Source organism: Emydura macquarii, unplaced genomic scaffold (genome assembly GCF_026122565.2).
Source record: "Emydura macquarii macquarii isolate MOO-44397 ecotype Brisbane River unplaced genomic scaffold, CSIRO-AGI_Emac_v2 contig_499, whole genome shotgun sequence".
Lineage (NCBI taxonomy): Eukaryota > Metazoa > Chordata > Testudines > Chelidae > Emydura > Emydura macquarii.
In genome coordinates this window covers 10,934,369-11,078,547 of record NW_027130636.1, presented here as the reverse complement: position 1 = coordinate 11,078,547, position 144,179 = coordinate 10,934,369, and the positions used below count along the sequence as shown (strand labels likewise).

Sequence of the window (144,179 nt, the reverse complement as noted above, 5' to 3'; positions counted from 1 at the left end):
ACTTGAACTCTTTTCTGTAGACAAGCTACACCTTCCTCCTAGGAGATGATGTGAGAGAATCTCCACGAGGAAAGGTTTCCTCCCTGAAAGCCCCTTCCATGGCTGTTAACATAGGAGCGGATGATCTCACCGACTAGGTAAGTGCAACTAAATACTCAGGTTTGTCTCTGCAATTCAGTTGCAGGTGCAAAAATAGGAGCAGAAATTTCTCCCACAAAAGAGAGTCTGCCTTCACTTTAAGGTGTTTATACATTCCACACATCTCACCATACAGCTATCATATCATTAATCATAATGTCCTGCGGCCAACAAAAATATCCTCCCTTGGGAAGAGCAAAACGATGCTTAAAGGTCAATAGAGGTAACAGCATGAATCAGAATGGCAGGCAATTAGACTGGCTAGAGTAACAAGAAGGTACCCCAGCCCCTCAAAAAAATAAAACTAAAAAGGCTCTCCGGGCGCTAGATCAAAGAATGTAGCCAAAGGACAAATTTATTATATGTTGAGGATTTGGATTGCTAATTTTAACATCATTTGTTTCCATAGTCTTCTATGGCATGTGTGAAATCCTCATGCCTGACAATCTGTCCCACCTTGTGTTCAGCTCAGACACTCTGGTTACTTTCTCCTGACCTGCAGAAAAAGAGCTCCGCATCTGGAAAGCTTGTTCTTTCTACCAACAGAAGTTGGGCCAATACAGAATATTACCTCATCTACCTTGCCTCTTTCACTTTCTAGGAAAATGTTTCAATTTTTTTGTAACAAGTTGGTTCCACATGAGTGAAATCCCAAGAGTTACCTTATGATTATGACACATCACAGGATATCATGGCATTTCACAGAGTAGCTCCAGTATACACAGGGGACTGACTTTGTCACATCTCATATCATGTGTGATATCATGAGATAAATCAGTAGCTAGCTTGTACCACTCCTGTGTGTTTCTTTTTTGCTCTAGTTCTGTAAAAGGATAGGTCACCTGCATTATTGAACCTTCACAGCTTGCAACCGCTTTTTAAAGATTTGTGCAGGAGTGAAGAAATGTTACATCATATTTGTAAACTTTTCTTCTGATGCATGTGCTCCAATATCCAGTAACCAAACTAAAACCATTTTTGTACATGAGCTTTTATCCATTTTAGTCTGATATGTGCAATGTAAAAACCCAACCTTGCAATTTACAATGCACAGATGGACTACTGAGGCTCTCTACAGATGCAATAGTCTGCCCATGCATTGTAGATTGCAGGATTCGGGTCCAATTTTATGCTAAACATTCTAGCATACAACCTTTTGGTTGCACCAAGTAGTACAAATTTACAACTTTCACTTCTGAACGTCCATCTCTATCCCTTCATTTTCAGATAGACAAATCCATTTACAGCTACAGTCTTGCCTGGCAGGAAGCATATGACATCCCCTAAACAGTTAAGCAAATCCTAGTTGTGTAATGGAGGTTTGGAATATCAACTGGTACATCCATCAAGAATACACATCTCCTATTAACAGACAAAATTGTTTCATATTGTATACAGTTTTCAGTACTAGAAATAAAACAGTGATGTTTTAAATCATGCAAATAGGAAATGTTGCAGATATTCCACTTGAATATGCAAATAAACTAATTATTTATGCAGCAGGAAAATGCTAGCATAAAATATTTTGGAAGCCAGATATGTCAGTAAAACTGTAAAAATCCTTACAAATCAAATTACAAATTGTATCTATATAGTATTTAACTATATCTTCATATAGTGCATCTGAGAATAGAATTCTATTAAAAATACCTTAAAAGGATTTAGGCAGAATAAAAAAATCCCTTTGATGTAAATGAAGCATTTTATCTTAACAAGGTAACCGACTGTGATAGGTTTGCAAGCTTATAATGTTAATCAGAAATATGCACTAGGGTAATGTTTCAACACACACATTAATGAAGACATCACTAGAGTAAAATAAGCAATAGAACTGGTTGAATACTATTCACAAATAGTTTGACAAGGTTCTTCCTATCAGTTGTCAAATACATTAGTGAATAAAATTTCTCTTAATATTCCATCATGGATTTATGCAGCTGAACAATATTCAAAACTCAACATCACTAGTAATAATCAAATACATTATTTGTGATTTTCCCCAGGAATTGACAAATAATTTGTACATGTTTTTTTCCTGCTGTTAAATCAGGTCTTTGAGCAGGTGCCAGATTATTTTTGTTGTAGCATTTACCAACTTTGTGACTCACAAATAAACTATTTTCCCATAGAACAGAAGGTTGAAAATTAGACAGATTTTCTTTACAGCAAGAAAAATAATGCTGCTACCATAATTTTGCGGGGTTTGTGCATGTAATAGACACGTAGGTTAGGTTTATGCTAACTCTCCCAAAGGAATGAAATGGAGACATTCACCATAAACACAAAGTGATTTCTAAAGTCCATGTTAATATCACTTTATTTGAATTTTTTTTATTACTATCCTTTTCTGGTATGATTTGTAGAGACTGTGTACCTCTTCAGCCTGTCTTACTAACCACAGATTCCATTATGTGTTTAATAATTGACTATTCAATAGAGCTTTGATGCATTTTTTAACTAATTCACCTTTGTCTGTGCATCAGCATGAATGTACAGTGAATTACAGATGTGATCTCACAAGTGCTGCCAGGGTCACATACTTTATGTAATCCAGATTTGTTTAAAGTTATATATATGCCAGGCACTGCTTGGAAAATATCCTGGCACATGTAAACTACTATACAGAAACAATGATTTATGAAATAGATGATTCATCAGAATATATCTTGAACCTTTATTGGGAAATTGTACATCACATTATGCTCCTCAAATCAGTTACTGAATTATCCAGGGCTATACATCACAGATTAACATGACAAGTATATTAGCAAATAAACTATTTGCAACTGTAAACTGAAGTAAACTGTACAGTAAAGTTGATGTTATTCATATATATTAATCTGCAGCAGAAAAGTACAGGAAAGTCCCCATTGTCTCATGTAGACCTGTTGTCCCACTTTTACTGATCAAAATTTATGAATTGTGGAGGTACTGCAAACTCAGCAAAAATGGTGCACAATAAAGAGGTCTCTTACAAGTATATGATGATCTGTCTCATCACAGAGAAGCATATTTGCCATCTTTTTATATGCTAGTCCAATGCTCACTGAAGTCAATGGAAGGACTTCAGTAGGCTTTGGATCAGGACCTAATTGAGTACAATTTACTAGTTTAGATCACAGTCCTATTCAATTCAATGGGAGTGTTGTCAGATTAAAGAATGTAGGATGACAGGCACATCTAACTAGTCTTATATTACCAGAGAAGGGGCCAGTGAAGGACTGATCCAATGTCATAAAACCGCTGAGGATTTTGAATAAATCAAGCCTCCTGTAATGCATTTCCAAACTCAATAATTTCATCCTTTGTAAATTCTGTCATACCTCCAAGAAGGCAAGAGGCATAGATGAAGAAAAGAACAATGTGGGAGTCAGGGGAGCCAACTTCTATTCCTAGCTTTGCCACTGATTCGCTATGGGTACATCTACACTGCAGTTAAAAACCCAGAGCTGGCCCATGTAGATGCAGTGTAGATGTGTGGCTTGTGCTGGAGCCTAGGCTATAGGACCCTGCATGGTGGGAGGATCCCAGACCTCAAGATGCAGCCCACGCCCAAATGTCTACACTGCAACTAAACAGCCCTTTAATCTGAGCCCTGTGAGTCTGAGTCAGCTGGCATGAGCCAGCTGCAGGTTTCAAATTGCAGTGTAGACATACCCCAAGTGACTTGGGCAAGTTGCTTCATGTACCTTGAATTCTCCATCAGTAAGTTAGGAATAATACTTACCCAACTTGGTAAAGCACTTTGAGATTTATACATTTTATATTCTTTGGACCTATTCATTCTCAGCTATATCTATCTTAAGGTGAGAAGACCTAAATATCCTGTTTATTTTTTAGCTACTGTATAATGATCAGCTGTCTTCTCTAAGCCATCCATCAAGATTTCTTGTCATTTTCATCATGTTGTTCCTATGTATTCAGAGCCCATCAGTGTATGCAAGGAGTTTAAACTGTCTTTGCCAAGGTGCTTCACCTCTCATCCAAGATAATTTTCCTCCTGTGTCCATTCTGCCTATTCCCCAATCCATTATTACTAGGAGTCCTACTACTTGTGTAAATATTAATCTAGAGTTTGCTCAAAAGTTTTTCTTAATCCAAACCATCTGATATTGTCCTAAATTGTCATCATCATCATCATCATCACCCATCAACACTAACCTGCTATCTACTTCCTCCTTGCTCTAAATCATGAATAGATATATTAAATAGCAGTAGGTCCTAACACAGAGATCCCTGAGCACTGTATCAGAGCTGCCAGGTTCATACCAAAGGCTTGAGGAAGGTTATGCAATGCTGAGAGGAGATTTCAAGTTTCTCTCCCATTTTTCTTCTTCCTATCCATTCCCATTTTTTATTTCCTGTTTTCAAGCCTTTTCTCTCCCTTCATTCCTATTTCCAGTGTTGTTGTTGCCATGTTGGTCCCAGGATATTAGAGAGACAATGTGGGTGAGGTAATATCTGTTATTGGACCAACTTCTGTTGGTGAAAGAGACAAGATTTTGAGTTTACAGTGCTCTTCTCCAGGTCTGGAAAAGGTCAGTGTCACAGCTAAACATAAGATGGAACAGATAAGGAGTTAACACAGGTTGCAAGAGACCATTCAAAGTGAAGTAGGCCATTAACCCTTCTACAGTCATAGGACAAAGGAGAGTTAGTGTGTTACAGATTGTTGTAGTGAGCCATAAATCCACTGTCTCTATTAAGTGACTTTTGGTGTCTAGCAGAGTTATGAATTTAAGTTCCCAAGCTTGTCTTTTGAAGGAGTTGTGCAGGTTTCCTTTGAGGACGAGGACAGATACGGAGTGATCATTTAGTGACTAGTGTTCGCCCACAGGTGATGGGGTGATTTTGTCTTTTATCATTTGTCCATGTGAGTTCATTTGAGAGCATAGTGATTATCTGGTTTCACCCGCATAGTTGTTACTGGGCAGTTAGAGCACTGTTGTGATAGGTAGGACCAATGGATCTCAAAAGGGATGTTGGGGAGGATTGATCATTGTAGCAGTGGAGGAGATATGTCTGCAGGTTCTGCATCTATTCTGACAGGGGCTGGTGCTGCCTTGAGTTGGTGCATCCTGGTCTCTGGGGAGCCTGCTTCTGATAATGAGCTTCATGAGATTGGGGACATTGAAAGTCAGAAGAGCAGGTTCAGAAAAGATTTCTTTCAGGATGTGCTTCTCATGGATTATTGGTTGTAGTACTTTAATGATGCCCCATGTGTGGTAGATGACAACTAGGGATGTGCAGTTGGATGGGCTTTCCCCCCCTGTATTAAAGCAGGTTCTCTCAGGGTATTTGGGTGGTCCATTCCATGATGTGATTTACTTCTCTGATGGAGGATCGAAGTCTGAGCCTGAGTCCCACCACCAGGCGGCGGGTGTGTGTGTGTGTGTGTGTGTGTGTGTGTGTGTGTGTGTGTGTGTGTGTGTGTGTGTGTGTGTGTGTGTGTGTGTGTGAAGCAAAAGCCTGAGGGCTTCAGCCCCAGGTGGGGGGGGTTGTAATCTGAGCCCCGCCACCAGCCCATCCCCAGGCTGAAGCCTGAGTCCTGCTGCCAGGACAGGCCTGGGCCGAAGCCTGAGCCCCACCACCAGGCCAGGGCCAAAGCTTTAGCCAGGCCCAGGGCATTGGGATTCATGGTTTGGTTTCACGACTGGGCCCAAACAAGTCTATTGCCAGCCCTGGTGATCCCATTAAAACGAGGTCAGGACCCCAAAGTGGGTCACTGTTTGAGAACTGCTATGTTAGAGAGTTGTCGGTTGGCCTTGTTGATGTATTCATTATGGTTGAGGACTAAAATGGTGCCCCTTTTGTTTGCTGATTTGATCACTACCTGGTGGCTGGATTTCAGGGTCTGTATAGATGTTCTCTTGGCAGTGGAGAGATTTTGGTGGATATGACATTTGTTAAGGATTTCAGTCTTTTTATTTCCCCTGAAGAAATCAATGTAATGATCAAGCCGTGGTTTTGTCCACCGTGGGGTGTCCAGTCAGATGATTCATTTTTCTTATGATTGTCAGTGGGGACGTGGTAGTTGTGGGTAGTGTCACCTTTGTTGTGAAAGACTTCTTTGAGGCCCAGTCGGCTCATTATTACAGTCTGTAACCCATTAAGCCTCCTTTGCCTTACTACTGAGAGGGTGTTGACTGCCCATTTCACCTTGTATGGTCTCTTGCAACATATCTTAATTCCTTGTCTGTTCTATCTTGGTATCAAGCTGTGACACTGAGTACCTTTCCCAGACTTGAAGAAGAGCTCTGTCTGCATAAGCTTGAAATCTTGTCTTTCACTGAGGGCTTGTCTACACTTATCTCGGAGATTCAGCGGCAGTCAACCGAAATTACGCAAACTACGCAAAAAACTTGCGTAACTCCCGTCGACTTCTGTGCTTCTGTTCTGTGCTCTGTCTTCAATACACTGCGCCACTTGAGGAGGTGGTCTTAATATGTTGATTTCTGGATCGACTGAGCGGGTATTCACTGACCACTCAGTAAATCCAAATAAGTCGATCTGAGGGCGGCGAATTTGCCACCATCAGTGTAGACACAGCCTAACAGAAGTTGGTCCAATAAAAGATATTACCTCATCCACCTTGTCCTTCATTCCTATTGGCAGTGTGGGGATTACTGCATGCCTAAAAACCTCCTGCCTTGCTTCTTTCGTTTGGACTACTCCCTGAAACATGTAGCTAAAACACTAACTGAGCACTAGTCAATGGAGCATTTATATGAAATGTTTCCCTGGTCAGTGACTGTCTCTCCCTCTAGCTAAGTGAGAGAAGTAGAGCATTGTCTGAGCATAGGGAAATCAGAAGAGGCTGACTGGAGAGGACACTCCTGCTTCAAATGCTCCTTGGCAGACTTGCCCTAATATTAGCCTTTCTCCAGCCATTCACTGCAACAGTTTGCTTCCTGTCCTTTAACCAGTTTTAAATCCATGGCAAGATTTTCCTCCTTACCATTAGGTTATTTATTCTACTTTAGTATTTTATGCAGAAATCTTACAGAATAATTCATATTTCACATGTATATAGCACCACTTATCCTGAAAGGGCAGAACACTTTACAAATACTTGTATTTACAGCATCACAAGCATTGGTAGATGGAAGCACCACCCGTCATTGGATTGCATAAATGTCTATCAAAGGAAAACAGGGCAAACTCCATCTCTGAGCATGTGTTTTTTAATGTCCATATAGAATTGATCAGATTTCTGTTTTCAAAGTTATATCCAAAGGATCTTCATGAAATTAGGGGAATTCCATGAATGGAACTCCCTTGAAAAACCAAGGTAATGACAACCCTGGTGTCTTTGCCAAATTCTAACATAGGGCCTATCTAAAGACACCCTGTGCTTTCAGTTGGATGAGGGATTCTTCAGTTCTCCTACAAAACCAACGATGCAGAGCAGCAATGTTCTGTTAAACAGTTGCTGTATATCATCCAAATCTGGCTGCTGCAGTTCGCCAATCAGCATTGTAATTCCTATACATATGTTTCAGCTCTGGAAAAGATTTAAGGTCCTGTCAAAGGCAAAATACTGGCTCTGCTTTAACAATGAAGCTGCTATCAGTGTCTCCATTATTTTGTAAATCTGATGGGGGAAATTCTGGAGGACAGTCAAGATTTGAAATATATATTCATTAAATTGTTCAAATAATTGCATCAGCTTAGAAAAGCCTGACTTTCATTTCCAAAGTCCTGCTGGTTTGACCCTGTGCATATCCTACTGTGATACCATTTTATCCTTTATTAGATGATTCTCGGTGTGGGGTTTTTTTGTTTTTTTTTGGTCTGTTATTTGTGGGATCTCCCTGGACTCCTTTAGTAAAAAAAGATAGGGCATTAACAATTTTCCAATCTTCAGAGACGTCTGATTCAATTTAGAGAAGTGGAACCTAATAAAAAACCCAATTAATGGGAAACTTTCCATTGTCTTCCGTGGGTTTCAGTCAGGCTTTTATTACACTTCCTCATTAGTATCTCTGTCCTAGTTCAACCTAGCTATGTTGCTCATGGCTGTGATCTGAGCACTGTAGTCAGGTCGACCTACCCTCCCCTGTCCAAAGGCAGCTAGCTCGACAGAAAGTTTTTTCAGTTAACCTCACTACTGTCTCTTGGAGGGGAGGATATACTTTATGTCCACATTACAGCAACACAGCTGCAGCACTGCAGCTACCCAACTGTAGCACTTGTAGTGTAGACATTTGCTATAGCAATGGAAGAGGTTTCACTCCCACCAGCTCCTCAAGAGGTGGTAGCTAGGTCAATGGAAGAATTCTTCCATTGATTAGTAGTGTTTAGCTTACCAGGGCTTAGGTCAGCCTAATTATGTCTCTCAGAGGTCTGAGATCATCTTAATTATGTCTCTCAGCTGTGTGAATTTTTCACATCACTGTGCAATGTAGATAGGTTGACCTAAAATTTAGGTATACACCAGGCTTTAGTCAAATCTGGGCCTGCTGATTTACTGAACGTAATGTTCACTGAACGGGAAACTTCACTGGCCATCACCTACAGCCCCCAGCTAAAATCTCTCCAACACATCATTAAGGATCTACAACCTATCCTAGAAGATGATCCCTTACTTGCTCAAGCCGTGGGAGGCAGGCCTATTCTTGCTTACAGACAGCCCCCCAACCTGAAGCAAATACTCACTAGCAACCCTACACCATACAACAAGAACACTAACCCAGGAACCTATCCCTACAGCAAACCCCGTTGCCAGCTCTGCCCACACATCGACTCTAGTGACACCATCACAGGTCCTAACCACATCAGCCACACCATCAGGAGCTCATTCACCTGCACATCTACTAATGTAATATATGCCATCATGTGCCAGCAATACCCCTGTGCCATGTACATTGGCCAAACCGGACTGTCACTACACAAAAGAATAAAAGGACACAAATCAGACATAAAAAATGGTAACATCCATAAACCAGTTGGAGAGCACTTCAATCTCCCAGGACACACTGTAGCTGAGTTGAAAGTTGCCATACTTCAACAAAAAAACTTCAAAAACAGACTTCAGTGAGAAACTGCAGAGCTGGAACTCATATGCAAACTTGACACAATCAAACTGGGTCTAAATAGGGACTTGGAATGGTTATCTCATTACAAGAAGTAATTGTCACTGTTCACACATTCTCACCCTCTAATCAACGGTTGTGAATAGGCCTCATCTGCTCTAACTGCATGGACTTTGTTAGCACTTGCCCTCCCCATTGTTGTTTCTTACCCTTGAATGTATATATGTATATATATATATATATATATATATACTTACTTCCTATCTGTGATTTCCACTTCATGCATCTGACGAAGTGGGTTGCAGCCCACGAAAGCTTATGCCCGCAGAAATTTGTTAGTCTTTAAGGTGCTACAGGACTCTTGTTGTTATCATTTATTTATGTATACATCATTGCAACCCCTGACCTGCTGTACTTTCACACTTACTCTGGTAGGTAGTGTTTTCATTTTGACTGTGATCTCATTATATATAGATGGCTCGAATATTGTATGTTTAGACTTTAATTATGTAGATTGCTTTCTCTTCAGTGTAAACTATATTTATTTATAACACAGCAATGTGTTTTTCTTTTGTTTGCAAATAATTCTGTGTTAGTGCTCACTGTACTTAAAGTTTATCTGGGGAGAGAACAAAAAAAAAAGAGAAATCCCTTTGAATTTAAGATTTTGGGGAGATAATTACATGAATACTGCAGGTTCTGCATTAGCTAAACAATTTTAGACATTTCATTGTATGAGTGAAGCTTTTTTCTTTTTTCAAGTGGATGCTTCATCTTTCAAAGGGCTAATTACAGTGTTGACTACACAATGTACTGTCTGCTCAAATTTAATCTTTTCATTAACAATGGCAAACAACAAAATTGTGCCAGACCCACAGAGCTATTGCAGCTGCTGACGGCTCTTAAGTAGTAAAAGTAAAGCAACAATTACTCACTCATGAGTTATTTTATGCTCTCTGTAATTGACTTTTGTTTTTCAGCAAGCACTGTCATTTACCATCCATTGCCAAAATGAAAGTGCACTTTGAAAATGTTGGGAAGGAGAAGATCACTTTTGGATATAAAGACTGTGAATCCCAAGAGGAAACCTGTATATCTGCTAAAAAGAAAAACGAGTCCCGCTTATCACAGGCTTCCATCTTTTTGTTCTAATAACTGGAGGATGCTATATAACACATCATCATCACAACACACCACATCATCTTCAGCTAGTCTGGCTTGCAATGGTAACTAACAGTGACAGTTGCACAAAACGTTATGGCTCTTCTCAAACAAAAATTCTTGACTTAGCAATGAGGATATGAAAAAGCCCTAATTCTGCTTTTTTCAGTTCATATAATTCTTCTTCTTTTCAGGGTTTTATTTCACTGTTGATCTCTGTGGAAACGGAGAGAAAAACTCTCCGATAGGTTCGGTTTGGGATACGGGGGATTGGTGAGACAGTGATGATTCTGGGGGTTTGCTTAATCAATAAACCCTTTATTTTACAATAAACAGTCCTATCCTTATAATAAAACAGTTCTATTTCTATAATAAACAGTTTCACAGCAAACAATTGCACAGCAAACAGTGATAGCAAAGGGCAGGAGAACTCCATGCGCGAAAGGACAAAATGCGCCACCCAAGACTTTAGTGTTTTGTGATCTCTCTGGATCAATGCATGGCTGCCAGCGTGTGACACTAGGGTGCCCGGTTTTGGAGTTGCCCAAAGAAGTTACAAGATAAACACAACAGAAAACAGTTAATCCATACTCACAAACATTATATACAGGTATACCATGCTGGCCAAATTCAGTTGCCGTTTGCTTTAGATACTGCAGACAGGAGACAGCCACTGTGAGTGATCAGTTCACAGTGAAGCGAGCTGAGGAAGATGCGTCAGCCCACCGAGCCGACACGACCAGGAGATACGCAGAATGCTGGGTGGAATTCTTCTCTGCTCTCTGCTACCTGGGTTTAAACTTTTATAGTTTCCCGCGGTCAGCAGAGGCTAAGCCCCATTGGTTGCTATTTGCTGCATGACCTTCTAAGGTCATGGCTTGGAGTTTAGCCAGTCAGGTACTCCTGATTTCCCGGGCAGGTATGAACCAGCCAACCAGGTGATTACAATTTTCCCGGGCAGTTGCTGACCATGCACCAGCAGGTGAGGTCACTTCATTTCCTTATAAGGAGACAGGTACGTGCGGCTCGTGCTGCTAAGTCAGCCCTCCCCAGGATGCCTCTTTATCCGCGTGGGGGGGCAGTGCACATGGCGCTGCAGATGCCACCATGCGATTTTGTCTCTACAATCTCTGCAAGAGGAATAGGCTGCAGATAAGTTAGTCACAAATGTCAGATTTTGAATTACCTGTATATGGACAAGCCAGTTAGTGAGTGGCAATAAGTCATCAGGTGCATTTGCAGGGAATATACAGTCTGACTTTCCCTTTCTCAAGAGGCTCTTACCCCCTTAGCTACTGCAGCTATAACTTGAAACTCTGCTGCAGTTCCCATCTGGTAAATAAGCATGGATCTGGGCCCAAATGCAAAACAATAAAGATGGATGAGAGACTTTATGCTTTGTGCAAATTCTTATGTATTAAATGATGTTAAAACCGGTGATTCAAAGGTTCTATATTTGCTCCATCACACCATTTTAAAGTTTGTCTAAAACAATTTAAGACATTCTCTAGCCGGAGGGGAGGGAAACCCAGCTGAATAGCATAAGTAACTTACTTGACTTTATAAGTTTCTCTTATTAAGTAAAGACGTGAGAGAAAGAAAGGTCATATTTTCATTCACTTTAGCATTTATGATCTTGAAATGTTTTCTATCATCAACAATTTTGCACACAATCAAATGTAGTGGGCAAATCTGAATGAAATTTCAGACTCAATCAGGTGTTTAATTACATTTGATTTACATTAAAACACTGCAGTTGATAAAGTGATAGAATAAGATGCTACTGCCCTGTAATTTGCGGGAGACTCTGGTTAATGGCTTTTTGAGTGCAAGAGTGTCAGATTTCCTGCAGAAATGCAACTCGCTGGTGGGAAGTGTATTAGTGAATATGTCATGCTGCAGTGGCCACTACTGGCAGACCACAGTGCTTCCCTTTTTCCTCCTCCTAAAAATATTGGCCTGTAAATCAGGAGCTCAAGCCTGACCAGATAAGTCTCCCTCTGCTTTCTATAGATGTTGGTGGGGGAGGGGAGGGTAAGAAAAGTCATGCCACATAAAAGAATGCTGCAGCTTTAGTTTTCTATCCAAAAGTACCAGCAAGCTGGGCACTATGTGTAGAACACATGATTGGGTGGTACATTAAGGCTGCAGCAGCATAAATTCACTTAAACTAGTGAAATGATGAGTGACATATGCAAATCCTCTCAAACCAATGCTGATGAAACCATATACCACACCCCACCATTCTCTATATACCACCTGTATTATGGAGAAACTAGTCTATAAGGTGTTGAACTATACAGAGGATAACAATCATGTTGACCAATGCTAAGTATGATATTACCATACTTAGCAAATTATAACCTTGCCAATGGTACCTGACATGGCATATCTTGTAAGATTCATTGTAATTTTGCAATATTGATATCAATAATATTATAAATGATCACTTATATTCCAGACAGCATGACAGTGTGGTCATGCAATTGACTAAACGATTTATCAACAATCATTTCATGGCAATTTTTGAGGTTTCAAAATTTCTTCTTGTTCTACACTTAAAGAAAAAAACCCCAAACACTTCTGAATATTTCTGTGAAAGGGAAGTGTGTCAAAACACCCATTTTTGGATGAAAACCTGAGGTCTTTGATTCAGGTCTTGTCTTCCCTCTCTCTGGTCAGAAGTGACCAGAGCGTGCCCTGGACTAAAAAACTTTCCTGACAAAAATGTAATTGAAACCAGCATATCTACATGAAATGTTCTTTAATGAAATGGCAAGTTTTCACAATTTCATTTTGTCAAGTGTTCCAACCAGCTCCAATAAACTGTAATCAGGTGCAGTTCCCAACTGCTCTGAACAGAATCTTAACACCCTGAGCTTTGGACTGTAATTCTCTCACTTTCCCCAATGCAAAGACAAAGAAACTATTGAAGCCAACAAGGTTTGGGTTAAATGGTACACAGGTGTAAGTTCCCCTCTGTGTATAGTGCAAATGTGCACATTTCCTGTGACTTAGCTTTATTGGCAACATCACTTTAAAAACCAAAACTCAGTCTAAGATTTCTCCATGATTAGCTACCCCTAGGATTCCTTACATAGACTTCCCTCTCCTAGACATCTCTACCCTTATTCCCTCTGCCCATAGAGCTGCTCCTACCTCTCTGATATCACTGGTAGAATTAATGAGACAGACCTATTATAATGAGTCAACAGGATTAAGCTAATAGCTCCTTAAAGGATTCCAAACCTTGCTAACAGCATGTGTCAACAGAAAAGTCTTGCCACCTCCTGTTATAACGTTTCTGAAAATTTTATTTTCAAAAATAAAATCTATTTTCAATATCCCTGTAGGAAGCCGCTGTGGCCTCCCTCAGAGACAGAGCCCGAGAAAGGGCACGAGAGCCCTGATTGGCCCAGCTCACACCCTGCCCCGGAGTCTGCCCGGCAACAAGGGACCCGGGCCATGATAGGACCACCCGGCCAGGCCAATTGGCAGCCGCGGGGCGGAGCCCCAACAGGAAGGGGAAGGATAAAAGCCTGGCCCCTGAGCTCAGTAGGGTCCAGATTGCTGCCAGAGGCAGATGTGCTGCCCTGCCAGCAGAGGCCGAGGCCAGAGCCTAACCGCCGCCGACAAACCCCGGCCCCACCTGGGCCCGGGGATTGGATAGGGCCCTCGAGGAGCTGGACCAGACAACCCGGCCAGGACGACTGGGCCGAGTTACCCCGACCCCGAGCCCGGGGCCGTGCTCTGGGACCGCCAGACTGGGCTGAGACCCCACAGCAGCCCGAGTGGCAGGCACCCCCGGAGGCCGGGCCGGATTTGGAGGAACTGCCGGCCGCCGAGCCCCTCCCTGCAGCGGGACAGGACTTGGAGGAGCTGCCCGAGGCCGAGCCATTCCCCACCTCCAACGACCTGGAGGAGCTGCCCCCTGAAGAGGAGCTTCCTGCCTTACCCCCATTGATGAGGAAGGACTGACGGCACTAGACCAGGTGGACTATCCCCGTGTCACGGAGGAAGCAGGTACTAGGGTCAGTGGGGAGGAAGTAGCCCAGGGACAGCCACGGCCTGTGGCTGAAGCCGCCTTATAGCCGGTGTGTTGCGGCGGGAGCCCCGCCGGCACAGTGGCAGCCGCTTCTGCCACTGCTAGGGCCCTGGGCTGGGACGCAGTGGAGATGGGTGGGCCTGCGTCCCCCTCCCCTTCCCCCTTTGCCCTAGCCACCCCAGGAGGATTGCTCTCCTGACCCCGCCGGAAGCTGTTGCCTCCTCTGCTCACCCTGCCTAGGGGTTGGAGCAACTGACTCCTTGTTCGCTCACCCTGCCTAAGGGCCTGAGCGATCCCCTGCCTGGAGCAACTCTCCTTGTTCGCTCACCCTGCCTAGGGGCTGGAGCAACTGACTCCTTGTTCGCTCACCCTGCCTAAGGGCCTGAGCGATCCTCTGCTCACCCTGCCTAGGGGTTGGAGAAACTGACTCCTTGTTCGCTCACCCTGCCTAAGGGCCTGAGCGATCCTCTGCTCACCCTGCCTAGGGGTTGGAGCAACTGACTCCTGTTCGCTCGCCCGCCCTGACCGAGGGCCGGAGCGGAGCGAGTAACTGCTGCTCACCCTGCCTAAGGGCGGACTAGTAGGACTACTCACTCGCCAAACGCGAGCTATTCCCTGTTTGTAGGAAGCCGCTGTGGCCTCCCGCGGAACCCGAAACGCTTACAATCCCTCTAACTTCAAACCCAGATATAATGAGTCTAATTTTTCAGGAAAAGTTGGGAAAGAAAAATTAAGCTAATAAATCTTTTTAAAATGAACTAAAATAACTTTGCCCTTCATAAAAATGTTAAACATTATAAGTACACTATATCCAATGGATATAGACTTTCAGATTTTCAGAAAGTCTTTGACATGGTCCCTCAGCAAAGGCTCTTAAGCAAAGTAAACTCTCATGGAATAAGAGGGAAGATCCATTCATGGATCAGTAATTGGTTAAAAGATAGGAAACAAAAGATAGGAATAAATGGTCAGTTTTCAGAATAGAGAGAGGTAAGTAGTGGTGTGATCCAGGGGTCTATATTGGGACCAATACTGTTCAACATATTAATAAATTATCTGTAAAAAGGGGTAAACAACAAGGTGGCAAAATTTGCAGATGATATAAAACTACTCAAGCCAGTTGAGTCCAAAGCAGACTGTGAAGGGTTACAAAAGGATCTTAGAAAACTGGGTGACTGGGCAACAAAATGGCAAATGAAATTGAATGTTGATAAATGCAAAGTAATGCACACTGAAAAACCTAATCCCAAGTATACATATATAATGATGGGATCTAAATTAGTTGTTGCCACTCAAGAAAGAGATCTTGGAGTCACTGTGGATAGTTCTCTGAAAACATCCACACAATGTACAGCGGCAGTCAAAAAAGCTAACAGAATGTTAGGAATCATTAGGAAAGGGATAGATAATAAGACAGAAAATACAACATTGCCTCTTTATAAATCTATAGTACACCCTCATCTTGAATACTGCATGCAGATCTGGTGGCCCCATCTCAGAAAAGATATATTGGAATTGAAAAGGTACAGAAAAGGGCAACAAAAATGATTAGGGGTATGGAAAAGTTTCCATATGAGGAGACATAAATAAGACTAAGACTTTTCAGCTTGGAAAAGAGATTACTAAGGGGGGATAAGAGAGAGGTCTATACAGTCATGACTGGTGTGGATAAAGTAAATAAAGAAGTGTTATTTACTACTCATAAAATAAGAAATGAAATGAAATTAATGAATAAAATTAATAGGCATCAGGTTTAAAATAAACAAAAGGATTTCTTCACACACAGTCAACCAGTGGAACTCCTTGCCAGAGGATGTTGTAAAGGCCAAGACTATAACAAGGCTCAAAAAAGAATTAGATAAGTTCATGGAGGATAGGTTATCATGACTATTAGCCAGATGGACAGGAATTGCTGTTTGCCAGAAGCTGGGAATAGATGATGGGATGGATCACTTGATGATTATCTGTTCTGTTAATTCCCTCTGAAGCACCTGGCATTGGCCATTGTTGTAAGACATGATACTGGGTTAGATAGATCATTGGTCTGACCTAGTATGGCCATTCTTATGTTCCTATAATGTGCTTTATCTCAGGCCCTTCCTAGCCCTTCCCATTGGGAAGCTGGCAATCTCTTTCTCCAATATGAGAATGCTCCCTTTTCTAGCCCTGTAGGGTTATTAGAATTTAAATTTCAGTTTGCAACAGTGGTCCAGAAGTGAATTTGGCCTGCAATGGGCTGGTATAATTTTGAGGGGACAATTCCATATTTATGGGGAAAAGGGTAATATGCTACTTTGGCAGGTTGATTTTTTTTAAATGGCAGCTGTCTTAAATTGTTTCATGGTTTGGAATGCTGGAAAAAGTTCAAGTGAAATAAATTAGTGATTCCATCAAAGATGAGAAAGAACTTTATTAGGTTTCCACAGAGTTGTAGGACCCCATCGCAGAGCCAGGCCCATGTATACAGAAGCAACTCACTGGCCGGAACTTCCCTTATAATTGTGTGCAGGGTTGCTGGGCCCCTTTGGTTGCCACCTGAATCTTCTGTGGCCTTGTCCTCTGCCAGGTCACTTAAAAGTTCAGTCCCCGTCCAGGGTACTCGAAGTTCCAATGACTACATAAGTGTATTTCATCTCAATAGCAATGCCACAGTAACAGCTGGAGTCTGTGTACTATATCCATGCAACATGGGTGTAAACTTTTGAAGCTCAGGCCCATGTTAAGTGACTGGACCTGGAATTCTTTCTGATATTTCTGAGAGTCACACCTTTATTTAAAAAACAACTCATCTCTTGAAACTGATGGTAGGATTTATAGTGCATTTGACTACAGTCCACATACATTCTATATAGTGTCATCTACCAGCTGAATAACCAAATTGCACCTTGTGTTTAGATGAGGAAATCATTCAAATGCATGCTGGGAGCAGCCCCAACATAAAAATAGGTGTGTGACTAAGACATAGTAAAGCCAATATCTGCCTTTGCTGTCCCTTTCTGTCTGCCACTAAGCATCCTATATGATCAGTCACACTGATAACATGCTGGATCTTGTGTATTCTGTGACTTCACATTCCTTGAATTTTCAGTAGAATTTGGCATTTTGTCAAGCTTCTATGAAATCCCATGTTTTGGCCACACAATCTGCCAGTTCGCTGCAACGAGGTGCATGACGTATTACTCTCCCTGTCCTGATGACTTGGCTTCAGCTTTTTCTATACTGCAGCTTTCACCACAAGGAAGAGTGCAGTATGTAAGCAACACATTTTCCCACACGGGTCCCTCACTCCTCAGGACTGCCTCACCTGTCTTTCATGGAATGTGCTTTGGGGGGATAATGTAGCAGCTGGGGCCAAACGAATGAGCTTCCAGCACTGAGCAGAACTCCATCTACCTGGGCTGTGAAGTGTACAGGGCAGGATTAAGGCAATTTGGGTCCCCTAGGCACATAACAGCACAGGACTCCCTGAAGACCTGCTTCCATGACCCTGCCCCAGCATCAATGCCCCATCAGTCCAGGGAAGCAGAGACAGTGCAATGATGCAAGAACAACAGGGAAGGCAACAGAGGTTTTCTCTCCCCACAGATAAGGCAGGAAAGGCAGCAGGGGTCCCTTCAATACTTTACCCCAGAAGCTGGGGTATATTTGTGTGGGTGTGTGGGCCGGGCATGCTCCGCTGCACTCTTATCCTCATGTTACATGCAGGGGGTGGGTTGATGAAGATGAATGAGTCAGTTCACCTCGCTCAAAATTATTGCTTCAAGCTGTTGTGTTATCACTACTTTGGAGATGCTCACATCACATTTCCAAACTCCGTCACAATGAGGGCTAGATTTTTATTCTTTTTTTACTGAAAGCTTAGAATCTGATGTAACCAGATGATTCCAGGAGCTGGGCCTTCTGCTGGAACTCAGCAATGCATTATACAAATCCAGCTTAACCTAATCAACACTGCTGGAGAATCGAAGGGTTCTGAAGAATGCCTGCTGCACAATGTGGGCCCATTATGCTGCAGGGTAGACAGGGCCACGATAACAGGGTATTTCACTCTATTAACAAGTTTTCCCCACTGGCTAAGAATTTATAGAAAGCCCTCTCCAGAACCATCATAAAAAATCCAATTTAAAGAAACATTGTCAAGTGTGTTAGATCCAAAATTTGAACTATATTAAATGATCTGATAGAAGTCCTTTGGATTCTAAGTACTTCATTTTCTTTCACATCTAAACTTCTTTTACAAGACAGTTTTAAAAACACACCAGTTTTGTGAAGAAAATGAAACTATGATACATGGTACTGTGTAAACAAAATCGGTTATGTTAATTTCAGCTACATTCGAAACAAAGGGAAATAAAAATAATGAGTACACATACAGTATGAAATAGAATGGAAGACAATTCTTACTAACCGCTCAAGATGGTATTATGAACAATAGAGCATAGTTTCTCAACCTGTGGTACACGTACCCCTGGGGGTGTTCAAGACACAGGCAGGGGGTACACAGCAAAAAATCCAGTGAAGGGAGGCAGGCGGCAGCTGCTTGCTTCCCTCCCGGTCCCAGCTCCCAGAGTGGAAAATTGAGTGTTGGGGTACTTATTAAGATTTTCAGAAGTTAGGGGGTACTTGTTACTTAAAAGGTTGAGAAACACTGCAATAGAGGATTAGAAAAGAAAAAGTATTTTAAAATTGCTTGACAGGGTCTTTAGTATAATAGAGAACAGAAAGAAATGAAGCAAACAAGAACTCTTCATTCTGCTGTTCTTTGACAAAAAATTGCTTTAATCCTTCATGAAGCCTAAAAAAAGTGAGAAATTTTTATTTATGTGCCTTTCAGTTTTTGTATTTTATCTTCCAGATAAATCTTCCGCACAGCCAAGTTAAAAAGTTTTGTGGTTGTTATTTGAGCCCTTTTAAGTTGTATTTTTCACCTATAGCTTTCAGATAAAGCTTTGTGTCCTGCCCTCTCTCTGCCTATGCTCATTAATCTTTTTCAACTTCAGAGAAATACAGTATGCTGTAGCTTGTTTTGTTTTGTTGTAGCATTTTAGTCCTCTGATTTCCCACTTGGCTGCATTAGTAGCAATGGTTTAGTTAATGTTTCTCTTTAATCCTAATAGCAATCAGGCAACTGGATGATATTCATTAATATGAAGTTAACATTTTCTTGTCCACCAACCTCTGTAGCATTATTTCTATGTAATGTTTCAAACACTAACCATAACACTTAAATTGTCTAAAAATAAAATCACGTGTATTTGTATTTATAGATTTGGGAGAGAGAATGATAGCCACATTGTTCATGCTAACAATCCTAGCTAACTATCACCAATACTACTAAAGAGGGTAGAGGTTAATGAACATTTCTCTCATTCCCCACCGCCACCACCTCCATCTTCCCTGTAGATTTTTTTTCAGATCAGAAATACAGATTGGTAAGAGCCAGATGCCAGGAATTGAAAGATTGTGCTGACTAGTGCTGCTGCTGTTTTGGCAGGTCCTATGAATACAAGACCCAATTCTGCAGCCTTTATGTATGCATCACTCCCATTGAAATTCATGAGAGTGTTGCATGTGAAGGATTGCAGGTAATGTCAAGTTTCGGACAAAGCTGTCAGTCATACCATCCATAGGGAATGTTTAACCAACGACTTTTGCTTTAAACTTCCACTTTCACTTCCTTGGCACAGTGATCTGAATGCTCCACATTACATATTACTTGGGACATGAATAACATCCTTTGGTCTGCTCCTGCCCCCACTGAAGTCAATGTTGAAACTCCCATTGGGTCAAATCCTGCCCTCAGTTACACTGATGTAAATCCAGAATAACTCCACTGAAGCCAATGAAATTACACTGATGTAATTAAGTACACTTTGACTTCAGTGATACACCTCTGGTCAATTTGTCAGGACATCTCATCATTTTGTAGCAGCAACTGTTTATCTTATTTATTTTCAGAAAGACAGACTAGCATCTATTAGTTCATCTCCCTTAATCTGCTCAAACCTTTTAATGCACTACGATTCTTCCTTCACATCCCTACCTGCATGCTTAATGTTGTTGTATTCCTCGCACGCTGGACTTGATTCTAATCATCTTAACACCATTGTAAATCAGCTGTAGCTCCATTTATTTCAAAGGAGTTACAATGGTAAAAGGGAGATCAGAATCAGGCCTACTGTACACACAATCTTCTTAAGATATTATCAAATTACACTGTGTGACTCATTTGTGAAAGCAATTTTTGTGCAATGGTACCTAAAACTCTAACTGGAAATTGAATGTTTCTGTTTAAAGGCAATGACTAAGAAATGTTTACTGTGTTGCAATGTTTACTGTGTTGCAATAGCATTTTGTTTAGAGTGAGACCAAAACCATCAAGGTCACATCCTTAGCTGCTGTATATCAATCTAGGTCCCCTGACATCAGTGAAGCTACACTATTTTATGTCAGTTGAGGATCTGACCCTCACTCTTAAAATTTAGCCCAAAAGATTTAATGTTTGTATCATTTTTTGCAAGCACAATGCTTTCTTGGATAGGAAATCTTTACTCCGTTTATTCCAACTACACATAATAGTCATTCAAAATATGTAAAGCGGATGATGTACTTTCTTGCCTATTTATATTTGTTAGTTTTGGCTGCTGTTGTCAAAATATGCTTTACTTACATTTAGTAATTAAGACTTGGAAACCTGGAAATCCAAAACAAATGACCTATTATATAACGATGTCAGCTTTAAAAAACCTTTACACAAATGGACTTTTCTCCCTCAAAGGAATATTGTGAGGCTTAATGAATTAATGTTTACAAAGTACTTGGAGATCCTCTGAGGGGCAGAGCTACAGAAGTGCAATGTATTATTACACATTATTTAGCCCTTAAAGTATTTAAGCTGGTTGTACATTGATGTTAAATTGTACTGGATCTTAAATAGTGAGCATCTGAGCTTTCCTGGCATGGGGTGCTTCTAAATAAAACTTATTGTTTTATTATTCTGTTGGTCCAGAGTATTTTCTTTTCTGTACTTAATGGTGCTGAAAATCACGTTAGAATCATCATATTTGTTTACTACTTTAAGTTTTCTTTTTAATGTGGAAAAAAATCTCTCATGAAGAAATAGCCACATGTAAACCCAAATAATTTCACTGTTGCTGACACTTGCATTTTTGTGGTGTTTTTCTTAAATCCTTGGTTTCTGGATTCATGTGATTCTGGAAAATCTCAGCTTTCAATTTCTAGCCCTCCTGGAGAAAATCTTGAAAATATGAACCTTAAATAAAAATGTGCATGACTCTTAAACCATTCTCCTGATTTTAGGACTCCAGATCATAATTTCTAAATGCGTGGGGTTGGCAGTCCTGAGTTTACACTCAAACAGTATAAACTGCACCTTTCAACCAGCTGAGGTGTGAAACTAAGATCCAAAAGATGAAATTCATCCCATGCAGACAGCTTGCATAAAATCCAACGTAAATTAATGTCCTTAGTGTGGGACTTAATTTATGTATAGGGTCTTGTAAGGACAAAGGGATACTTTCACCTGAAATTAAGGACTCAAAAATAACAGTATAAGAAGCTTTAAATATCACTTGCAAAAGGAAAAAGAGATGTTTGTAATCCTTTTTACTTGTTTATGATGTATAAAGGAGACTTGGAAGTTTGGGAATGTGGATATTTCTTTTCCTGCTTGCTTTTTACATTAGAAAAATCAGCCTATTTTTGCTGGAGAATTCATTGGAAGGTTAGAGAACTGGTGGAATTATGGCATCAAAAGAAACTGAATTGTGAGTAACTGAGAGGGGAAGAGAGTTTAATCAGACTATTCTAAATGCTTTGTGATTTTGTTTGTTTTTGCTAGCCCTCAGTTAGCATCTTATAAACACTTTGGAGAAAAGCTCCCTTTGTGAAAGATTCAGTAGCTGAGGACAGAGAAGATGCCTATTCCTGTTTTTCAGTGATCCAAGGAGTTATCCATCAAAATAGGAAGTCAAGAGCTAATATTTCTAATGGATAAAAACCAGTGGGGGAAAAATCCTAAAATATAAATATCCAAAAAAAAAAAGTTCAGATTTTATATATTCCAAAGAAGCCAGAAAAAAGGCACAACCCAAATTTTCCACGTAGGTCACATTTAAACAATATGGGATTAATCCCTTTAGCATAAATTACAAGATAATATATATAACTTCAGCTTCATGACTAATTTTTAAATTTATATTAATGAAATCGAGACATCACCAGATTGTATTGGAGAGAGGCAAATGTGAATATAAAATAAGAGGCAGGTGAAAGGTAGAGTGGGGCTGATAGAAAGGCAGAATGGGTAAATGTTTTCAATTTTAAATTTAAACCAAAAAATTTTCTCCTGTTAGTAAACATTCAAAAGGAAATAAAGAAGAAAATAGTTTTAAATGCTAAACACCAAATTTCAGTACATGTAAAAAACTAATTTTATAGCTATCATGCTATTATCTTCATAAATGTAATTTTTTATAAATATTGAGATCTGATCATTAGAAGTATGTGTTATTAACCCATTTTTTATATAAAAGGAATTAAACAGAAAACAGGACAACACAATTCTGAAATGTTCACATAGTTCATTACAGGTTGCACAGCGCTCTTTGTATTGGAAATCTTAGTGCTTATGCAAAGGACAGCAAAGTACCGTACAAAAGTTAATCTTTCGCTTGGTGTGATTGTCTGAGTTACTGCCCATGATGAATCACATTTTATATAGATAAATGACAAGGAAGGTGAGTGAATGTGTGTACAATAAGCTATTCTGAAAAATTACCAGTTCAATAGGGAAACCAAGAGACATCCTGGGATGAAAGATCATCTAAATGGTAACTGTATTCAATGGCAATGACCTTATATAAAAAGTGAGGTTGAATTTAGACCCCAAAAAAGGAAAATGCTGTTGTTTTGGGAAAACACTAGCCCACCCTTATGAGTTGTTTAACTGTGTACCAATGAAGTGTAAATCTTGCTGTAACCCTGATCCTGCTGACTAGGAAGGGAGGGAGGTGAACCCCATTCCCCTGAGAGATGTAAGAGGAACCAGGACTCCATTCCCCCTTCCCCACATTCACATATGCAGAGACCTGTCTGGCTGTGGCTGAGTTAGGGGACCTCCAGGCACAAACAATCCACACCCAGTAAATGCTACAGCTAATGATGATGGGGGATCTGTGGAGCAGCTAGCGCAACTGCCAAACTCTTTGCTTGGACTCTGATCTTCCCCTATGACTTTGGCTTCTCTGGCCTTTTGGAGCACCACAGGAGAGGTGAAAGGGGGTGGCTTTTTTTAGCCATCCCCACCCAATTCAAACTACTCCATGTATAGGCAGAAGGTGTGGAAGGATGAAGGAGGTTAAACTGGACTAATAGCAAGCGGCTCTCTTCCTATGGTACTTCAAATTGACAGCCCTATTACAAGAGGCAGAAAAGTACAGGGGAGAGCCCTCCCCCTTTCCTAGGTGACCTTTTGAGGGATCTTAAAGGGCTGGTAGCTCATTCAGAGGGGTAAAATCACTCAGGTCATATATTGGATAAGTACAGTAGCCAAGTAAAAGTGTAGTCAGCTCTCAGTCACCATCCTTTTAATGACTCAAAAGAGCTATAACTGTTTTGGTCCACCAACACAAATTCTACAGCACAAGATGGTCCTTCAGTGGTGAAGTTCAGCACTAGCAGCAGTGATTCATTGTCACCGTGGTCATCAGCAAACTCTTTCAGGGACAAGAGGGCACCTTTATTGCTGGAGAACTGCTGTTATTACCTTTCCTCCATAACCCTTCTAAAGTTTCAAAAAGAATACCCAGAACCACACCAATGGTACAGAGTTTTCCAGAGCCTAGGCAGCAGTTGAGAGACAGGAATTGGACATGTTGATTTCAAGCACTTGATTTTGGAAACCAAATATATCCTCTTCCACTGCTTTAGTGCACCATGGAGTTGGCATGGTTTTTTTCTACTGTTTTATAGCTTTGTAACTGGTAAGACTGAAAAAGGAGCGCAAAATATATTTAATGTGGAAATGTTAAGGCTATTACTGCAATGTTACAGTTGAGAAATTAAGCACACAAGTAGCATAATTTATCTAGGAACATAAGAACCACCATACTGGATTAGACCAATGGTCCATCTAGCCCAGTACCCTGTCTTCCAACAATGGCCAGACGCTTCAGCGAGAATTAACAGAACAGGGCAATTATCAAATGATCCATCACATAATCCACTCCCAGCTTCTGGCAGTCCAGAGTCTAGGGATGCCCATAGCATAGGTTGCATCTCTGACCATCTTGGTTAATAGCCATTGATGGACCTATCCTCCATGAGCTTATCTAATTCTTTTTTGAACCCAGTTATAGTTTTGACCTTCACAACATCCCTTGGCAACAAGCTTCACAGGTTGACTGTGTGCTGTGTGAAGAAATACTTCCTTCTGTTTGTTTCAAACCAGCTTCTAATTAATTTTATTAGGTGACCCCTCATTATTGTGTTATGTGAAGGTGATACAAGAGCTTTTTCAGCTGCTCAACTGTATGTAAGGAATTCAGCACCAAGAACAGCTCCCTCTCACACATCTGAAGCAGGGAAAAATATTGTTAATTTAACTTGTTTAAATTAGCATAATCAGAGAGGTGACAGTGAACTGTGATTAGGTGCACATAAATGTGTAATTATTTTAAATTTAAAACAGTTTTTATAATTAATAATAAAGATAGTTTTAAGTGATCACAGACAGAAATCCAAGCTGGCAGCTGCAGGGAATTAGAGGTGATTAAAACCAAAATGGTGGCTTTAGAACAATTTGACCATTAGCAAGCAGGAAGCCTGGGGTGAAATAAAGGTCACTCCAAAACCTGAAGGGAGGGTCAGTCAGACAAAAAGCACAGGTTCTCAATCAGGTCTGGCTTGAATGACAGATGAGTTTAACAGCTGTGATTGGTCTGTAAAAGCAACCAGTCAGAGAAGCTCAAAATTGATTTGTAGAATGGGTATGCTAATGAATGGCATTGAAAGAGCAACCAATCAGAAAAGGTCAAAATCTGTATTTAAGACAGAGTGGTGACAGGTTTTAGTCTGTGTGATTGGAAGATGGTGTATGTAGAGCAAGTGGAATGAGTCAGAAGAAGATCAGAAAAAAATAAGAAAAAGCAAAAATTAACCAAAGCAGCAATTGAAATTGCAGAAGTATCCATAACACCATTCGTGGCTATTTGATAGAGCAGGACTGTGAGCAGAGGGATAGAAGATTACCAACAAGCATGATGACCTTAGTGTAAGGAATGAATGGGTGTGTATGAGATAATTGTTGTAATGGGTTAAATTCATTGTATTGTGTGTGTGCCCCGAGTCCATGCTGAGAAAGGAACAAGTAACTGATTTATATGTGATGAATAGAAAAGTTCATTGAAGATTGTTCATTATATTTCAAGGTTTTGTAACCATCTGTTCTTGTAATTGTTCCTAGTTATTTTTGTAGTAGAGAAGGGGAGGTTGTTGGCCTTGAGAATGGATAAAGAGGTACAAATTGTAAGCCCCATGGGGAGAGGAGCTCAGAGGCAGCAAAAACCCTGACCGAAAAGTAACCGGATGAACTTGAAATAGAGGTAACTTGCGAGCACAGCAGTTCCTAGGCCCAAATTTGGAAGTTTGCAGTTGCTGCAACTTTTATTTGGTAAGTTACACCTGGTCAAGGATAAACTTCTGGCCTGGGGACTTCCCAAGGAGGGACCGATAAAGTGACGTAGGAATACCCATGATTGGTCTGGCGGATGTATAGGTTGGAGTGGAGATAAAAGCGTTGCCAGACAAAGCAAAAATTAGAGAGCCTTGTTGTGAGGACCACCGAGCCTCCCCAAGGGGTACACCAGAATCGTGCCTGCAAGAAGGTCTGATCAGCCTTCGTGCCTCTCTCCAGCCCATTGCCTTTACATTACCTTAGAACAGTCAGGTAACTGAGCTGAAAACCCGTTGGGGCTTGTCCTGTGGATGAAAATACCCTGGGTGTGAATACAATAGAGGTCCCACCTGGATGAAAAATTAGAATTCTAAATAGAAAGACCAGGTCATGAAACATCTGTTATCTTTGCTGCTACTGAGTTCATCTCTACATGTGGTGAGTAGTTAATGTCAATATTTGTTTAGGTATACCAATTTTACTTGTGTTCCAGGAACTATTGTAAGCATAACAGTAATAATAACTGTTGTTAGTGTTGCATGTATAAATCTTTTTTGTTTTCTTAGTTTTGTTTGTGTTTTAAGAATTTGTAATAGAATAAGGGAACAAGATTTGTGGTAAACCAAATTGCTTAAGTTTTTAGTTGTTGTTTTAGTAAGTTCTGTGTCTAGAATCTAATTACTGTAATCATTTTTTGTTGTTTGTGAATTAGTAAAGTAAGATTTAATTCAAGTAGTTGTATTAGTAAGTTGATAAATAAAGACTATTAAATAGTTAAGAATTTAAGTAGTTTGCCAAATTTTTCCGGGAAGTTTGCCAACTTTTTCTAAGTTAGCGTTTTCCAAGCCTCACACTCTGTCTTAAAAGGGAACGAACCGCCTTAGTGTCCTAAAGATTAAAACACGGTACTTAGGCACCTCAATAATAAACTGGATGAGTGCATATATATGTCACTTTATGTATAGGTTTTTATGTTTAAGAACTTGCTGTCAGCATCTTTTATGTGACTGGCCATTGCATATAGAATGTAATCACTTAAAGCTATTTTCCTATTGTATGATATTGCAATATTGGTTACTTTGATGTGTATACTTATGTTAAGGAAATTTGCTATTGTTTATGGTATTGCGACATTGGGTATTTTATATGTATATGTGCTGAGAATATTAGTGTTATACTGTTATATATTTTGATTTTAGAATCCTTGTATTCGGCAATATTGTTACAAAATAGAGGTTATTTTATTTTTGGAGAATTATTGACTGAGTATCAATCCTTGGAGCAGAAGGTTGTATCTGTGTCCAAGGTTAAAGAGTTATCATGGTGATCAACCCTGGCAATTCTACTAGGTCAGGCCACCTCCTGTTACCCACCAAAACTGAAAAATTGATAAGCCAATTACAGGCATAGACAGGCCATCATGAGGGTGCCTTGGGTCAAATTTGGAGGTAAGAAAGAAGTGAATAAAACTTCTTTACTCACTTTCTTCACAACTTCCATGATTTTATAAAACTCTATCATATCTCTGGACCCATCTTACTCAACTCTTTTCCAAGCTGAAAATTAGTCTTAATTTCTCCTCATATGGAAGCAGTTCCATAATCTTAAACATTTTGTTACATTAGAATTGGAAAAGGTACAGAGAAAGGTATCTTTTCTGAGATGGGGCAACTAGAATTGCATGCAGTTGTATATAATACTTGACCCACCAACAGGAAAGTAAGGGTTGTTTATTCTGGACAGATTTTGCCAGACTTGCTCAGGTTGATTTCAATGGGACTGCTTATGAAATGAAGTACTAGTCAATCTGAGTAAGGGTTGAATAGATCAGTCCCTATATGATTAATTTCTCAACTTTAGTTTTGCATTACTGTAAGATTTTGCATTTTATTTCCCTTTGTGTCTTTTTATAGGAAACAGAAAATTGAGTAACAAAGGAAAATAAAAATGAGGCACCATTGTCCCATATGAAGGTGGTCTTGGCATGTGGGTACAAAAGTGCTACAATTTCAATATGCAAAAAAGGACCTATATGTATGTGAAGTTTCATTTTGATGTTAGCAAGCTGTCCCTCTTTGGAAATATGCAGCAGACCTCAGGTGGGGTAAAAATCTCTTGGTTTGAGATTTTTACAGGGGGCTCCATATGGATCCTTGTCTAGATATGTGCAGAGGCCCCAATGGTCATTAGGTGAAATTCTTCTTCCGAAACTCTTTTTGGCTGAAGAATGCAGATTCGGGTCAACCAGTCCATTTCACAAATCTGGATCAAATTTGCAGAACTGTATCAGCCAAAAAAAAAAAAAAGAACCCCAGAAAACAAAATTCAAAAATATCCCAACAATATAAAATTTTGTTTCAGATTTTACTGCAATTGTATTAATCCAAGGTTAAAAAACCCCAAACAATATATTCAAACAAAACATTTAATTGAACTCAAAATTATTTATGTGAGCTTTTTAAGTTCACTGGAATACTTTTGTTTTCTACCAACCTGAAATGATTTTTTTTTTTAAATTTCAGTTCCCTCACCAAACCCCCAAAATCAGTTATTCACACAGCTATAGTAATTAGGCTATAGCCTTCAGATTTTTCATTTAAATTTATTTAAGATCCCATCAGGCATTCCCTGGGGTTGGGGGGGGGGGAGGGGGGGGGGAAGGTTCCCTTTTGCTTGTACAGGGGGAATCTCCCCAGGGCTAAGGTGTGGTGGGGGAATCCTCTGGGGAGGAAGGCTTCCTTGGTGTGAGGGGGGCAGGTAACCCCCCTGGATGTATATCTTGCAGTAAAGGTGGGAGCGGGGAGAGTGTTGCCTGTAAGGCTGGCTCCCTCAATGGGTGGGAGTGTATGAGGGGCTCACTGGGGGAGTGCAGGATGTGTATGGGGGGAAAGCTCCGTGGGAGCAAGGGGGGTCACTAGCGGGTATACAGGGGCAGGGCTCCGCAGGGATGGGGGGATCACCGGGCTGGGGTGTGTACGGGATGAGGGATCAGTGACGGGGGCAGGGCTCCCCAGGGAAGGGGGAGTCACCCCGCTCTCGCTCGCGGCGCCGACTGCTGCTCCGTCACACACAGGCCGCGGCCGGGCGCCGCTCGTGAGGGCCGCGAGGCGCGGGAGGGTTGGTACCAATCCGCGCGCAGGCACCGAGCCCCGCCCCCCGGCGGCCGGGCACGGGCACGAGGAAGGAGCAGGACGCGGTGGCCCGGGGGACGGGCAAGCCCCTCGCAGCGGGTAAGGGAGGAAGCGAAGGGGGAGCGATGCAGCCCCAGCTTCCGGTTGGGGCCTGGCGTGACTCGCCTGGCCGCGCCCACACCACGTAGAGACGGCGGGGGACGGGCCGGTCTCTGCGCTGCCCCACAGTGAGGGCCGGGTGCTGCGCTGTCAGGGCGGCGAACGGAGGGCCGGAGCGCCTGATTCCCCGCTCCCCGGCGCGCTGGCAGCGGGCCCTGCGGCTTAAGCAGGGGGCTGCTGGGCGGTGGGGAGGGAACCACTGTGCCTGCACTGCTGGTCAGTGTCAGTCCAGAGTAACTTCCCGCGTCCCGCCCAGGCTGGCTCTCAGTCCAGGCCAATGGGACTCATCCCCCCCCCCCCCCCCCCCACGCAATGTGAATTTTGCCTCCCTCCCCCCCCACCCCCGCTGCTGCTTCCTGGACATTTACACACTGGGGAGAGAAACTGGAAACATCCCGGGGGCTGCTCAAGGTCATTCTCCTCACCCTTCACATGCTTCCTCCACAGTGGCATATCTGGGCTGTCTGTTTTCCTTTGTAAAGTAGGTAATTGCAGAGCCCATGGGAAGGTCTGATGCGGTTGGATGTAATCCATATTTTAGCTGGCATGGCGAAGCCTGGTGGTTACTCTGTAGGATCAGGTCTTGATTCTTGAGCCAGCTGTTTTTGTTGCAGTCTCTGCCACTTGCCTTTTGGAGACAGTTCTGAGGTTTTGAGAGCTTTGCCACTAACTAGAAGGGATTCCTGGACTTAAGATGGTATCTCAGGGGATGAGAGGGATGGCTGGAGATCTTCATAGATAGGCAAGTCTAGGTTCAACCTCCAAACCATGGAAAGTCTAGTGAACTTCTGTCCTGTAAGATTCTTCTTTGGAGCTTTGATCCATTCCTTGTCACTAGAAGCCATAGAGTGGGTGACAAATCTGATTATCAACCTTTAATGTTACTGTTCAAATTTCCATATGAAAAAATAAGAGATCCTTCCTTTAGCTGCCTTTCTGTGGTGTATGGGCCTCTGTTTTATTTTCACAGAGAATAGGCAAGGATAATATGTAGCTTTGTTGAATATGGATGGTGTCAGTTGAGATTTCTCTATCTGCCTGATCTGTGATCAAGCCAGAGGAGAAGGAAAAGGAGACTAAACTCTAGAAAAAAAGCAGGATGGCTATGTAAGAGGGGATAAGGATGTATGTTTAATAAGGGAGTAGGCATTTGGTCTGTGTTGCTCTTTAAATCTCTGTTTTGGATTTTTAACAGAGAAGATGAAATTATTTGTAAGCAATGTATGTATTGTAAGCATTTTGGCAGTATTATCAATTTAGCCCCACACCAGGATAAGTAAGCACATGCCTTTAAATTAAATGAGTGAAAAGTACATTATATGGAGCTGTAAAGTACACCATAAATATATTTTTTAAAAAGTCACTGAAAATTAAAATCGGGGACTGGCCTGGATATCTGAGGATGGCTAGATACGAAGTCAAAAAAGTAGGGCTTGATAACTATTCACACAAGAATGCCAATGAAGAAAAGGAGGAGGAAACAGATTGCTCAACCCTTTTGCTTTGATTTTCTTGTAATATTTGGCTGTGCCTCTTTGCCTCCAGCTTTAAGAACTTCTGTTCTGTTCTGTGACATGCACAACTGCTGCCCAGTTTTAGCACCAGTGAAGAATCTGAGGACATTCAAAGCACTAAGAGGGATCCGATCATCTCAGATTTAAAACTGTTTAGTTCATTTACCGTATGCTTTTATTTACTAAAACCCAGCTATGGTAGCATAAAATATTTATGCTACATGGTTCTGGCATCAGCATATAAATTATAATTCATGCCTGTAACTTCAGAAGTGCAAATTTATGAATTTTACCTTTAAAATAAAAGATGGCCTGCAGCTATATTGCTTTAGGCTGTGAGCTCTTCAGATTTCACAAGATAAGCATATTGGGATGGCTTGGGTCAGTGCTTGTATAGGAGACCTCAAAGAAACACAGACATGTTTGCCGGAAGTGCAGTTTGTGATTCAATATGAGACATCCTTTTCTATGGATCAGTACTGGTCCAATGCTCAATTGTAGAAGAGCATCGAACTGTTTGGTTTGCTGTCTTTTAGTGATTCAGTGAGAGACAAAATGGAGGCCCTGATTGCTTGTGGTCACTAAGGCCCCTATTCTCCAAGCAGTATATGATTAAACTTATTGACATGCCTCAGTGTTTACAGGATTGGAATCTACAGATCACATGGAATTTTTTATAAGAGTAGAGATGCAGACCCTAATGTTTGGACCAAACTCCAACTTGGGTAATGACATTCTTCATGCTCAAATTTTCCTTGCCATTACAACTGGATATGCTTTTTTTGCTTAATGTCCTATGTGGTTTTGTATCATTACTATGTGCTGGTAATCGTCTACTGCATTCAACCAAAGAGGGATCCGTGTACATATAGTGATCCGTGTACATATAGACTGTAAAATGCTTTGAGATCCTTCAGGATGAAAGGTGTTAATATGATTGTTACTACTTCAGAAATGACCTGTTAGCTGTTTATTATTTCTAATTATTTATTTGTATTATGATAGCAGCTAGGAGCCCCATTGGACCAGTACAGTGTCTATAACAACAAACACAGAACAAAAACACAGTTCCTGCACCAAAGAGCTTGCAATCTAACTATTGCTTATCTATATTTACGAATGTTTTAAACTTTTTGTTAGACAGTCATCTAGAACTGAAGGTAGAATAGGTTGTACGAACCTGCTCTGGCTTCTATTTGTGGGGAGCAAGGGTAGTTTGAAAAATAAAGGTAAATGATTACTAAGAGTTCTTTCCCTTGCAACCTTTCTTTCTTCTTTCTTTTTCTGACAGTAAGTGAAAGCAAACACAACCAAGAATCAGCACTGGGAAAGTGAAGAGAAAGTCCAGAATACACACCTAAACACACTTAAAACTGCTTTCACTAAACAAGGACACTCCATTAGGGAGGTAGATCTCATCAGGGAATGGGCCACCCAAATAACCTGGGAGGACCTACTTCAGTACAGAAAAAATAACCCCATTGATCGCACACCTCTGTTTGTCACCTTTCACTTTGTACTGGAATCCCTACAGGATATTATCACACAATTACAATGGCCCATACTTGCTGGTGACCTCATACTAAAAGAAATCTTTCTCAGCCCCCCCTCTTCTGACCTTCAAACAACCCCTCCTCCCCAACCTTACCAAGGTCATTATCAGAAGCAAGCTTTCTACAGACCAGAACACACTGACTCAAAGCAGCACTAGAGCAACAGATACAAGACATGCAGACATGCCTGCACTGCTGTGATGATCAACACACGTTTCAAGATCCATGCATCCGACACTTGCCTGTCAAAACATGTGGTGTATCTCATTCAGTACATCAAAAGCCCCAACAACTGTGTGGGTGAAGCCAGACAATCACTATGCTCTTGAATCAATTCATACAGAAAAGATGTAAAAAAAAAAAAATCACCCATGGGCAAACCCTTTTCCTGAAGTGATCACTCTTCATCTAACCTCTCAGTTCTCACCCAACGAAATCTGCATAATGCCACATTGGCTGGGAACTTAAATTCATTACTCTTCTAGTCACTAAAAACTATGGATTTAACAGAGACACAGGTTTTATGGCTCATTACAATAGTTTGTAACACACCCTACTACCTGCTAATTCTTAATTGCCCACTTCATTTTAAGTAGTCTTCTACAGTTTGTGAACCCCTTATGCTTCACAATCTGTCCATCTTCTATTTAGTTGGATGCTTTGGTTACCTTCTGCAGACCTGAAGAAGCGCTGTGTGTAGCTCTCAGTTTTGCCCCTTCCACCAGTACAAGTTGGTACAATAAAAGATATCACCTCACCTACCTTGTGTTTCACTGAGGAAACAATCAAAATAGTATGGAGAGGAGGTAGTGTTGGTGTTTATATGGCATAACCACATAGCAGGCAGTGGATAGAGCATGGGTTGGGATTTGGAAAACTTGGATTCTATTCGACAGCTCCGTGCCTCAGTTTCCCATCTGTAAAATGATAATAATGAATCTTTTGTAAAGTGCTTTGAGATTTACTGGTGAAAAGCACTAGATAAAACTGATATATTCAAACTGTATTGCATTTTATAGTCTATATTATTAATGTGTATCCCAATTAATGGAAAAAGTTGTAAATATTGAGGCTGCTATTTTCAAACAAGCTAAGGGAGTTTAAAGTGCAATAGGAGTTATATGAATCCTTAGGTTCCTTTGAAAATTCCAGCCTTAATCATCTTAGTCAACAGCCTCTGTGCAAATAAGCACACCCAGTAGGCAAGCAAAATATTTTAGAAGGTAGATATGCTACAAGAGGGATTTTTTTTTATGCCCAAATTGTTTGAAACTCTGATCGCTTTGATTATTGTTCACTAGTTGAAATTGTAAACATATAAACTTATGAGCTTGAGGAAAAAAATAAACAACTGAAATTATTGTGCTTAGAAACTGCTTATTTGAACAGCAGGCTTCATATACAAAATACCAACCCTAGTTGGAAAACTTTTCTGTGACTTACGTGCTTTATGCTTTTGCACGGTGTTTTGATTACCCGAAGTCTTTATCACAAATTTACTATTAATTGTGACATGTTACTTTCAGGGTCACTGAGGTGTTGTTGGATTTTGCAATTTTGTTTAAAATAGCAACAATATGTATAATATTAGCTCAGACTATCTAGTCTGTTATCTTGCCTCTGGTGGCAGCCAATACTTAAAACTTAAGAGAGTGATGAGAAAACCTATAATGTGCTTAGCAAATTATACAATTATGTATATGGGAGAATAATTCCTCCTTGGTTGCTGGTGATAATCAGTTTACACCAGGGGTAGTCAAATTATTTTTTGCCATGGTCCAGATTTCTTGGTCAAGGTATAGTCAAGGTCCAGACTCCAGAGAAAATAAAAAATAACAATAATGATAATAAGTAAATGAAAAGATTTTGCGGTTTGTTCAAAAGTCTCTGGTGATCCGGATTTGGCCCGCAGTCCACCTATTGACTACCCCTGGCTTACACCATGGAACATTGGAATGATAACCTTTTTTAGATGATCTTTTTTTAATTCTATTTGAATTCTTTATTGGAAGACACCAATTATATGACTGGGGAGCTAGTGAGACCTTTTTTATAATGATTATACTGTAAATTGGCAAAGAGGTAGTTTCTCCCAGCAGATCAGGTTTTTAAAAGCTTAGTCATTAGATGAGTGGATCTCTCTTCTGTGTGTCCATTGTGTTCCTAGCATATATAGCATCTCAGTTTCCTTTGATTTTTCCATTGATCATTCTTTTTCCCTCCATTGCCTCTTGTCTTATGCTTAAATAGTAAACTGTTTGGGGCAGGACCTAGCATAGAGGGGTACTGGGGGCTTCCAGGCACTTCAATAATAGACGTAATAATAACAACGTATAAAACTTGGTTTACCACAATATAGTCAGACGCTAGTGCAACTGGCCTATTTTTTTCAATGCTCATCATATTGCTAATACTTTGCATAATAATATATTAACATAATGCTTTCTTTTCCTATGCAAGTGTTTGGTTACTTCTAGTGCAGAGCTAGTTACCTATGTTCTTTCTAAGGAAGAAATTCAAAATAATTTAAATAGGAAACAAGTAATTAGCAATTAAAATGACATCATGCTAATTAAAAACCTGTAAATGTAAAATGTGAGCAAACACTTACCACATTTTGAAATTGGAAGGTGAGTGAAGAAAGCATCAGGTTTTTTAAAAAGGTTATCTTTTAAAAAGAGTTATCTACTAAAATCGGTTGGAAATCCTGCATGATACTGTGGTATATTTGTGTGTGTGCTGATAGGATGTGGACAATTTTATATAGTTTCCTTGCTGAATGTTCTGCAGTAGAAATTCCTGCTGCTTGCATAAGGTTGCTACATGTTATAGCTAGGTTCACAAGTAAAGCCAGTTTTGGTTACCTGTTGTGCTTTCTTTTACCATTTTGTTTTTCTTTAAGTCATTATTTTTCAGACTACTTTAAGTACTGGGTTTTACCTCTACTAAATTTATTTTGCTAACTAAAATAATTATAAATTATGTAATAGAACTGTTTCTGAACTGACTATTCTAGTGGAATTGTGGAGGCTTATATAATTGAGTCGCTAGCGGTTTGAAAATGGAGATGCTACTTTGGCTAAATTGGCTGATCAGTTGCATAGGAATACTGGTATTACAGGTTAGTTATGCATGTAACTTTTTCCTAAACATTAATGATTGCTAATTGCAGGACACGCTGTTGAATCATGTGCAACAAATAAACTCATGTTTAGGACTGAATATGGATCTCTCATTCAGTACCCTCTGGGCTTTAGTCTATAGTCCCTGTGCAGACAAACTCTAAGACTGCATGATAGGGACCTGAGTGGGAGGAATAGAAGCAGCTCTGGTTTAAGTGGGTGGGAGTACAGGAATTGTTGCATAAGAAATCACGAAGACTTCAATGCTGCAACTTGTGCACAAACAAACTCTCAGCACAGTTTGATTGATTGACTTTGGTGAGGCTTCATGAACGGCACAGTGTAATGCATAGTGGGATCCAGAAGTAAGCAAACTGCCTACATTGCCACCAGTAGGCGGAAAGATCATGCAAAGGCCCTTGTGGCCAGCTTCCACTTGACTCCTTTTGTATGTAATTATTGCTTAGTGAATTTCCTCTGGTTTTGTTAAGTAGATGAAGAAAGAAGTGAAACTGTGTAAGTATACAGTTATACACAACATACTCAAACAATATTGCATTTTTATATTTTATGGAATTACAATAAAAGGCATACTTTTAAAAAATAACAATTTATTAGAGCAAATATATGAAGTCCTCTGTATCATTACTGCATAAAAAGCAGGAGTTCCTTTTTAATGTGGAATACATAAATAAAGTTAGATAAGGGAAATATGATCTTGACAAAGGCCCTGATATTACATACACTTTGAAACTTGTTTCATTTTATACATGAGTCCCCTGAATTCAGTAGAGCTTCTCTTGTAAGTAAAGCTGCCCCCAGGCATAAGACTTTGTAGGATCAGGCCAGGCCCCAAATCGGGAAACTCAAGAGACAAGCATCCACAGCACTCTCAACTGAGTGTACCCACGCAGTCCTGTTAATGGGATGCAAGGGTCCGTGCTGGAATACCCCAGTGCAGAACTGGGGCTTTAGTATTGCAGCATTCACAAGCTTGAGAAAAAGAAGTTATAGTAATTACTCTTTAGCATACATAAATTCCATGGGATTACTCACATAAGTGAAGCTACTCGTGTGCAAATGCAGGATCAGGCAATTAGAGGATTTGGTAGTTAATTAATTTTTGATAAATTATTTAATGTGCAAATTTTTGTGAGCTAATACAATATTTATAACTAATATGGATTAGTTTTAGTACACACGTATCATAGCATAAAATGATTTTATGAACCACATGGGCTCTTATGAGATGCTTTGTTGCTGCATAATGTCCATGAAAATTTGCTAGTTTGGTGACTTTGATGTCCGTTCTTTACAATGGCATAAAGAGGATAAAGAACTTATTAAAAAAAAAAAATCCAGGTGTAGTTTGCATTTCAGAGAAAAGTTTTTGATAAAATGCAGAACAATGTAAGTGAAATTTTTTAAAAAGTTTATTTCAGAAATTTGATTACAATGAACATGCCCCAAAGATTTAAATTTTCAAACTTAACTCAAGAAATTAACTTAATTTTCCTTGTTATTTTAGAGTTTAACTAGTCTGGTATTTTTAAATTAAAACAAAATAATGATGCCACAACTGAATTGAAATGATGCAAAGAAGACACATTGATGCATCGGTGGCAGGGAATCTGTCTTTGATATAGCTTCTAATGAAGTAATCTGAAGAGCCAAGTATAACAATGTGATTTGAAAGAGCGCCAGCTTGAGGGGAGAAGCAGGCAATTCCAAGGTGCCTAACTCCCTCTGTTAGCACCTTGGGCAGTTGAAATTCATGGTAGGGAGACATATTGCAGATTATCTGTAAGGCACCATGCCCATGGATATCCAGCTGCCGTTTGCTCAGAAAATTACTGCTTAGACCAAGGAAGGACATTTTAAAGATTAGCGCCAAGAAAAATGGAGGGAGCCCCCAAATAAAGCTCAACCTCATTTCATGTGCTGAGCAAGAAAACTATTTACATAACAGATTAATTTTCAACATGACAAAATCTGCATGCCTGTTTGTCACACTGCATTTAAATGCCAGGGTTAGTCTCCACAAGCAAATGTGAAAAAGCCCAGATGATCCCTTGTGTTCTTATATGATTACTGCTTTGGAGAAAACTAGGATCTGTCAGAATAACGAAACCAAAGTTTTATCTGCTGCTGATAAAAACTACGAATGGACTGTTATATGCTTTGACTGTACATTCAGGAGGTGGAGTCTGCTTTGTAATTAATAGGCTGTGACTGATAATTGATTATAATATTCTGTCATGTCATTTTAAAATAGCTAGAGTGCAAATGAGACTTGCAGAAGAAATGAGGATCACTTAAGTCATTGGCATGTCACAGAAAAATGGTCCATTATGTGGCCCTGAAATGGTTTTATATATATATATATATATATATTATATGGTATCTTGAGAGTGTCTGTGTCTAATATTTATACCAGCTTTGTAAAATTCTGCTTGACTGGGGTGAGTATTTTTTGATGGGCAAATAGAATATTCTATACCACTGAAATGAAAAAAATGTACCTCATTTATATAATTATCTATATTGTGCCAAACGCCATCTAGGTGTGGATGCACTGGTACATTTTCATGACAGTTATGCAGGACTGATTTGGACATAAGCACACACTGGAAGGAATATTATCAGCTTGAATATTTTTTGTTGGTAATTTTATGGTATTGGAATGGGTTGATCACCGATAGGTAATATTTTTTGAGGAGGTTGTGTATACCAAGCTTCTTGGCCAAATTTTCCTGTGAGGTTGTGGGAGGATCAGTGAGATTTTATATTCCTTAGCCTACTTCATTGCCTAAAAATGTGTAGTGGTGACATAGCTTTGAGACATATTACCTACTGGTATAAATCAATGTAACTGTTGGCTTCAATGAAGCTACACTGATCTACATCAGCTAAATTTTTGGCACTTCAAGTTCGTGGAGTATATTGTGATCTCACACCTGTGCAAAATCTAATTTTAATGGAGTTACCCCATATTCCCCACAGTGCAACACAGATCATGGTCTTGTCCTGTGTTTCTATAATTCAGATTTTTTTCTGGCTTGTCCCCTACATTAAAATGTTAATATAAGGGACAAATTGGCCCTCATTGTGCAAGCGTCAATGTCTTGTCCTTCAGTTTACTAACTTTACTGCATACTTGAAAGTTCATATATTAGACTACACTGTTCAGCACTATATTGTACATTCTAATAATTAAACAGAAATGGCTCCAGTTACTGATTGTTTCAGCCGAATTTACGATGATCATCTGTAACATCATCTATTATTGGTGTATTGCAGGAATATAAGCAATACAAAAAATTAATAAGGATTCACTAATGGAAGTTATAATGATTGTTTTATCTTAAAAGCTATGTGCTATGGAGAAAGTGTGACTTCCGCTGTCCACATGGCACATAGCAAGAGAAAACAGGTAATTTTAGCCAAAGACATTAGGGCAAACCCTCTATGCTTTCTGTAAATGCCATGGGATTTTTATTGTCATGCAGGCAGACAGGACCCTAATTGATGAGGGCTCAATTGAAAGAACCATAAAGTACTGTTGGATGGAACTTAGTTTATTTACTATGTTCTAGTAAGATGTGAACCGGTTGTTCAAGGGAGGTTACGTATTTCAACCGTGATACTAAGAGCACTAAGTCATCCCCTCTGTCATTAAAAACAATATATGAACTTCACCTATTTGTTTTGCAACAGCAAGCTAACAAAATCTCTGACCAAAGCTCTGCATTTGCTCCTACTCGTGATCCTTGAAAACAGATAACAAAGAACTGGAAGGATTGGCTTTGTCTGATAGAAACACAGCAAAAGGCAGTTTCCCGTCCCCCAAATTTTTGAGGAAATTTAAATATAAAACATCTAAAGACATTTGCAAAATGCTTTTTGTTAAAATTAAGCTTCCTTTTTTTCAGCTATAGCTAAGTAAAAAAATTAGCAGCTAAAATATGAGTAGTATGCACTAATCTCCTCTGATGTGTTTTGAAAATTGATTTTCCTTCATCCGTACAAAATTTGACTTGCTGAATAACTCTTTCTGATGGTACATTTTTTTTCTTATGCACACTGTCATGGTATGATTGGGCAAGTAGATTTTGTGCCTGGGCTGGTAAATTTTCAAGATGTTTTTGCAAGGCTGCCCTAACTGCAATGTAGTCCAAAAGAGTTACTGATAAATGTTAATTGTAACCAGTCATAACCTTTAATGAAGTGATTTTTTTAATATCAGAACTGAATACCTTGAAAAGTACATATTTTTTTAATTAAAATACAAAATCATTTACTGTGGCAATACTCGAGTCTGTATATAATAATAATCTCAACAATATTGTTGCTCTCAAGCTTGCATCCTTATAAATAATTAAATATAAAGGTGTTTTCGTACTACAGAGCCATCATAGCCAAGTTATCAAAGCTATGTCATCACAGAAAATAAAGTATTTTCACAAAAGCCTTTTAAATCTCAAACCTGATGTCTCTATCTCTTCCTCTGATCTGTTGCTTTAATGACCCTTATTTCACAAATGCAGTAGAAGTATCTTTTCTAGCTTTCCTAAGGCACATTTTTTATTTTGTTTTTTTACCTAATGTGATTTCAGGCTCCTAGACTTTGATGTGGTGCTCTGAGGCACACGCATCTCCTATATATGATACCTGGGTAGTAAGCAGCTGAATGGGTTTGTGCTCTGCCATCTTTCAGTTTTTAAGCAATGTAGCAGCACATCCCTTTAAGCATATGAAGACGTTTTTGAAGCACAGAAGTTATTTGGGAAAAGAACTATATGAGAATGTAACCTTTGTCTTAATGATTGTCTGCCATTTTTGTCAAGCAGCAGAGCAGACCTGATTCTGGCTTGCCATGCAGTAATTGCTCAATCAATATAAAATGTTACCATGCAGCTTAATATTTCTGTTTCTTATTGAATAAAATGGTCTTTCTGACAGATCTGCAAAATGTATAACTGCCTCTCACCTTTTAGCACCAACTGTTTAAAAAAAAAAAAACAACGGTTTTTCCCATGACAGGCCATAATTAAAAAAATGATGGATGCATAATAGGGCATAACAGATAGAGATTTTTAAGGACACATTTGAATAGTTCTATTCCCAAATCTTACTGTAGAAAAATACTAGAGTGAATCTACAACTATACACTGCAGTTCTGTAGTTATACCACCTTGTGCTGTGCTCCTATATGTTTTAACCACCTAATTAGGGCCATTTTTGGGTGAGTATTTGGATGGAAACTAAGTACCATGGAAACTGTTGTTTGGCAGGTCAGAAGGTGGGACTCTTCATTTTGTTAGTGCTGTATCAGTGCCCTGGCTTATTGATAGGGGGCACTGTCCTATTGGATGAGACATAAAGCACAAGTTCTGAAGTTTTGTGTCCATTAAAATTCACATATTAATTTTTGTAAAAGGAGGGGTGTTACTTGAGTTCTGATTTCTCCACAGTAATTAAATTCTACCTATCTGTATCTTCCCTGCAGTTGCAGTTGAATAGAGTATTTTTCTTCATTTCTTATCTTAAATTTCTGTATAGTGCTATTGTACATTAAGTAGCTACCGCAGAAGTGGTTGCATTTAAGTATGGAGTAAAGTGATCCCTGCATACGCCTAACTTTCCTTACAGGGATATCTGGATGAGCCCTTAGATAATGAATGTGAAGTGTTTAGAGATCCTTGAATGAAAGGAACTGTATTCTTATATATTAAAGCTTTAGTTTAAACCATAAATGTAGTAGTTTTAAATCTGGAAGAAGGATATAGCAGGGGACTTACGAAATAAAATCGTTATCCTAGAAACCACATCTTGCACAGCTTTAGGGTCATGTATCAACCAAGCATAGCATCACCCCTGGGAGGTAGCTAAATATTATCATCTCCATTTTATAGATAGAGAGATGGATAAGGATCTGAATTTCAGAAGTGCTGAATGACCGACGCTTCCATTAAAGGCAGTGAGAGTACTGTAACCTCAGCACCACTGAAAATCAGCCCATAAATTATTCTAAGGTTTAGTCTGTAACATAACTAGTGATAGAACCCAGATCTCCTGACAGAACTCAGCTTTAGCCACGTGGTTATCCTCCTAATCTGTTTCCCATAGAACTCTCTCTTACGCTCTGTCTCCACTACAGCCTATGCTGCCATAATTTATGTCACTCATGGGGATGAATAAACCACCCCCCTGAGAGACATAGTTATACCGAATTAAGCGCTCATGTGAACAGCGCTATGTCAGCAGGAGAGCTTCTCCCATCGACATAGCTTGTGGTGTTCACGAAGGTGATTTTATTATGCCAACAGGAGAGCTCTCTCCCATCAGCATAGAGCATCTTCACTAGACGTGTTGCAGCTGCATTGGTACAGCTGCAGCGCTGCATGTATAGACATGGCTTTAGACTGCAGTGTATATGTGACTGACTAGTAAGTATCTCCTCAAAGACACTTGCAAAGCAAACAAACAAAAAATGTGTACCAACAGTTATGCTGAATTGCTTGTGCACAACTTTTCTCAAAAGGACATATTCCTCTTGCTCCTCCAATTCTAAGACATAATATGTAGGAGAGAGGGGGTACAAATTGTACCTTTTCCTGAAAACCTTTCTAGGAAAGGCATCCATTTAATCGGAGCAGGTGCTAGGGAATAAATTGAGCATAGTAGATTTCACTGAGTAAACACTGTATACATGTTGCATCTGGTGGTGTTTGCAAACCTTTTAACAGTAACTGGTGCAAATTGGTGTTGGTTGACATATAGTTAAATTAGTGCAGGCTTTTACTAACTTAATGCTACAGCCCTGCCGTTAAGCAAGTAAACCACTACTATTCAGAACTTTTTTAATGGTCTATATAATGCTTATTCTTATGTAAAACAAGATATAAAAGTATCAGCCTCCTGCACAATGTGCACCTAAAGTGTAAGGACCTGATTGTTGAGATGGTCATTTAATTGGCAAGTTTATTTCTACTCTGTGAGACTAGTTAAGGGAATTCTACTGTATATGCATGTTAAGTAAAATACTTACGTTTTATATTTATTGAAAGTTTAGAGAAGTTTGAAGCCATAGCAACAACAGAACTTAGTAAATTTTAAAAGAACATCTGGCTACATTGGGATGACATAAGATTGATTGCTCAAGAGAAATTTGTGATGTTTAAAGTTCTTTCTTCTGGACTTGGTACTGGAAGATTTTTGCCATTGATGTAAAGAGTCAGAGCTTGGGGTTTTTAGGAGAAAGAAGAGTCTAGTCAGTTGCACTACAGCCTGAACAGCTTTTGTAGAACTTAAGATCCATTTCCATTCAGGCCTAGAGCCTTCTAAGTAGTTTCTAAAACAAGCACATTTGTTTTTCAATTCTTTAGCTCCATCAGTACAACTGAAATAGTCCCTGTTGGGGAAGGGTAAATTGACCAGTCTTGCCTCAAATCTAGGAGATCAAATCCTCCCTTTTTATATTAGTAGTTAAAGTTAACATTTCCCTTGTATTTGATTTCTCTCAAGAGCCTAGATGAAAAGGCAGTTAATAGTCTTCATCCTGTTCTTTGCTATTACTCTGCTTGATTTTAAGCCTTTAGCTAATTAATGTGCCATGCAGAAAGTTGTGTGAATGTGTCTTGTCTACACCTGAGAATAACCTCATCCAGCAGTCAGTGTAGGTAGGTTAGTGCAGACCGCTACGAGTAGACAGTTTCTAGAAAGGGTAAACCCTAACTCAGTTGCTGCAAATCCCAGCATGCCTTGTTCTGTGATTAAGGGTCAGCACTGGGTCAGCTACTCTGACTGCTGAATCAGGGCTATTCCTGTGGCCATGTCTACACTACAAACATGGTTAGTGCAAGTTATGTCAGCATACAGCTGCTGAAGTTTGTATATCACTCAGCCATGTATATACTTGGTTACTTGTGTTGAAGAAAACACAGTCTTCACTTCTGTTTGGGTGGGCTAGGAAAATACCTTTATTAACAAGGTAATTACCTGGGGCAACAGCTTAGCTGAACTGCGCCCCCGATCTGCGTTATGTGAGGGTTTTTATAAAGACTTATTACCAAGTCATTGTTATACACCAAAATGCATTAAGCATGTGTAAAAAGAAGACATAACGGTGAGTTTGCACAAACAGTGTCACATATACAAGGAACTTTCCGTATTTGGTTACAAAAGAAGGCATGCGCATAGCTTATTGTTAAAATGAAAAAATATAACTTCAGTTAAAAGAAAGAGACAGTCGGGCAGTTTACTTATCTTATTTAGCCTCAGAGAAAACTTTGCCCACACCTTGCTGACCACGCTTATCGGTCAGCACATTCCTAACTGCCTCTTAGCTTTCAGCTATATGCGCAAACTGTCTTTGTGACAAACTTAATGTTTCCACACTTGCATTGGCATGCTCACCAGGAGTGCTTGTATCAATGTAAAGGGCGGTACACTATGGATCGGTATTGCAGTGTGCCACACACTGCCGTCTGACACAGTGCTTTCTGGGAAATTTTTGTAATGCATTGTGGAATAGTAATGACTCATCCAGAAATCTCTGGGAGCTCCGGGTCAAGTTACCAGCATGCAACTTTTTCCATCCTATAATGCTATTCATATCCCATAATTTTTATGCCTTATTTTAAAAATTCCACGAATCCATGCATGCAGCATTTTTTGCATGTAGCCCGCAGAGCTCTGCACTATTATAATAAATGCTGCAAATACAGGATGCACAATTCCCCTGTATCTGCAGACCCACAGGAAGTAACGCAATAACTGGGGACATTAGGATGTTTTCAGGGTCATTTTGCTGAGGGACAGCAAAAAACAACTCAAGTCTTGGTCTTGGAGCAACTGCAGATGGTGGAATGCTGCTTCTGGCCATGAGAAATGAGCACTGATAGGTGGAATTGCATTATAATACAGATTTGGGCCAACGAGCAGTGTCTGCAGAACTTTCAGATGCAAAAAGCCACATTCCTGGATCTATGGGCCGGGATCACGTCAGCTTCCAGTGCAGGGACACCAAATTGAGAGCTGCACTGACAGTGGAGAATAGATTGGCAATTTACTTCTGGGAGAATTCTGCATCAAAAAATTAAAAATTCTGCACACAATATTTTAAAATTCTGCAAAATTCTGCATATTTTATTTGTCAAAATAACTCAATATAATCATGGCAGTTTCAAATATTTTGTTAATTTATTTCAAAATACCTGTCAGAAAGTGTGTCTATAACAATACAGATGACAAAAAAGATTTTGGAAATGTTTTTTGACAAATAGATTACTTACTAAGCATATTAATACAGAACTTTGAATAATAATTAATTTAAGCTACAACACAGGAATGTATTTTCTGCACCCTTCAGAAGCAGTGCAAAGGCTTGCGGGAGTCGGGGTGATGGAGGAGCTGAGGGAGAGGGAAGTAATTGCTGGGAAGGAGCCTCTCCCATTCAGTCAGGCTCATCTGCCCCTGTCCCCATGTGTTCCTGCCCCTTTCTCCTCCATCCGTACACTCCTTCCCCATCGCCATGTGACACTGCACCCCTACTCATTCAGCCTGTGGCTCAGTGTTGTCACCCCACTAGCTCCTGTGTTCTTACCCTAGTCTTTCCTTCCCTGCCCTTCTGAACCCCAGTTTGTGTGACTCCCCAGTAATCCTACTCTGTCCATTCTCCCTATATCCCATGCCACCTCATCTGGCCCCAAAGGCTAAGTGTTGTGAGCAAGGCAGCCTCTCCTTCTCCCACAGCTGGCTGCTCTGGCCTGTGAGCCAGCTGCGCTCTTTTCTGGCACCATTTCAGTCCATGGCGGGGAAAAAGGTGTAATTGCAGTTCCCTTCACCTCCCCATCAAAATAAATTATTCTTCAGGGGGGAAAAATCTGCAGGGAACATTAATTCTGTGTTTGTGCAGTGGAGTAGAATTCTGCCAGGGGTAGCAATTGCTCTCTGCAAGCTTGCAATGCCAGATTGCTTCCAGTCAATGGGAATCATTTTGGAGTTGTAAAATCTAGAGGGGGGGGGGGCTTCTCATGCAAGTATTTAGGGCCATTAATCATCTCCTGTTATTGGCAATGCACAGAACATAGTGGATAGATTTACAGCAGTGGGGTTCCTGAACTTTGGTGAGGTGACAGATGACATGCTTATCCCTATTTTGGCATCAGCCTACCTTGCCACAGATTATAACAACAGAAAGGCCTCTGTTCTATGGTAATGCAAGTGTTGGTGGATCGCTGGAGAGATACTTCAGCAGTATTAATGGGCTTTGGTCACGGAAGGTGCATTGACTCATATCTTTACAAAGACAAGGCTGCAGTCAGGGATGCTCTTTCCCGACAGGCAGATTGAAATGCCAGTAGTGATTTCTGGGGGACCCAGCCTACCCCTAACTCATGAAGCTGTAAATTAGCCTACTGGACAGCACCAAAGAAAGATTCAACTACCAGCTCAACAGGTGCACAATGACTATTGAACCTGCTTTTGGTAGATTGAAGGGACGCTGGCACTGTTTACTCACTAGATCAGATTTCAGTTGAGAAAAATATCCCAATGTTTATAGCAGCCTGTTACCAATCTTTGTGGTATTTCAGAGGGTCTCTATTACCCCCAATTGGCTTTCTTTGGTTAGTTCCTGGTCAGGACACTTCTTGGCCCCTGCCCTCTAATTAGGCCTTGTGGTCTGCTTCAGTCCCTTTGGGCTGTGTTTCTGGAGGCACCCTGGTTCCAGCAGTATAACACCTTCACTGTCCCAAGCCTTTCTGTCTCACTTCTTTCTTTGCGCTGTCTGTTTATAGCAGGCCTTGTTTCCCCTATTGGTTGCAGCTGTGGATGCCTGCTTCCATGATTGGTAGTTGTGCCAGCTGCATAGGGGTGTGGTCAGGCTACTTGCCAGTAGGCAGGAGATAATCCCTTCCCCCTTCTGCCTGTGCTCTCCCAATGGGGTTTGTAGACCCCATTATACTGCCTCTTGTGTCCTGTTATCTCACAGATACTATGCAGGGGAAAAGCTGTCACCAGAGTGGAGATGGAGTGGCTGATTGCTGACTTTGAACAGCCAGACACAAGGGCTATTACAAGAGCCCAACATGGAGCTGTATGGTTGTGGAAGGTAGGAAAGAGCACTTTAATGGTCAGCCACAATAGTGTTCTGTGCAGGAGTGTGCTGTGGGTGTAGATCTTTGGGTGGTGCTAAGAATTGTGTAATGCTTATTGTACATTTATAAATGTGACTAGATGTTTTCCTAAAGCTATGAATTATGCGGTGCTTGCTGTATATTTACAAGTCCTGTTTGCTTTGACTACCGCTATGCATTATTGTGGTATTGGTTGTGAAGTAATAAAGATAATTTGATTCTCCAAAAATAGAACTTCATTAAGTGGGAAAAAACAGTGCAGAAAACCACATGTGCAAAAAAACCCCACAGGCAATGTTATACAAATTTTTAACATAACTTAACAGGGTGAAAATATAAAATTAGAAAGGAAATAAACATTAGTCCACTTAAGTAGACAAATATAGTTCATTGCGGCTACAAATACACCAGTCGTGATTCTCACAGGCCAGTGCATGTAAAGTTGTCGTTCTTCTTGCTGTCCATCGGTGTGGAGAGGAGGGGTAACGATGTGCACTGTGATGCCACGTTAGGGGAATGTAGGAGGCAACGACCATGGTGCAAAGGGTGGTGGAGAGTCTGGATTTTTAGACCTATAGCTCAGTCAGGGTCTGCAGCATTTGGGTTTGCTACCTCAGAAGACCCATGTCCTGGTGTATTTCCTGTTTCTTGCAAGTCCCCTGCTGGGGCCTTTTTCCTGTCCTTCCTTTTTCTATATTGTCAGACACATTGGCCTTCCTCTTTCCTCTCCCTCTTCTCCCCCACCCCATCTAACCCAACAGGGGAAAAAAGAAGATGTCAACTCTACCTGTATTTGTTGTATGGAATGCAGTTTCTTGTAAAAGCAGAAAGATCTGTCAGATCTGTTGTTGACCTCCCTAGCCTTGTGGTATGCCTGGCGAAGTTCCTTTGCTCTCACGTGGCACTGCTGCTGATCCCTGTCATACCCCTTTGCCTGCATCTCTAATGCAATCTGGTTGTAGAGGTTCATGTTTCTATGGCTGGTCCGTGGCTGTGCTTGCACAATCCTTTCTCCACATGGGCCCAAGAGATGCAATACTTCTTGTTCACTCCAGGCAGGAGCTCATTGCCCTTGTGTAGTTGCATATAACAATGGTGAGCTGCTAGGTGTACTCACCAAGATAGGCAATCAGAAAAAGGCACTTCAAATACATGTAGGGGGGTTTAATGAGCAGGGGTTGCATCTATTCTCTGAGACACCTGGGCAGTGAAGTTTAAAGTTGTGACCAGAGTGGTCACTGTCACAAGGAATGGGGCATTGTGGGACAGCTGTTGGAGGACTGTTAGGATCGTCACAAGTTATGTAGTATCCTCATTTGCACTGTGTTGATCTCAGTAGGTCGACTGTGGCTCTACACCATTTGGGGAGGTGGTTTTATTTTGTCGCTGTACTGGGGTGCTTATGTCAGCTGACGAAGAAGTTGAGTGTAGACACGTACACAAATAGTTCTATACAAGGTGACAGACATCAACCTACCTTTGTAGTGTAGACCAAGCCTGAGTTTTGGGTTTATTTTGAGTGTTTTCTTCTCCTGACATGTCTTCTTTAGAGCCTTAATCTGGGGTAGACACAAATGCTGTGTTACATTAGGAAGCTAGAAATCTCCCTTTCCAGTGGCATAAAGCTTCAGCTTCTAGCCTTGCAGTGCTACAAAATTTGGGGTTAAAATTGTCATGATTTAATGTTATAGGAAAGCTGTTATGTGATCCAGGACTGAATTTTGCTTGAGCTGGGGTGTAGTAAGTTGAGGGGGAAGGTTTCTATTTAGGGAAGAGTTTTGTTTTAAATGGCAGCTATCTGAAACTGCTCATGGGATAGGAATCTTAATATCCAGCAAAAATCATCAGATTAGAGATGAAGAATACATCAGATGCAGGTTAGACCATCAGGGGCTCTTGTGCTGGATTCCCCCCACCCCTTGGTATAAAAGAGAAGGTGCTGACAGCATGAGGGTACCTGCTGTTTGGAATGCATCTCCCTTCCCTTCCCTGCTCTGAAATAGCCTGAACTTGCTGGCCTTCTAGGACACTGCAAAGCTCATCAGTTTGAGTGGGTTGTCAAGAAGGACTGAAGCCTTTGGGGGTGGGTTTCCTGTTTGGGAGACAAGGTGGGCTGGGAGTTTTAACTTATATGGGGCCTGCTGAGTGTTGATTAGGATGCAGCACTGTGTTGGATGGTAGGTAGAGGTGCTTTGTAAGTCTTCATTATTGTGCATTTAAATTTATGTCAATGGAGCTTGGAGCCCTGCATGGATGTTCTTTTGTGTGGAGCTTTAAGTCAAAATGAAAATAAATATATGGTTTGTACTAGTAGTGCTGTCTGGTTATTACTAACATTTACTTTTGGAGTCTACCTTTAGAGTCTGTGAAGTATAATATGTGAAACCAGGAATTAAGCTTTCCAGGGCATATAGAAATCTTTCCCCAGGTCAGAACTGTCCACTTCTGTGGAATATAAATGAGCTTTCATTAAAAATAAATTCCATTTGTAACCTTTGTGGTGGCAAAAGAAAGCTGTGAAGCATGAACCAAATATAACCAATGTGGTACTGTCTTCCTAAGTCTGCAAAGAAATAGCTCTGGTGTCACCAGCTCTGCTGGCAGAAGGGAGCGCTGGCTGCTGCTGTTCCAAGGAATAGGAAGCCCCAGAAGGAGTGGGGGACACAGCTACCCCCAGTGGAGAGCTCTGTGTGTTGTAGTGCTGACATCTCCTTTCTATCTACACACAGGGCTCCGTGGTGACGGACTGGGGAGGAACAGCATAAATTGAGTTATTGGGGATATAGGGAATGCCCAGTAACAATGACTCGGTCTAGCTTTAACTGATTTATTGTAGGGGTGCAGCTTTGATGATCTGCTGCCAATATAGTGAGAGTGGCAGAGTTCATCCAGCTAGAAACTGGAGCATAGATGAATACTTAGATATGCTAGCAACAGTGTGAATTGATTTAGATCACTGATTTTAAGCATGATTTTAAAAAATAATCAATTTTAATTGTTTTGCATTTGTACTTTTTTGTTTTCCTAAAGAAAGGTTGATTCTTACTGGTCAGTAACCATTGACACATGTTGATTTGCAACTAAATATAGCCTTTAACTAAATAGGGTGCTTCTTTTTACTATGTCTGTACTCTTATTTAAGCAAATATATGGCTTGATTTACATTTATTCAAATTCTTAATTTTTTTATTATGCTAGAAAATGATGAATGATACATTTCTTATTTACTAGATGATTAATTTTTTTACTTGCTGTTTGTGTCAAGCTCTATTTGAATGAAAATTAAAATTCAGTTAAAAATACACAAAAACGGGGTTTTTAATTGGATAAACAGAGCTACATTCAATGGTCTGGATACCTAAGAAAAAATAGTTTATTAAAACATGTTTTATATTTAAAACTAACTGATTCATTAAACAAAGGAAGTACTGTATTATCTGTGGTTAGTGAATTGAACTGATTGGTTTTTGGTCACTATGTCATTCAAGATTTTAGAATTAATAAATTTCATCCTCTCATACCTGGTTTTTATTCATAGATTGCAAGAGGAAAACAAGCTTTTCTGCTTTTTCAGCTCCCATTCAGTTTTTTAACTTTGAATAAACTAGTCACTGGACTGAAGTAGTTGAATAAACTGAAATGAAAAAAATACTCCCTCTCTGTACCTGCAGAAGAGGGTACTAATGTCAGAAGTTGCTTTAGCACTTCAACAAATTCTGGTTCCAGATGCTTAGCTAGTGACATCCACCAATTCAGTGGCTTGGCTTTCTTTAAAAATTGGCAGCAAACATATACTGCTTGCTATATTTATTGCCATAACATTACATTTAAGCTGTTCTAAGGCCTTGAATCTATTTAAGTCCTGTCAGTGCTCCAGCACAGAAATCTGTTCTATTTGTTAGGGAACCACCTTGTTGTAGTTAGGTTCCACCACAATTGTGATTATTGTAGTGTAGGTCTTTCCTTGTCATCAAGTTGCATATATAGCTCTTTTTGACATCACAGTTTAAGCATCTTTTATAGTTTGTGATACTTCTGGATACAAACCTTAGATGCTTGGTGTTTTGTCTTAATGACACTAAAATGTATGTTTTGTGAAAAACATTAGGACCATGAAGGTTTTGGTGATAGCTCTCCAGAGCAGTGATCTTGTTCAGAAGACCATTTTAATTTCTGGTAGGACTACTTTCCTACCTTTTCTATTTCCCGAACACTATTAGGGGTGAGCTATAGATGTCATTTCTGTACAGATTCAGGTTTTTGATTTAATACTTACCTTGCATATATTCTGATGGTGCTGTCTGCTGATCCCTTGACATTTTACTAATGTTCCAATGATGGACAGTTCTGAAAATTATGATTAATTTTTTATTATTCTGAGAAACAGATGTGGAATATCTCTCTGGGGTAAGGGTTATTTTAATAGTTATTTTTTCTTTAGGGTGAAATGCTGGTGAAGATCTTGGTGTGCAGTATCTGTCACGATGAAGAGCCGGATACCTCTTGTTCTCCTTGCCTGCGGCTCCTTTAACCCCATCACAAACATGCACATGCGTTTATTTGAGCTGGCTAGAGATCATCTTCATCAAACAGGTGAGTAGGATGTAGTTTATGCAACCCTCTTGGGGAACATAGAATATTTTAAATGAAAGAGAGGTTGGATTTTCCAATCTTGGGACTACTGGCAGATTTGCTGTCATTTTAACACTTGCTCATTTTCAAGTTCTTATTTTTTGCTAATTAAGTATGAGACTTTGATAACACACTTGATGAAATGATGAATAAAGAAATCCCAGTGTTGTTACCTTCTCCTTTTGAGTCTTGTTTCCCACCATGGAGATTTTATAGCAAGGTGTTCGCACAACTACATTTAGTTTTGTCAACAGTTTTAAGATCTCATTTTCAGTGAAAATTTGCCGCAGGCTGATTCTGGTGAAAAGCTATCTTCTTTGAAAAGGAGAAACATTTATGTTGAAATTTTGGTCTTTTACGATGATGTAGTTATTTAATACGAAGAAATGGTGCAGTTTGCAGTTTTGATTACCAGGTAAAACTGGAGAGGAAAAAAAGTGAGAAATTCGTTATTCATTACCCATATTTATTAAAGGGTAGAACTTTCCTCCCCTAGCAAAATAGTCTACACAAGGGACAGGAAGTCAAAAGAACTAGATTTCAGCAAGCTAGGAAGTCTCAGCAGCAAGGTGGAGTGGTTACTGGTCTAGAGAATCAGGCATCTAAAAGGAAGAATCTGAAGCAGCACAGTGCTGCTGGGAAGGGAGAAATCCCAAATTTGATTAACTCTTAATTCCTGAGTGCTATCTCCCAGACATTGTCAAGAAGCCCGGGTAAGTGACTGATTTGAAAGGGGGGGGGGTGGAAATGGGTAAGGAGATAAGACATTGGAAAGTGGTTGAAGAATAGAGGTAGGAGCAATTGGGTGGTCGGACATGGGGACTCAGCTGTTAACAATGCAGTTAACCTTCATTGGTTAGAGAGCATCAATTGCATGCTAATAGCATGCCTTGAGAGGAAAATGTGAATGGTTTTCTAGAGGGAGAATTGCTGAGCTGTCTCTGTGGTACTAAAAGGTTTCAATCCTCCAGAAGCACCAGAACTGAACAGTTAAAGGGTGTTTAAAGTTGGCTTCCCCTCTTTTGGGCTACTGCTGTCCAATTGGACAAAGAGTGGATGGCAGGGGTTGGAGTGGGTCTGACTTCACCTGATCCAATATCCCAAGCAGCACAGCTGAGGTGGAGTGGGAAACAATCTGATACTGGTATAGGCCAATGACTGAGTGCTTTCCCTTGAAGGAAGGACTGAACCTGGAAATGAATTATGACTGAACCACAGTTCATTCCTTGTCTACTCTAAGGGCAGTGCAGCCACGCGCTGCCACTTACTCAGGCATTTTGTTAAATCACAGTCTGGCCTAAATTTTATTAGAAATGTATCTTTGGGAGGTTGGAATGAACGTTTTCCATTGTAGTATGATATTCAGTTTTCTGATGTGTGATAGTGTGGTTGAATTGAAATTGAATGAGTTAGGCTGTTGTGTCAGTGTGATGAGTGGGCTAATGTTTGATGATTGGTATTGTGAGGGGTGTAACTTGTTTTTTTGACTTTTTCATGTAATCAGTGTCAATATAGGTAATTGAGGAACGCACACTGTACAGGACATCTTTCTCTTAAAGCAAATAGACCTGTTGTTCACTTATTTATTTTACTGTTATGATGGTGACCATTTAAACGTATCTCATATTAATGCACAGAGATTTACTAATATAAAAACCTCTAAGCAGTAAGGGGAGAATATTTATCTCTATCGTGGTTTTCTGTAGCACCATGACTGTGCTTTCTAAGAGCTTGCCAGGTAAATTAGATCTGCATACCAATAACTTTGTGGAATCTTCTCCGTTCCATCGCTATAGGAAGTTTTACTTGAGGTGAGTAGATAAATCATTCTGGCTGTGGTGGGGAACTCTTTCAAAGAGAAGGGTCTGGTAGCATGCTCTAGAAGTTGGTCATACTTTAGGTTAGTCTCCTCCAGAAGCTAGTTTCAGAGAAGTATCTTCTCCACCCAGAAGGCTTACTCTGTGGTTCTCCCATGCTTCGTCCTTCACTTTGTCTGCTGCATTGTTCCAAAGGAGTGCAGATGTCTGGGCAGGATGTGGATTGAGATATGCTTACTGATGTAACTGAGTCCTGATCCATTGATGGCTTAGGAGATCAGGACCATGACCTTGAAGCAGACTGGAAACCTTTGGTGAGGCCAGAGAACAGTGGTGATGTGTCACAGAGACCTGTTTCACTAATGGGGGACTGTGGTCTGCTGTATTTTGCATTGCTTCCATCGTTAGCCTCAGAAACAGGAGTTGTGGGTAACAAATGTAAGGAATCTGGCATGGTCCTTCTTCAGAAGGTGTGAAGTTCCTAGCAAGCTGAAGGTAGAAGAAAGCATTATGGTTCAATTTCTCTTCACAGTCCCGCTTCACTGTTATGAATGGCATGAGTCACCCTTGTGCATGTAACATAACTGCACACCTCTTCAGTTTCAAATGCAGTCTCTATATTCCTATTTCACATAATTTGCCACTTCAGGAAAGTTCCTCTAGATCTTCAGTGATAACTGCAGTCTCATCAGTGCGTCCAGTAAGTAATCCTTTTTCTGTTGATATCAATAGACAAATCTTATTACATCTCTTCCTAAATACAATAGATGTGTCTGCATGCCACTGAATGACTATGAGAATAATGCATCTCTTAGTCTGTGTTTTATCTCTTCTCATGTGAAACCATATTTGACTTTTCATCACTCCTCACGCATAGTTAGATTTTTTTCCTAATGTGATTCAACTCCCTGTTGTGCAAGTGTCTTTTGGAACTTGTGCTGATTGTGCCAAATGCCTTTTCACAATCTGTTAATGCTAATGCTGTCAGATGCTCATGTTCCCCTGCCACCTTAATGGTTTGTACTGATTCACATAGTTCTAATAGACAGTCAGAAAAGCCAGTTCTAGAACCTGCCTTACATGTAGGTTAACTTGAAATCTTTTTAACAATATTCTGGCTACTGTTAACATGATGTTTCCCATCTGGATGCTCCAGACGAGCTCAAGAGGGGAGGGGGACAGAGGAAAAGAACAGTGAAGATCAAAGATGTTTCAGGGACCCCAGATCCATTTATCTAGCACATGTCATAAGCATGTTGCTGCATGGTAGAGCTCCCCTTGTGGCCCCTAAGGTAGCTGGCTGCAGGAGTAGCTGACATGTAAAGGACTGCAGGCTTTCACAGCCTCTCTTTTCTTCATCTGTCACTCTCACCTTGACCCTGGGTGGAGCCAGTGGATTCCCCTCTCACCCTGAAACATATAGTCTTTAGAAGAGTGGAGGAATGGGGATTGGAGTTACCAGAAAGGGTTTTGAGAGAAAAGTCAGCAAAAAAGAAAAAGGGAGGGAGGGAGGAAGAGTGAGAGAAAATGGACCAGAAGAAGATGAAATGGCTGTGGTTGTGTCAGGACGTTGTGCAAGAGAAGAGGGGAGTTGAAACCCAAGAGGGAGCACCAGCAAAATCAGTTGAGAACTACTTGAGTTACCAACTGGTAAACATGTGCAAAGGCTTTATTATAACCAGTATTCTTTACTGTTTACACTTTTCTTCTTCTCCATGGCAAAGTATGATTTCCACATTATTCAGATGTACTCCCTTCACGGTACCGCAACAATTTACAGAAAGCATGCCCATGACACACAGGAGTCAAATCAATCTGTCCTCTAGCTCTCCAAATTTAACAGGTGATGCTAGATATTTTTCCCCTTTTTGTCTCCTGGTTTCTTTAATATATTTTGGTACAATATGTTGATTATAGAGGCCCTTCTTACACTTATTACTAGTAGCTAATAATCCATCAATAGAAGACCATAATATAGATGTTGCTATGTCCTTCTCTGACCAAAGCACCCCCATATCACATGCTACACACTTGTGACGGAGTGTTAGGCAACGGCAGCTAAACCACTGCAACTCTAATGAATTCTTCTAGAGCAGAGCTTATTAAGAAGAGCTGTGACTAAGCCCTGGTCTACACTTACCTGGAGATTCGGTGGCAGTCGACGGGAGTTACACAAACTACGCAGAGTAGCTTGCGTAACTCACGTCGACTGCTCTGTTTCCCTTCTGCGTGCCGTCTACACTGCGCTGTGCTCCTGTCGACGCAGCGCTACGCTACTTGAGGGGGTGGTTTACCAGCGTCGACTTCCTGATCGATTGAGCGGGTCTACACTGACCGCTCAATCAATCCAGAAAGATCGATCTGGCGGTGGCGAGTTTGCCGCTGTCAGTATAGACATGGCCTAAATGATGAGCTGAAGAGAACTAAAAGGCCATGTGGAAATAGGTGTAGCAGAAAGATACAGGGAGAGATCTCTCTTCTCTGCTTGTCTCTGGAGCTGAGGGCTCCCTACGACTGTATGGGTAAGGTTATATAGTGTATAAGGGTGGTATAAAGGAATATTGTAGATAAACTGCATGGAGTGTTTTACCAGCGCAAAGGTCTCTGTTTGTGGGTTTGAGCAAAGCCATGAGCAAGCTGGCCCTGCCACAACACCATTGTAATAATCTTTGCACAAAATATGCTTTGTGAGGTATTTTATGAACATGAATAACTCAATGGTCAATGTGGTGATATGTAAAGTTATGAATTCCCCTGTGTGATATTATTAGTACATGCTCAAGACCAGACAGCCCTGCCTAGGCAAAAGTTGTTAAACAGGTCTATCCTAAACAAAGGAATGTGTGTTTACTTCAATTTACATATAAGTAGTAAACAGGGTCCTGGAGACAGCAGAGGGAGGATATGGCAGGAAACAGAACAATTTGCATTTTAGCAAACAGTGGAGGCAAAGAAACAGCATGGAGTCTCTCTCTCCACCAGACTTCATGTTACATTCCTTACTGCTTGAATAAACTTTACTTTCAAGTATAACCCTCAGAAAAATCCACTTCAGAGGTTCATTGGACATAAAGAAAGGGGAGTAGTCATATCTCTCACCTAAGAAGACAAAGGCACCAGCAACTTTGGGCCTCTGGGAGAGATCCTGACCAAGGAAAGGGTCAGTCACCATCTTACTGAAAGACTGGGAGTGTGAAAGGCCATCTTAAACAAAGTCTTGAACCAAAACTTGATAGATTATGTTTTAGGCTTTTAGATGTGTGTTTTCACTTTTATTTGCTTGTAACCATTTCTAACTTTATCTCTTGTACTTGAATTCACTTTAAATCCTATTTTCTTTTGTTACTAAAGTTTTTTGTTTTATTTTAAGCTAAACCAATCCAGTGCTGTGTGTAAACTGAACTGTTTGGTAACTTCAGATAAAATAACAAACTGGTTGAATATTGACTCTTTACAGTGGCAACAAATCTTAATATCTGAACTATCCAGAAGCAGACTAGACATTGCAGAACACACGTTTTGGGGAAAATCCAGGACTGGGAGTGTGTTGGGGTTACCCTGGAAGTAGTAAACAAGGCTGATAGAAGCTAGAGTGTGACTAGTTTGCTGGGATCAGAGCTGCTGGATCAGGGCTGCAGCTGTACATGAACATCCAGGATGTAACCTGCATCCTAGTAGGCTGGTTGAGAGTAGCACAAGTTGGGAGCTACAGCAGCAAAGCAACATACCATACTTCATAACTGGTTCAAATTATATACTGTTGCAAATCTAAGCAGATAAACCATAGATCTCAAAGGAATTTCAAGACATGGCAGATTCCCTAAAGAAATTTCTCTTAGATTGTAAAACTAAATTCTGTGAAATTACACATGGCAGCCTTGAACAGTGTTTCTGGGGCGTACAATCTAGCTTTGATTTCTTCTCAACAAACATGAAAATACCCTTATGGGATAGAGCAAATTCCCTCTTTCGAGACTCTTGTCCTAATCCACAGTACATTGAAGTCAGTGGAAAGACTCCGTATCATCCTTATTTAAATCCTTATCTGCTTTCTTTGTACCTCTTACATTCCGTCAGGTTAGTGTACTTCACAGTGATCACTTCAGCCAGGAGAATTTCACAGTTGGGAGCCCTATAAATGGAACCACAATGCTTTATTATTCACATTGCTATTCTCTGGGTGGAGGTTTCATGCTTCATTCCCAAATAAAACACTCATTTTCAGAGATCACATGATGCTGCTTTTCCTGTCTTCTGTCCAAATCCAAAAGACCTATATAAGTGGAGTGGTGTTTTGAGAAAATGTGGTGTGAAAATTGCTATATGAGTGGAAAGTAATTTTTATTGTATTCTAAACTTGATGTGTGGAAAGCACTCTGTTTATCTGAGGACTGACCCCTTCAGAAGATCTTGATCCTTGTTCATTCTCAACTACTAACCAGTTAAAGGAGGCTTCAAATGCCATAATAGCCAGGTGGATTAAAGCATGTAGTGCTTTGAGGATTCACATCTGCCTAGGTTCCTACCTAGTGCCTATCACTATACTATCTTCACGTCTCATATTTATTAATGAATTTATTCTTACAACATCCATCTGTAGTAGTGAAGGAGTTCCCATCCTGTGAAAAGATTTGCAAGGCTGCAATAGAGTCTTCCACTGCCTCTTTCACCAGTGCCTGAGTAGTTTACTTTCTTTTCTAACTATGTAAATGCCATCGCTATCTCAATGGTTTGTCTCTTCTGGATTGCTGTTTCTTACTTTTTCCCAGAGGATTATCTGACATAAAAGTGAAAAATGTTCTCTTGCCTGTTCAATTTTTTTCTACCCTACACCATCTTCCCCCTTTTTTTCTTTTTACTTTATTTATAAAGAGTATTGGGTGACTAATATCTGGGCTTTTGCAAATGGCTTTTTGCAAAACATTGGACATCTAATACTGCTTAACCCAGTTACATAGAACCTCTAAATAAAATAGAGAACTTGGCTTAGATGGAATGTTGAAAAAAATCTTGTTTTCATTTCACTGACATTAATATGCTGAAAGTTCTGCAAGGAACATTGATGCTTTTTTTGTGGATAGAAAGCAAATTATAAACATTCCTTTAACATGAGTCTTTTATTTTGTGATTTAATATATGCATAGTCATACACAGACAAAGAATTGGTTAGAAAAATTAAATAATCCAGTTAAGTAACCAGGTTCTGAAAACCCATGTGTCTTAGTATCTGTTTTTTGTAATGAAGAAATAAAAATATTTTTAAATATAGGCTAATGTGTACATCTTTACTTAGAGAATTAAAATAGAAGATTACATCTTTATTATTTCCAAATTGACATGATTATTCTTCACTTTTTATTCTAAATTTTTGTTACTTTGCTATGAGGTGTTGAGCAGCTGATACCCAAGAGATCATTGCATTTCCATTGTGAACTAAGTGTGTCTGTGTGTAAATAAAAAGGATTGTAAAATTTTGATATAGGCTGATCCTGCAAGGATTTATGCGATTAACTCTGCACTCTGAATAGTCCCATTGAAGTGAAGAAAAAAAATTTACTCTGTGCTCTCCCTTCCCCAAAAAATTTGCAAATCCTTCCAAATATAGCTCTTATGCTGCATTACTGTGAATGGACAAAGTAATCTCAGATTGATTTTAAATGAATAGAGTGTCCCTGCATCCCACCAAAATCAGGAATGTCCTTGGGCTGATCCCAGAGAGATTCACAGGAAATTATGGTTTTTGTCCTGATTCTGTAAACCCCAGCAGACTGGCCACCTCAAGGAACTGCCAACTAGCTGAGTTGGTGAAAATGACAGCAGGCTGGCTGTGTACACATGCACCTCAGGGACCATTCTTAGATCTGTCACATATTAGAGTGCATAGGCTCTTCTGTGTAGTCTCCTTGCACTTCAGGCAGCATGCAACTTTTCAGCTTCACTTGTCCCATCTTTCTTCCTCCTGGTCTGTCACCAAGTGACATGATGTAATCTAAAGGGAATAAGGAGCACTCGCTACATCTGTTCTTTCACCCGTTCAGTTTGGGTCCTGCCTACTACACTTAGAGAAGGCATCTGGACATCAGTTACCAGCTGTCCATTGCCTACAAACACATTTAGGGGCCCTTCTCAGTATTAAACCTAAATCCCAAAGCATGGGGAATTTCCCTTAATTGACACTGAACAACTCTGGATATGTAGTGAAGATAGCCTGCATCAGGTCTAGGGTGAAAGAGTATGTGCTATTTAAGAAAGGTTTTGCTTTGTTTTTTATCTGGGAGTTATAATGTATTTAAACCAACAGCCATAGTGCAGTAAAGGAAAATGTCTGCTCCCAGGTGTTGGGTCAGTGTCAGGTTTAATTAATGTCACAGCAGTTACTGCTGTGAATTTAACTTTGATTTTCCATTACAAAATGTAAGTTGGGAGAATTAAATAGTGCATGATAAGATATTTCAGTGAAATCTAGAGGTGAGGTTGAAGTGTAATCTAATAATTTTATTTAAGATTGCAGCAGTGCCATCTTCAAAACTCTGGAATTTAGAGGGGTGCCAAGCAACATAACATAAATATACCAATTCTTTGTTTTTAATCTTGGTTTAGTTTAGAAGATTTATTAATCAAATGAAACCATTTCAATAGAGAGAAATAAATTTTACACCTGGTGAGCTAGAAGTAGAACATAGAATCCTTGCTATCGGTAATACCTATATATAGTATGCATTTCCATTACACAGCTATACTGACATGCTGCTAATTTAAACTCTCCTGTATTATTGGGAAGGTTCTATTTATGGCAATTAATATGGAAAAAATAATTGGTTATGTTTAAACTGTGGGGCCTAATCTTCTACAGGCATATGCAGATGTAACTGAATAAAATTAATAGGAGTTTCATTCATTTTGTCAGCAATGAATTTGGTTCTGGAGACTAATCTAGATGATGCTAAATTAATACCAATATTTAGCAGTTATATAGCACCTTGTATTTTCAAAGTATTGTACAAAGATTAACTGATTTACTCTAATCCAATTAAACAAATTTTTTATCGAGATAAAGGTGATTTTACAGACCATACAAAATTCCTTCCAGAACTGTTGTCTAAATTCAGTTTTAATTAGACTAGTGTGCCATTGCTTTCCCTGCCCTTGTGCCCATGCTAGTGAAATCTTAAACCATTAAAGTGACTTTTAAAAGACTATCTGGAATGGATCTGTGCACTAACACAGTGGTTCTCAACCAGGGGTACATGTACCCCTGGGGGTACAGAGATGGGGTACATCAACTCATCTAGATGTTTGCCTAGTTTTACAACAGACTACATAAAAAGCACTAGTGAAGTCACTACAAACTAAAATTTCATACAGATAATGACTTTTTTTATATTGCTCTATATACTATACACTGAAATGTAAGTACAATATTTATATTCCAATTGGTAAAAATGAGAAAGCAAACAATTTTTCAGTAATAGTGCGCTGTGACACTTTTGCATTTTTATGTTTGAGTTTTGTAAGCAAGTAGTTTTAAAGTGAGGTGAACCTTGGGGTTCACAAGTCACAAGACAAATTGGACACGGTAGTCTTGAAAAGGTTGAAAACCACTGCACTAACACACCTGTCTAAACATGGCACTCTGCATTTTCATACCATTGTGATCCTTACAGGATGACAAGATGACCCCAAAGACCTTGGAAATAAACTCACAAGCATATCTATGATGACAATCAAACAAAAATCTACCAGAAACATTTTGAAAGTAAAAGGAAGAGGGAAGAGTTTCTTGGTTGGCTTAGAACATGAAGAGTGAACATGCCCAGCAATATAATCTAAATAATCAACAATAAATATGTTCATAGACTAGGATGAAGAAACAAACAAGGCAAATGAAAGAATTAATTTTTTGGATTTTCTTATTTTCTTTTTAAAAAATAGGAAAGTATGAGTAGGGGGAAATACCCTCTTTCCACACCCCCTCTTTTCCAGCCTCAAAAAAGTGCTCGCCATTCTGATGAATTGTCTATTTAGATTGTAAATCCTTTTGGGCAAGGAGCTATCTTATTGAGTATAAAGTTTCAAGCACCATATGAGTTAGTGACACTAATAATGCCAGAGGAATTGGCATGCATGGCCTGCAGGATTGAGCACCAGGCCATGCATGCTGGGAGCAGGAACTTCTTAATGCTAATCCTGGCTCTGACATGGATTTGCTGCATAGCTTTGGGGAAATCACTTTATCTCTCTGCCTCCATCTATGTAAAGTGGGAATAATACTTACAATTACCCACTTTACAGGGCTGTTGTGAGGATTAAAGTGCTTGATAAATGTAAAGTGATATAGCACCGATAGGGGAAAAAAAAGAAAGAGCAAGAAACAACTGGCTTTCAAAGAAATACAGTAGGAAATGGACTCAAATTTGTGGGAACAAATGTGCTGGTTGCAATTAAACAAATTAGAAAACTGAGCAGAACAGACACAGGGGGGGGGGGGGGACACTGAAGCAGTAACAAACTTGCACAACAGAATGAAAAAAGACTGAAGCAAGAGAAGGATTGAATCTAAGGTCTTGTCTTGACTACGAACTTAAGTTGATCTAAGTTAGGACAACATATAGCAGTGGTTCATGTCCACCTTGTGCCCCCTCTGTTGGTGGTGTGTATCATGTGCAAGACTGACAGCCAACAGGTGATGTAAGTAACACAGTGTCTACACAAACACTGCACTACCCTAACTACTTTGACCTAAAAACCATGCCTCTCATGGAGGTTGAGTTATTAGGTTGCTGTAGTGAGCGACTTACATCGGCAGGAGCAACGTTGGAGTGTAGATTCTTATATAGTTAGGTCAACGTAAGCTGCCATATGTTGACCTAACTCTGTAGTGTAGACCAATCCTTAGATTTGATGAGTTAGAGAGAGGCAAAACAATGTACAAATGTAAGGAGTAGCACAGCAAAATCCTGGAAGGAGGAGAAAATGGCCAAGTATATGTAGACTGCTCTAGTTTAACAGCCAGCCTCTGAGTCTAGACAGAGAGGGAACCCTACACCAAGAGTGTCAAACTCAGGTGGAGAGGCCCAAATGTCACTTTTAATTATGGTCCATTGGCTGGGGTGTAAATTTAGATCTACAAAGCTTCCTCAATCTGCAATAGCTCTCCCTCTGATCTCAGTAGGAGGCTTGCACAAAGATCAAGATAAAATATTATGGAGTAACTAAATTTTTGTTGTTGTTGTGTTTCAGTAGTGCTTAGAGATTCCAATTCAGGATCAAAGCCCCATCATTCCAGGTGCTGTACAAACACATAACTAAGATGGTTCATGCCGCAAAGTATTACAAGTTGTTTTGTCCAATACCTTATTGTCCCATTCAGTGAGAAAATTTGCTACCCTTTTGGACCTCAAGTATGTCTATGCTTTGTTTCTTTTCATTCCCCATCCTCCTTTCTGCCCCTCTTCATCTGTGTGTGTGTGTGTGTGTGTGTCGCCTTTGACCCTCTGTCTATATTTCCTTCCTTGCAGGGACTCCCAGGTTCCACCCTTTGCAGACTTTACTCCCTCTCATCCCCCTTTTTTTTAAAAGGAAATCTCAGATTTTGCACATTCTGAATATGGCAAGTGGGCTGGATCTGGCTCACAGACTATCTTTGACACCCCTGCTCTGTGCTATTATTGTAAGACCAGCTAATGAAAAGGACTCAGAAAGGCAAACTCCCTTCATAGAGCACAGACAATTTGCACTTTTCAAAGACCTACCTTGCTAACTGTGAAACGAATGAAGGAGTGCAGAATAACTGTAACACTCTGTCAAGCCACAATCTCATACAGATGGGAATTCCCCTTGAGACAGTGCATCTCAAGTACAAGCCAGCAGCTTTTGCAGAGTGGCAGAGTACTAGCCCACACTCCCTGACTCCTGCTTGCTGCCTATTATCTCGCCCAGTGGAGATCTGATGACTCCTTCCCTCCACACAGACAGGCTAGATTCAAACTGATTCAGCAACTCAGCCTAAAAAGTAGGTTGTAAAGTAAAGTAAAAAGAGCTCTTTAGGAAAGTGGTTCTCTATCTTTATCATACCTGGACACCCCACTTCCTTGCATCTAGTCCAAACCCTGCTCTGATTTAGCAATGGGCAGGGCAGGATCATTGTGATCCATAATGCTTGTTTTCAAATGCCCTGAAGGTCCTAACTCTCAGGTTGAGAATCCATGCTTTAGTTACTTGATCCAAAGCCAATTGAAGTCAAAGAGAAATTCCTACTGACGTCAGAGGACTTGGAAACAGGCCTTTCATTTGGGTGAGGCAGGGGAAAGCTCGCAGATGGGCATTACAGAGGCCCTTTGGGGGATGAAGAAGAGGGTCATGCAGTCATTGGTACATTCTGACAACAAGGAATCCAACAGTGTGGAGCCACATGCATTAGGTTTGTAACTCTAGCCTACCAGGAATTTACATAAGAAACTGTGAAGAAGAAAATATTAGTTTGGTGAGGCAGAAGACCATGGAGAAATGGCCTCTGAATTGTAGCAGTTAGCCAGACCAGTAACCAGGTTGTAAATGAATACAAAGTGATTAATGGGAACCTTAAATTGTTTTTATTACAGTACCAAAAGGAAAAATAATTACAATTTTCATAAAGTTGGTACTTGAAATAATTTATTATAATAGAAGAATCTGTCCATTTTACAAGTACTTTGTAATAATGTTTATTAATTGACAATAATTTATGACTACTTATAATGAAAGAATACTAATTACCATCATCCATTGTCCTAAATTATGTATATTCTTTGTGAGGTTTGGGTGTTCTGTTAGCTTTTACTTACTTTTGTTATGTAATTAAAGTTTACTAAGTAATGATTACAACTATTAATTATAAGTAGCTCTTAGAGAACATAAGTAAATAACAAGCAACTGTTTCATTTTGGATCAGCAAGAACTGCTGAAAATCAAGCCATTTTATTTAGGTGCCGAAGAGGTTTTGATGCAAAACTTTAGGCACCCAACTTCAAAAACATTGGCCAATGTGGTTTTAACACAATGGGATTAATCCATCTAGCTGAGACAAAAGAAGTCATAACTAAATTTCAGAGATTACCCATGTAGATTGTTTATTCCAAAGAGATTTAAGAGCAGGCAATGAAAGGGAAATTACCATAAGGATATTTTCAATCAGAAATTCTGTAATTTGCCAGGAGTCAGAAGACAAGGAGTAGTAATCTCAAGGTACAGGTCCACTCTGAAAAGTGATAATTTAAAATTGGCATGTTCTTACCTGATTATTATTTATACTATAGTAGTGCATAAAGCCCACAACTGAAATCTGGTACCCATTGTATTGGGTGCTCTCCCAAAGAGGTTGCAGTCTAAGTAAACAACATAGACAAAGGAACTATTATTTTACCTATGGGTAGCTGAAACACAGAGAAATTAAGTGAATTACTTACAATCACCGAGGAAGAGCCAGGAATTGAACCCAGGTGGCTTAGGTTTCACCTGAGCTCTTCAATCAGAAGACCATCCTTTCTCCCTTTCAGTGAGCTGTTAGATACATGTATTCAGAGTCATATGTTTACTTTATTGACTGACATTTGTTTTTAACTACTTGTTCTACCTCTTATTTAAGGGCTATCTTTACCCTATAAGCTAAGGGTGTGACTGTATGATTCACCTGCTCATGTACACAGACTTGTGCTACCTCTCATCAAGCTAGCATGAGTATAAATTGCAGTGTAGCAGCAGCAGCATGGGTAGTGGCAGTGGAAACACATCTGAGTCAAGGTTGAGTACATACCCACCAGTTTCAGGAAGGTTTGTGCTTGTCACAGCTCAGCCATTCATTCGCTAATCCGCCCTTGCTACTGCGGTTACACTGCTATTTATACTCACAGTAGCTTGGTAAGAGGGCAAAAATTTGCCTTCAGAACCTTTGTTACTGGTCAGGTTTTACTGGTGATAAAGCAGAAGGAAGGAACCAACCCAGTTTAGCTTTCATATCCCAGGCTGAGTTTGTATGCTCGCAGTAAGGAAACTATCTTTGTATTTGTAAACTGAGCGATATTCCAGACATTAAATATGGCCATTTTTACAGTGTACCTTTAAGTCATGAGAGCCACACAGTTTGAATCTGCTGGCATGAAGACAGCTAGGGAGAGCAGTTACATTATTTTTAAAAAGAAAGAAATCTCGTTGGGCTTAGTAAGTATTCCCAACAGGGGACAACAGCCTTCCATGCACTGGATGAATTTACAACTCAGTAAATTATAACAGGAGATCTCAATTTACAGTCTATCCTAAGCTAGACAGCTCCAATTGCAGATGGAGAAAGGATAAAAAGACAGAATAATACCTAATGCAAACAAACACACACCAAATACAAAAAATGACCCCCAAAAAAGCAGTAAGACTTGGGTGGAATTAAAAGCAACCACAAACACCTTTTCTCCCTCGCTCACATCAGCTATGTCACATATTAGAATAGAAAATGGAATGTATTCTTGCTTGCAATGTACAGGCATTCCCTAATGTAGGCAGAGATAAAGCAGATTGTAGGGCCAGATGATGCCCATATAGTCAGACTTCAGGGGCACAACTTCCAATCAACAATCACCGATTAAGGGATGATGTGATTTTGAACTCCGATATGAAAGAAAGATATTTCACAATTATGATGCAAGTGGGCCACAGGCTATGAAATGATAAACTGTAAATTATAATATAAGGAAGGGTGAAGGAAAAGGCAGAGAGTTAAAAGAGCTAGGGAGAACAAATGAGTACATTCGAATAAAAATCCTGAGGGACCCTGCGATCCTAAAAGGCCAGCTAGACACGATTCTGTCTGAAAAAACAGAAATTTTAATAGGCTAGAGTAAACTGGTATGGGTAGGGAGACAAAGCAAATGAAAGACTCGTATCTGAGGGTGGAAATAGAGCAGAAATCCTTTTTATCAGAGATCAGAAGGAAGTCTACAACACCAAACAAAAGGAAATCTGGAGTCTTTGAAGATTTCAGTTTAAAATAACTTTACAGGGGAAAAAAGTATGAAGATAGATTCTCATGCTCAAGGAGAAAAAAATTCCCACCAGAGAAGTCCGTTATTTTGTAGTTAGCTAAAATTTGTTTTTAAAAAAGCCTATGTTAAATATAAACACCAGGGCAAGGGGTAATTATAAAGCTTCAGAGTGACCAAAGATAGCAGCCAAAATAAATTGATTTCTAAAGACAAAGTTTCAGTACTCTGTTTGAGAGAGAAAAACTTGGGGAAAAACAGAATTCTGATTATTTTAAGGATAATAATTATAGGTAACCTGGTATCTTATTGTAAACTGAATTTAAGGAGAATTGTGATAGGTGGAGTGTCAAGAATATTTGGTATCAATGTATTAAAATGGAACTGAAGTCTTTTGGTGGAGTAAAGCAAGGAAATCCAGACCATCCCCGACAGGTGTTTGTCCAACCTGTTTCTGAAAACCTCCAGTGATGAGGATTCCACAACCTACTTTGGTAGCCTATTCCAGAGCTTAATTACTCTTACAGTTAGAAAGTTTTACCTAATATCTAACCTAAATGTCCCTTGCTGCAGATTAAACCCATTACTTTTTGTCCTGTCTTCAGTAGACATAGAGAACAGATCATTGGCCCTTTTAAAATATCCTTTAACATATTTTAAGACTATTATCACATCGCTCCTCAGTCGTCTTCTCTCAAGACTAAATAGGCTCAGTTTTTTTTAACCTTCCCTCACAGGTCAGGTTTTCTTAGCCTTTTATCATTTTTGTTGCTCTCCTCTGGACTCTCTCCAATTTGTCCACATCTTTCCTGAAGTGTGGTCCAGAATTGGACACAGTACTCCAAACTGAGGCCTCACCAGTTGCCTCTCATGGCATACATGCAACAGTCCTGTTAATACATCCCAGAATAATACTAGTCTTTGTTGTAGCATCACATTGTTGACTCATATTCAATTTGTGATACACTATAACCCCCAGATTCTTCTTAGCAGTACTACTGTCCAGCCAGTTATTCCCTTTTTATAGTTGTGTATTTGATTTTTCCTTCCTAAGTGCAGTGCCTTTGTACTTGTCTTTATTGAATTTCGTCTTGTTGAATTCAGACAAATCCTCCAATTTGTGAAGGTCATTTTGAATTCTAATCTTGTTCTTCAAAGTGCTTGCAACCCCTCCCAGCTTGGTGGGATCTGCAAATTTTATAAACGTATCTTCTACTCCGTTATCCAAGTAATTAAGGAAAATATTGAATAGTACTAGACCCAAATGACCCATGCAGGACTACACTAGATACATGCTGCCAGTTTGATAACAAACCATTGAGAACTTCTCTTTGAATACAGTCTTTATAGTAATTTCATCTAGACCACATTTCCTTAGTTTGCTTTTAAGAATATCATGTGGGACTGTATCAAAAGCCTTACTAAAATCAAAGTATATCACATCTACTGCTTTCCCACTGTCCAGTAGGCTAGAAACCCTGTCAAAGAGTGAAATTAAGTTGGTTTGGCTTGATTAATTCTTCACAGATCCATGCTGGCTATTCCTGTTAACCATATTGTCCTCCAGGGTACGAATTGATTAATAATTTGTTCCAGTATCTTTCCCGGTATCAAAGTTAGTCTGACTGGTCTGTAATTCCGTGTCCTCTTTGTTCCCCTTTTAAAAATACTGGTGGGTGTGTATATCATGCAGTGGAAGGTCAGACCCACTCAGGTGTGTGAATGTTCAAATTACTACAGAGGATATAAGCACAAATTCTGTTACAGCTAATAATGGAGATTCTCTGTTACCTCAAGTGGCAGCAGTCTGTGGTTTGTAGAGCGGAAGATTCTAACTTGCATCATTGCTTACCCCCACTGGAAAGATGCAAATCTAGTTCAGATTGAAGATCCATATGTGTACATCTAACAAAGTCACAGTACTTCTTTCAGGGTACTGCAGTTACAAGTAACTTACCCTTATTTGGATAAGGTGACCACACTTCAACTTGAGTTTAGTTCTTTTATTAAATATATTTGCTGTGGCATAGAGTTATAAAAGAGCAAATATGTTCAGTCTTATTTTTATAGAAATGTTGAAAACGAATGAACTGAAGCATAAAAATGAAAATTGTTGTATAGTATATTATAAGCAAAGTACCTTATACAATGTAAATAAAATATGTGAATCCATACTGTATTACAGCTCTCTCCCTAACTGGGGATAGTATAGCACTATATTATCAAAGCAGTTGATTGATTTATTTGTGTTCTTAATAAGTCTCATAGGTAGCATTGTAAGTTTACTCAACATTTAAAACATTTTATGTATCTGTCATATATTGTTCAACACTTTATATGAATCTTCATCATGTGTAAGTGAAAATCTTTTCACTTTCAGACTGAGATGGATTTAATGCCACTAACATTCTTCATTTTGTCTGTTCCTGGGGTATAGACTGCATTGCCTGTATGAAGATGGTTTAAAAGAGAAGATGCTTTAAACTAGGATTTTCAAAGGAAACAGGCATGCAAATCCTGTTGAATTTTAATGGGATTTGTGTGCCTAACTGCTTTAGACTCTCTTGAAAATCTCACCCCTAATGTATAAAATGAAATTGCAAGCCATTAGATTACAGTGTCACGTTCAAGTTTCAGCAATGAATTATGAGGCTCTCAGGATAGCCCTCTTTATAGAATAATAGAGATTTGCTATAGTAATGTTTTGATTTTTTTCTTTATTCAGTAATAAGTCAATTATAAAGAGATCTGTTTTTATTTTTCTTTCTCCTTCATATATCATAGAGATATTAGAAAGTACCTATGTTAGATTTATAAATATTTTAGCCCAATCATTTGTATTTATTGAAACATCTCTATTCTGCACTCTGTTCTTATCCATTCTAGGGATGTGAGGCTTATGTTGGTGCTGTCTTCCTCTGCTGTTTGTAAATGGGTAAATGTTACAGCTTTCGTGGGAAGATTTTATCTACTTTTATTTCCTGACTTGAATTTGGGGCTGCAGAGTCTGACTACAAGAGCTTATAGCGTTAATTATTTCATTACATTACAGCAGTTGGAAAATAAGGGCATATTTTCACATTTAATTAACATGATCGACCAGATGGAAAGCAAACTTCATGGCAGATAAACTCACCAAGGATGTTTTGCCACAGTGTTTTAAGTCTTTAACACATTCATTAACCACACTATGCCATGCTATACAAAATATAGAATTTTTAAACCTACTGATTTGCCTGGTTTGTGCTAGTAAGCAATATGGCAGAAAACTGAATTACATAGTGTAATTCTTGCTTTAGCCTGATGAGGAAGCACAATAATCTTGCTAAATGGTATGCATGAGTGTTTAGAAACAAACATTGGTCAATCATCTAGGCTGTCTAAAAGCTGCAGTGATACAGTTACTTGATCTAAAAATTCATTAACCTTCTCTTCAGTGAGTTTGATCATCTGCATTATAAATGACAAACATTTCTATTTGCAGAAAGTTATATACTCATCCAGATTTCCTTTTAATATTGTCTAATGGAGTTAACAATAATAGAACTTTGAACAGTGTAATCACAGAAGAACAGGAACATTACTTTTCAGTGTTTACATAAATTGCCGTTTCCTTTTTATTGCCATTTTAAAAAGAATGATCTAAAATGCTGATTTTCTTTCATGCCTTCCCAAGGAAGGTACCAGGTGATGGAAGGTATCATTTCTCCAGTCAGCGATAAATATGGAAAGAAAGGTTTGGCTTCAGCACAGCACCGGATAGCAATGGCTCAGCTTGCACTGGAGACGTCAGACTGGATTAGAGTGGACCAATGGGAGAGTGAACAGGAGAAGTGGACTGAGACTATAAAGGTGCTGAGGTAATTGTGTTTATTTTTGTTTATGGAGTTCCCAGAGGCCACAACAGATCTCAAGGGGCAGCATGAACTAAACTTTCTTCTCTGAACGATAACTTCTGAGCCGGATTCTCACTCTGGAGTCTAGTGTTCCCAGGTGCAAAGCAGGTGGAACTCCCCAAGCTCTCAGGCTTTTTGGTCTATGTGACCAGTAATATTGGGTTGTGGCACAAGGCCCCCAACATACACCCTTGCACTAGTGGTCACACGCCATCCAGGACATTAGCTGCCACCATGGGAACCTTTCAGTGAGTTCCTTCTTGATTGGAGTCCTTGAAGGAGCTCCATGCCAAAGTCCATGAGTTGTTCCAGTTCTTCAATACACACAGCACTGATCCTTCTTTGGGATCCTTTTCTGCTGTGTCCCTCCAGTTCTTTTTGCTGTTAAGTTTGTTTTCTCTGCCAAGACCCCAGTGGTCTCTGGGAATGATCTAAAGTTCTCAGAATGGCACTTTGTTTCATTTAAGACATTCACTGGACACTGCCATCACTAATGGGAACATGTTACAGTGGTATGCCAGTTGCATTTTACACTGCTTTGATGTGGCTGGCCTGAATTCAAGAATGATGTCAAGGCTCAATTGATCCAAGGTAGGGTGGTTTCCTCTGCCTGCCTCAGGGCTGTTTCCATCTTACACAAAACAGTTATGTAGTTCTCACTTCATACGATTGCAAAGCACTGTTGCTTGCATTCAGTCTGTAGGGAAGAATCCTACTCTGGTCTTTCAGTCCTGTGGGAAGTAGGGGAGCCCAAACTCTCCCATCTGCTAGAGCAGTGTTTCTCAATTGGTGTTAGGGTTCCACGAGAAAGTGACATCGCGCCGCCAAGAGCAGCTGTTCTTCACGCCGCCGAAAAAGGGAAGATGTCCCGGATTTTTCGGCGGAGGGTATTGAGTATGAGTGTAATTTCCCAGCAGAGCCTAAAGGGTTCCGCGGGGAAATTTAATTGAGAAACGCTGTGCTAGAGTTTTGTTAGCATGCATCTTGAAAGCTGTCAAAAGGCGATGGGGTTTGGAATGTATCTTACCTCTCTTTTATATTCTTATTATTTCTTGGCCTTGGCCTTGTTCTTGTTTCCTGTTGCAATTATTTATGGTTTTGATCTTTCTTCAATCTCTGGGAGGGAGAATCCTTCTCAGCTGGTATAGTAAGAGAAAATTGCTATGTAATTTTTCTTCTCTGAAAATATCCTTTTGGAAGGATTTCTCTCTCTCCTACTCATCTGTCCCCTCCCCTCTCCTCAGAGTTTGGTAAGAAACTTTTTGAGGTATTGTTTGTCTTCATGCTTATTTTCATTGCTCCTCTTTGAGGCATCAACTTTCCAGTCATTTTGTTTTTGTAATTGGCTGATATTTTCTTCAGGGTGGTGGTAGGAAGTGTCATTTTCTATTTAACCAGGAAGTGACTGGAAAGTTCCAAGAGAAACAGTGAGAGAGAGAGAGAGAGAGAGACAGAGAGAGGTGTAGGATGTGAGACCCACCAGTAGTAAAATGACATGTGCCTCATTGTTCTACTGCTGCTATTTGGGATTTAAAACTTGAGAACTTGGGGAGTTTCCCCTGTCTCACATTAGGGAGCGCAAGAGTCAGCTGTGAGAATCTGACAAGAATAATGCTTTCAGAGAAGCAGAACTACTAGATAAGTAATTCCTCCACGTTGGCCTTGACAGTTCTAAAGTCTGCATGGTGTGCTGGAAATGCATGTCTCTGGATTCTAGCAGAGGAGGGGGAAAACAAGAAAGAAGCTGACAGTTAATCTAGAAATGTCTTTTGGAAGAACTTTTACTGGATTTTTAAGCAATTGATTTTGGTGTATACAGGTGATTAAGGAACAAGTTTTCAGCCAAGGTCTCTGACTTTTCATGGGGAAAATATGTGTAAGCAAGCATCTTGTATGCATATATTCACAGGTGAAAAATTGAGTGAGGTTGTCTGAAAATTAAAGTACTTCTACATGTTTAGTCTACATGTTTCTGTAATGAAATGCCTACATGAGTTTCAGAATATTTACGATTGTGCATTACTTAAAGGTCTTATCCACCCAAGAGAATAGAGATTAAGGCTATGAAAGCACTAAAACCTTTTGATTGTGGTCCTGATCATCCCTTTTAAAAAGGAATATTACCAATGTTTATAGGCCCAACATCAATTACTAATATTTACATAGAGTAGCTATACATGACACACATCCTTTCCTATAATATCACTGTTCTCACGTGAAGAGTGTGTCCCCTAAACATGAAACCAATATCAGCCCTCCAAAATCAGGGCTTGAATGGTCTGCTAACCAACATGTTTATTCTGAGTGACCTACACATCCTGCCTCTGTCTTACATTTTCAAAAGTAAAGAGTAATTTGGGGTGTCTTGCATTTTAGATGCCTGACTTGAGACTCATTAAAGGGGACTGGTTTTTTGTTGAATGTTCAGCACTCAGATTGGGCACCCCAAAATTGAGGTACCCAAAATCACTGACCACTCTTGAAAATTGTCCTTAATTTTTCCAGATAAGATTAAGAAATTAAATAATACTAAACATTGAAAACTAGGCATGGGAAGTTTGAGGTGCATTGTTCTTAGGTCGCATGATCTAAATAAGTTAGGTACCATACGGCTGTAAAAAACAAAAAAAACTCCTGGCCAAGGTCCTTCTGGATGGATTAGTGTAGAGAAATGAGCCAGGAGACTAATATAACTTGCAAACCACCAGTCTACTTTCTTGAAGTTCCACTATATAAGTTAAGGTATTTTTGCCCTCAGTACCACTTGGGCTGCATGTTTGTCTGTTCAAACTGGTGCTTTGAAAGATCTCTTATTGAAACTTACAAGTAGTAAGACACAACTCCATTGTAGCTGCTGTTATTTAAAACCACCTGAATTTGCTGTGTTCATGTGCTATCAGTCAAAACTGTCCTTTTGTCTGAGACCTCACAGCTTCAGCTGGCCTCTTGAAATATATATATATATATTAAAAAAAAAACCAGACACTTATTAATAAATACGTTATGGTGGGTGATATCACAACATGTTTTACTTCTTGCCCTATTTCTGTTTGAGAACATAGAAATTATAGAATAAATCAATTGACAGACACATCTCCTTAAACTGGGTCAGATTTAGCCTGTATTTTATGAGACCTCCAAGGAACATGAGTGTGCTATAGCTGTGTTGTTGATTCAGCATTCTCAGCCACAACCACCTGTCCTCACTGGGGTGGGGAGGTGCTTTTTCTCTCTCTGATTGGAACCAATTTCTAGACCTGTTGCACAAAGCTTAGAGGCTCAGACAGATTGTCCAAAAACCTGTTCCCAAAGCTGTTAAAGGGGCCAGCTTCAGGCCTCTATTATTTTACAAAGTAGGAAATACCAGACTTTTTGGCTACCCAGCAAGTAGTGCAACTTCTTAATCCTTCTTTTCATTGCCTTCTCTCATGACTTGAACTTTCAAGCTTTCCTTCTGACTACGGTGATCATATTTCCCAAAGGGAAAACGGGACATCACATGGGGCTAGCCCGAGCCCTCCCCCGCCCCATGTAAAGCTGGCCCAAACCACTTGCCTGAGCCGTCTCCCCCCATGTGGGGCTGGCGTCATTGCTCGCCCAAGCGCTGCCTCCCCCCTTCACAGGGCTGACATTGCCAGTCATCCACCTCCCCCACACATTCCTCCTCACCCCACTTTTTTGACAGAACTGGGCATTTGTCCTGTTCTTGCCAATTTATGAAGGACAGGGCTTAAAAAAGGGACTGATGAGCTTTTTCCCTACCTTTAGTCAACAGAATAGCAAATAAAGCAAAAAAAGCCAAAGGGCCAGGAAATGCCTCTTAGTGCTCTCCTTCAGCCCAGGTTTGTGGGAGATATCTGTCCTATCTGAGCTTAACTGTTCTCCATTCCTTTTTATTTTGGCCATATTCCAGTGTGTGGCATTACATTCTATCTCCCTTGCACTGTCAATTGGGCATGTTATTTTTCACTGGTTTTCCTAAACAATCATGTTGCATCATTACTAATCAACTGCCACTTTCCACCAGAGAAGCAGCTGCAGTTATTCCAGGTGAGTCCTGTTCTTATCCAGCCTTGATTCTGGAAGGCTTCTGTCCTCACACCTCCCTTTGAAGTCAATGGAAATGCTGCTTGTAAGCATTTGGTTTGTCAGATACTTTGGAATCCTTCAGGATAAGAAAAGTTGTATAAACGTAAACTGTATATATGTTGTCATGCGAACAACCATGTGTGCAATCTGCAGAGAGAGTGTACCTCCAAATTAGCTCTGAATAGAATTATGAAGAGATTTGTGGCACCAAGTATTTGTGCACCAACAGTTCACGTGGACAGTTCACTTCTCACTTGTGGTAAACTGTGTTCATTCTGATTTATTTTTAGCCTTTTACCCATGACCGAGTTTAGAGAGCACTAATAACCAACCATTATTGTGACAATTTCTCATATTGTGTGAATAAATTGTTCCCTAGATGCTAAAATTTAAGCCAGTTAATAGAAAAGAAAAAGTGAAACAAGCTTTTTAGCAAGAATAAGAGGTAACAGTTTGCCTCAGAGCAGAGACAGCTGAAAAAAACACAAATATCTGATGCCATCACCTTGCGTTTCATCCAGTGCCTTAAATATGAAGGCAGTGTTCTGATAAAATGGAATGCCGAGTGATCTTAATTGTCACTGCCATTTTTGTTAAAGATACAGTAGGGACAGAACCTCAGCTAGCAATATTTGGCATATCTTCATTATAGAACTATGCCGATTTATACCAGTTGAGGATCAAGTCTATACAATATACTTTTAACCTGATTACTAAATTAAGAACTGATAGCTTTCCTCACTGTAAGCTTCTCTAGAATTTTAGTAGCAAGCTGAAAGATATTCTGATACCAGGAAAAAAGAGATTAAAATCAATCATCGTTGTACATAGCTCTCGTCATCAGCAATTTGAATTTACCCCCTTTACTGTGCTGGTAGATCGTATCCTGTTAGGGGGCATGAGGATAATTTACAGGTTTGAATGGATTTCTTTTTATGATTAATTTTTTTTATGATTGGTAGCGAAGCAAAATTCTAATTTGCATAAACATGATTTACATATGGTGATTTTATGCAGGCAATCTAGATTTTCTTCCCTGATATTTTGGGGACTGTGTCCCTGAAACTCGTTGGGAGATTGAGAAACTCAGTGACTATGAAAGTATTTGTTCCAAGAATTTTTCCTTCCTCATTACGAGTATGATTTGACCCAGGCTGCTGTGCCACTTGAAGGCTTCAGCAGCTTTGCATTGCCTTGTATAGTGAGAAAGATTAATAGATTTTATCCCCCAGCCCCACCCCTGAATGAAGTTCTGTGACCTTTTTTCACTGTGGGTCACAGTAAAGGCATTTTTGGTGGATTGCTGAAAACTAATTGTGAAATAAATTCTAAGATGAGTAGCAGGTCCTGCAATGCAGAGGGGAAATGAGAGTTGTACTTTGTGAGTTTAAAGTTCTGCATGGCAGTGCAATATGTTCTTCATGCACCATGAGCTGGGGGATCTAATTCCACAGTCAGTTACTGTATATTTCTGAATACTTCACCTAGACCAGAAAACAGTATTGTTAGTAAATACAATTAACTAAATGTACTCCTGTTGTGACTGAAGACTAATTGCAGTGTACTTACCCCAGGGATTAATTTAGGACAGGGAAATTAAGTTTGTAATGATATTGTTGATCAAAAGTAGCAATATTTTAATTCCACCAGTAATGTAGGAAGCATTCCCTGGAAGAAAGAGAACAGATACATTTAAAATTGCTGTCTAGTTATCCCCCATGTTTTACTTTACTGTTTATAATATAGTGTTGTGTGTATGTGTTACATATGTATCATGTTTTATATATATCTAAATAAAGTTGTATATATACATTCAGAAGCCTGGGAATTTGTAGATTAGTAGGTACGTTGTGGCACTGTTTAAATGAAAAGCTAACGCATTTAAAATGTACACTGCACAGACAGAGTAGCAGTTCAGTTTTTATCGTACACAAGACCCCAGTCCTCAGTGAACTTTGTGCAAGAGGTTATCATTGAAGGATCAGGACCCAAGATTGTATAAATATTTTAAGAGTTTCATACCATAGATTGATACTTTATATTATATATTTCAGCAACTCTTACATGTTTACAAAAAAGGGTTTGATTTTTTAAAAAAATTACATGGTAAAATAACTTCAGAAACCATTACAACTGCGTTTATATTATTTGAAGGGTGGAAACTTAAGTCACAAATCTGAATACATTCATGGGCAGAGCTGAAACTGGCCTCAAATCCTTATACCACCAGGAGAGTTTTGGGGGGTTACCAGTGAATTTATATATAATATAGAGGCTGAGTTAAGGAAGGAGTGTTATTCCTAATGGCCTCACAGTGATGCACTTAGATCTGCTGTGCTCATAGATGGAGTGAAGTAGTAGGACTGGAGGCAGAATGTGGAGCTGGAGATGGGTAAAACCAGGAATTAGAAGTGGAGAGTGAAGCAAGGGAGAAGTGGGATAGATGAGAGAGAGCAAAAACCAAAAGAGAATACAGACAAAGAAGTAAAAGGCTGACAAAAATACAAAGTAGTAAAAGAGAGGAATGCAGAAATATTTACTTGTGGCCTCATTAATATGTTGTGAACTGGGAAAAAAAATTCTGTTGGACATCAGGGAACTGGACTTGGCAAGCTGGGGGCTAGGAACAGTGTGCATTGGCATCTACAGAGCCAGCAGAAAGCCACCACTGATGACCCATTTATCCAGGCCCTCATCTTCCTTCTAATGTCTTAAGCCCCTGCATCAGGAGTCCAATTCCAAGAGACCTGCTAAAGTTCATCAAAATGGGGATCACCTTTAAAGCTCATTAACAGATTTCACTCAATGGAGAATCTGCTTCCTCAGGCAACTTTGGCTGAAGTTCTCGCCCTCTCCCTACTCTCTCTGTGCTTCCTGTTGGTAACGGTGCCTAGGATGTGGTCCGAGGAGGAGACTTGCAAGCAAAGTATATTGAGGAGTGGAGCTTGCAGCTCTACAAAGGCAGTCTCTCAGTCTGGTAAACTTCCCATGAATCTCCAGATGGGAGCCCCATTCTGGCAGATCTTAGCCAGTCTGTTGGATTGGGACTCCCACTACTGAAGAGAAGTGCACAGAGGCATGTAGAAGTGGTAAGGACTATTGCCAGGAGACACAGCAGGAGGGCTGGCGAGGCAGTGTTGGGGAATGGAAGTTGCTGGTGGATTTGGGCAGCTATGTCAGCCTGTCTTTGTGGGGTTAAACTCAGTTATGACACAGAAGGGGAATAACTCCCTTTTCATTTAAATTTGAAAAGTAGCCAATGTCTGAAATCTTGTCAGAATCATGTGTTTGGAGTTTTTGGGGACTGTGGCTCTTTAGCAAAAGAAAAGAGGAACATAAATAAAAAGGTAGGCTCTTGGGGAATAAGCTTTGGAAAAAAAAGTCTCATTTTTAAAATCTCCTCTCCCTGATTGAATATTTTAACAAATAATAATAATAATAGTATTAATGGAAAATACGTTTAATATGGAAACTAAATGTAATGATTAAAGTGAAAAATGGAAGGATTGTGCATTACACACACAAATCTCAATGATGCTTTAAATGTGGAGTTCCTATGAGAGCTGCCATAATAAGTAAAGAGGGCTTCAAAAGGGACTGGGGATTGTACAAAGAAAATACTAGTACATGGAACTTTTGTGAATTGTGAAAGAATGTTAACTACCATTGCTAATCTTTGACGTAGAGAATGAACATGGTGAATTCGTCACACATCTCATTAAAAACTGAAGTGCATAAAAGCAGATTGTGTTCTAGAAGCTGAAAGTGCCAGGTAATCGCTTTGTGTATCTCTGAGAGGATTACCTCACATCAAAGCCTTTATTTTAACACAGGCACCATTATAATGAATCGCCCAGATCGCTCCAGTTCAGGAGGGAACTCGGGAGAAACAATTGGCCTATAGAAAGAGCTACTGAGGACTTCCTGTCTTCATTGGACCCAGGTTTGTTTGTTATGGTAAACAGTGAACCTTGTTTAAGTAGCGAAAACAATGCATCTTTACCAGATTAATTTAACTGTGGTGGGAAGGTTGGACATAGTAGCTGATTGTTCTTGGAGCTTTCTGCCAAAAAAATAAACAAGTCCAAACACCTGCAGGACTGCAGCTGCAATTTTGGTTGTAGTGACTGCCATATTGCAATAAAATTGTACTCCATTTTGGGTTGGTATTTTCAGATTTTGGGTTTCTAATCCCCGATCAATCTTTTAAAATTCTAAACTTTTTCTTTTGAAGCTATAAATGTTGAGAATGTGAGTTGCTACCGTGCTGATCTTACATGGAGGGGATGAGTCAAAAAAAATAAGGAAAAGGTTCAAAAACAATATTGAAAAGTATAAAATTACTTCTAATTATAATATTAACATTAGACTATGGGCAAGAATGGTTCAAAAAGTGGATAAGTACTACCCCAATAATATGTTAATAATATAACTATTATTAATTATTATTATTATTTATTACAATTTTGGGTGGGACAACTCTAACAATACTGATATTAAAAACAAAATAAATGCTCTACTTGGGGATTTTATATTTCATTATTATACTCCCTGAGTCTGTGGTTTGTTGAGACACTATTAGATTCCTGAGGGTATTTATTTTTTTCCCCACAGTACTTGCAACATTTTTTAGGCATAGATAATCTGTCTTTTATTGCTTAAAGTTGCTCATGATGAAATAAGGGCTTTAAAAGCACCCATTTTTCCAATGAGCACTTTCTAGAGGAAGGTTATGTTACATGTTTACGGATCGCGCAGAGGAGAGTCACAGTGGATCTGTTTTTCTTCATCTTGAATTATGTACAGAATAGGAAGCAGTTACTTCCCTCTCAAACCGTGCACTGTAGTTGGATGAATTCATCAGTCATATCTGTGACTATGGAGATGTTATCATTTGGCACTTCCAAATGATACTACTTGCTGCCAAGAAACCTCTGGAATGCAGAGTTGAGTGCTTTGTCTGACTTTCTATTTGAATCTTGTCATTGTCACTTGCTAAGACGGCCATTAACCCCACAAAAAGAGATTGAAAACTTTCTGGTTACTGCATCCACTGACTGTAATGTCCTTACATAGTCTAAGGAAGTTAATTAACCACTGATATGTGAAGGATTTACATGGGTAACTGCCATTGGGATTAATGGGATAAAAGACTGTTGCAGGCAACCATCTTTTGGCAACTGTACGACTGTTTTCTGTAGCCATTCTGAATTGAATAATGGTCTGGGTAGCACTTTATGTAACAGTAAAAGGAAAACAGTAATTTTCAAACTGATCGTTTTGTTTCCCGTAACGTCTTTCTCAGTTTGTAGGTGATTTACAGTCAACAGGCCATATTTATGCCTACAGCCAAGATCCACATGATGCAGTGCAGGCAGGTTGAGGCAGTCACGGTCTGTCTATACTGCAGCAAGGAGTGAGCCTCCTAGCCTGGGTAGACACACTCAGGCGATCTGGGGCTCGAGCTAGCATGCTAAAAGTAATGTAGATGTTGTTGCTCTTGTGGAGGCTTGGACTAGCCCCCTGAGCTCAGACCCAGGGGGTAAAGTGGGCTTGACAGGCTGAACTGTCACCCAAGCAGTATCATCCACACTGCTATTTTTAGCATGCTACCTCAACTGGAGCTAGCGTGAATCTGTCTACCCAGGTTGGTAGGCTTGCTTCCAGTTGCAGTGTAGACATACCCTATGGGAGCTGGCTGAGCTCCACAATTCTCTGCCCATCCCCAGACACAAGTTAGAGTAGCTAAGGATTGTTCTAATCTATGCCAACTGGAACTAACTAGGGATAGTAGGAGCACAGTGTGATCTGGTCACTCACCATCCCCGCCCTCCACACTGGGCTGCTGTGGAGGATGGCATAGTTGCCTGTGTCATCTCCACACTCTCTAGGAAAATGCAGGCAGTTTCTACTCCCTTTGTGCCACATGACAGAGAATCTGGGTCATTGTCAGCATTTGTCAAGAGTTGCCATACCACCTAGAACAGGAAATCACTGCAGTATCTCAGTACTCCTGAGAGAGGTTAGTAAATGCTGACTTTTTAGTGGCAAGTCAATGTAACTGTAGAGTTCTCAGAGCCATCTGAAAAAGTGGAAACTGGTGAATTTGGGCTTTTCCCCATCTTTGCAAAGAGGCTTAATAGTCAGAATCTAATGGCAGGTTTGTGAAGCATGATGAAATTAAGTGTAATTTTGCATACAAAAAAAAATTGAAGTAAATTTCCATCAAATATTTTAGTTTTTTGCAAAATATATGCAAAGTGTTACCCAGGTTTTTTGTACAGCCTGGTCACCATAATTTTGTCCCTCATTCAGGTCACCTGTTTGTACCTAACATACATTGTAAACAGAAGGAGCCACTGAGGACAGATACAGACATCTGGATTTTAGACCAAGTGATTGCAATTTTATTAATTCTGTAATGGTATAGCTACTTAGTGCAACCCACCCTGGCAGCAATGAAAAGAAGAAAGGCCACTGATGCACCTTGTGTCATCTGCCTTCCCCCTTCTCAGTACTCAAATCCTGAGCGTCCCAGCACCACGACTTAACAACCACCTAAAACCAAGGCCTTATCAGAACCTGCATTATTCTCAAGGTCTGTAATCCAAAACAGGCTGGAAAACCCTCTGGCCTCATGGGATAGCTCAGACCTCACCCACTCCCAAATCCAGGCCCTTTTCCTCAGAGTTCTGATGATGGTGTAAAATGAAGGTAGTAGCTGCTGAAAAGTGAACTGTCTTTGTGTGTCTCCAGATTATTTTTCCTGGTATCACTTGAACTTTTTGCTGTACGTTAATTATTTATTTAATAATAATTGCATTCTTTTCAACCTTGTATATTCTATAAGTCATCCTCTGAATTGTTTGCTAATAATTTGCTTTGAAATGACTTCAAAATTACTTACAGTATCTAATGCCACTTTAATACTTTCCTCAGTCCCTTGCATGATGATCTGGCCAGGTTTCACATTTCCTGATAGATTCACTGAATTAAGCTTCACATACAGTATTTCTTTTTCTGCTTATAAGAGACACTTGATCTTCATTTCATTTTTAATTGAATTCCTTACATTTGAAGTCTTTGTGTTGCCTTACATGAATAAATTTGTTGTCACATTTCAAACACTTTTACATGGCTTAGTCCAACAGCAGTCTCTCTTAATTAAAGCTTGCTGGATCTTAAATCCAGCTTCTTTCCTTGTGTTAATGATTGTTTCTCCTTTGGCTAACCCTGTGCTTCTTCCCTGAATGACAATGCAGAGTATTGTAGTTCATTTCTGTCCATTATTGATTCAGACACACCAATCAAAAACTTGCAGAAATTTTCCCAATCTTACTACTTTTTGGATTTATAGAGACATGGCCTGAAATAAAGGCTGTTGTATTCATCAAAAATTGGAGCACTGGTTTGTGGGCATTTGAGCTTTAGATCCATTATCAATTGTGGAAGATATAGATCATTACTTTGCAGGATGTCCTTGAAAGTCCAAGGACATTATTTTTTTCCCCTAACTTTATTGCCTCTGGGGGAAAAATGTGCTGGTTATATTGGCAGCCTTTTTGTAAAACTAGCCATTTGTTAAATTTGGACTTTAGTCCAAGATTTGCTTCCTCTTTCAAAGGATTTCTTATTCTGTTTGGATTTTTTTCTGTGAGGATGGATAGTGTGTTGTCTGTAGTTTGAACTTGTGGCAAGCTTGGCTGTTTAAAGTAATCTGTCAAAGGGCAGTGCATGTACATTCAGAGATGGAATGCTATGCACAGCCCATCTAACGCTATAAAACATTCTGTGATTAGTATTGTGTCCCAATACAGTCTGGGACACAGGTCAGAGTCTACTTCATGATTTTTTTAAAAATTTATTTTACTTTTTGGCCTTTTTTAAAAGAAAATGATCGGCAACATTTTAAAAAGAAAATGTTCCTATCTTCTAATTAAAGGTACATTAACTAGAGACTTTCATGGAAGCTTTATTATCTCATATTGCACTGTTATTTCTTTATGAATTGCACTGTTAGCCAAAATTCAGAGATTTTCAGGTTGTTTCAGTTAGGTGGAGAAATTATGATGGAGTTGGATATTTCTTTGATGCAGTCCTGTTTATTTACAAGGAATATACAAAGTTTCTGTTTCCTTGAACTCAGGGGGATCAGACAACAGGAGATAATTTCGTTGCTCACAATCCAAACCTCTGTCAACAAGCACTCAGCCCAAAAAACTCACTCTCTCTAGGCTTTTACTCAGGACTGTGCTCCCAGTGCTTGTTCTGCTATCTCCTTGGTTTTCTGCTCCTTTCCTTTGTCAGTTTCTGTGGTGTTTCTCATTGCATTTCTCTCTCACACACACACACACCTCTCCAATCCAATTAATCCCTTACCTCTGGGTTTGTTTTAGATCATAGGGGTACCACCGTCTCTTGTGCCAAATGTCTATCTCCTTCTCCAGCCTTGCATGTGGCTTTGTTATGGATGGAGGACCCTGTTGCTTCGCTATCTGCTCCATAAAGGAGCTCAGTTGCCTTTTACATTTATTCTTAATGAAAGCGAGCTGTGGGACTCAATAGTTCCACCCATAACAGTGCCTTTTAGTTGTATTTTTAAATAAGCAATATAGCTTCTCAGCAATTATCAATTTTCTGCTCCATGTGCACAGTGTTGGTGACATCACAACAGTTCTGAAGAAGGAGGCAAGGTGATGCTTTTGTTTTCTAGTATGACTCAATTCCTGTTTAATATTAAATACTCTGAGTATTAACTACCCTTTGAGAACTGCACCGTACCATATTTAAAAAAAATCCTTTTCTTACAATGCCAAAGGACATTCAGACTTTTCCTAATTGCGTGGAAAACATGCCAGGAGTCTAAGGGCTGCACCTAAATCACCTAAAATGGAGCAATTTTCCTGGCTGCCAGAATTAAGCTGGAGCATTGCATGCCAAGTATTGCAGTCTCTGCAGGCCATACTTCCACATTAAAGATGAGGGTGGCTACTGGTTGCATTGAACTATACTTGATTGCCAGTTCTCTTTTATCTCTGTGGGCAGAGTCTAGCTCCGATTCTTTCGAACACCAGCGCCATGCATGTGTCGTGTTTTGCTGTTGTTGGTTTTCTTTGTAATATTGAAAAGCCCCCTTTAAATGCTTTGGGCCCTTTTTAGCCGGGCGAATGCTCAAGGGTTGCAAGTTGCCAGCCCACCCTCCTTACATGGCTGTGATAAAGCTGGTCAAGAAATTTTTTTATTTTAGAAATTTAACTGACAAATGGCAAGAATTTTTGGACTTTTTCTTTGGGCAGCTGTAGCACGTAGAGACATTGACACCCTAAATCCTCAAGGACGGGCTGGCAGTAGTACTGCCCCTATTCCCCTCTGGGTATTGCCAGAGGTAAAGTCACTCTAAGTTCTGCCTGGGGCTCCACAGAAGCTTGTCAATGAAAGTTCCCTTGATGATGTGCTGAATCAACTCGTCTCTTGATTTGCCTGGCCTTGCTCTCTCCTGTGTGGCCACTGCCCACTTTTTGGTCTGCATCTGTTGTCTCCAGGTTCTTTGGAAAAGCAGGTGTTGCAGGGAGCTTGTGCTGGTGAACCCCTGCTCCTCTTGGATTTAATACTGTGGGATGGCCCACCTCTTTTGCTTTGGCAGATCTGTCCCTAAAAGTATTATTAGATCTGTCCCTAAAAGTATTATTAATTGGAACTTATAGCTTTTAAGAATGGTGTGCATCAGTTCCATGTCAGATTGATACAGGAGATCTCTGTGTAAAGTTCTCCTGCAAATTTGCAGTTTGCAAGGATTCAGTAGAGACTTGTTAGAGCTTTTCAGTCCTGTTTCCTGAAGATTCTGTCCAGCCAAGAGCTGAGCAGATCTTTCTCTGCAATTGCTGCTCCCTGTGACTGCAGACAGGACCAGGTTGGGCACCTGAACTGAAAGCAGGGAGCCTGTCTCTCCTGTCCTCTGTGTCCCCAGAGGTGCCCAAGGGGCATGGTGGAGGAAATTGCCTGTTTCAAATGCAGAGGGGACAAGAGCCAGACCTGGGGGAGGAGAAGCAAGGGAGTAAATTGGGATCTGGGGTGGAGAATCTGGGATAGAAGCTGGTAAGGGATGAAAGTGGGAATTGGACTTGTGCTAGGGAGTAGGAGACTTGGACTGGTTGGGCAAAGTGACTGGGAGCCAGGAAGGGAAAACAAAGGGGGGGCCAGCGGGTGGGTATAACACGGGGGCTCACTGGACAAAGAGACTGGAACTGGGAACCGGTGGGTCAGGGGGAAGAGACACAGGTCTGATGAGGAGCCAGAAATCAGAAGAACTGGGAGTTGCTGAGCAAAGAGAGAAGGAAATGGGTGGGGTGGCAGGTAAGAGGCAGAAACTGATATTTGTCACGGACCCCAGGGAGGGAGACTGTGGGTTTGACAGGTCTCTCATAGCCTGACTTCACCATTACATAACAGTAATATTAAGTTTGGTTGCTCTGGGGAAATGCTGGAAGCTGCCTCGGCTGTATGTCAGAAGTACTCTGGAAAAAACAGAATGACTTCACAACGGAGAGATATTATCACTCCCCATTGCATAGATGAAACTGCTAAAATGATCATGGGAGCTGTATGCACCCCCACTGTCTGATCCTTCACTGTGGAAGTCAACAGGAATTTTTCCATTAACTTCAATATAGGATCAAGTCTATATTGAGTAGTGAATGGAACCTCAATGGGTAAAGTACTAGTTTCTCAATGTATGGCCTATTATCCAGTCTAATACCCTATGAGCCAAATTCATATCCCTAAATATCCCTTGATTGTATTTCATCTTTGTTGCTTGTAAACAATACTGCAGTAATTATTCTTTAAAACCATACAGATCACCTTTTAAATCCTACAGGCAGAGATATAGTTGGCCAACGCAGCTTAGGTTTTTTGGGGATCTGAGTGGTGATTAGAAAGTGGACCTCTGTCTAAAATCTCTTATTATTTTTCCAAACAGAATATTTCATGTAACTTTTCAAAATAAATTTGGGTAAAATAAGTGAAAAACTCAATGTCATCCCATCAGCTTTTTTTTTTTTTTTTTTTTAATCTTTAATAAGGATCTTCATAAAATTTCAATTTGTTTTTGCTTTTCCAGTTTCCCCAGAGTTAAAGCTGCTTTGCGGAGCTGACATTCTGAAGACATTTAGTACACCTAATCTCTGGAAGGAGGAGCATATTAAAGAAATAGTAGAAAAGTTTGGTTTGGTTTGTATTAGCCGTGCTGGCTCTGACCCTGTTCAGTACATCAGCGAATCAGAACTTCTAACTCAATTCCAGCACAATATCCACCTAGTCACAGAATGGATTCAGAATGAAATCAGTGCCACGCATATACGACATGCCTTAAGCAAAGGACTAAGTGTGAAGTATCTCATTCCAGATTCTGTCATTTCCTATATTAAACATCATAATATATACAAAGAAGAGAGGGAGAGGAAAAATAAAGGGGATTTAACTTCAGTCTCTTAAATTACACAACACAACGGTAAACCCACTGAATGATTGATGTCTGTATTCCACCAAATGGGGAGAAGACGACAGCATTTAGTTTTGGAAAATCCCTACAAAAGGCACAATGTGGAGAAAAGTGAAGTAGGCTGTGGAGAACTGCAACTAGTTATACTTCTGAAAGCTTGTCGTATTAATCAGAAAAGTTTTTCTGTTACTGATTTTGCATTACTGAGTTCTTGCTTTCCTAAGCTGTTATGTGCAAAGGGCTATCAGTTTTAAGATCTTCACTGAGAGTTAATTATGAGCAACCTAATAGCTAACTTCTTACATTTCTTCTGTTTTTAACACAAATATTAAAATCTTTAGTAATCGTTGAGGGTTTGTTGTGGTGACTAAAATGACCTCAATGGCTGTAGTTAGTGTTTTCCTGTATTATAATCCTCTAATACCAGGAACTGTTTCAGTTTGAACATGTCTTGGCCGTTTGCAGGCAGTGAGAATAAAATTATAGTCATACTTCTTTCTAAGGAATTTTTTAGTAAACTGCTACAAATATACGAAGTTGTTGCAACATTTCTACTTTACAGGATCCTGAAAGAAAAATTATTTCATTGTATTATTGTTTTCAAAACATTGTATCAGTTCTGTGTGTATATATGTTGGCAGGTCAGAAATAAAGCCTTGATTCAGGAAAGCACTTATGCATGTGCTAAAGTCCCATTAATTTCAATCCAGCTCATAAGAAGAAGTTTAAAGGAGGCATTCTTTGCCTTACTCCTGAGATCAGCATATGCTAGTCCAGCTATCAAAAGCCTGAAGCAACTGATATGGCAGCCCAGTTATAGGGAAGCCCTAGCCATGCCCCCTATCAGGAACAGGGAGCAGCGCTGGAGATTCTACACTCTCTCTCCTTGCAATCAGATGAGACTATCTAAACAACCCACTTGATTCTAGTTCTTGTTCCCTTTCCTTCCTGCAAGAATAGCCCCTAGAGATGTCTCAGCACTTCTGAAGCCTAGTAATGCCAGCCAAAGTTTTGAAAGATTTTGTTAATAAATTTCACCTTTCCCCATAAATTATCTACCGCTTTCCCTCAAATAATCTTTGAGTTTTCCCAACTCAGCAGTCTGTGGATGTCCTGTATAAAATCATACAAATACACTACAATGATTGTTCACACCATATGCTCTTTTGGTGTCACGGATTCACTTTTACAATGAGATTGTGTTTTGCATTGGCTTTCACAACACACACATTCTTCATTCTATTTTGTGTGTAATGCTTAGAAGTTTGCAATAAAAGAGGACGTTTCCCAAAAATCTATTTCCTCTGTGCCTGACATGGGAAGTCCTTATTCAGCTGTGTCATCCTCTGGATTCCTGGACAGCTTATATTTGAGAAAATAGTTTTAAGGGAAAAGATTAAAAGAAACAACAAATGCAGCATTAACTGGTGCTATGATCAGATATTTTTGGTTATAAAATGGGTTTGGATAGTCTGGTGGCTATATATATATTTTGAATGGCAGCAACATTTGATTTGCCAGATACAATTACATAACTCGTATAGTAGCTAGATACTACATTGATGGGCATCTTGTTTACTAGTAATAAGAAAGTCTGATGTAACTTGAAAGGGATATGTTTTATACCCAAATCAGTGGGTTATTGCTTAGTATAACTGTGTGCAACTTGAATTGTAGTGTTTGTATAATGAATAATGCAGTGAAAGTAGCTAAGATGCCTACTAAGTAACTGTTTCTTAAATGTTACAGTGGATGCAGAAAACCACTCAAATGCATTCCTCCACATTCTGGGCTAACATCTTACAGATCTAGTCAAATTCATTTTTGGTGTGAAAGACTCCACAAAAGAAAGGTGGTAGGAGGGGTTGTATAAGCTGCACTGCCCCAAGAATGGACTCTGGAGTATTGCAGCTTTGGCTGTGTTCAGTGCATGCTAAGCATGGGGTAGGTAGTCACAGGGTAAATTAATCTGTGGTAGCCTAACCTACAATAGTGCAACCACATCGCTATGTTGTCATGTTTCAAGTCAGCATTGATGTTGTATCCCATGACAACTATCACAGCTGTCTGGGTACATATCCCAAGATCCATACACACAATTTACTGCGCCGCTCCATGCTCACACTGGCAGAGTGTTGTGGGACAACTTGCCTGCCCTCTCTGATGGCCATCTGCTGCTACATGGACGTATTGGGCATTTTTCCACCTGTATCATACACCAGACATGCAAAGATGGAGAAACTGTAAGAAGGACACTAGGCAGAGTGGAGGAGGGGGCTGAGCAAAGAGATAGTCCACTTCTAGTCACGGGGCTAATGGAAGGTACTAGACATCATGTCTTGATTGTTGTGACTGCCAGTGGCTACACATTTTCACAGAAGTTCTCTCAGTGGCAATATGTTACCTTGGGATCTGCCCTGTAGCTCAGGAACTGGTAGCTACCATATGATGTAGCACTGATAGAGAAGTGGAGATGTGTGAACATGGAGAATATCAAGGGGAAAATCCATGGCTTAACCTGAGTTCAGTTTGCAGTGAAGACAAGCCCTTGGCCACAATTCCTCCTGAGCATCTTTCTTGTTCTGGGGAAAGGTTGAAGAGGAAAACTTACTGCAGCCATGAAAAGGTGGCAGCTTACTTCTCCCGGCCTTCCAGCCGACACTATTTGGGGGGATGAAGCCATGGGTTTGCACAACACCCAATATCTGGATAGCCTTAACATGGCTGTGAGTGGCTTCTTACACCCCTGCATGGGAGTTGGATATTGTCATCCTTTCTTACACTGAGTAGTACCTGGCTACAGCGTTATCCTCTTCAAATAAATGGGCTAACTTGTGTAGTAAGCGTCTTCTTAATATGAATAAGGGTTAACCTAAATTCACATTTACTTTTAAAAATGATTGCAAAAGTGAGGTTTTACGATAGCGTTTTGAGTAAAATTATCTTCCTGTGCAGGTGGCTCACAAAGAACAAAATGCTGCATTATTTTGTAGCTGTTTAATTTCAGGAATTTTCCATATTTGCATAGTCTGAAATGACAAGGTTACAAATTAAAATGGCCTTTGGGTGTTGACCTGCTCTACAAGATTCAATGTAGTTAATAATATTTTATATTTACAATAAAGCTTGGTATGTACCTTGGAGATCTGACATCTAGCTCTTCATTAGTTCAGTTCTTTGCAGCCAGATACCCTTTGCAACATGAGTCAAGAGAAAGGGTCAAGGAAGACATTTGCCATGTTATTCGCATCTAATTTCAGAAGCAGGAGTTTTCCCCACTTCAAAATCAGATTGACTGTGCTCACTTTGTGTGTGAGTTGCAAGGTTGAGTCATGTAGCTGGAGCAGGCACGTCACCCTGTTGAATCAGGATGTTATGCACAGTTATTAAATTTATTTTCTCCACACAGACCTTTTCTGAAGATCCAAGAGGATATTCACCTGTTATCAGTGAACTTCCAATGCCTGATGGATCAAGAATGATGTCAACCTGGTTGCCCCTTCCCACTGTTACATTAGGAATGCATGAATAGAGGATTTGCAATATTTAGTTATGTCTCATTGGTACAGCGAGTCTGTTTATGTCAAGTGGCAACTTTTACATGATGCTTTCCAGGTGATATTCCACTTTCTTCTCCAACCACTTTAACCAACCATGCAATGCTGTATCTGTAAGGAACACATTTCTTCCTGGTCCTATGGTGATTTAGCTTCTATCCAAAACATGAGATTTGATTATCCGTATTTCATCTTGCACAACTTCAAAGGGTATCCTTGGTCATCAAATTCTCTAGCCCCTTTTAAACTCTAGCTACACTGTTTAACTTTATGAACTCTTGCATTAATGCCACAGACCAGTTATTGCTTGTGTGAAGTGTTTCATTTGTTTAAAATTGACAGCTATGACCTATCTCTAAGTGTAGGGAGATTCTACAGTTTCAGGCTACTTCCTTCAAGCAATGATATATTATTGTTGAATAATTCAGTACTTTTCACTTGCTCATTTCAGCAGTATTTAATGTCTCCTGAAATGCTTCTTGTTCCAGTGTCTGAACATTGTTTGCATTCCCTTAACTAACAGCACACTCTGATTAATAAAGACATGCAGCACTGATGAAGACATAAGATAACTGGAATTGGTCATTACTCCTTAAAAACAATCTCTGCTGAATAACGACTGGCTTTTCCTGAGCCATCAATTAACCAACCAGTCAATATCTGCTGGCAACACCCCTCACTTGAAGATTACTGCATAATCAAGGCTTCTAACTAAACTGTAAAACAGAATACATAATTAATTTCACTTAGGATGACCAGAGGTCCTGATTGTATAGGCACAGTCCCGATATTAGGGGCTTTGTCTTATATAGGTGCCTATTACCCCCTACCCCCTTCCTGATTTTTCACACTTGCTATCTGGTCACCCTACTTTCACTAGTGTAGCTTCTGTGATCCTCTTCTGAGGGGAAGAGAGAAAAAATACTGAAAATATTCTCAAATACTCCAATGAAATGGGATTTAAGTTATCTGCAGAAGCCACCCAATGTGTCCACTATAGTCAGCCACCTAGTGTAACATCCATCCACATGCCTAAGCCAGCCATCTTATTTTCTAAGCAGCATGAAAGGGGAGGAGTAATGTGGTTAAAATGGATACACAGATAATCAGCGGCCTTACAGCCATTGTATGGAAGATGAATGTTCCATTCCATTTAAATCAAGCCATCCTGCTGTCATTATAAATCTAAAAGGTTCAGCTTTGTGGAAGGATTTAATGGTAACCCTTTCAGAAGTAATCGGATTAGAGGGGCTCGTATAACTGCATGGTCTGAAGAACAGATAAAAGAAACCAGAGTTCAAACTCGCCACAGAAGAAAGCTATTGAGCTGTGTGGTGCAGAATCAACACACTATTCTGAAGGCTTGGTTTTGGCTATCATATACACCAGAAATGCCAGCAAATTTCAATGGTTACTGGAAAATGCTTAGCAATGACAATTTTGAGGAGTATCTGAAAGCACTGGGTAAGAGTCCTTTCATGTTTCTTTAGTAAATAATCAATAAAATGTCACCTATCTTAGTCTTGGGATGGATTTTAATTCTTCTGGGACAGTCACAACCACAATCTTAATGCATTCTTAAAAATACTTTCTTCAAAACATGTAATTTCTTTGTCTTATGCAAAGTTTTGTTTAATTTGCTTTAAGCAAACTGTTTGCTTTTTACCTACCACTAATCTCGGCAGAGTTTCAACTACAGAGCATTAAAAGGCAAACAAGCATTATTCTCTCAACATTTAAAAAACATTAAAGAGAGGAGAAAGTGAGTATGTAGGTGCAAAGAAAACAAAATGTGTTTGATGTAACAGTCTGTGTGTATACAGTTGGTAGGGAGCCATGTAAAATGCTTATTTCTATAGAAATAACATTTTTAAGTAATCAGAATGAATTTGTATCACATATCGCAGTAAGAATTAGTAATGTCATGTTTCCTTTCAGATATTGTTTAGAAACACATGATTGCGTGCAACAAATGTAAAAGTTACAATTTTTTTTTCTAAATAAGCAAATTAATGAACTTTAGTAAAGCAGCCAGTGAACTATTTACTTGTGTTTGGGTCCATCCCAATCCTCCCAAGATATACAAGTCTTGTATTGTTGTAGATTTGTGGCTTTACTGCAAATCTTTTTGTTTTGTTTTGTTTTCAGATGTAAACATTGCTGTAAGAAAAATCGCCAACTTGCTAAAACCTGACAAAGAAATCATTCAGAACGGAGATCATATGATCATTAAAACACTAAGCACTTTTAGAAACTACATCATGGAATTTGATGTAGGAAAAGATTTTGAGGAGGATTTAGCCGGGGTGGATGATCGCAAATGCATGGTAAGAATTAGAACTGTTACTATTGCATGACAAACAAGATTAGAAATAATTAGTGATAATCCTAAGTCTTTCAGCAAGATGCAGTAGCAAGACATTTTAATGTTGCCGTTCTTAGAATTTTTTTTTTTTTTTTTTTTTGTATTTGACAGCTTCATTTAGACAGGGCTGCAAACTGTTTTTAGCTTGAAGGAATGTTAATGTTAAACTTGAATGTAAAGCTATTTCTTTTATTAAAGAACAGTTACTAGGTTTAAATTGTCTCCAGTATAAAGTAATTGTACAGTGATATTTGCTATTCAAAAAGTCATTTACAGCCAAATTCCGCCACTGTTACATTGAATAGTGCTTCACCACATAAGCAGCCCTGTTGATATGAGTAAGAATCACAGGACAGAGGCCCCTAATGTCTAGGAACTGATGCCCTTCCTGTCCTCTCTTTCTCTGCCTCTACCTCCCCCCCACCCCCCCATCAATGGTGTTGATAAATTGTATAGTCAATTGCTTGGCCACACTCTGGTTTGTTATGAAATATATTCAAGAGGCCAAAACCAATGCCAGTCAGGTTAATTGCTCTAGGCCAATAGTAATATAGTACAGGGAAAAGAGTTCTGTATGAAACCAGTTTCCACAAAGCTGTCTCATGCCACATTGTTACATTCACCTTGCGCAGAAGGTGTGCTCCCAAAGTTAAACCCCTGAAGCTATCTTTTTATCACTACCTGTTTACCAGTTAAACATACTGTGTATGTCATATGAAACTAGATTTAACCAGTCAGCTTTTACCTTGTTTTTCTGGTACTGTGGTGTACCCTTTGTTTTTTTTCTGAACACATGTTTGAGGTACTAAAGAGCATGAAGACATCTTAGGGTAGTTGGCTTGTAAGGGCAACTCCCATTCTGTTGTTATAATAAAATAATCATATGTCCTGATCCTGACAGCTTTCCCATCTATTTAAAGCCAAAGCTTACTTTAGCAATGCAAGGTGTTATGGAATACTTGGCATATGTGAACAGGATTATAATAAAGGTATAGGCCAATTTAGGCTATATAACTGCTATATTCATGCTTAATAATATTTGTGGTTAGTGCTGAATATAGTGTGGATACTATATATTAGCAACATAATATATATGTAAGGTAGCCAGCATAAATTGGTCAACAATGCAAAGTTTCACTAGAGCACTACAGACAGCACGCTTAGCACATCTATTTAACAAAACAAAACCAGAGCAAATCTTACAGTAGGTAAGGGGCTCCAAGAGCTCTCCCTTGTGAGCGTTTACAAAATATAGTCTCTGGCAAGAGGTAACTCATGACCAATAATACCAATTAACAGAAACAGCTCAAGAATATCAAGCTACTTAGCTGAGTCAGAGACTGGATATTATCGCTCCCATTAGTCCGAGGGCATGACATCTCTGCAATCTCCCAAAGCGCAGGAGTTGCTGACGAGCCAAAGAAAATTATTTTACAAGGCGTTGTAGCAGGGAAATGAAGCAGAAATGAAATAATAGGCTCCTATTCTTAAAAAAACTGGCAATCTCTATGACTGATCAGTATTCTTCTCTGACATCAGGATGTACAAGTTCATTTTTGATCCAGCAATGGCAGGAAAAGGAAGGCTTATGAGATCTGGTGAAAGGGAATGGCTAGATACGTGGCAAACCACTGCATGCACTAAACCTTCAATACTCTTTGCTACAGAAGAGGAAATGTGTAAAAGTTCAGAACCCAGACACTAGTGGAAAAAAGGGCATTTTTTCCTTCTTTCCCACCTTCTCTCGCCCCCAAAAGGTGGTATAATGTAGTACTACATTTCTGGTTACTGGCAGCTCCTTAAGCTGTATTAACCAGGTGTGGTTAGCAAGTACTGACTGCATTCCCAAAGGCCTGTCCCAGAATTCACTGGGCTTGCTGTAAAACCTGGGATGGATTACCTGGGGGCATCATCTGCTGCAGTTGTTCCAAAGTTCCGGTCAGGAATCTGGGGGAATGTAGCTGAGATATGACATTACATCCCTCTTTCACCAAACCCGTGACCTTACATCTTGGCCACCAATGCTGTAAACAATCTGTAACTGCAGCTCTGCAACTAAATAAATGAGTAATGTTAGCCTCATTATACCTATCATAATTGCCTTGGGTAATAGTGCAGTTAATAGTTATAAATGGATAATTTTTTAAGAATGAGCTCGCAGGTCACCTACATCATAGGAGGCTTGCACACCATAACTATCTCAGGTTGCTTTTGCCCTCCAGGCCCTGGAAACAATATGCAATGTGGTACCTTTCACCTTTGAGTGACTCATCACTCGGAGGCAGATAATTTCTGACCATGACACAAATGAGAAATGAGGGAGGGCACAAGAGGCACTGGGACTGTTCCTGCCTAGCGTTCCTGGGGGCAAGTCACTCCAAAGGGAGCAGGGAGAAGGTGGAATTTGGCCCTGATTCCTCCTCCCTTCCACAGTGGCATGAGCTGGGAAGATATGCATGGCTTCACCTTCCAAATAGATGCTGCATCTTGCACACTTCCCCTGTGTGCTGGGAGGGATTGTGATTCGAGTAGCATGAGAGGAAGGATGGTTCAGTGGTTATGACACGGGACTGAGACTTGAGATAACAGACTCCATGTAGGACCTTCACAAATCTCTGAATCTCTCTGTGCATCAGTTTCCCATTTGTTGACTGGAGATGATATCTCTTTTCCTCACAATCTAAATAGATTCAGCAAGGAGTGAAGTTCTTTAGGGCTGAAACTCTCTTACTATGAGATATTTACTGGGGCCTTTTGGCATCATGTTATAATAATAGAAGCACAACCTGGCCTTGTAGGAGTGCTTCCATCTGAAGTAAAATCAGCACAGTGCTGCAAGCACAGCTGTGTAACAACAAAAGAGGATTAGGGGCACTAATAATGGGAAGAATTTACCCACAGCGGTACACTCCATTCAAGTGGAGAGTCCCTTTCAGCTGCTAACTCCTTTTCACATCTGTGAAGCTAGGCTGGAGCCCAACCTCTGAGTCACAGTGTAGGAGTAAATATTGTTTTGATAGAAAAGTGGCTCAAGACAGTCCTACACTGAGTAGCTGTGCAGGAAGCACAGTGCAGAGATCTTGCCTATGCAGTACCAGAAAGCTCAGTTTTCCAAAAAATTTTGTTGGTAGTATACATACCTGTGCTGGATGTAAGCATCTAATGTAAGACCTCAATGTTTGATGCTATCTGTTATAAATAACTAAATAGTTGCAGTGGTTGTGAATAACATCTGTATAGCAGTTCTCCTTTTCTAACAACTGACTATTATTTTCCTAAGTCCTATCTGCATCAGTGTTGCCAACTCGTGCAATTTTAACTTAGTGTTTTTCTTAAAACCCCAGCTCCTGGAATCATAGGCTTATAGCAGAATCCCAGCTTTGATGCTACTAGTCCACAGTGTGTAGGTTATTTTTAAAAGGCAGATGAATTAAGAGATAATACAACAGAATAAGTTATACTGGTACAAGACAAGGAATAGCTCAGACCTCATCTTGTACACTTAGTTTAAGATTTTGGTCACCTTTCCATAGGAAAAATGTAACCTTGACAGGTTGTAGGGTAGTTAGGATAATTCCAAGTTTTAATAGCAACTGTGATGAGGAAATGCTAAAGAGATTGAGCTGATTCTTATTAGAGAACAAAGACTTGGATGTGGTGTAAAGAAGGTACAGAATGTCACAAATGGGGTTGGTATTATTAAGCTTGGTGCCTCATCAGTTTTTTCCTTACACTCTGCGAAAGCATCAAGTATTGATCACTGCCAGAGGCAAGACTGATCTTGTTGGATCAATGTGTCTGATTCAGTATGGCAAATCCCACATTGCTAAGAAAACATGGAAAAACCAAGATAGGTTTGTCACTGATTTAATCTGGTTTTGTTCTGTGGGTTTGGGGTTTGTTTGTTTTTTAATTTTTAACTTGGCCTCCACTATGCTGTGCCAAGATGGTTTTTATTATTGGACATCCCCATGATGACTGCAGTAATAGTACCTAAAAAGACAGAAGCAGTAGTAACTTGGACAGCTCTGGGACACAAGAAGCCAAAAGAGCGGGGAATTCTTCCTGTATCAGATAGGGCAGTTTCCTGCAGTATTGTTGGGACACCTTGTTATATTAAGTTTAAGTATCTTTGTGGTCCATTGTTTTAAATGTGTGATTTATGTATGATGTGTTCTTCTCTAAGGGCGTGAGCTATCTCTGCTCCTCCAAAAACTAAAAACAGTGGGTGGTGATTAAGGCAAATCAGCCAAGTCATAACTTCACCAGAGAGGAACCACCTCCTGGAGAGGCTCACATATATTTGTTCAAATTGGATTCTCCAGAGACCAACAGACAAAGAAAGGACATTGGGATAAATAGCCTGAATTTAAACTGATCCAGCAAATGGACAGGACTTTCTGTCCAAAGAGGAGGCCAAGTCCTTAAGTAAGGGATGGAAGGACTGGCATCTACCACCAATTATTGGAGCTGGGGTGATCTCTGGTAAGCTTTTTAGAATCTGTGTAGGTTCTTTTATTGTTTTAATAGGTTTTCTCTGCAATGCTTTCACCTTAAGAATAGATGTGCTTGCTTAGAAAGAGCTGTGCGGTAGCATGTAATTGCTGGCAATTACATTATTCACAGCCTTTAAAGAGCAAGCAAAGCATTGACACTGACCTGTTTAAGCAGTCTAGTTTGCTGGGAACATCAGCAAAGGCAGGGAACTGTGTAGCCTGGAAAAACTCTGGTCAGGAGCAGGAGAGACGCAGGTCTCTGGGCCAGAGAGGTGATGGCTGGGAGACGGGAACCTAGAACAGGGGTCCTTGGTGGACCACAGAAGGGGAATACAGGTACAGTTGCCCTGAACTGTGACACTTCCTTTCTCCATTACCCAAATATAGAAGGGACATTAAAGAAACTCCAAGACCCTGCTGATTAAGCTTCAGAATTGGGATGTACTACTTTTGCTCAGACTTTCCAACAGGCCTGGCCTGACAAATTTCAACCAAATACGTGAGATTTTCATCAACTTTATGAAGGACTGAAAATGAAGGATTGTAATGGAAACTCTTGGGCAACCTGAGCTATAGTGGTTAAGCCACATTACAGTCAAAAGGTCTTGCTGAGCAGCAGGAGGGATGCTGGAGTTTCAGAGCTGTGGGATTTGGGCCCTTTACTCAGAAAGGCACATATGGGGAATGGGGAAAAGAGCCCTGGAAGAGGAAGAGGATAGGAGAGTAACAGAGGGGCTGGTAAGAAAGGAATAAGCAGAAAAAGGTGTGGGCTGAAAGCAGACACATAATTTTTCCCTAAATACTGACTCAACAACAACAAACACAATAACATGCTCCAGGGTGTGTGTTCATCAGGCCAAATACCCACTGAAGGGTGGGGGGCGGGCATTCATGGTATGTGAATATTGGCTGATGAGCACATACCATGCCATGTGTGATTGCTTATTCAAACTATAATCATCTAATCCACAGGACAATAGAGACAGGACTCCCACATGGGGGCAAAAAAGGTACACTTTACTGAGGCTCAGAGGCCCTGGAGGGCCCGGGCCAGACTGCAACTCCCATTACCATGAGGGAAAATATTTTCATGGTTTATCAGATTGTATGTATGGGATGAGGGATTGTGGTATGTGGGAGGGAGCCCGTGTTACAACATTGTACTGGGCCCAAAAAAAAATAATGCTTGGGCCCTGAATAGAAGGTCTCTTCTTGGCATTTGAACAACACCCCTGTTACATGAATAGTAATGCCCATTACAAGATGTACTGTTTCCTAAAGGAAGCCAGCCAAGCTGATTTATAAAAAACTATGGTGTAGTAATGGATCACCCTCGGTAATAAGTATATTTGATAGGACTGGTTCTGATCTCTCTCACACCAGCTACAAGTCTATCTTCTTCTTTCAAGTCACTCCTGCTTTACACAAGTGTGAGGTCAGAATTGGGCCTCATTATAACATTACATAAAGTATGAACTTAATTAACAAGTATTTAGGCAGGATCTAGCCCCCAGTATTACTGGATTCTATAAGAGGAATTAACAGTTGCTAATCTATTTTATATCAGGAATCATAATTAAGAACATGTCTACCTGAAAAGCAGGCAACCAGTAATTATAATCACAGGGATTTCAATGGGACTACTCAGAGAGAAAAGTAGTACTCAGCGCAAATATGAGGCCCATTATCAATTGTGCCATTTTAATGAGACGTGTTGAACAATCTGCCTCTAAATTCTCAGCCTTTCCACTTTAACCCCATGTTGATTCATGGGTCTTGTGTCCCTGCCTCCTTTTCTGATTCTGTCCTCCTATAACAGTTCTCCCTCATCTGGACTCCTTGCCCTGTGCTTTCAAATATGCCCTTACATCCCCTATCCCCCATCTTGAAGAAAAAACATCCCTCAGTCCCACTCATCTCTCTACCATTCTATCCTCTGGGCTTGTTTCAAACAGTGCTACATTAATGACCACCAGGGAACTTTTAATGTGAACCTAGAGGGTACATACGGGCCAGTTAGCATGGGACATGCTAGTGCACGCTAGAATTTACAGTCCTCTGCTGCGAAGCCCACATTCTGGCCTTTCAATAGAGATTCGAGCAGGCCGATAAAGTATGTCTACACAGCAAAGAAAAACCCGCAGCTGGCCTGTGCCAGCTGACTCTGGCTTGAACTGAATAGATGTCCAGGCTTGGGCTGCAGCCAAATCTCTGGGACCCTCCCACCTCACAGGGCCCTGGAGCCTGGCTCCAGCCTGACCCGGAAGTCTACACAGCACTGAAACAGCCCCGCAGCTGGAGCCCTGCAAGCAGGCTGGCATGGGCCAGCTGCAGGCATCAAGTTGCTGTGTAGACATATTCTAATTGTACAAAATGTTCCAGAGCCCTGTAGTGGTAGATTTCTGTTGCCAGGTGCCAGAACTATCAGGAGCACCTGCAGCAAGAGAGGGACATTGTGGTACACCCTACCAACCTATTTGATGTGAATTAATTTCAGTGCTGCAAACTGAAGCAGAAGACAGGACAATGGGGGCCGGAACATGGTAGGGAGAGTGCAAGTGTAACTGTGGGTGAAAGGTGAAACGAACAGCAACGTTGTGCAGGTCTACAAGGCAGCTGGGAGAGAGTTTCCCTGCACGGGTAGAAAGAGACACAACATGCTCACTCTGTTCTCTCTAGTGCACCAAAAATAGCAGTGTAGCCATGGCAGCAGCTTAGACTGTCCCCTGTGTACAGGCTGGGGAGCACCCTCCCAAGTGCTCTGAAGACATACCCAATGTGGCTCGGAAGCACAGGCTGGACACACAGATAGCGTCACCAATAGGATATTGTAATCCTGGCCCCATTCGCTCCTCCACCCCTGGGAATATTTGCTGCATGGTTTGACAGAGTGGCAGAAGTGTGACTGCCCCATATACCCCAGGAAGAAATCTGGCTGAAGAATCCTGATGATTTACTTTCAATAGGGGGCTCCTTTGCTGTCCCTCCAGCACAGGCTGTCTCTCTAAGCCAGTGGTCTCAACCTTTCCAGACTACTGTACCCCTTTCAGGAGTCTGATTTGTCTTGTCTATCCCCCAGTTTCACCTCACTTAAAAACTATTTGCTTACAGAATCAGACATCAAAATATATAAATGTCACAGCACATTGTTATTGAAAAAATGCTTACTTTCTCATTTTTATTATATAATTATAAAATAAATCAGTTGGAATATAAATATTATACTTACATTTCAGTGTATAGTATATAGAGCAGGATAAATAAGTCATTGTCTATACGAAATTTTAGTTTGTGCTGACTTTGCCGATGTTTTTTTATATAGCCTGTTGTAAAACTAGGCAAATGTAAAAAAACAAACAAAAAACCAGGTACCCCCTGGAAGACCTCTGTGTACCCCCAAAGGTATGCATACCCATGTTTGAGAACCACAGCTCTAAGCTACATTCCAGCTCAATGACCTACTTTTCCAAACCCATTGGAAGAGTCTCCAGTAGAATGGAAGACAACTTTCAAAACTTTTTGTTTCTATAGTCAGGACAAAAAGCAATACATTCCCATCCATGGAATAAATTGTACAAATTTCTATATAGGATGCCATGGTCTTTCTTTTCACAGTCAGGCAAACTCTAGGCACCACTTCTTTAGCTACAGTTCCTGCCCAGCCTGGATGATTTCCAAGTTGAAAAGAGAAACCAAACATCTTAAAATTCTTTGTAGATACTGAAAAGCATTGTATGATGAGTCAGTTGCTGAAGCAATGTATTTCCCTGCATTAAACTTCAATTTTTCTTGGACATCTGACAAGTTTGTTATGAAACTCATTGAACATGTAATAAAAGCATCTCTAAAGACACAGCACTGTCTTAGTACTGTAGATCACTTGCATTTTGAGGACCTTGCTGGAAGCTAGTTTTGCATACTTTTTCCAGCACAACACTGGTGCTGGTGCTGTTCAAGAAATTTTATTTGTCTCTGTCTTATCAAGGGTCAGGATTGTAAAATATGAACCACACATTGAGGCAAATAGAAAACATGAAGGAACTGATTTCCTTACAAATGATTCAGCCATAGTTCTCTTCATGTCATCATCACCATCTTCTTTTCTCTGTTTCAGAGTACATGCTGGGCTTGTAGCACTTCAGCAGTTTAGGATGTAATAGCTTTGTTTTCTTGGAATTTCCATAGAGGATCCAGCTTTCAGCATTTCATGTATCTTTGAAGTAAATGCCAAGTGCAGCTGGAAAGCAAAAAGTGCACACATTTTTGATTCAGAGGGTCCATGGAGAGAAACTACATTTTCAGGAGGGTGGGTTGCTTCATGCATTACCAGAGGAAAAGCTTTGTTACAAGGAAGATAGAATGTCTTGACTAGCTTAGTTCATTTGTTCCACTCTAGGATGTCTAGTTTGCAGCATGTCTTTTTGCTGACATTGTCCTATTTCTCCTCCTGGTTCTGAGTCACAGTTAGGACGCCACTTATTATGAGTTTGATGTTCAATGACCTTTTGTATATTTATTGAGATAACCTGGATCTCCTCATTTTTGATTCTCCACCTGTACTCGTTATGATTCTGTCAGATTTTGCTGTCAACTAAACCTAATCCCATGATTCCTGTTGTATGATTAGAGAAGTGTCAGAAGAATGTCCATGTGACACCAACTCATACTATGTCACTTTAAGTTTACTCTGTTTTTATGAGCTTATCTTTGTGTCACTGGTCCAGTGGTGACTATATCTTCCATATCGTCTTTTATTTGCAGAGGCATGTCATGGATTCAGAGGAGACCTACCATTTCTTCTCCTCACCTGAGTCTATCTTTCATCTGCTGTAAATTGCATTTTTCCAAAACAACTTGTAGATGTAAAGAGAGAATATTTTGACTTCTAGAACTGCTTAATTTCCACTGTGTTCACCATTTCTGTAGTATTTGAAATACTTTCAAAATATTGTGCGAAAAGGTAAATTAATGGATTGTTCCAACTAATCTTTCACTGCTGGAGACCTAAGTTCAAATTCAGATATAGGTTAAAAGGGAAAAGATTAGTTTTCTGCTCCATGTTTGATCACATCAGAAGATAACCATAATTTGTTCATGTCAGCAATAAACTGTGGGATTCGTGGTGCTGTGTGGAAAGGAGTGAAAGGGCAGAGCTCCACCCTCAATGCAGCAAACTTTTTTTACGTTAAATAACAAACACACCACCTCAACCTAAGCTTTTTCTGATCGTGGCATATTGCCTGTGCTTGCCCCTAGTTTTCTCAGCTTCAAACACAAACCCTTTTTATACTCTTAGGGTCTGGCCTAGTGATTCAGAAGCAATTACTCTTTATCTCTACGTCATGCCCTGAAGTTTGCACAGTTTTTCCTTACCGTGTTCTTGGCTTGCTTTAAATGACACAAAAGGGGCTCATCCTGCAAAGTACTGAGCACCCTCAACTATTATCAGCTTCATTGGGTGATGAGGCATCTCATAGAACCAGACCCTGAATTAAACCCCCTCCCTTAAAGGCAAGTGGGCATTCTGGGACTGGAAAATCAAAATATTTTCTGTGTCCAGTAATTATGTATTGTTTTGTTTTATTTTATTTCTTTTACACCTGTCATGAACTCCCTGCATTCTATAGCATGTAAACCCAACAATACTTGTATAAAGGGGTCACACTTCAATAATTTACTTGCAGTTATGCCTGTCATCAAACAGCCTATGCCTAACAGTATAAACTAATTTAAACTTGGATTGCCTTCTCAAACCTGCCTGCAGTATTTTCATTGATTCATTTTACAGAAGTACCTTATTGGATAAAATCACCTGTGTCAAAAAAATTTCATTGATATTTTGGCTGATGGAAATTTCACCTGGAAGCAATCTTAGGAGGGCTGTACTTGAATCATTTGAAATTGAATGCTGGATTCAAATGAAAATTGCTACTGTCTTGGGCAGCTTCAATGTCTGTTACAAGCTGTTTATTAAAATTTTGCATGGGTAGTTGCCATGGATAGCCAAGAATTCTATTAATTTTCTGTGGGGTTTATTTGTAGATATGGCATTGGATTTTCTTAGGATAGTTATATGGCCTGAGTCTGAGCTTCCAGATACCAACAGAATCACTGAATTGAGAAGGACCATGCGAGGGAATGTGGCAAACAGTCTCAGTCACTGCAGACATTTGCTGCATGGCAATATAAAGACACCTCTCTGCATGGTGTTAGAAAGAAAAATAGAAGTGTCTACGCTGTAGTCCCCTAAGGAAAGGGAAATCAATAACAAATTTTTGATGAAAGGCAACAGCTACAATTCACATTCCTAGATGGTGGGATTCTACTTAAAAGTCCATTATTGTTCTTGATCAGGAAAAAAACTAGTTCTTTGATCTTTGCACAATTCATGTTATTGTCTTTCATTCACCAGTAAAATATGCCAGAAGTTTTAGATTATACACTGCATTGTGCATGTGAGCCCATTAGGGATAGTAAAACAGAAAATACTCCGGAGAGCCAATATCAATGGCTTTTGCATTTGTGCCACAAAGGGAAAAAATATAGTTTTCTGATAAAACCGTTCTTTTCATGAATACTGGAAGTCAATATTTCTGACTCTGTGTCAATAAGATTTATCACTAAATGTAGGAATTGTGACCAATCTTACTTCCAAGATGACTACTCTAGAGTCGTCTCCACTGAGGGAAATGCAAAAGAATAGTCAATAGGTTTGTTTTGGTTTTATTGAATGTTCTATTCATAAATGTACTTTGGCACACACTTGAAGACAATAGTGTTATTGCTGCAATGTTCATGTGTAATGTGTATTCTGGATTCTCCTTTTCAGAAAGATGGTGCTCCTTTGGATGCATCTTTAAATTCCAGTGTTCATAACACACGAACAGATGAGAGTGAGTTAAACACCAAGGCAAAATTAAAACATCTGAAGAAAAGTAGTTTGATTCAGTGAGACCATACAGCTCAGCTCATCAAGCATATGTATAATATAAGGCAAAAGATGGTAAAACAAATCTCAAAGATAGAAAAAGTAAGAGTAATTTGCCTTCTGAATGTTTAAAAGCTTCTGCTTTCTCACACTTTTCCAGGATACCCATTTGGGGCAGTGGATACAGCATAATAATTCTATTTTGTAGAGTCACCCCACAGCTCCTCACCAAAGCACTCGAGTACTGTACAGCAAAAATTAAAAACATTGTGAGTAAATTAATAGGATTTACAATCTTCTTGTAATTTAGGAATAGAAAACTGAAGAGGTTTTACCACCAAAAAGTAAAAGGAAATGGGGCAAAATATAACTATTCCAGGTGAATAATTTGTTGTGGGTGACTTTAAAGAGCTCAGTGTTGAATGGGTCCTAAAAAGTGAACAGCTGTTGGAGGCTGTGGCCTGTGTGTGAAGAAGGAGTCATGTGACTGAGCACAGGTACAATACCGTCAGGAAGAATTGGTGGTGGTATAAGTTAAACTTTATCTTGCATCCTCCTGTTAACTTTCCTGCTACGCTCCCCTTGTGCCCCTTCAGTTCCTGAGTTATAAATGTCTTACATCACGACTAGTTTCCCCCTAAAATTTCTATGGCTCTTATACCCACTTTCTCTAAACTGCATTTGACACAGAGGTTTCAGTGACTAGTCCAAGGTCACATTGCGGGTAAGTGACAGAGTCAGAAATATAAGCAACACATCCTGGCTCTTGCCACAATACCACTTAAGTACATGCATCCTATCTGATTGTTAATGGATACATTGAAATAACTTTAAGCCCTTTAACAAGCTCTTTTGTCCTTTCTCCCCTTGTTGATGTGCAAAAATGGAAATCGGGCATCAGGACTGAAGTTTTACGATCAGAAGTGTTGTGCAGTTTTCAGGACAGGTGTTATTCCCCAGTGAGCTAGGAATTCTGTGGGTCTGCAGTGTGTATATCTATAGTTCTTGTCCTTCTCTTGGCAGGCAGATTTCTTTTCCTTTTGTAGCCAGGGTTCTGTGCCCTGGTTAATCTTCACGATAATTTCAGGGGGTGGTTTTCTTTTAAGAGAATGAAAAGTTGTAAGGAAGGGTTAGAAGTAGAAGCAGCAGCAGCAGAAGCAGTTATGAATCTGAAAATCTAAATTACATTTTTGGAATAACAGTGTGTCTCCCCCAGCCAAGAGTCACTGATATATTCTAAATATTGCTGTGACACTGGGAGTTCCTGCCCTAGACCTGAAGAAGAGCTCTGTGTCGTTCAAAAGCTTATGTATCTCTAAAATATTCTAGTTATACAAGGAATAATTAAGTTTCTAAAAATGCTTTATCATCCAATGTAAACCCCAGAAGGATACTTCCATAGCTTCCTCCTGAATGTCTGAATCATAATGGGAGTGAAATAGAGCCCTTTTCCAGTATCTTTAATCTAAGATTTAAATATCTTAGAATTTCTATAATGCACTCCAGTAATAAAGTAATACTATGGTCTTTAAAGTGCAGTATTTATGCTGGGGTAAAACTGTTTATTACCCTTTGGTTGGTTTTCTCTTTTATTATTGTCTTATAATATGTCCGATTCATAAGGAGGATGCCAGACTGGCAGAAATGGAGACTATTCTGTTTAACTATAGGCCATGTAGGATTCTCAAGAAAGCAGGGAATCTTGGGCTTCAGTGAATTGTTATTAGTTTATGACATCAAGATCTTAACAGATGAATCTGGATTAAAATTTTTCACTCAGAGATACCCAAACTCTGTCTCCACATCTCTCTCTGGCCTATTTCCTCTTAAGTCTGGGGTGTCTGTTAGATGTACTTGGTGTCCACCAGATGGCGCTATGCAACAGGCAGCAGCAGTGCAAGCTTTCTTCCGGCTTGTCTACATGGTGGGTAATGTGCTCTACAGGGGAGTGATTTCTAAAGCGCTTTAATGTGTTGCGCCTTAATTGTTCCATGCTGGTGCACTTTAATGCGGTGCTGTTTGAAACAGTACTATGTTAAAACACACTAGGGAATCTTCAGTGTGCAGCAGCAGGGTCTGCTCGGACCAATTAATGAGCAACTTGGTAGTGCTCTTTAAAAATCACACCCCCGTAGAGCACCTTGCCAGACCATGAACACAAGCCCTTAGATAGACCTGCCAATGTGCTCCTTCTGGAAGGACTAATCCATGCCTATTCATTCCTCAGCCTTTCTGGTGAGACTGCCCAAAAGAGACAATTAACACCAAATAGCATTGCAATTTTTGTGAAGTGCATTGATTCCCCAGTGGCTTTCAGTCCATCGAAGCCTCGTTCACTCAGGACTGGTTTTTGCCATACAATTAAGCAGTGCTTTCTCAACAGCATAAATGGAAGAATGCTTTTTGCAGTTATCTGATCATTAGAAGGCATAGCTCCTAGTTTAGCTTGTAATAATGGAAGTATTCTGAGCTAACTTTGGCATAGATTTACCATTGTACACAGGAACTACTGTGCTTTACTTGTTTGGTAAACAATAGACGTTTTAGTGGCAACTGCCATATGTGTAAAAGCCATAACCAAATACAACCAATCACAACAGTTACCAGCTAACCTGGTCACACATTCCAAAAATATTGCCGTATTCCACTTGAGTTAAAAGGAAATTTTCATTAGACTCTCAGTAGTATTTTCTCAGTTGCTTTTTTTTTTTCTGATCAGTCAGTAGAGCCTGGGCTAATGAGAAAAAACTCCAATGATAAAATACTACTGATTAAGATTAATTCTCCCGACGAAGCAGTTTCTGCTAACTCTGGAACAAAGATGAGGAGAACATTGTGTTCTCCTTTAATAAGTTCTGTTATCTTTGAATTTTGTAGGAAAGTGAACACAACATAAGGTCAGAAAAGATTTGGTGTGCTTACACCACTCAAGTGTGTATGTATATCCATGCTTCCAAAAGAGAAGGCAAAAAAGACTATTGGGAATTCTAAGTAATAAAACTGTTGGATTAATGCAATCTCTTGTCTCATACCTCTGGTGGGTCATGCTAAATCACCTAAAGGAATGTCTAACCTTGATTGGTAAAAGGAGACATAAAAACATTGCATTTTCTGAGTTCAAGCAGAATTTTAATCATTCTAGAAAGATGAAAAATTTAAAGTTGTTTCCCTGTGCTGCTAGAAAGATTTCTTTATTTTCCCCAGCTGAACTAAACTATTGAGGAGTTATCAGACCTCTTACGAGTTAGACAAAAATGCATAAAGTTTATTATTGTTGTTGTGAGTATTGGATTAACATAATTCTATTATGATCTATCATTGACTTTACACCTATGTAATTCCACTGATTTAAATGGAGTTATTCCTGGTAAGCACCAGTGTAAGATCAGAATAGAATCAGGCCCAGTGTGTTACTGGTTTGCGTCTCAGGATTATCATTGCCTGTGCAAACTATATTAGTGAATTATTTACTCCATATGTTTAGCTTCTTTTGTGTCCACAAGTCACCTTCACACAGAAGGTCCGTTTTTACAGATTTCTTCATTACTCAGAATTGTTTGACAGCTTTATATGAACTTATTTCAGACAATGAATTGTTGGCAAATTATTCACTTTGATTAGTCGCTGTTGGTTACCTCAGTCACCAACTATCGTTTATGCTCCTTGGTTGGATGACTGAAGAATTTATAAACAGATGGAAAGGAATCAAATAAATTTTAAGAAGGCCACATTCACTCTCCTGGCAAAAACCATGGCAACAAACACATTTTTCACAAGTATGTTTGAGACTTTCCTAATTTGTGAATAAAAAAACAAAATATTGGTATGATGTTCATAGGATGAATATAAAGTATTGTGAATGCCATCAAAGTGAATTTACAGACTTTATTAGAACAAATGTTTGGGAACTTTTTTTGTCCAGTTGGATCTAGTATTCATAGGTACTTGTTCTACAATTAGCTTTCATTGGAACCATACCTGCTCCACTTGAAGTCAGTGGAAAAAGCTCCCCTTGACTTCTTTGGGGGTAGGACTGAGCCCTTTATCTGCAAATTTTTCTTTCACTGAAGTGATTTTCTACGTAGTATTCACCATTACAAAAGCCCAACAGCCATTGACTTTCATTATGTCTGTCCTTGGCAAAACACAGCTATAAAGACAGTTCCATTCACCATTATTCACTGTGCAATGGGGAGAATGTATTTTTCTCAGTTCTCTGGTAAGGTCAGTGAGCCAGATCCTCAGCCAGTGTAAACCAGTTTGGCTCCAGAGTCTGATTCACTAATGCAAATGAATGCTTCTTCTGTTTTGAAATTACTCACCCCAGTCTTTGTCTGCCTTGATATTGACCTACTCTAATTCTTCCTTTTTATAGAATATTTATGGTCTTTCTACTTACGTCAATAATTAGGATCCAGATCTTGCACTCAGTTTAATCCATGCAGCCCCTTTGTCTTCCCCATTTGTTACCTAATCTTCTTCCTGTTTGTCACAAACTGCTTTTGATTAGTTCTAATACAATTTGATTAGTTTCTTCTATGGTACAAAGACTCCTGAAAATCTGCAAAAGTCCAAGATAGTTTCACATAATTATGAGAGGTTGTTGATTCTCTTTCTTTGACAAATGTCCCTTGAGCATGTATTGTGCATTCACCAACATTTTTTAGCCATCTTGCTTTAATCATTTCCATTAGTACATTTCCTGAGCCCACATAGCCTTCCTACTCTTTGTTTACTAGTGTGCATGGGGGTGGATAGAATAGTATCGCTGATTGCCATGGCAGCATGGTGCATATCTGCAGCTATCATTAATTCTTAATGGAAGGGTTCAGGCCGCGAGGCACCCAAGAGTAAAATAAGCCGACTTAATCTTTAATGTAAATCGATTTTAAAATAGAAATTGCAAAAAGAGACAAATGGCAACTAGTGATAAGTTTGTGTTTGCTAGAACATCTTAGAAGTTAGAATTTTCTAACTGGACATTTAACCCTTTGTGACTTATTTCATAATAATTTTTATGCATATCTTTTCCTGCAGATGAATGTGCTGAATATTGGAATCAGTAGTAATGTATTAAGACAGTAAAATGTAGGTGGCTCTTTATGAATGCGATGCGCTACTGGGTTTAATCAGACTTATTTTAGAGGGACAGACCAAAAACATTCTGAATGCATTGTAGAAAGTGGAGAGACTTTTAGCAAGGACAATTGAATAGTTTGTCTTCAGAGACCCCATATGGTGCAAACAGACACTATATGAAATCGCTAGCAGTGCCTCGCCTATGATTATCTACCCTGGCAATCTTTCTGGTGATTCATTTTCTATGCTTGTTTAATCTAAAACTTCCCCTGGGTAGAGACTGCCTGCTGTACTGATTTATAGATGGTGGCTATCATGGTTATCATTTAAGAATTAATTGTTTGTAACATACACATCCTCAAAATAGGAATAGGGATGAGTAGTATTTAAACCCTGTTCAATTTTCATCTCCTAAGCATGACAAATGTAGGCTGACATCTTTTTTTAAAAAAAACAAGGTGGAGACAAGTGAATTTCCTGATAATGTCTGTAAAATTAAATCTTTTCTCTATATTTGACTGCTCACAGAGGCAGTGTCTTCAAGGCTTTCAAGATATGCATAGTAATTCCTTATATTTTTAGTCCTTGGACCCAGTTCTCCATTCTGTTACACTGGTTTTAAACTGGTTTTAAACCAGTGTTATTCCACCAGTCCCCAGGGTAACACTGGTGTAAAACTAGTGTAATGGAGCAGAAAATCAGGCCATTTTTGTTTTTATATCACAAAACAATGTTTCAATCCATTGTACAATGTTACAAGAAAAAAATCTGTAGTGTCCTTTAAAGATAAATAAGCTGTACTACCTTAGGGCCTGATCCTGCAAATGCTTAACATGTGAGTTGTTTTACTCATGGGAGAAGTCCCATTGAACTACTCCGGTAGTTATGTACAAGTGTTCATGGGGTTATCCCAACTTAGCACAGCTGTTATTCATGTGCATAATTTTAAAAAACCCCTGGGACTTGAGCCCCTTCTTAAAGTTAAGCACGTCTGAGTGCTTTGCTGAATAAGAAAGACTTGCTGAGCCAGGGCCTAAACGGATATTTAATAAAACACGGAAATGTAATGAAGTCTGCCATAGTTTCAGCGTCCCCATAACTAAAGAAGGGTCAGAGATGCCATTTTCTCTGCTACTTGGTCCGAAAGTCCCAATTGATGATGTAGGACAGCCTGGGACATGAGCTGCAGCTCAGAATTTGGATGCACAGGAAAGGCTTTTACAGTTATTTGTTAGGTACAGCTGATTATTATTTTAAGGCAAGGTTTAGATGGACCCAAGCATGTGTAGGAGCTGAAGGAAGGATTGGGAAGGCCACCTAATGGTGGGGAAAGGAAGTTGAGCATCAATGGAAAGAGTGCATGTGTCTATAAAAAAGGGGAGAGCATTCATACATGGCCATGGAGGCAGCTTTTCCTGCTGACCTTGAGGATCAGCACTTGTGAAGAAATCATGTAAATAGTGCTTATGATACTGAAAAAATTCCTAAAAAATCCTAGCTCTGACTATACCATGTGGACTCTTACAACAACTTTAAGAATTTTCTGCTTTTCTGATGTATTGAGACCAGGGCCCAAGCATAATTTTTTCAGGCCCAGTACAAACTTGTAACATGGGCCTCCTCCCACACACATACCCATGGTGGTTGCAGCCTGGGCCAGGCCCCTCAGGACCTCCGAGCTCCGGTAAAGTGTACTCTTTTCCCCACCCCCCACCCCCCATGTAGGGGCCCTCATTGAGACACAAAGCTTCATTTCTTGTGTCTCAGGCTTTGCCATCAAACTAAATCTAATTGTTCTTTTTAATGACGTCAAAAAACTTTTAAAAATGTGTGTCAAATATACTTTTCTCTTCTTAGTTATGAGATAGATATTTTAATCACTTTATTATATATATTACACTAGGGCTTTCCTTTAAGGAAATGGACTCCACCTAAGTGCAATAGATGAAACTGAATGCCACAGTAATGCTGAATAACAGGTATATATTTTGCTAGACTAACGTGAGTTGGGATGGAGATAAGCTTCTTTGCGTACAGAAAGGAGAAAAAGAAGGCCGTGGTTGGACCCAGTGGATCGAAGGAGATGAAATGCATCTGGTATGATCATGTAACATGTTTTAAATGCTATAATTTTCTCTCTTATTTATTCAAATGGATGACAGTAATAGCACACAGCTTGCTGCACATTATCTTGGCTTACTGTGGAGTAATTAAATATTGGTGTTGCATTTGACTTGCTTCTAAAGCAATAATTTCATGCAGTGCCATTATTCTTTCATGCCCCTTATGTAAAGAGCAATGTTCTAAATTCAGGCGATCTTTGTATTAACTGTCTGTTCCCAGATCTATGTATTTAAATTATTTGCACAAAGACATGTAATAGAAATATCCTTCATGCACTCAGTGAAATAAACAGTATGCGACTGATGAAATTCTGTATCCAGCAACATAAGCCATAGGGAGGAAAAAATACCATTGTTCTTTTAAAATATGGACCAGAATGAATTCTAGCTTAGAAAAATAGAGAGACGTTTTGTTTTTAAAATGTCATGTTCTTTCTGAATATTATCTCTATCTTTCCTAGATAACAGAATCTAACATAAGTTTATAACAGGTTTTTTTCCCAATAAGGTTCGTAACATCCTCTTTGAGGCTCATCTGATGTGGAAAAAGGTACTTTTCCCACTGAAGGAAGCAAATCAGAGCTCTAGTCTCACTCACCATTCAATTCACTCAGTATCTAGGAGTCAGCTGTTTAGGATACTGAATCCCTGTGTCTTCAGATCAATAGTACAATGCCATCAGAGACTTCTGCAACAGCACCCAGAGCCAACCGAATGCCACTGTACTGCATGGAAGGGTCTGTGAAAGGCTAGGAGGAAAAGAGTCCCAGAAACACATTTACGTCTGTCCCATGTAATCAATTATATATATTTTTCTCTACATATTGCCTAATGCCTTTGTGTGTAACCTCCTTTATGGATGATATGGCCCCATTGAAGCCAATGGTAAAACGTTCACTGACTTCAGTCGGGTAAAGATTTCACCCACACATGTATTTTTCACATGTTTACTGTAAACCCTCATTGCCCCCAGTTTTACATCACTTGGCACGCTGGTCTATAGCTACCATCTTTGCATCAAAAAATAATGGATAGGAATCGCCTTTGAGCCTGCTAATCCTTCTTCTGAATCAATCTGCGTGACAGCTCCTTCATTCATTAATTCATTCGTTCACTCAATCACTCTTTTGAGCTGAACATCCCTAGCGCTCCCAGACCTTGCTGACGAGAGAAGTAAATGAGTGGGATCAGAAGTCAAAGCTGGATCTCCCATTGACATTGCAGAGCACTTACCACAGGGAAAACAGCCAGCTCCTTTTTAAAACCATTTCTACTAATCGCTCTGTAGCTTTTGCTAGTTTATTCTGTAACACGGATGTTTACATGGGGTGAGGCTGTCCAGATGCCCATTCCTATCTATCACGATCCAGGCAGGGGAAGTCTGCTAGGAGCCATGGAGAAAGGAATCCTTGTTACAAGGCTTCAGCACAGCTGTGGAGTCCCGCCATGCCTGAGACTATAGCCAATGCAACTGTAGCAATCTCTCAGTGGATGCAATGGCTAGTGGATCTGTGTAGTCACAAAACACGTGTCTTTCAGCAAAGAACTTACATACGTGCTTAAGTACCATTGACTTCTCAGCATCCTGCCTCCTCCCCCCTGCACAGCAGACCTGCTGCATCAAGAATTCTCTAGGCCAATGGGGAGGGTTTATATTCAAGCAGACACCTAAACTACACTGCCATTTCCAGTTCAACAAGACATGTGCCAAATTACACTATTTTGTAGCAGCCAAGTACATGACACTGCTGTATGCAAGATATTCGGGGAGAAGAAAGAAAATCTCCAAATTGCTTTAATGCCCAGCCTCTTCTTTAAATTTTGTCACTTCTTGTATGTTTCACTAACTCAAAAAGGCATTTTCAGTCCCATTGGAATCCTCATTGTGGTCTCCCCTCTTTTGACCTTATAATAATTTTTTTTTAAAGTCTCAACTCCATTTCTTGTAAAACTTTTGAATAGCTAAGATCATCGGGTTCCTGCATCTATCTAAGAGCCCTTTGGTGCCAAAGGCAATTATCATAAAGATATTTTACAATATTTTAATAATTATTTTATGATCCTATTGAACTTTACACAATGATCCAAATATTTAATTTAATATTTTGTGCAGTTTATAATCTATTGAGTGTTATGCTATGAGGTTTAGTAGTTTCTCACCCGATGCTTGCATCCCATTAGTTCTCCTGGTATGAATTTTGTGGTATAACAGTCTTCTTTCTTTCTTTCTTTTTTTTTTAAATTCTTCCCTCCTCAAATACTATTTCACTACAGAGAGTTAAAACAGGCACTTTTCTGGCCATTCTCCAGTTCATTCTGAATTTTATAGCCTTTTTCATTTGTAATGACTGCCCCCTAGCAGTTTGTGGGTGTTTTTTTAATCAGTAGGTTTCATAACCTTATTGCATGTTCCTTCCTCCAAATCATTAATATATCAAAGTGAACAAAAGTGGTCCTAAAGCCAATCCTTGTAGAACTCTACTGGTTGTTTCCATTCATCCTGAACCGTGTCCTCTGACTAGTACCTCTGAAAGCCAAGCCATCCATTCAAGTAGCTCAATGTACATACTGTCCTAGATTAGTTTTTTGTGTGATACTATATCGAAAGCTTTCTTTTAGTCCATGCAAATTATGTTCATGGCTTTCCTGCCAACTCTGTCTTACTCCCTGAAAATGTTCGATAAGATTAGATCAAAAATTTCCTACAAGTCAGGTCTCTGCAGTTAATTCAGAAATGTCTACATTCATCCTTATCCCATCCCTCAAGAGGTTTTCTCAATACTGTCCCCACTGCAGAAGTAAAGTTTGTAGGGCTGTAATTTGCTGGATCTTCTCCAGAACACATTTACAAAGAAGTTAGGAATATAATTGCCAGGCACACCACCTATAATGGATATCATTTTAAAATGGCCATTTACCACGTGGTGGTATTTATCTTTATTGCCATATTTCCTATATTTAATGTGGAAAATACTGCAAATAGCCCAGTAAATGTAACTACTGCTTATTGGAGATGTCCAGTTATTAATGATAGCCACTCTGTCTCTCTTGCGAAGTCCTTGATGATTCTGGAACAGATCATCTTTGGTTGTTCAGTGTCTTAGGTCCCAATCTTGCAAGCAGTTGTGCATGGGTAGAGCTCTGTGTGGGAATAGGGGTCCACCTATGCAATGCAGCTTGCAGGATTGGAACCTTAGACTTCAGAGGTGAAATCCTGGTCCTGTTGAAGCCCATGACAAAACTCCCATTGTCTTCAGTGGAGTTAGGATTTCACTCCAGATATTTAATATCTTGATTATCTGCTCAGGCTTCATCTTGATTTTCTTCAGTAGTTGTTTCCTTGCTAACCAATCTCCCTTTGTGAACACTGAGCCAAACAAATTATTGTCCCCATCTTTCAGGGACCCCCATGTCTCCTTTATTTTACTTTATGTTCCTAAACCACTTGAAGGCTTTTATTATCTCTAGCTCTTGTCCTCTATCTATTTATTTAAATAATTGTCTAGTTACATGCACCCTTCGTTTTCCTTCATTTGTGTATCTAATCATTTTATACAATTTACCTTCCTTTTAGTTTCAGTCCCATTTTGTACATGCCTTTCTTCCTTGATCATTTTCTGCTCTCCTTCCTTCACCCTCATTTGTCTAGCACCACTGCTAGATCATGGGCATTTATTAATTTATCTCTGAACACACTTCATTTCCTCCTCTTCTGTTTTATTGTATTGATTTCATTTCCTGCATTCTTGCTAAGTTTGCTCAAGCAAAATCAACTAGCAGATTTGAAAAAGTGGTGGCCGTTTCCTAATCTATGCCCACTTGTGACCCCAAAATGAGGAGGTACTTGCAGCATATTATGCAGATTTTCATAAAATGGTTATTCCTTTCTGAGTGCTTTGATCAGCAACAAAAGTGTTGTTGTGTTCTTATTAGGTGTCAGCATGAACATTCTTTAAGATAATACTTCTCTCAGAGCTGTTCTTTCATGCTGGTTGCACGCCCAGGTACATATCACTGCATCTGTTTACATGCTGCAGTTCACACTGTGAAGTTTATCTCTGCAGCCCAAGTGGCTAGCAACTGAATTAAAAAAAAAAAGTCTTAGAAGATGGAACACAACATGGCAGCTACCAGGCAAAAGTACTGGATACCCAACCAAGCATGCTCCACTCAAATCCAATCTGTGGGTAAATCCTATCATATAGAGCATTACAAAATGCACTAGATCACTTCTAAATTGCTTTTTCTATGCCCTATCAGTTCTCCATTACCAATTATCTTCATGGGGCTATCCAAACATAAATTAGGGATTGCACCCTTCTTGGTTCCCTCTTCTATATAATGTATAATGAAGCAGAAAAGTTCCATGTCCACTCACTTACTGTTCAGTTTACTTCGTCCAGTTAATTTATCAGAGTCTGGGGCAATTTTTCAGCTGCTTTCTATTTTTTGCAACTTGCAGCTGATTACCCATCCCATTAGTGGGAACACAGTCCTTACACATGTGCAAAAACTTGGTTTTGTACATGTAGCTTGGGTACTGTTCTGTTTGCATATGCAAATATGCTGCTTGTGTATCCACAACAGATAAATGTCCATTTTGATGGGTGCAAACAGTTAGGTGGGCAAAAGTGAAAATCCCTGCCACAGAGGAATCCTGGGCTGGATATTTGGCCCTTTTACTAATTATTGGCTTTTTAATTTCCACAGTTATCAGATTTCAATTATTTTGATTGTTGCTGCATCATCATACATTCCTAATATCAAATTATTCTGACACATTACTTAATTTGAATCCACAATAAATGTCCATCTAATATTTGATGTAACCATAAAAATAGGTGTTTTAGAAACTGACAAACGTAGGTGTATTGTGTAAAAGTTGCACTTATGAGACATATTTTCTTTTCAGGAAATAAGAGTAGGCGGTGTCAAATGTAAACAAGTCTTTAAGAAGGTGCAGTGATCCTAATCGGCCCATTGCTGATACAGAGATGAAGAACAGAATAGATGGTATGGTCTTGCTACCAAAGCTCCACATGCTACTAGTGCACAACTATATTCTTAACATCTAGAGAGCAGACCCAGGTGAACATCTGTGAACGTGAAATTAGAACTGTTGTAGTGCTGTCTTTGCATAAAGTATATTTTTAAAGAAATCATTCTAAATAAACACAATCATTTTTAGAAATGCCAATTAAAGATATTGAAAATCATAAATGTGTGTGTGCCTTACTTTTGTAGTAGGCCTGGGTCTAAAGGAGTTTAATATAAGTGGGTTCCAGAGTTTTAAAATATTGTTATTGCTGTTTCTCATTTATACTAAAGCCACTTTACTTTGTGGTAGTCACATAAAGTGGTTTTAATGTGGACTTTCTTTATAAGACCTTGTAATAGGGTGAAAACGCCATAGATTTATCAACGGGTTAGCAGGAGTCAGACCTCAAATTAGCCCAGCTGGCTGTAACTGGAGGGTGTGTCCGGCTTGATTTTTCTATCAGACACAGCTGGGGAGGAGCCGGGGTGGTCTTCTGATGGAAGGAAGTGAAAATTACTGGGGAGAAAGTCCAGGAGAGAGACCCAAGACAGAAGGACTGAGAAGGGAGAGGGAAGAAACCATAGGGAGTCTTGCCTCAGTGGTAAGCCTCGGGAAAGGGTCTAAGTTCTAAAGAAATAGCCCTGGAGATCAGTTTTCTAGAACAGGAACAGGAAACTGGGAAGAACCTGGAGGGATTGAAAGTTCAAACCCAGATAGGTGAAGGTTGCTTTAGTAGTGCTTGGGGCTTCCTGAGTTCTGTTGGGAAGAAGTCTGGAACCAACCCCCACCCCCTGGGAAAAAAGAAAGGCCCTACAGAGGAGCCCAGGACTGGTGGAAGATTCCATGTTGATCATTAGAATTGTGTGAGACATTCATAACCCAGGAGGGGTGAGACTTTAGTGACCTGGCCAGAGGATTGAGTAATGAGAAGATGTAGACCAGTGCTTCTCAAACTTATTTGATCGCGCCCCCCCCCCCTTCTTTGTGTCTGGAGTAGTTTACGCCCCAACCCCCACCACACAATTGCATATACCAGTAAAGAAAAAACAACATGCAACTCTCACTAAATATGAAAAGCAGCAAGGCATTGATTGAATCAGAGCCCACAATCCATTGTAATAAGAGAAAAAGCATAACTGCCCTGGTGATCAATGCTTGCAATTAAATGTGCACACTACGTCATAGCAGACGGATTAAAGTACAGATGGCAACAACTTTGTATAATGCTATGCAAGCTTAACAGAAATGCATCCAAATGCACAGCGCCATCTCGAGTCCAATGCACAGTGCCAGCTGAGGACCTGATCTGCCTGGAGAGATCAGCTTGGCTAGTTATTCATGGCAGTGAGTAAAATGTGCGCAGTATGTTTTTTTCCTAAAGCTTCTCATGCCACCGCTCAGAATACACTCTGTGCCCACCCCCCTCAAGGGATCTGCCCCCCCCCCGTTTGAGAACCTCTGATGTAGACTACTGCAGGGCCAGAGGGCCAACTGACAGCAGACATCACAGGAGAAGTCCCCACTGCACCACATCCTGCCACGAGGGGGCACTCTGGCTGGTGAGTGCCTCTTTGACAGACCTCTTTTCAGTGCTGGAGATTGTAAAGTGGTGTTAGTACAAATAAGGACCAGATCCAAAGTATTTTGTGGTTTAAAAATCAAAGATCGAAATTCTGACTCAACTGACATCAATGGCAGTTTTGCTATTGTCTTCAGTGGAGCAAGATTTCACCTACAATGTTGTAATAAAAGAGAGACTGTAGTTTCTGAAGTTAAGCAATGATGTGGACCAGCAATCTGGAAAAATAGTCTTTAAAGATTATGACAAAGGCCAATCCCTTTTTAGGGGTATTATCCAAGGTTCTGTACATTGATTTTGTTTCTTATTTCAAAGAGGTTAGCAGGTGGATAAAACTGAAAGGAAATTTTTACTACGGCTGCTAAAAACTGTGCATAATAATCTCCTGCCATGTAGAAGATTTATTACGCAAGTAGTACTTGTAACTTTCATTGACATACCAGAATGTCCATGTTCTAGTGCTCAGGGAGACGTAGAGCACCACACCAAGCTGACAGCAATTAAATCTGTGTAAAAATAAGCATATTAAAAGTAATTTAAAACTCACATCATTTCACAGTCAGAACGTTAATGCGCTGAAAATCTATAGTAAATTAGACCCAAATGCTGAAAGGTGCTGAGCTTTCCTTTCCCATTTAATTCAGTGAAAGCTGAGGGCACTTGGCACATGAAGGATTAGCCATGTAGTACCTGCCATATAGCGCTATGTGTTCTTTACACAAACCTACTGTTCTGAGCTGTCTTCAGGAGACCAACCAAGGATAGCCCTGAGATAAATAATAGATATGAAACAGCTTGCATATTTGCACTAAAAGGTGTTGTTTATATTTCCACTTTCTGTGCTACACCTCTTCATTTGTTTTATCACTGCCAGCCTGTAATAGTTATGAATATGAGAATGCAGCACAGATCATCAGCTGTTTGTGTAATTATCTAGCCATAACTGTAGTGTCATGATATGGAACTTAAATAGGAGACAGGCTGTAATGTGTACATTATGGGTAATATTCTACTGTACATCAAAGTTTACACACAGGTTGTCCTATGTATCCATGCAATTAACAAAGGGGTATGATGAAATGTAAATTTTTATGGAGGTGTTTTTTGCAACTCAGGTCTCAGTGTATGAAAAGTTACAAATGCAGTGTGATAGTTCTACTTAAATCTTCTTGTGGTTGTTTACAGGCAATGCATATACTTATGCATAAGAGATTAGGCATTGGGAATGATATTTAGACTCCTACTCATGGGGCCTGTGGGCCTTTGTGACGATGGGTTCACACTTTGGGGAGAGGGTGTTAGTTGTCTGTCTCCTTTGGTTTCCATATTTTGGCATCACCACAGTATCTGAGTGCCTGAAGCGTTGCATTATTCTTTCAGTTCCTACTAGCTGATACCTGGTATGGTTCTTGGGGGGTGCCCCATGTTCTGTCCTTTCCCCAAAATGGAGGTAGGACAATGAAATGATGGCTGCAAGTGAATGGAGTACAGGCATTCCACAATGAAATTGGAGAGGGGAAACTCACAAATCTGGTTAATCTCTTGGTCAGGGTCTGCTTCAATTGAAGGAGAGCCCTTGCTCAGTTGTTTAAAATTAGCCACTTAGAAAATGTTCGACATCACCTCAGGTCAAGGTTGGAGATACCATAATCTCCATACTCCAGTACATCAGACATTTCCTTCTCTTGGAAGAGTTACTGGTTTAGGAGCTAACAATTGCCTTTTAACTATCCAGGCTATGGATTTTACACTGCAAAATTTCAAGACATCTCTGACCAAGTGAAATATAATACGATGAGCTATAATGACTTAGTTCCTTGCCTTTTCTATATAACCCAAATCTCAATCCCTCTCAGGTGAAAATTAAGATTGCACTGTAACAAAATGGTTCACACAATTCTAGCTGTAATTAAACTTTGCATAATTCTTTTTAATGCTGAGCTCCACTCAGACATTTAAAAAAAAGTAGTTTTCCTCCAATAGAGCTTGGCAGTTCATAACCCTTGATTCACCAAATGTCTTCTAATTTTCGCCTTCAGCTCCCTGCAATCTTTATGCAACGTTCACAAACTCTTTTGTGGAAGGTTATAAGTGGATCAATTAACATCTAGCTAAATAAATCCAATTGTTAGAGAGCTATTATTATTGTAATCAAACAGACAGCTTTTCTCTGCGGGGTCATTTGGTACAAGGGCAAATTTAATACTGTAGCTAATAACTAATGGCTTATCAAACAGGGCACTGTAACCTGTTTACAACTATAGAGAAAAGGGAGACTCAAGAAATGCTTTGACATTTTATATAACCCATAGAAACTTTTCAAATAACTTTCAGTAGATTTTCTTTAAATCACTTCAATTATGCGTCATTACAATCTCCATTTGTTATCTTTACTGCAGCATGTCTTTACTGCAAGACACAGCTAATGCAATTTATTCATTGCTTACCTTGCAGTGCCCTCCACATAATACATACCAAACTAGCTATGCCTTTAGCCCTATTAAGACCTTAACCACAGCGCATCAAACTATACTTCTACTTTGAGTGATTGCTCATATCCATTCCAATATAGGTGAGTGCGCATCACCGTGCACTGGTTCCCGGAACTTTTTTCCCCTTAGCAAGCCCCGGAGGGTTGGCTTAGGCGCCCCATGGAGTGCCGTGCTCATGCCACTGTATATCAGGCGCCGCCGACCCTGTGGGCCCTCAGTTCCTTCTTTCCGCCCGTGACAGTTGCTGGAACGTCTGCCTCTTGCTCTTTAGCAAGTAGCCTCCCCTTTTGAACTCTGTTCATTATTGTAGCCGTTGAATTAAGACAGTTGAGTAGTTGTTAAGTATAGTTAAGTTAGTTGTTAAGTATAGCATAAGCATTAGATTAGATAAGAAGCCCTTAGGGGCTTAGGGTTGGGCCATGCCTGGCACAACCGGATTCAAGTCCTGCGCCGCTTGCGGCAAAGTCTTTTCCGTGAGCAACCCTCATGACCGCTGTCTCGGAGAGCAGCATTGAAAGGATAAATGCAGGCTCTGCAAGGCGTTCAAGCCACGCACACAGAAAGAACAAGACGCGCTCTTGAAGGCTATCCTGATGGACTCCACGCTCCGTCCGAACCCCAAACCGGCACATTCTCCCACGGCACCGAGCATCTCCTCAGTGAGGAGTGCTCCTCCGGCACCGGAGTCGACCCGTCGCCAGTCACCGGTACTGAAGAGGAAGAAGCACCAGGGCACCGAGCACCAAGACTCCCCCGCACCGTGGGCATGGCCTGGGGGGAGTCAGGAGATGCATCAGCCACGGGCCGTTGAGTTTACTCTGGCATCTGCATCTCCACGCAGGGAGCTTCCCCCGACTCCTGGGGGTGGAGGAGCGCCCCTGCAAGGACCGTCGATGCCGGAGGCATTCCACGTGGCATGCACCCTCATGGCTATGCCCACGCCTCCATCCCCACCTCGGCCGAGGGTGCAGGGACCAGCGTCTCAGGGTAAACTCATGCTGGGTGGCCCTGGTGGGTGGTCAAGACCGCAGTCCAAGACTCCCCCAGATGGTCAGAGAGGGTAGAGCAGGCAGGCTCCCCTCACATCTCCGACTCTGGGTCGTCGAGCTCCTCCACACCACGGCACCGAGGACAGTCCAGGGCACCGGAGGGTTCATGCTCGAGGCGATGCCACTACAGTTCCGCCTTGCACGAGGTGTGCAGCTCCCGCACCTTGGCACCGAGTCCCGTGCCAGGGCACCGGTCTCGATCCCGGAGCACAGTCCGGCGCAGATCCCGGTGTCAAAGGACTCGGCACTGACAGTGCAGACATTGGCACCACCCCACCGCTTGCACTCCTCGGAGTTGGACTTGGCGCTGCAGAGGCACGGTCCCCAAAGGGGAAGCGCCTCCGCAAAACCTCGGCGCCGAGGCAGAGGTCGCACCCCAGCTCGTCGAGCCACATGCCTCCCCGCCGGCACCGCACGTGACGGCACCGGTGCTCCTTGTCTTCGTTGATGTCCTCACGGAGCAGGTCCTCGACAAAGGCAGGCAGGAGCCACAGACACTGCCGGCACCGCTCCAGCGGCTCGGGGTCCCGCACGCACCACCCGGATGCGCCACAGCTGGCACCGATGCCGGCACCGGGATGGCCACAGGGACCTTGGCAGTGGCCATACCAGGGGTTATGGGGGGTGCAGATGGGGCAGGGCACCATCTCTGTCCCATCGTCAGTGGCTCAACCGGAGCCCCCCGCCACCAAGCCAGCCAGCCAAGAGCCATTCCTCGGAGGAGGAATTGGACCCTGAGGAGGGACCCTCTACTGGGTTCCTCCCACAATCCTCCTCCCCTGACGTGGCAACCCGCCAGGGACCATAGGGCGCCCCTGCCAGATTTTAGAGCTCACCAGGAGCTCCTAAAGAGGGTGGCTAGCAACCTCAATCTGGAACTAAAGGAGCTCTCCAAGGAGGAGGACCCCTCTTTGGGGTGGCTGGGTCAGCAGGGCCGTCCAGGGTGGCCCTGCCAGTACATGAGAGAGTCCTGAAGCTGGCAAAGGCTATCTGTCAAACCCCTGTTTCGGTTGCCCCCATGTCCAAGGGCGCTGAGAAGAAGTACTATGTTTCATCAGAGGGGTTTGAGTTCATGTACACCCACCCAGCCCCCGGGACCCTAATGGTGGACTCGGCCAACCAGCGGGACAGACAGGGCAGCCCGGGCAATACGCCTAAGAATAAGGTTAATAAAAAACTGGACCTATTAGGCCGGAAGGTCTATTCTACTTGGGCCATGCAGCTAGGGATCACTAACCACCAGGCGCTCATTGGCTGCTATAATCTGAACCTCTGGACCTCCATGCAGAGGTTCTCTGACTTTCTAACGGTCCTAGAGGAGGGCGCCACTGTGGCAGGGGCGGCCTTACAGACTGCCAGTGACGCTGCGGACACCGCCAGCAGAGCCATGGCCTTGGCTATTGCCATTCGGAGGTATTCATGGCTGCAATCCTCTGGGCTATCACAAGAAGTTCAGCAGTCAATCTAGGACCTGCCCTTTGACGGCACAGCCTCTTTTCAGATAGGACCGATGAGAAACTGCATGCCCTGAAAGACTCTAGGGCCACCCTCAGGTCTTTGGAGCTCTACACGCCACGGGCCTCAAGGCGCCAGTCTCGGCCACAGCCCCAGCACCAAACCCAGCCGCCCCACCAGCCACTGCCCAGGCCCTCCCAGCCCCGGAGAGGCCATGACAGATACAGGGGTTTTGGCCGCTGCGACCCATCAAGGTCATCTGTGGCATCCCAACAGGGTCCTACCAAGGGGCCCAACAACAATAAGTGGCAGTTTTGATGGTGCGCCCGAGGGTGGTACCAATACCCTTCACCTGGATCCACCCCTGCTGTTTTCAGAAAGGCTCAGGCCCTACTACACTGAGTGGCAAAGGATTACATCAGACTCCGCCCTCGACTTAAAGGATGCATATTTTCATATCTCCATCCTTCCCAGACACAGGCCCTTCCTCCGATTTATGGTAGCAGGCTGCCACTACCAATTCTCTGCCCTGCCCTTTGGCCTCTCGTCTGCCCCCAGCATCTTCACAAAATGTATGGCGGTGGTGGCGGCCCACCTACGCCGCAAAAGTGTCCACATTTTCCCCTACCTGGACGACTGGCTGATCTGGGGCAGGTCCAGGGCCCACGTGAGGAACAGCCTGGAGCTCACCTGCGAGACATGCACCAGACTGGGGCTGCTCATCAAGCAGAAGTCCACTCTCACCCCAGTGCAGCACATAGACTTTATTGGAGCCACCCTAGATGCCACTGAGGCCAGAGCCTTCCTCCCACAGCCTCTCTTTGAGGCGATGGCTGCCATAATCAATCATCTCCACAGGTCCCCCATGACAACAGCCAGGCACTGCCTGCAGCTGTTGGGACACATGGCAGCCTGTACGTATGTGGTGAGCTGGCTCGCCTCAAGCTAAGGCCTCTCCAGGCGTGGTTAGCCTCGGTACATGCACCAGCCAGGCACTCCTTGAACAGGGTGGTCACGGTTCCTGCTCAGGTTCTGACCTCCCTGAACTGGTGGAGGACTCCTGGGAAGTAGTGAGGGAAGTCCCGTTCCGAGACTTGGCCCCAGCGGTCACCCTCATCACAAACGCCTCGGATGTGGGGTGGGGGGCCCACATCAGCAGCGACCTGAGCACCCAGGGGCTATGGTCAGAGGAGGAGAGGAGCCTCCATATCAACGTCTGGAAGCTCAGAGCAGTTCGCCTGGCCTGCAAGGTGTTCCTCAGATTCTTGAGGGGCAGGATGGTGCAGGTCCTCACGGACAACATGGAGGCCATGTTCTACATGAACAGGCGGGGGGGAGCATGCTCCTCGGCCCTCTGCTAGGAGGCCATTCGACTTTGAGACTTTGCGGTGAGGCATGACTTTCACATATCTGCCTCTCACTTCCCTGGGGTCAGGAACAATGAGGCGGACCGCCTCAGCAGGGCGTTTCTACCCCGGCACGACTGGTTGCCACATCCGGAGGTGATAAGTTTTATCTTCCACAAGTGGGGTGTTCCCCAACTGGACCTGTTCACGTCATCTGTAGCAGGAAGTGCACGAGGTTCTGCTCGCTCCGGGGTCGCGAGCTGGACTCCATTTCCGACACGTTCCTCATAGACTGGACAGGGACCCTGATGTACGCATTTCCCCCAATTCCGCTACTGCCCCCTCTTGAAGATCAAGAGGGACAAAGCGGACATCATATTGATCGCCCCAGCCTGGCCGAGACAGCACTGGTTCAGCATGTTGCTGGACCTGTCCATCGCCCTGCCAGTGCCGCTCCCAAGGCGTTATGATCTGCTCTCCCAGGACCAGGGTTGCCTGCTGCACCCAGATCTGAACTCCCTCCACTTGATGGCCTGGAGACTCTGTGGCTGACAGAGGGAGAGAGAGCCTGCTCGGCGCAGGTCAAACAGATGCTGCTGGGCAGCAGAAAACCCTCCACTCAGGTGATGTACTGGGCCAAGTGGAAGCGGTTTACCTGTTGGGTGGAGTCCCGGGGCATCCCACCGAGCTGCTCACCCATACAGGCGATTTTGGAGTACTTGCTCCACTTGAAGCTCCAGGGTCTAGCACTGGCCTCCCTAAAGGTGCACCTGGCGGCCATCTCAGCCTTCCACCAGCCAATGGAAGGGAGGTCATTATTTTCCTACCCCATGTCAGTCAGGTTCCTTAAAGGGGTGGAGAAGCTATACCCGCAGGTCCGTGAACCGGTGTCTCCCTGAAACTTGAACCTGGTCCTCGCCACACTGACGGGACCCCTCTTCGAGCCCATGGCGACATGCCCGCTGCTTTTCCTCTCATGGAAGGTAGCCTTTCTGGTGGCCATTACATCAGCTAGGAGGGTCTCAGAGATAAGAGCTTTGACCTCGGAGCCCCCCTACACCATCTTTTATAAAGACAAGGTGCGACTGAGACCCCACCCGGCCTTCCTGCCTAAGGTGGTGTCCCAGTTTCATTATAACCAAGATATCTTCCTCCCCGTGTTCTTTCCTAAACCACACGGTTCAGAGGAGTAGCGGAGATGGCACTCGCTGGACGTGAGACGAGCCCTCGCCTACTACATCGAGCGGATGCAGCTGTTCCGGAAGTCGACACAGCTGTTCGTGGCAGTGGTGGACCAGATGAAAGGCTAACCTGTCTCCACCCAACACATCTCCACCTGGATCACCACCTGCATCAGGACCGGCTATGAGCAGTAGAAGGTGCCGCTCCTGGGAGCTGTTTAAGCGCACTCAACCAGAGCCCAGGCCTTGTCAGCAGCCTTCCTGGAAAGAGTGTCCCTGCAGGACATCTGCAAGGCAGCGACCTGGTCGTCGGTTCACATCTTCACGTCCCACTACGCCATTGTGCAACAGGCGAGAGAGGACACGGGCTTCGGCAGGGCCGTACTGATGAGAGCAGCTTGCCGATGACTCCTACCCATCTCCAATGTATGGCTATTTAATCATCTCTGTTGGAATGGATATGAGCAATCACTCGAAGTAGAAAACAGGGTTACTTACCAGTAACTGTTATTCTTCGAAATGTGTTGCTCATATCCATTCCACACCCACCCTCCATCCCCGCTGTCGGAGTCGGCAGGGAGAAGGGATGGAGGGCCTGCAGGGTCGGCAGCGCCCCATATACCGTGGCATGAGCACGGCACTCCAGGGGGTGTCTAAGCCGACCCTACGGGGCTTGCTAAGGGGAAAAAAGTTCAGGAAACCAGCACACGGTGGCGTGCACTTGCCTATATTGGAATGGATATGAGCAACACATCTCAAAGAACAACAGTTACTGGTAAGTAACCCTGTTTTTTAATTTCCTCTATACTTTGTTAGTTTGGATGTTATGCAATCAAAATTTTTATCTATGACTTGGCAAAAAATACCAGCCTTCCCTACTGCTCCTAAAGCTACTTATTGGCTAATTTTAAGATCTTCACGGTCAATTCTTGACACAGCTGTTTGCTACTCAGGGCTTTCCCTTTGACATTGATTATTTCCTTGATCTTCCACAGCTATCCAGCTCTGGTTTACCAATACATCTGGCTTTCCTTATTTCTGCACCATTGCATTCCTTCCCACCATTAGATTAGATTTTGCTGGGAAAGAATAGTCAATTTATTAAAACAGCAACAGGGATGGAAGGATAAATTAAGCATGCTTCAGTCCTTATTTCAAGAAATTAAACCCAGTCTTGGTTCTGTCTTGGATCTAGAGAACTCTGTCAGAAAAATGAAAAGTAAATAAAATACATCTGTTCCCTTCACCTCCTTAGTGTTTATTAGTTTTCTTTCCTATCCTCATTGTGCTGTGATCACCTGTGGGGTGACTGGCTTATCTACTGCCTTATACAGGAAGTCAGATACTTTAGCATTGTGTTCCACTGCTCTGACAGCAGGTGAGTAAATCAATCTGGAGCTAGTGATCCAGAGTCTACCTGGGGGTTTCACATTCGCTTATGATTTGTATTCAAGAACATCTTCCTCACTTTTGTACTAGTCTTCACAAGTGGCCTCAATATTAGAAATAGAACTAATTAAAAAAAACTTCTTCAAAATTTGACAGAAAATGTCTATTTCTTCAAATTGGAAATTTCCAGAGAAAACATCCATTTCCTGTGACAAATTTGGGTGGAGGCATTAGTGAAAAACATAAAAAAAAAATTTTTTTTTTAGCTTTTCACAACTGAAAACCAAAAAATGTTGACCAGTTAGGCAAAAATTGTTGGTTTTGCTGAAATTTTTGCCTGACGAGTTGAAATTTTGCAGTTTATGATTGCTGTAAAATTTTTTTTAAAAATGAGTTTGTTGCCAAAACACAATTTGTTGGTTTCTTGATTTAACAAAAACCAAGACATTTTGGTAGAAAGTTTGTCAAACTAAAAACTGTTCCTTTTTGTGGAGATTTGTCATGGGGGTGGTAGGGGGAAATAATTTCCCAACCAGCTTCAATCTGGAAGTATCTATTCATAAAGAATTAATTCTGTATGTGAGTAAGCTTCCAGGATGCTAAGACAACTATGCTTCTAACATAAGGTCTCCCAGAGATTTTCACCTGACCTATCCTGTGGAACTAATTTTGGCCTACTGACAAGTCAAGTTCAGCATAAAGTGTTTTAACTGTAGCACCAGTGCTGATATACTGTTCAGACCTTTCGAGACTGAATTTCTCACAATTAGCCAGGTGAAAATTTTGGATCAAATTTTGACATGCTCTCCAAAACAAAAACAAAACCCCACCTGTTAGTGTGGCCTTGGGAACACTTGTGACATAATTTAGCCTGAGAGTCATCAGAATGAATTTTACAAAGCATCTAGTGAATGAGAAATATGTTAGGTTCAAAATTGTAAACTAACACTGCCTGGCATTAACAGCATACTTTACTATTTCATAGTTCTCTGATTTTCTGACAAGTGTCATTTAAAAAAAATCTTAGGTCATTTAATAAACTAGGAATTATTGTTTACTAAGTGCTGGCAGAGAACTTGGTTCTGTAAAAGTATACAAATAAAAACACCTGGCCTGATCACTCCCATACTGCACATAGGATAGTCATTTATTTCTGCCCAAAGTGAATGCAAAATGGATATAAAATGCAACCAAATCAGAGGAGGAGCCTAGCCTTCAATTCATTTTATTTTAGCACATGTTAAAATCTACCCTGCCATGTCTATGCTATATGCAGTGTAGTTGTAGCTGTGTCAGACCCAGTCTATACTAGTCTGTTAGGTAAAAGGTATTAACTATCACGTTCTAACAAAGTACTTCTTAATCCAGGCATTTTCTCATTTTAGTCATGTTTCTCGTGTTCTGGATGTCTGTGTACTGAGTATCCGCAAAAGCTGGCCTCACTTGAAGTCAGGAGCAGTAATCTAGACTTCCCTCAACCTCGTTTTGTAGTTCCTAGTCTTTCAAGTGCTTTATCTGTTCTGAATATTTGCTAGGACTAGCTTTAGGCAATCTGGACTTGTGATGACAATTAGCATTAATTATAAACACATTTGTCACACTTCTATGTCACCTTTCTTGCAAAACTTTCAAAGCACGACATTGAAATATCTGGAGGAAATGACTTAATGAGAGAAAGCCCATTAATGAAAGGTGTATGTGTATTTGGAGTATTGAGCCACACCTGTTGCTCAGAGGAAGAAAAGTCCTTTTCTCTATATATGTTAGGACCAAGGGAGAGATTTCATACAGGTGGTGTCAGGGCCCATGCATGTTGTCAGAGAGAAGAACACACACACACTCCACCCCACCCCCACACCTCCCATCTGAGGAGACACAAGACATCATTCTGATCCTACAGGGTAACTACGGAGTCTAGAAATGTAGTTCAGAGATTTTTGAATTATTAATAATTCTTTTCCTCTTTGGAACCATGAGCTCAGCCTAACATCACTGGCTCTCTAGCGAGTGATGGAGTTAAAAGTTAAACTCTTGCATTTTCTGTGTGTTCTCTTTTGTATCCAAGTTGCTATGAAAAGCCCATTTGATCTGTAAAATCCAAAGTGACTGATGTGTATTTGGGGATATTATTGTCTGAAGAGACTATTAACCCTGTCTCTGACCAGAAACAAGTCAATGTAATGTGTGCTCCTGCTCACTCGTCATAGGTAGTGAGTCAGGATGTGTGATCTTCCCTTAAGAAGTGCCACTGGAAAAATTCAAAGCACTGCCAGGGCAGAGTGGCATAAACATAAATCACTGGAAGGGCAGAGAAAACTAGGACTTGATCAGCCTTTTGGAGCCTGGGGATTGAAAAAGCCTGAAATGGGAGGTTTCCTAATCAAATTGGAGCTACTGAGATGATGCAATGATTAATGTGGAACTACTTGAAGAGTCAAATGCTACTTGACATAAGCAAGGGCTGCAGAATTGGTTAATTAGTTGTGCATTGCATTTGAATACAGGGGCTTACATTAAAAGAAAATATCTTTTGATAATTAGTTGCAGTGTTTTTAATCCTGAACGAGTCTGCACAATAAGACAAAAATTTCCTTTTTAATGTAGACTTCTGTAAATTCAGCATTCATAGTCAGCCTCCCTCCTCATGCACATGATGTATAGATTAGGAACCTGCAAGGGGAAGGCAGGTAGAGGCTGTGATGACAAATGCTAAATTTACACTTTTTTACAGTAAAAAGAAAGCATGTCTTGTTTGCACTGGCTCAGGATTAAAATAATGACGCAACAAATCACAAAAACCTATATTGTGATAAGAACAATGTTTCCTCTTTGATGTAGGCCACTGCATTCAAATATAATATACCACTAATTAACAGGAAATGATCAGTGTAAGCATGAACAGTTAGCTACTCTACAAATGCCTATGCACATAAAAGTAAAACATTTAGGACCAATTGGTGCACACACCCTCTGCCCCCAAAAGCAGCATTTGCAGTGCAAAGTAGGTAATTGTGCATATAAAACTATCTGTGTGTGAACAGATGCAGAATCTGCAGGTCCAATGGGTGTTTTGTGGGCTCAGTTTTAAAGTGCGTGCATTTAAAAACTTAGCTCTTATTTTGTTTTCTCCTTTTAACTAAATAAACTAGCTCTGAAAAGCAGCAGGAGAATGCAGAGAGGAAAGATAAGGAGTCTATAGCATAGGAAATGCTAAGCCTAACTCTAATAAAGCTTACTCAGGCACTACAGGTGTTTGGAATTGTCCCCCTCCATTCTGTTTAACTGCTTTTAGCCCTGAACAAGGAGGGTCATTTAGAACCATATGCAGTCACCACTATCATTTGTTATTACTTAAAAATACAGCAGATGGGGCCAGCCCACTGACAATTCAGCAGGTTCAACATGACTCACGAGTGGGTTTTTTTTTATTTTTATAATCCTAAATCAGCATGATCCATCACAATTGTTTCATACTGAGTTATTGCTGATCATTAGCCACAGTCGTTATTCTTTCCAGGACTTGCTTTCACCTGTGGCATGCTAAGGGCATGAGTAAAAATGAACACATTTCAGTTCTCTTTCAGTGAAAGAATAGTGTGATCTTTTTGCCAATACTGCCAAGAAGCATGTTCCACCTTTGACTCTCACATAGCTAGCTTTATATGGGGAAGAAAATGTTGCAGAACAGAATATAATCTTCAGAAGCATGGCACAGGAGACTGGCAGTCACAAACTTCATAAATAATAGTAGGCTGCCCAACTAAAATATCTAAGACTAGTTTGCATACCACACACACTGTACAGTTGTGACTAAAGCAAGTCACCTCTCCCCACACTGAAATCAGTGTCTGTTAGACACAAAAGAGTTGAAAATACACTTTCTAAGCAATAGATGAGTTAGCTACCTTAAATCACAACTGCCTTATCCCTATAAATATACTTCATTATCCCAGATTTAACTTCCAGCCGCTTTTATGATGCCACAACCAGATGGTAACAGAACAGATTAATCTGAATAAATTGGCCTAGGTGAGTCATAGACCTGCCATCCCTCGAACAAATTACCCAACATTTACAAACCAGAGGCTAGCTTTTCATAAAACTCTCCAGCTGTGACATTTCACACCAGTTTCAGCTGTGAAAATACACTTTAACAGGATGTCAGAATTTGAGAGTGACTTAAGAAGACTGAGACAAACAAGAACTAAAGGCTGGATGTTACGCAGTCCTAAATGGGGAAGAAACAGCTGAGATGCTAAATATGGAATAAAACAGGCACTAAAATGCCAAAGTTCCATAGTCCAATATTAGGACATGCTCTGAATGGGTCACCTCACTAGCTCCACGCCATATGGAAAAGTTTCCAGTGGAAAATAATCACAAGTTTCTCCAGCTCCCCTGTTATTGCTAATGAACCGAACCTCCCCTCTGCTGAAGGAGCTGTGAGCAGGTAGGTCACTGTGACTGAACACATGGTTTCTGGAACATCCCTCAACTACAACATTTTTGGCCACATACACACTCACCTGAAAAATGCCTTAGCCACAGCGCAAGTCTGCCTGCTGCGTATATGCAAACTGACACTGCACCAAGTCCATGCTCTCTGTAGCACTGGATGCTTAATCAGCCAGACTGTCAAAGCTGTTTAGGTGCCTAACGATGCAGATAGGTGCCCAGTGAGATTCTCAAAAGTGCCTCAGTGAATTAGTCATTAACGCCATTGAAACCAATGGGAATTAGGTGCCTGGTCATCTTAGGCATTTTTGAGAATCCCACTAGGCACCTAAATCCACCTTGTAGGCATCACTAATGTTTTCAAAGCTGCTGCCTAACCCCTAGGCACTGAAATTTCAGCTGGCCTGCAGTTGCAAAGCTGTTGATGCCCTGATGCCAACCCTCAGTTAACAAGCTGCTTGGAGGGCCAGAGGCAGGCTATCGGCAGGTGGGAGGTGCAGCACAGCAACCACACAAAATATACATGGGGGCGCAAGGAGATGGAGGCCTCAGCCTTTCCTCTCAGTGTCTCCCAACACAAACATCTACCTTTAAATGTGTTGCTTAGGCAGAAGTCTCCAGAGGGAAAGTATCCCTGGTGCAACAGCGCACAATCCGGCCTGGAATTCCCAGCTTCATCAATGCAATGTCAGAAGACCTGCTTGAGCTGAGCACTAAAGAAAGGCATAACAGATATTTAAAAAAAAATAGGTCGTGCCAAACTTATCTGAAACAACTGAACTCCACTGGCTCGTCTTTCATACCTGGACACAATCCAAGGCCCACTTTTTAAAGCACTGCCTTCTGCAGAGTTTCTTGCACTTTTCTCTGAAGCAAATTATACTGGCCACTGTCAGACAGGGTACTGGATGAGATGCACTGCATGGGTCTGTTCCAGTCTGGCAATTCTTATGTTCTTAAACAATACAAATATAATTTAAAAGGAAACTAAACACTCCTAGGTATCAAAAAGAGGGGTATATCCTAAAGGCCATTGTTTTGTGACAGGAAACCTCCCTTGAACTCCTACGCCCACTTCAATACCGCTAAAGAGGACATTATGGGTCTGTATGCAACCCCGGTAGAGTTGGAAAATGAGTCGGCTGGACCTGCTCATAAAACAATTTGGGACACAGCAAAGAGCTTTATTCTCTTTCCTCTTGTCCCTCAAGTGCTTATCTTGTAAGATTCAGCCCGTGAAGCTATTGCTTAGTCCCAAATCAATGAGACTTTTCCAATAGTCTGACCTTTTTTCAATAAAAGTACTTGTTAAAAGACTTGCTTCTCTTTTTTTTCCCCAAAAGGAGAACCAAACCTCCTGTAATTGCAGTGGAACCTAGGAGTTTCCAAGGCCAGGCATCTCTATGGATCAACTTAATGTGGTATTTCTTCTTAGAATAAGACACCTAGAAAACTGGGTGTTATGGTGATGTATGCATTAGAAATGCCTAGGGGTTTGGTCCTGCAAAGTGCTGTGCATCCCAACCCCAAATCAGCAAAGCGCTTATACGCATGCCAATTATATCAAAGTTAAGCATGTGCTTTAGTGCTTTGCTGGATTGAGGCCAGATACGTTGGCCCCTTGCTAGATGGAGCCATCCAAGAGAAAGCATTTTTGTTTGTTTTTTGCACCAGTTAAGTAAGTCTGACCTTCCAAAGAGTCCAGTTATTGGTTTGCCTTTAATGCAAGTGTGCAGTTATAGCCACCGTACAAAAGGTTGCTATAATGACACAGTGTCTCCGACTTGGAATATCTCTCACTGCCACGCAGTAATGCAACCTTTAATCAGCCAACTGGGGCATACGTATGTGTCAGAAGATAGGAAATCAATAGTAACTGGCATTTTCCAATCTAAGTGAAGACATAAAGAGATTACATGATTACCCAATCACAATGCTTTTCCGTCCTCTCACTATTTTGCACTTTGCCACTGTGACCATTACAGCTCATGATAACAGTCAAGGTTGTAGCAATGTTGGCTAGAGATGTAGTTATGAATTTAGTTCCAATAAGGCAAGGATATTTTGTTCCATTTAACCAGCTGGATATTGTCCCTTTCAGCCCCTTCCCTTTGCTGTTTGTCCGTTTTGTGAACTTGGCTGTGTGTCCATTTGCAGCATTGATGCTGTTTGGGGGGGAAAGCATCTTAAGAAACGATATGATACTTATGGTACTAATTACCCCAGTCTCTTATTAGATGCTAGATGCTGAACAAACTCTGACCCAAATTCTGTGTCCAACTTCCAAAGGGTGAAGCCTCTTGATTCTGGAGCTGGTTCTATGCTGGTCTCAGCCCTGGCTGTAAAAGGTCCGTCTTCCAGTTGGTGATTGTTGGAGCATGGCACATTCTGACCATCATTTCAGCACATCCCAAGAAGCACCCTTCATTGGAGGTAGCAGTGGGAGAAGACACAGACACTGGCTGTGCTCTCTCTGTGCTGGCTAGGGATTCCCTAGAATCGGAGGAATCCCCAGAAAGACAGATCTGACTGCTTCTGCTCTCTTCACACCATAGGGGTGGTACAGACTGACAGGAGTGAAGCTCCAGATTGACTCACTAATCTCTTCCTCAACAGTTCCAGGGTTGAACCTACAATTTAAAATCAGTTAAAACAAGTTATAGACCTAGGTGCTAGGTAAGCCCATTGTAATCCATATGTAGGTGACATAATACACAAAACATTTTGATTATGGTCACAGAGTTAAGAAAAAAATCATCCAGGCACCTCAATTATTTAATACATAAATAGAAGTTCAGTGTGAGACCTCATCCTGCTCTGACTGAAGTCTGTGAATGTCATACATCTGTCCTTTGTAAAGATTCGGATATTACTAAGGAAATAGCACCTATATTATAACTTCCTTTTCTGGTACAATCCATTTGTAAACCAAAATTGACAAATTATTTACCAATATCCCTCCCACATGCCTGATTTTTCTATTCTGTATTCGGAAAGCAGATTATAGACTCATAAACTTTAAGGTTAGAAGGAACTATTACGATCATCTAGTCTGACCTCCTGCACAATGCAGGCCACAGAACTTCACCCACCCACTCCTGTAATAGACCCCTGACCTATGACTGAGTTACTGAAGTACTCAAAACATGGTTTAAAAACTTCAAGGTACAGAGAATCCACCCGCGAGTGACCCATGCCCCATGGTACAGAGAAAGGCATTATGTATATGCATTTCCCTGGAGATCAAACACTATAGCCCTTGGGCGCCTCACAATACGTAAAGCTGCATTTTAAAATCCAAACTGAAAGTGGAGAGTGGGTAAAATCTTTAGTCTCCAACCTGGGCTCCACTATTTGCTGTCATCCACAGAGCCCAAATGAGTTTTAGCAAAAGAAGCTCAAACATTTTTTATTGGCCTGTCTTTCTCATTTGGCCTCCTTAAGACATAACCTTTTCAGCTCAGTTATTGGCAGCCTGTTACTATGATTACACAATGAATTACAGATACATTAAATTAGTCTTTAATGATGCTTATATGGCTGATTCTTCCAGAAGACACTGATTAGTGCATTAAGAAACTCATTGACATATTTCTCACCATTTCTGTGAAACTTCTAATGCAAAGCTGGAAAGATCACTCTCAATTATCTGTTAATCAATAGATTAATCTGCTGCCCACCACATATCAATTAGAGAAAACTGTCACCAACCATCATTTTCAGATAAACTTGTAGGCAACCTGGATCCCTGTGGAATTCTCTCAGACATCTGCTCTCAATTTTTATTTGTGATTCCAACATCATCTAATTCATTTAGTTTCCCTTTTCTTTTTCTATTTGATTTTCCAGTGAAAATACCATTTACCATCTTGTAATATAACAGATGTAAAATATATACATTCTGTCAAATACAGGATGCATTTATTTATTTTGATTTATATCAACTTTCATCAGGGGGCGCCCTTGACAACCTTTTGCAAATATACTAAAATAAACAGACCAGTCAGTTCCCCGAGTTTAATTCAAATTCACAGCAACAACATTGATGCGTCTTGATCCCAGCACATACAAACCCCAGAACTTAACACCACCACTACTTAACCCTCATCTTGTCACGGACAAGGGAGAAAAGTGAGTGTTGCAGTCCAGCCTGAAGGTGTTTGTTATTACATTCTTTTAACAGCTTCCAGTGTATCTTTCATTTTATATCTATAGCTCCCATCCAGAAAGGTGCTGAATACTTTATATTCCCACTGAAGTCTTTGGGATTTTGGAGTTCTGAGTGTCACTCAATACTACAAAAGTATCACATCGATGAGACTCGGTCCTGCACTGAGATCCACTTTGTGCCTATGTGGTGTTCCTATAAGGATCCCGAAGCATGATTGGGGCCTTAATTAGCTCATTTATCTCTGATTTAATTTCATAGAGTTTGAGGCCAGAAGGGACTGCCAGATCATCTAATCTACCTCCTGTGTATCACAGGCCCCCAACACCATCCGCACATTAAACCCAGCATCCCAAATTAAATAAAGTATTATAGACCACTGGAGACTAGACTACTATGTGTCACAGGCAGAGAATAGGAGGGACCGAGTGCACCAGTGCCCGAGATCCTGCATTGACAGAGAACTAATGAAGTGAGATATACACAGATAATCCCAGCAAATGACCTGCACTTCATGCTTCAGAGGAAGGCGAAAAAACCCTCAAGGTCACTGTATTCCTCATAACTTTTCATAAAAGCTGTAGTATTTGATGTGTTTGGAAGTGAGCGCCTTGCATGCTCTTTGGGGTCTCCCTGAGAAGGACCTGAACATTTCTGACAGCTGATCAGGAATTTGAAATCTCTTCCTATCCTGACTCCCAAAGCTAGAACTTTTAAACAATTATCAGTGGCCTCCTAACGATAACAAAAAACTCCCATGCTACGAGTACTCCAAATTGCATTTGTCTTCTTGCTAAACTAGTGTCTTGGTATCGTAATGTTGAGCAATCATTTTTTAAAAGATCTTTGAATAAATAAAATACAATTGTTTAAAATTGTCAGCTCTGACAATCACAAGAGATCTCTCATCACGATACTGGCATATTAGTTCTGTATAGGGGTAGACCTTAGTAAGTGAAGACCAGATTTTCATGCTATAGTGTTTTAACTTTGTTAATTAATTAAAAGTAAGTTTTGAAATGGAAACCCGTCAAGAACTTGCATTTAGTATTTTTGTGGGACCTTATTATTTTTTGCTCATTTATGTACAGGCTTGCATGGTTCTACTTGCCTAGTCACCTGGGACAAGTACCTTTTTTATAAGTAAAATATTGCTCATTATTGTGGTCATGGTAATTTAGCAGCAAGTAGACTTATACTAGTAAATATTCAAAGCAAATTTGGAAAACTGATCTATGGAATAGATCTGGCACAAAGCAGTCAGAAAGCCAGGGCAATCAGCTACCTAGGGAGTCCTCCAGGCTAAGGGAACTCCCCAGGTGTCTATACAACCCACTTCACAGACCCCAGCACAGAGGCCAGAGCTAGGAATCTAGCTGAGGAGGAGTTTAGGCAGAGTACTAGTGTGCTCCAGCAATCTTTTGAGAGCTTCTGCAGTTGCATCCAATTTAGAGCAGCCCTGAAGTATTGACCCTAAGTGCTTAAGACTCCAGTTAAGAACATTGGTTGGCCTTTTCTATAAGGGAAAACACTGGATTTTTTGTTGCCTGTACAGTAATAAGCATTAATGAAGGTGGCTTGGTTTTCTCTACTTTTTGATTTATAGGATTTTAAAACAAAACAGTATTTGGAGCATGGAGACTTTTCCTCATCAGAATATAACAATGATAAATTACATGAAAGGTTAAGGTCTAGGATATCTGAAAGAGCCCCGTTAAAGTGATTTCCAGCTGAGGTAAAGAAGACCCATTTGTGTTTTTATTTGACAAAATTGGTTCTTTAAGATGTTCTCTTAATGGATGAGAGCCTGTAATAAATGACATTCTGACACTTATGGTGGTCAGGCATGAACAAGCTAAGTGGGATATATATTCTTTTAGTTAAATTATGCTTGTCATAGAAGTATCAGAGGGAAAGCAAACCCCCATTGCCTTCTAGGGAACCTTTCCATTCAAAATCCATCAATCAGTCTTCCAGTTCAATGTCTGAATAATGTAACCTTTATCTGATGAAGATAAGAACTGGCAATTGCAGTTAGAAAACTTTGCCACAGAATAAATGCAATTAAGTCATAGATTACACATATAGATATTAATGCACAACTCATGTAGGGAATTCAGACAACATAAACTGCTTAGTAGGGAAAATCCTGGCCCCATTGAAGTCAGTGGCAAAACTCTTCTTGGCTACAGAGGATTCAGGATCTCACCCTATATTTTTATGAAGGGTTTTAAAGACCGGTCCCAGTTCTTAACCAGGAGGGCAGCATGACTTAGTGAATAGGGTATAAGACTGGGAGTCAGGAGGCCTGCACTGTATACGCAGCTCTGCCCTGTGCAGTCTTGGGCAAATCATCTCACATCTCTGTACCTCAGTTTCCCTGTTTGTGCAATAGAGAGTATGATACCCACCTTTGTAAAGCACTTTGAGGTCTATGGATGAAAAGCACTGTGTAAGTGCTCCATATTATTGTGTAGGGAATAGTTGCATATAATAGTAATACATTGGATATTCCATATTTAGTTTGAAAATTAAGATTGTCTTCAGCCATAACTTTGTCTGTTGTCTACAAAAGCTCCACAAGCTTTGTAACTTGGCTGTCACAGAGTCTAATCCTGATGCAATGACCATTTTAACATAAGTGGGCTGACAAAGGATGGCTGCAACCTCCTTTTCCTTTCTTCAAGCCAACTGCATTCTTTGGATTGTCTCTCCCTATGGTCAAATACAGAAATAGGACCACTAGTGACCCTGAAGTCCTTATGTGGGGAAAGGAGCTATTTCCAACTAGCAAATGACACCTAGCTTTGAAAACAGCAAGAAAATAAGGATTAAAAGGGATGGGAAAAGATAGCAAGAGATTGACTAAGAACACAGAGTCGTTGATCAGATGAGGAAAAAGCCTCCAGTGGCAGAAAGCCAACTGTTTTCTTTTTCAAAGACTTATTTAAAATGGATTTTTATGTATTTTTGTGACTAAATATTAGGCAAGACACCTGAGCCAGCTCTCTGATCGCTCACTGCTCCAATCAAACAATACACAGTGGTGCTGGTTAAATAGGCAAGCTGTGCCTAATTTGTGGGTGGAACTGAGTAGGAAGGCTAAGTAAGCCATGAGGCAGAGGCTGCAAATAGGCATAGGAAGGCAGAAAGAGAGATTGCTTGCTTGTTATAGGTGGTGGGGGCTCTCTAAGCCTGTTGGAGCACAGCAGTATATAGGATGAGAGTGGTGGGAATCCATGTTGTAAATAAACTGCACAAGGGTCTCTGAGCAGTTTGTGGACTGGAGCAGAGGATCCTGTAACATGTGTAGGCTTGTCCAGGACTTGAGCCAGTGTGAGGGTTTGCTAGTCTGGGCAATGGAGGAGACCCTGCAATGGCTGGTAAAACAACAAGAAGAAATGCAGAAGGCCCTGCAAAGTTTTCAACTATTTCACCAGATGGAGAGGCCGGCTTTGCTTACCTGGAAGACAGAGCAGCAGAAAAGCCTGAAGGATTTCATAAGGGAAGAGGCCAATGTACTGCAGCAGTAGCAATGCCTACAGAAGGCAGTGAGTCCCATGGTGGGGGATTGTGCCTGGACTCGGGGCCTACTACTATGAAAAATGGGCCCTGCAGATGATCCAGATGCATTCCTGGGCACTTTTGAAAGGGTAGCCATGGGTGCTGGATGGGATAGGGCAGCCTGTACCCATCTGTCAGGGGGAGCCCAAGCCACCTATATGGCCCTGAGGTGAGGAGCAGGCCCAGAATTATGAGGCAGTGAGGGCAGCCAGCCTGGATTGGGTGGGTCTATCCACTGCGAAGTACCGCCAAAAGTTCCAATCAGCAAGATGGGCCAGGAGTTTGCAATCCTGAGCATTTTCCCAAAGGTTGATGGAGTGGGCCAGCTGCTGATTGAGACCAGACACCCAAACAGTGGGGGAGATAATGGATACTCTGATGTTAGAACAGTTCTTTCAGGGTCTCACCAAGAACATGTGAGACTGCTGTGAAATTGACTGAGAGGTAGGTAGAAACAGACTTTCCCAGGAAAGAGTGATGACCCTATAAGGATCTAGAGCTGGGGAGGAAAACCAGAGGACCCACAGTAAGAAGGGCATAAAGAGGAAGAACCCCGAGGAGTTCCAGCTGGGGCCTAACACATTTGCTGCTGGTGTGGGTGACCAGGACACAAGAGAGGATAGCTGGTACATGGATTATGGCTTGGCTGAGTTCTGAGGTAGGGTCAGGGCCAGAGAGAAGGAACAAGGACAGAAACTGTTCACCATTTCAGTGATGGCGGGGAGGAAACTCCAGAGGGGCCTTGCCAATAGGGCCTCAACTTGCTCTCTTGTCTGGAGGGAGCGAGTGAGGCTTCACTGGATGATTCCAGGAGCAACTATGGACATAGAATGTGTCCATGGGGATAAGAGACACTGCCTCATGACCCAGGTGCCCCTGGAGATACAGGGGCTTTGTTTGAAAGAGGACGGGATAGTGGAAGGGCTGCCTTATCCAGTTGTGTTGGGCACAGCCAGGAGCCCCTTCCCTATTGGAAAATGAGGTGCTGGGAGGAATCCCATGTTAGGGAAAAGGAAACCAGAAAGGAGAGAGAAGAGTAGGCCCAAAGAAGAAACAGTAGAAACTCCTAGACAGCCCAAGTCAGGAGGAAAAGAGATGTCACCAGGAAATCATAAGTGGAGGGGTAGGAAGTAAGGAAGGTGGGATGGGGGAGACAGACACCCAAAGCACCTTAGCAGAGGTCCTCCTTACAATACAACCTCTAGGATAAGAAATCCAGGCACAGACTAGAGGGTTGGGGAACCTGGGATCTTGGGTGATCAGGGGATGAAGGGAGTAATCTCGATCCTCTGCCAGACACAAAAAGAGGAAATGGGGGAATAACTCCCAGGGATGCACATGGTTTGATGGCCTGTGGGCTGCAATGGAGCTATGGGGGCATCCACCCACCCCCTATACAGTATGATTTCTGTGGGTGGAAGATGAGTGGACCCCACAAGAATAACTGGGGATCACCCTAGGGATAGAGGGAGTCTCCTACAGGGTGACCTCTCTGGTAAGCATGGGAAAAAGAACCTTACAGTTAAGTAAGGGGGGGGAGGTGTGTGACAGAGAGCTAGGCAAGAACACCTGAGCCAGCCCTTGGGTCACAGTAGCTTCAATCAAACAATACAGAATGGAGCTGATAAAACAGGGCTGTGCCTAGTTTGTGGGAGGAGCTGAGCTGGAAGGCTAATCAAGCCATTAGGCAGAGCCTACAAAATAGGCACAGGAAGGATGAAGAAAGGGTGGAAAGTGGGCAGCAGGGGGAGGAGATAGAGTGCTCTGCTCTGCTTGTTACAGGAGCTGGGGCTCCTTAGGCCTGTTGAAGCAGAGCTGTACATAGCATAAAGGTGGTGGGAACCCACACTGTAAATAAACACAAGCTCTTTGACCAGCACAAGGGTCTCTGAGCAGTTTGCAGACTGGAGCAGAGGAAGGAGACCGAGGACCCTGTCACAATTTTTATTTAAAGTAAATGTAAGTGCCTGTGAAATATGCCAGACTGATACAACTGAAGTGCAAATCCTCTCACTAGAGAGCACGTCCAGCCCAGCACTGGCAGTACAAACTACTATGCACAGCTCTGCCAGCATACTGCAGAGATGCCTCGAGGGATCACCTCTGAGGGCAGGAACATAATTAATTCTCTGTGCTGAAAGCCACCATGTTGATATTGGAGAATTTGTTTTGTCTTTTACGTGCACAGCTGGGAACTAGCCTGGAAACCTACAACTCACTTCACATACCAGAGGGTAGGTCAGCCAGCAGCCATGTACATGTTGGTAAGAATCTCCATTCTCTAGTGACAGCATCCAGATTTGAACCAGTGACCTAAAATAAAGATCTAAGACTCCAGAGCTTGTTACCCATTCCCTGAGCCATCCAATCTTTCTGTGCTCTTAGCCAGAAGCCAGGACACCAACTTAGGCCAAAGAATCTCCAGAGCAGAGATGAGATGAAATTCTATCATTTGGCACCAACATGTATAAATTAGGTATACTCCAAGTGGCCTGTTCCACTTGGGGTAGGAGCCAACTAGTTTAGGTTTGCTAATTCCCTTTTGAAGCTCCTTTCTGCTGTGCATTTCTCTCCAACCTCCACTTCCCCTTGTGGCAAAGTCCTCCATGTGGCTAGATCCCTCCTTCCACCTGATCTCCTATGCCAGCATCCCCCTTCCCTCCCCTCTCCCATGGATTGGCTTCCTCCCAGGTCCCAAGACATGATTCTGCTGTAATTATATACTGTTAAATGACAACAGTGACTAAGGGCCAGAGTCTGGGGGGTAGGACATGTGCTCTTCCCGAGGCCCCTAGGCATGCTAAATGATTAAAAAGGGAAATCAAAGGGCATGCTAAGAGCTGGTTGGGGAGCATGCTACACCATCTCCAAGGGTGGTGCAACTGTTGTGTACTGCCGGGGAGTCTACAGGAAGAATTCTGTCTAGGTCCAGCCACAATGCACCTGACTGTGCCTACAGCACAATCTACTCTAAGGAAATGGCAAAACGAGCCTTTTTGACAAGCAAGGAAACTGAATATCCTCCTTACCAGGATATGGGAATCTTTGTGCAGGGTAGACCTGAGACACAGCGCTAGGAATGGCTGGGCAGTGTATGGCACAGGGGCTGGAACTAGGGGTGCCGGGGATACTGCTGTGGTTTCCATTCTATACAGGGTTTACAGTTTGCTTCAATGGCTCTCAGCACCCTCACTATAAAAAGTGTTCCAGCACCCGTGGCATATGGGGTAGTTTCCATGCCCACTGATTATGCTGTACCTGTTCTATAAAAAGAAGACTTGAACCACAGTTTTCAGTCTGGGAGCATTCATGAGCCCTTTAATATACATCTGTTTTATTTCACTCACTTACTAAGTGATTTCCTTTTACAGGAAAGGGCTGTCCTTAGAAGTCAAACAACCCCTCTCTGTTTCTTCATATATACACAAATACAGAATAGGAAGGCCCTTTAAACCATAAACATGAAGGGACTTTGACTTCACATGCCTTCACAGCCTTATTTACAGGTCTTACAACTCAGCAGTAAAACTTTGGTCTGGGCTGAAACTTGACTCAGAAACGTGAGCTCAGCCACCACTGTTTTTAACACACACACACACACACACTGGAAAACCAGAAAAAGAATCCACAGGGCTCAACATGCAGACCAGCCACACAAGCAATCCCCATTGACTTCAGCTGGAGTTCCTTCTGAGGAAGGAACACTGGAATTAAAACAACAAATAGCACAGGGCACTTTTCCCCTAACTTCCACAATAGCATATTGTCAGTTCAGAAATTAAATTAACTTTGCCCTATTGAGAGTATGTACATAAAGCAATGGAAGCTCTTTTCATTTGGGAATGGGTTATTAGCAAGTTTTTTGTTTTTTTTTTAAATCCAAAATGTCACAGGAGATCGATGATTCTAGTTGGCAGAGCACTGACCCAACAGACCATTACGATGCCATTGGAGCAATCACCGGCAAACTAAAAATCTTCCAGGTGGGGCTTGAAATAATATTGTGTTGAGCAAACCTGCATGAAGCAGTTGTCGCTGTCTATTGGATTGATATGATTTAGTCAGGTTCTTGAATCTGATGGCGGCATTACTGCTTGTCAAGTAATCGATCTGTGAACTAAAATTTCTCTTTGTGGACTTTAACACCATGCACTTCAAAAACTCATGCAATGTCACTACGGTCTATGGAGTCACTACTCTGTGATTTATTAACTCCATTTTTATGCATTTCTTTGATTAGTAGAATTCAGTGCATTTTACACATTTACTAATTACATATTTACCTGAGGGGGCTCTAAGAAGCTGTTACAGACTATTAGATAAATAAACCCATGCTTAGGGAATTCCTAAAATGGAGCTTATAAAAATGCTATTGAAGTAATATTAAGTATCTGACAAACAGAATCATCATTGTAAAAACCTGTTCTACAATTCACGACCCAATGAGAAAAAGAAAAATGTCGTATTTGATTATTTATTTTCTCTGAATTTTACTAAGTCCCACTATCTTTAACAATGGACTCTTCTGTTTCTGTATTAGGCAGTAGGCAGATCTGAAGAATTGTCAATCACTGGCTCACATGACAGTTCTACCCACCCTCCCACCTTGCCAAAATGCCTTCCAAAGATGTAGTAAATTACTTCAGAACTAGAGCCACAGAGCATAGGAATTCTCTGTCCACGAAGCTGGTCTCTTTCTTGTGGAATGTGCTCTGACTTCAGAAGGTGACTGTAGACACTTAGCCTTCTATGTTTCTTAAATGCACACCATTCTCTATTTGAAGGTGCAGAGACACATTCTTCTCTCGGTCAAGCCCTTGTAAGTCTGGTGTAATTCCATTGACTTCAGAGGAGTTTTTCCTGGTTTACACATCCGTCAATGAAAAGATAGCCAGAGCGTAAAGATGTTTTCCTGCCTCTTATCTTTTTATAACACATTAATATTATGTTTATCACAGTGGTATCTCAGGACTCCAACTGAAATCAGAGCCCATTGTGCTAGGCACTGTACAGCGTGGAAGATAGTTCCTGACCTGAAGGCTTACAATTTAAAAGGCAAGGCTAACAGATATAGACAGACAATAAATAAGCAATTGGTCAGAAGTTACTGTGCAATTTCTCCTTAGTTATCAATTACATAACAACCTCCTCTCTTGTAGACAAAATGAAGCTCTCCACTTTGCTTGTGCTATTTTAATATTTATCATCAGGGATCTTCTGACATCTACATTTTATGCTAGTGCTTTCTTTTTTATATGTGCCTGTATTGCAGTAAAAGAAGGTAATATTACATTTGGAGACTTCTGATAGCTGGAGATCACTAGGGGTTTTTTGTTTGGTTTTTAAATGAATCTGGAGCTGTTTTTACTGAGAACTTCCACTAGCTGCTCTGAATGAAAAGGTACAAAGTCTTTCTTTCATTGACAAAGCACAATGGTCCAAAACCTTTCTTGCTGGTATTATAGTCATCAGAAAAGCTACCTTGTCAGGAAGTACATTAATACACGGGATTGTGCCATTTAGCACCGCCCTCAATAGGGAGCCAAGCACAGCCACGCCATCCTGGAGGGGGCTCAGCAAAGGATCATTCCTCAAGGAGCTCAGATGAATCATCCCCTGCCAGGAATCCATCACTAAAGCTCCCTAGGGAAAATAATGAGTGCAGATTGCACCATTCTATTGAATGATTCAGTCTATTCCCCTGGCACACGAAGCATACAATGGGCTGGAGTAGAGACAAAGGAGCCAAGGCTCCTTCCCACTCTGTGGTGATGTACATCTCTAGGTGAGCATGGAGGGTGCAATCCCCATGCTTCCCAACCACAGGGACTGTGATTGTCCCTGACCTTTGTTCAGGGGGCACAAAGGAGGTGGAAGTTTCTTTCCACCAGTTGCCTTCCCTCCCTATATGCCTGCACTGAAGGACAATGTGTCCCCAGTGTGGTTTGAAAAGAATATTGCACAGGAATTCTGCAGTTCTGACCTGAAAAACTAGCCATAAGAGGATAAATGGCAAAGCATCTTGTTCCCCTGTGAATACACCCGTTTTCCTATAGAGAGGTAAATATATTCTAGGCAGGGATGGCAGCACCACCTATTGCTAAGACTGCACAAAACTTCCCATTGTAAGGCCTTGTTATAACTTCGCCATTGTTAACAGTTTGGGTTGAAATTTTCCATGCCAGCTGTTTGCCTCAAGCTGATGGTTTCTGGAAAGTTTCACCCATTTCCAAGAACAAGACTAAGGAAATGTATGTTGTTTTGCCATTTTAAAAAATTC

General features: G+C 40.8%; 1 protein-coding gene across 7 annotated transcripts; it reads left to right on the top strand.

Moving 5' to 3' along the window:
• Positions 1-29,126: 29,126 nt before the first annotated feature.
• On the top strand, positions 29,127-115,374 carry LOC137147133 (nicotinamide/nicotinic acid mononucleotide adenylyltransferase 3-like). 7 transcript variants are annotated; one of them, XM_067538945.1, is made up of 7 exons: positions 29,127-29,304; positions 51,136-51,287; positions 69,827-70,010; positions 77,969-78,078; positions 91,341-91,519; positions 110,056-110,157; positions 115,096-115,374. In XM_067538945.1, exons 2-7 carry the CDS (start codon positions 51,179-51,181, stop codon positions 115,147-115,149), a joined length of 738 nt encoding a protein of 245 aa, XP_067395046.1. In that variant the 5' UTR covers positions 29,127-29,304; positions 51,136-51,178; the 3' UTR covers positions 115,150-115,374. The 7 variants fall into 7 exon arrangements, with proteins under 7 accessions (XP_067395046.1, XP_067395048.1, XP_067395042.1 ...); XM_067538947.1 differs by lacking the exons at positions 91,341-91,519; positions 110,056-110,157; positions 115,096-115,374 and adding an exon at positions 89,045-89,138; XM_067538941.1 differs by lacking the exons at positions 91,341-91,519; positions 110,056-110,157; positions 115,096-115,374 and adding an exon at positions 85,255-86,307.
• Positions 115,375-144,179: the final 28,805 nt, after the last annotated feature.

Bases quoted from the DNA above. Each gene is read 5' to 3' on its own strand.
- LOC137147133 (XM_067538941.1), top strand. From the start codon at position 51,179: ATGAAGAGCCGGATACCTCTTGTTCTCCTTGCCTGCGGCTCCTTTAAC. The intron at 51,288-69,826 runs GTGAGTAGGATG...TGCCTTCCCAAG, and splicing joins AGATCATCTTCATCAAACAG to GAAGGTACCAGGTGATGGAA. The intron at 70,011-77,968 runs GTAATTGTGTTT...ATTTTAACACAG, and splicing joins GAGACTATAAAGGTGCTGAG to GCACCATTATAATGAATCGC.